General features: G+C 43.6%; 1 protein-coding gene across 3 annotated transcripts; it reads left to right on the top strand.

Moving 5' to 3' along the window:
• Positions 1-48,218: 48,218 nt before the first annotated feature.
• Positions 48,219-122,358, top strand: MAPK11 (mitogen-activated protein kinase 11). 3 transcript variants are annotated; one of them, XM_053256451.1, is made up of 12 exons: positions 48,238-48,662; positions 76,103-76,232; positions 77,757-77,815; positions 79,521-79,632; positions 87,997-88,026; positions 88,144-88,191; positions 90,977-91,091; positions 91,215-91,286; positions 94,022-94,101; positions 103,610-103,688; positions 106,340-106,513; positions 121,502-122,358. In XM_053256451.1, exons 1-12 carry the CDS (start codon positions 48,550-48,552, stop codon positions 121,573-121,575), a joined length of 1,086 nt encoding a protein of 361 aa, XP_053112426.1. In that variant the 5' UTR covers positions 48,238-48,549; the 3' UTR covers positions 121,576-122,358. The 3 variants fall into 3 exon arrangements, with proteins under 3 accessions (XP_053112429.1, XP_053112426.1, XP_053112427.1); XM_053256454.1 differs by lacking the exons at positions 103,610-103,688; positions 106,340-106,513 and having other exon boundaries at positions 48,219-48,662; XM_053256452.1 differs by lacking the exons at positions 48,238-48,662; positions 77,757-77,815 and having other exon boundaries at positions 76,102-76,232.
• Positions 122,359-144,179: the final 21,821 nt, after the last annotated feature.

Below are 144,179 nucleotides of genomic sequence, written 5' to 3'. Positions count from 1 at the left end.
TTGTTGTTAATTCAATTTCTATACCACCCTTCCAAAAATGGCTCAGGGTGATTTACACAGAGAAACAACAAACAAATAAGATGGAACCCTGTCCCCAAAGGGCTCACATTCTAAAAAGAAATATAAGATAAACACCAGGAAGAGTCACTGGAAGTACTGTGCTGGGGGTGGATAGGGCCAGTTACTCTCCCCCTGCTAAATAAAGAGAATCACCATGTTAAAAGGTCCTTCTTTCCCCAGTTAGCGGGGCAAGGGGAGCAGGGCAAGTTGCAGGGGAGTAACAGCAGGAGAGAGGGCATGCCTTCAACTCCTGCCTGTGGCTTCCAGCGGCATCTGGTGGGCCACTGTGCGAAACAGGATGCTGGACTAGATGGGCCTTGGGCCTGATCCAGCATTTTTTGCTTTGCTGTATCCCTTTCAAAACAATTCTCTCTCTCTCCCCCCCCCCCGCATGATGAACACCCAGGCAGGGCATAGTACTGGGGAGCCATACCCCTCCCCAAAGGAGCCTCCATATTGCACAGCAAACGACTTAAAATCTCCCATCATTATTCATCCCTCGTGTCACTCTGACCATGTGTTACCTTTTGTCATATCCATTCGCTGGCTCCCCATTCTCTTCTTTACCCAACACAAACTCCTTACACTTACATTTAAAGTTAGCTGAGACTTCAACCTATTCCTTCTTTTGTCCTTGTTTCCCGTTATATCCCCATCTAAGCAACTTTGCCAGCATCAGCAAGGGATGTGCACGAACCTGTTTGGAGGCCATTTTTACACTGTGGGGGTTCGAAGTTCGAAGGAGTCTCACTTTAGTGTGGGGGAGTCTCACTTTAAGGGTGGGGGAGGTGCACTTACCCCTCCCTAGCTCCCCCCCCCACCAGTGCTCGGTGTCGGTAAAAGGCTTTGGGGCGGCAGTGTACCTCCCTGCCACCCCTTCCCCCTCTTCGGCCGGAAGTGTTCGGAAGTACCGGGCATGCGTGATCACGTCACGTGTGTGCTCATGAACGTCAGACATGTGCTTGCCCAGTACTTCCAGCCACTTCTGGCCGAAGAGGGGGAAGGGAGGTACACTGCCACTCCGAAGGCTTTTACTGACACCGAGCATTGGTGTGTGTGTGTGGGGGGGGGAAACAACAACAACAACAACAAACATTTATATACCGCTTTTCAACAAACAATTTCCAAAGCAGTTTACATAGAGAACTAATAAATAAATAAGATAGATCCCTGTCCCCAGAGGGCTCACAATCTAAAAGAAATGCAAAATAGACACCAGCAACATTCACGGGAGCTACTATGCTGGGGGTGGACAGGGCCAGTTACTCTTCCCCTGCTAAATAAAGAGAATCACCACATTAAAAGTGCACCCTCCCCCGCCCTGAAAGTGAGACCCCACCCACTTCGAGCCACCCCCACCTGGTTCTGTGCACATCCCTAGCATCAGCTAACCAAAGGCCTCCTGTTCTCTTTGGTTAGCTGATGCTTGAACAGTTGGCTCGGATTCTGCCTACTCTTCCTATTCCCCATGCATGCAACTTCATCCCCTAATATATATGAAGTGCTACTTCTTGGCCTTCCTCTAATCCCCTCCTCAAAACCCACCTTTTCTAGATAGCCTTTGGCTTATTCTGTTAATCCCCTTTCCCAGCTGTAACAACATCTTAGATTTAATTGTGTTTGTTTACATTCTTCCCTCCTTACCCATCTTGCTCTGTTTGTGTGTGTGTGCTAAAATTAAGTATTTTGGTTTGTAAACTCCTTGGGGACAGTGAGGGCGTATGAATAACAGCAGCAACATATTCCAGTACTCAAAGAAATGCTGAGAGCAGCTATAGTTTGAGGAGGAGTTATAGCAACATTTTACTGAGAGTTTTTCATATTAATAATTAAACCACTTTAACCATCATATGCAATGTCATGAGGCCTTTACATATTTATGAATGATATCATTCAAATAATAAGGCTGAAACTGCCATTAATGGCACCTTGAATACCCCCATAATCTACAATGCCATTGTTCCTTGTAAAGTACCATTTGTAGAACTGGACATATTTATAGGAACAAATACATGATCTAGATGAATGTACTTTTGAATTATATATTAATACATGAGGAGCTCCATCTATTTAAAAAAAGTATAATAGTTAGAACAAAGCAGTGCATCTCTCTCTCTCTCTCTCTCTCTCTCTCTCTCATTGTTACTTTTGTGCATGCAAGGGTCAAACTAAATGTGGCAACAGAAATAGCCCGAGTCAGACAGATGTGGTTCAGTGTTGGCAAGTGCAAAGTGATGCACATTGGGAAGAAAAACCCCAACTTCAAGTATACGTTGATGGGATCTGAGATGTCGGTGATTGGCCATGAGAAGGATCTTGGGATTGTGGTAGACAGCTCGAAAGTGTCGACTCAATGTGTGGCAGCTGTGAAAAAGGCCTATTCCATGCTAGGGAACATTAGGACGGGGATTGAAAATAAAACGGCTAATATTATAATGCCCTTATACAAAATGATGGTGCAGCCACACCTGAAGTACTGCATACAATTCTGGTCACCACATCTAAAAAAGGAGATTGTAGAACTGGAAACGGTGCAGAAGAGGGCAACCAAGATGATCAGGGGCCTAGAGCACCTTTCTTATGAGGCAAGGCTACAACACCTGGGGCTATTAAGTTTTGAAAAAAGATGACTGTGGGGAGACATGATAGAGGTCTATAAAATCATGTATGGTGTGGAGAAAGTGGATAGAGAGAAATTCTTCTCCCTCTCACATAACACTAGAACCAAGGGTCATCCCATGAAATTGATGGCCAGGAAATCTAGGACCAACAAACGGAAGTACTCTTTCACCCAACACATAATCAACTTGTGGAATTCTCTGCCACAAGATGTGGTGACATCCTCCATGAAGTTATCCAAACCCCTCTTAAAGCCATCCAGGTTGTTGGCTAACTTCTATCATCAGCTACTAGTCAGAGGGCTATAGGCCACCTCAGCCTCAAAGGCAAGATACCTCTGAGTATCAGTTGCTGGGGAGTAACAGCAGGAGAGAAGGCATATCCACAGCTCCTGCCTGTGGCTTCCAGCAGCATCTGGTGGGCCACTGTGTGAAACAGGATGCTGGACTAGATGGGCCTTGGGCCTGATCCAGCAGGGCTGTTCTTATGTTCTTATGAGGAAGCTCTCTGCTCCAGTTACGAAGTAGTGCAGGGCCTTATTGTTGCAGTTAGTCAACAACAAGCATGGAGATTGTAGTATAGTATAAAGTAAATAGGATTTATTAGGTTAAGAACATTTGAGATTAGAAAGGCCTATCCTAACTATGAGCTACATAGTGAATTGGAGGGGAGACAGAGAGAGATGCTCCCATCTGCTCTCCAAGGAGAAAGGTGGGACTGACTCGCTACAGGAACTACCTGAGGACTCAAGGCAGAGGTCATAGAGTAGAGGCAAAGCAGGTACAGGTAAGGGGACCCTCACTAACTACCTCTATTCCCAGTGCCCCTAGTGGTCATTAGGATAGTTGGTGCAAAAGGTTGTTGCAGTGGAACTCCATCTCCAACAGGGGGCCTGTTGGGGAGTGAGGGAATTAACCCTTTCCCTCTGCTGTTTTCCCACTGAAAATTATTCATCACCAGTCCCCCAAAACTGCTCCCCCCACTGGAAATACATATATGTATGTTTTTATATTCAGGGGAAATAGTTGGGGGGGGGGCGGTCAGTGGGGAAGGAAGGAAGGAAGTGTGAATCATTTCCCTATTTTTCTTTCTTACATAATACTTTCGGTTGAACTCAGAGATCATACTGAGATCATTTTGGTGTTCCACATCCTGTATTAAAATGTTGGGCTTTGCACTACATGTTTTAAATGGTAAAAATCAGTGTTCTTTAACCAGCTGTAGTATTGGCATTATGGACATGTTTGGACAAGGACTTCAAGGGTGGAGCTGGATATAGTGTGGAAAAATGTGTACATGAGAAGAGAGTAGATCAAAAGCTGGCAGCCCTGACAAAAGGCAGATGGTGCAATAAGACACAAGCAGATAAAGAGGGAGGGACAGTTTTTAGAAGGGTGCTTCTGATTAAGGCAAACTAGCAAAGAGAGATCAACTTTGGAACATGAAATTAGTCTTTTAAAAATGTTGACAACTATTTTACACTGTGCCCTAAATCATGGCTCATTTTAACCAGTGTCAAAAGAAGCTGATAGAAACATATTAATATTTTTAGTATTCATAATCAAATTTTAAAAAAATACACACACTGTCTGTGTTTAATTGCAATGGATCTATTCACAGATCGTTTGTTTTGTTTGCTATTATATTCATAGTCCCATTTCTCCCATCCCTTCTCTCTCTCTCTCTCTCTCTCTCTCTCTCTCTGGTTGAATTCATTTTGTCTATTATTGAGATACTGCACACAGTAATGTGCTCACAAATCCCACAGAAATCAATAGGACTTCTGAGTCCATAAACTGCAGACTGTTATTTTTCCAGCCATAGAATTGTCTGGTAATCCTGAGGCCTGGTGATCTGTAAAAACATCCTATGGGCACAGGGGCGTAGCTAGGGGAGAGAGGGCCCGTGTTCATTCTTCTCTCTGGCAGCCCCCCAGAGTGAGGGAGATAATGAAGAAAATAGGGAGGGCTGGAACTGGAGGGCCCTCAAGAGCTGGGGGCCCGTGTTCTTTGAACCCTTTTGCTCAATTATAGCTACGCCCCTGTATGGGCATGCATATTCTAAAACAGGATGTTTGCCCCTAGTCTTAAGAACATAAGAACAGCCCTGCTGGATAAAGCCCAAGGCCCATCTAGTCCAGCATCCTGTTTCACACAGTGGCCCACCAGATGCTGCTGGAAACCTACAGGCAGGAGTTGAGGGCATGCCCTCTTTCCTGCTGTTACTCCCCTGCAACTGGTCCTATGTCAATTAGATCACCTTTAGCCACACACTTACTGACACTCTCAGAACTCGAAAAGGTTCGTTATGCAAGATTTGTTGGAAGTGAAGGACTCTGCGCTGTCTCATGACAGACTAGTGACAGACTACCCCTGCTAACTTGGCAAAGAGGCACCTTTTAACGTGGTGATTCTCTTTATTTAGCAGGGGGGCAGTAAATGGCTCTATCCACCCCAAGCACAGTACCTCCAGTGACTGTTGCTGGTGTCTATCTTATGTTTCTTTTAGATTGTGAGCCCTTTGGGGACAGGGATCCATCTTCTTATTTATTTATTATTTCTCTGTGTAAACTGCCCTGAGCCATTTCTGGAAGGGCGGTATAGAAATCAAATCAAATCAAATCAATCAATAAATAAAATAGTGAGCTAGAGTCGTCAAGACATTGGTCATTCCTCCTCTGTACCACTCTGACACTATCCCTTTGATATGTAGATTGCTACTCTCAGGGACTTTATTCCTTCCTGCATCTCTTCCTCTCTTCCTTCCTTCCCTATCACACACACTTGCCTCTCTCTCTGCACCATGTTTGCACAGAGATGCAATCAGCATCTGTCTGCATCCAGGTAGATAGATGGATTAGAGATACTATCTCTCCACTTTCCTATCTAGAATGGAGTTCTCCAGTAAAGACTCCTTAAATTGATTTGAAACTATGAACTGGCTCCAAGTTTCTTTTAGCTCTTAGCATACATGTGTGCCTGGGCAGACTCCGCTGTGTTTTGCCTTTGTGCACTCTGCTGTAATAGAAGGGTATCTCTTACCAGAAAGAATCCCGAACCTTTGCAGAAGCCATGCTGGTTCTCTCCAAGCAGGGCCTGTTCTTCCATATGCTTTACAATTTTATCCTTGAGAATGCTTTCCATCAATTTGCCTGGAATAGACATTAAGCTAATCGACCTGTAATTTCCTGGATTGCCCCTGGATCCCTTTTTGAAAATCGATGTTACATTTGCTACTTTCCAGTCCTCCGGTACAGAACCTGATTGTAGGGATAAGTTATATATTTTTGCAAGGAGGTTGGCAATTTCATGGATGGATACTGTCTGGCCCTGGTGAATTGCTAGTTTTTGATTTTTCCAGACAGTTTAGAACATCATCTCTTGCCACTTCTAGCTGACTCAGTTCTTTAGCCTCCATCCCCAAAAATCCTGGTTCAGGAACAGGTATATGCTCAGTATCCTCTGCTGTGAAGACAGATGAAAAGAACTCATTTAGCTTCTCTGCAACCTCTATATCCTCCTTAATAATCCCTTTCACTCCCTCATTGTCTAACAGTTCAACCACCTCCCTGGCAGGTTTCCTGCTTCTGATGCATTTAAAGAAGTTTTTGTTATTCCCCTTGATTAAAGGAAGGGGATTTTGACCTTGTTGTTAGGTACTCTCACTTCCTTGAATGGTGAGAAGTTTTAATGGCAGCACTGGCTGGGTTTAGGTTTCCTTTGAATGAGAGAGACTTACAGTGTCTTTGTAATATTTGCTTTATTTACAAAGCATATAGGTAAAACATAAATGGAGGCAAGCACCATGTAGTGGAGCAGATCTGCTTCCTCACATCAGATCCCTGAAAGAGAGAGACCCCTGCATCCCCTGATCAGGCCTGTAGCTGGTTGTGTGTGTGTTTCCAGATGCCTTCAGCCCTTTCTCTCTCTTTCCCCCCTTCTTCTCCAAGCTTCCCAAATGCATTTCTTCTTTTTCTCACATATCTGTCCTCTTCTAACTGGAGGGGGTGGGATGTGTTATCTCTGATGTGTTTCATGTTCCAAATATTCCAGAGATCTCTTATCCATAAACCATTCCTATAAAGAAATGTGAACTGAACATAGTTTTGTCCAATTCTGAGCTCTGATCAGGCATTGCTTTAAAGCAACCATTAAACCATTTAAAACCATTGGGATAGGCTTGTTTACAATAATCAAACCACAAATCCACAGAATGTACTGAGAAGTGCAATGCTGAAAAATTGCACCTCAGGTTTCCCTGAGGTTTTAAAACAGCCATTCCAATAGGTCTCCCATCGGGATGTTTGAAGAGAGGTCATTGGATAAGTTGAGGCTGGTTCTACAGCCTTAGGCTACCTGCCTCAGCTCTGTCTTTTGCTTCTAATGGACTTCTTCTAGTGGAACACTTTGAGGATCAGCTTGAGAACAACAGCAGAACAAGCTAAGTATATTCCTTCAGAACACTGTGGATATGACAGGTTTGGAAGAAGCACTGCCATTAAAACAACAACAACAACACACACACACACACACAATGCTATTCCTCCCTAGTGGGACAAGGTATGGAATCTCATAATAGGATAATAACTCCTATGATTTATTTGTGCCAAAGACCAGTTGCCATACAGTATGATCATTCACATGATTATTATTCTGACTGGCTAAAAATACACACTGAGCAACTTAGGACATAGGGTTTTTCCAAGCAACATCTGGTTAATTTAGGGTATGATAGTGCTAAATCCTCACTAAGACAGTGTTTCTATGGTGAGAGCTGGTCTTGTGGCAGCAAGCATGAATTGTCCCCTTTGCTAAGCAGGGTCATCCTTGGTTGCACTTTAATGGGAGACTACATGTGTGAGCCCCCCACCCAAGTCCTGCTATGCTGCCTCATTGTGGCAGGCGGGGGGTGTTCCTGGGAGGTATGAGAGAAGTACGCCAGGAGGCATAGTCCCAGTAGGGTCACCAAAAGTGAGAAGGTCATCCTAGCAGCCCAGCTAAAGCAAGCAGGCACCTATATTGGGCAGCAGCAATACAGGAAAGTGCTGGAGGCAGATGATCACTTCAGTGATAATGACAAAGGCATCAATGCAGTCAGTGACTGACTAATATTAATTAGATTTCGTGGACAACCCTTTGACAGTTCTTTAAGTCTATGCCCCAACAACCAATGCAGAAGAAGAGGAAGTTGATGAGTTTTATGCTCAAATTCAGTCTGAAATTGACAGAACATGCAAGCAAGATGTGATGCTGGTGGTTGGAGACTAGAATGTCCAAACTGGAGAAGGTAAGGAGGAAAATACTAGGACACAGGAACGAAGCAGGAGAATGACATTAGTTTCTGCCAAGCCATGATCTCTTTATTGCTAACACATTCTTCAAACAACCAAAGCAGTGCCTATACACATGGACATCACCAGATGGAGTACACAGAAATCAAATTGATTACATTATTGGTGCAAGGAGGTGGAAGAGCTCAGTTATAATAGCAAAGACATTGCCAGGGGCAGACTGTGGAAAAGATCATGAATTGCTCGTGTGCAAGTTCCAAGTCAAGCTAAAGCAGAAAGAAAAAAAAACTATCCAGCTTCCACGATATGATCTTGAGAATGTACCCACCATTTTCAAGGAGAACATCAGGAACCACTTTGAAGTTCTGAACCTCACTTATAGGGAACCAGAGGAACTGTGAAATGAAATCAAAGAAGTTGTTAAGGACAAATGTGAAAAGAGACTGCCAAAGACCAAGAAACAGAAGAAAGCAAAATGGATGTCAGAACAGATGGTGGAAATTGTCAAGAAGAGGAGAGAAGCCAAAGTCAAGAAAGATAAAGACCTCAGGAAGGAACTTAATGGGGAATTTCAGAAAGCTGTTAGAAGAGACAAGGAGCAGTACTACAATGACAACTGTAAAGACCCTGAGGAAGGAAATAGACATGGAAAAACAAGGAAAGCTTTCCAAAAGATCTCTGAACTCAGAGGGAGATTCCACCCTCAAATTGGTATGTTAAGGGGTGCCAAAGGACAGAGAGAAGAAGAATCAAACAGAGATGTTCTTCTTCTTCAGAGAAGATCAAACAGAGAGGGAAGGAGTATACTGAAAATTTGTACAGCAGGGACGTCAGCATCCAAGATACTCTAGAAGATATTCCCTACTTGCAAGAACCTCTAGTATGGGAAGATGAAGTTAGATCAGCACTCCAATCATTACCAAGTTGGAAGGCTACAGGAATTGATGGACTAGCTACAGAAACATGGCAGGCAACAAAAGAAGAATAAGGCTCTAACCAAACTATGCCAGAACATTTGGGGAATGACACAGTGGCCAACAAATTGGAAAAGGTCAGTCTACATACCCACACCAAAGAAAGCAGACCTAACAGATTGGGCAAATCACCGCACAATATCCTTAATTTCACATGCTAGCAAAATAATACTCAAGATCATCCAATGCAGATTAGAGACCTATGTGGAAAGGAAAATTCTGGATGTTCAAGCTGGTTTCAAAAAAGGCTGAGAAAGAAGAGACATCATTACTGATGCATGCTGGATAATTGAGAAAGCCAAAGAATACCAAAAAGAAGTCAATATGTGCTTTATTGACTACAGAAAAGCCTTTGATTGCTTCAACCATGTCAAGTTGTGGAATATCCTTAGGAAAATGGGTGTCCCAGAACATCTCATTGTCCTCATACAACCTATACACACGACAGGAAGCCACAGTCCAGACGGAATATGGTGAAACAGATTGGTTCCAGATCGGCAAAGGAGTAAGACAAGGCTGTATATTTTCTCCTTATTTATTCAACTTATATGCTGAATATATATTGAGAGAAGCTGGATTGGAAGAAGATGAGCATGGTTTTAAAGTTGGAGGAAGAAATATCAATAATCTGTGCTACGCTGATGACACCACTCTGATAGTTGAGAATGCGAATGATCTGCAAGGGGCTATGACTAAATGTCAAGAAGACTAAACTAATGACAACGGGTACAACAACCAGCCTCAGAACTGATAATGAACACATTGAAGTGGTGGATAGCTTGTGCCTTTTAGGATTGACCATCAGCAGTAAAGGATCCAGCAGTCAAGAAATACACCAAAGACTAGCACTTGGTAGGGTAGCAATGAAGGCCTTGGAAAGGATATTTAGATTCCATGTCTATACCTACAAAGTTTAGAATTGTTCGGACAATGGTTTTTCCTGTGACACTCTATGGATGCGAAAGCTGGACTTTGAAGAAGCAAGATAGAAAAAGCATTGGCACTTTTGAACTTTGGTGCTGGAGAAGACTTTTGAGGATACCATGGACAGCCAGGAAAACAAACAAATAGATCATGGAACAAATCAATCCAGAATTTTCACTGGAGGCATAAATGACCAGGCTCAAACTATCATACTTTGGACACGTTATGTGAAAACCCAGCTTCCTCAATAAATCCATAATGCTGGTAAAAGTTGAAGGAAAGAGAAGAAGAGGACGACCAGCAGCAAGGTGGATGGACTCAATTACAACAGCAATGAATGCACCACTGAGAGAGCTTAAAGGCCAGGTTGAAGACAGATCATCCTGGAGAGAATCTATCTGTGTGGTTGCTAAGACTCAACACTGACTTGACGGCACTTAATCAATCAATCCATCCATCAACATGTTTGAACATTGTGAGATATGCCCCTTAGGGGATGGGGCCACTCTGGGAAGAACATCTGAATGCTTGTGTGCATATGTTACTTCCCTGGCATCTTCAAGATAGGGCTGCCTTCAACTTGGAGAAGCCGCTGCCAGTCTGTGAATGCAATACTGAGCTAGATGGACCAATGGTCTGACTTGGAATAAGGCAGCTTCCTATGTTCCTCTAATGTAGAGCATCAAAAAGATCTAAGCTTGATCTCTTGTTTTGTAAGAGTAGAACGCACTAGGATAGCTCTTAAACTAGCTATCACTATAATACTAAAATTGATGAGAGCCTTATAACAACACAATTTGATGTGCTTCCCTCTGCTATCCTGGATGGTAAGTATCAGATCATCCCATATGTGAATCAAACATGCCCATGCAGAAGTTCAGGTGTTATTATTCCCTGTGGGTAGCACCCAGTGGCACCAAAATGGGTTGGGTGGTAGGGTGCCATGGGTGCCAACTACCACCCAACCCACAAGGCAGTGGGGCACTCAGGTAATTTTAAAGGCATTTTTAAAGTTTTGAATAGTTTTGTTTTTTCTGTCATAGAGAATAATGGGGATTTGAAGAAGACCTATTATTCCCTGTGGGTAGTGCCTGGGTACTACAAAGGAGGTGTGGGGGCAGGGGAGGATGCCATGGATTCCAACTACCACCTAACCCACAAGGTAGAACTTGAGTACTTTTAAAAGAATTTTTATGTATTTTAGAGTCTCTGATGTTAACTAACATTTTCTCATAGGGAATCCCTATGAAGAAGTTATATAGCAACTGAGAATCGACACTGTGTTTAGATGAGGGCCCCACAGGGAGGGGGAGAGAGTAGTGTAGGGAGAGCCCCCCTCCCCATGGCCACCACAGTAAGTATTTCCACTTGTATTTTTACGGAAGCCCCCTGGCCCCTGAATCCAGGCCCAAACTGGCCCAGGTGGTTTTACTCAACCTCAGACTGAACCCAGTTTAGTCTGAGGTCGAGCCTTCAAACTGAACTGGCTCAAGTGTGAGCTGGCTCGCACACCCCTACACACTGACTCAACCAGCAACAGCAGCTCTCTCCAATCTAAGCAGCTTGAGAGAAAGATTTTGCAAGGCCAGAGGATGTCCTCAAATACATTTTGAATCCCCCTCCTTTGCTGCACCCCCCCATCGTTCCTTCCCCCAGCTAATGGGGTCACAGTTGTCACTGAGTGGCACAATTTCCAAGCCAACCACAGGAGCAGACACAGCTGGCCAATCAGGGCAGTGGCAGCTCAGCCAATCTGTGAAAGTGACTCATAGTTTCACAAAATGGCCGCCACCACTTCACAAAATGGTGGCTTGAGCCTTTGAGCCACCTTTGAGCTGGCTTGGTTCAAACCAGGCTTGGCTTGAACTCAGGCCGGCCCTGTTCTTTAAGGGGCCAGTTAAGTTCAAGCTCAAGCCTTCGAGCCAAGCCAGCTCGACCTCGATCCAGCTCAATTCCGAGGCGGCTCATATACCCCTACCTTCTATCCAGATTTATGATACAAACGGATATTAATTTCTTTAAATTCAGAAAAAACTAATGATTTTTATTCCTCCTTTCTGACTCCTCCTTTCTGATCAGCATTCTAATATTTCAAGTAATATGCATTGTGAAGAAGATGCCCGGAGAGAGTGAGTACCTTAAAAAAAACAACCAGACCTAATGACCATGAAACACAACACCCCCTGAACCGAACCAAACCAGGGGTGGGTGGGTTTTGAGGGGGTGCAGAACCAAACTAGCCTGGTCCAGTTTGGGTCCAGTTCAGACTCGAACTGAACTGGGCCAGCTGGTTTTGTGCACACAAAACCTGTTAAGTCAACTATGCTCTGGCTAACTTGATTGCTAGTATATAAATTAGAGTTTTGTTATATTGCATGCACAATTTGTTGCCTTGCTATTATTGTTGTTGTTGTTATGGCTGCTGTTATTATATAGTGATTATTAACTATATGAAGCTGGTCATTAACTGTAATAAAGATTGTGTTTAATCCAATCATTCACAGATGTATTCCAACTATGTTTATATGAGCTCCTCCTTAGATTGTGTTTACAGGATCTGCCCTGGATGTGATTATTTGAACACCAGCAGCTGAATATCGAGGTGACTGGAATTTTTCAGGAGAAATGAGTAATCTGAGATACTCAGATGTGACCAAGAGGCATTGTTGGAGGTAGAAAGGATCCAGCTCACTTCACCAGGACTGGTGTTAGAATATGCATACCTTGTGAGAAATGGTGATGTCATCCTTTATTTACACGCGACCACTTTTTCCATTTATGATACAGCAAAATATAACAAAGTGACTCTGAAATTGCTTTTGCAGGCTTTGCTGACAAGATCCTGAATTTCAAATAATGCTTCAATGTCTCAAATATAAGAGAAGTTGAAGATGATGATGCTACTCCAAAGCAATGCTCCCTCTGAGCTCCTGGCAACCACCAGTTTCCTTGTTGTTTGTTGCTGTTGATCTGCAATCCACCTTGCCAAATGGCTGAAGAATCCTTCATTACCTATAGGCAGTGGGTTTCTGTGTATAAGCCAATGCCGGATGAGGTGGAAACTTATATGGGATTGAGCTTGCAGAATTCATATCCAGCACGCTCAGTGTCCTTACAGTGCATTGAGATATAGGTGGACATGCAACATATGCATGTATGCAGAACGGCAGGCTCTGGATAAGGCTGACAGCCAAGGATTGTATAAAAGTGAGACAAAATTCTATTTCTATAACAGAACCCATTGAAATGCATCCAGAAGATCAAATCCAAAACTCCCAAGATTTGAGTCCACCTTTGGGAGTTTGCATCCACCTTTGGGGGCAGATATCACGTAAAGGTAAAGTTTGCCATCAAGTCGATTTCGATTCCTGGTGCCCACAGAGCCCTGTGGTTTTCTTTGGTAGAATACAGGGGGTGGGGTGTTACCATTGCCTCCTCCTGTGCAGTATGAGCTGATGCCCTTCAGCATCTTCCTATATTGCTGCTGCCCGATATAGTACCAGCAGCGATTCAAACTGGCAATCTTCTGCTTGTTATTGAAGCACTTCCCCACTGCGCCACTCCCTTTCCCTGATCTGGCAAAAGCACTGCAATTTCTAACAATAAAGAATGTACACATATTTTGTTTTTCCAAAGCAAGACTAACAAAAAGCACACTAAAGCTTGCAGATATTATTTGCATGGTGATCACTATCAGGACCAGCTTGCCCATAAGAGGGCAGCCTGCAGGGATATTGAAAAAGCCTAGAAATGTTGCTTTTGTCAAGAGGTCGAGGGGGTGGAAGGGAGGGGCTATTCACATGTGTTACATGCACAGAAAAATAACTTCACATTTTTAATCTGATCAAGAGCATTTGAAATAAATTAGTCCCAAAATATTCAAGAAATGATTTCCTCCTCCATCCTTTTTCCATCCATGTGTGTTCAAACTTCCTTTTATGCATGCCATATTTTAAACAAATGTCTGCAAAGCAGCCATGGGTACACTTTTATCCAGACACAATACTGATAGACATTAGGGTGGGCCAACTACATGTGATAGTCAATGAGGTTGTTCTGACGAGCAGCCCTCGCTCAGTCTTGGCTGCCTGTGAGAACTGCCAGTAGCTGTGAGCCTCCTGGTGGTGCCTTGGTGGTAAACCCACCTAGGGAGCCTGCAAGTTAGCCAAGGCTATTTGTTTGTTTGTTTGTTTATATCGATTTCTATACCGCCCTTCCAAAAATGGCTCAGAGCAGTTTTCACAGAGAAATAATAAATAAATAAGATAAGATGGATCCCTGTCTCCAAAAGGCTCACAATCTAAAAAGAAACACAAGATAGACAGCAGCAATGGTCACTGGAGGTCCTGTGCTGGGGGTGAATAGGGCCATTTACTCTCCCCTGCTAAATAAAGAGAATCACCATGGTAAAAGGTGCCTCTTTGCCAAGTTAGCAGGGGTTAAGGGTGTAAGTGCGCCTTTACCCAGGGCTAACTGCTCTTGTGTCAGAACTGACAGCTCCACCATCACCGAAGGGATCCCTGCAATGCACTGCACACTTGCGTGTTGCATTGTGGGATTTCTGGGGGCCAGGATGACGTGTTCAGACCCCCATACCTTCATGCTGCCTGGGGCAGCCACTGACAATATGGGCATGCAATCCATGCACCCAGCAACACCTGGAGGTTTGTCTGCAAGGAAGGTGAGTTTCTGCTGACTTCCCCGCCCCCAATCTGTCTCACTGGATTGTAAGAAAGGGCTTGTTGTGTTGTTAGCTCTGGTGGACTGTTTTTCTTTTGTTAATAGTACCTGGATGAGTTCCCCCCTCATGCATTTGAGTTTCCCCTGACACAGTCCCAATCTGTGCCCCCACCCAGTTGTTATTTACCCCCAAACTCTCCCATTGGTGTAAATGGAAGCTTTTTTCCCAGTGTAAACAGCAGCCAGATTAATCCCATTGAGAGTAGGGTTCCAGCCCCCAACCTCCCTCAACATGTTCTCAATCCAATTGCTGTTGACTGAATGAAAAGCCTGTCAGGACCAATAACGCTTTAAATACTGTATTGTTTATCTCTTAGAGTGAACCCCAGCATGTGTGTATGTGTGCGCATACACACACTCACACACTCTGGCTATCCACATGCTTCCTGGTGGTGGGGAGAGGTAGTGTTTCCTACCTTCCCCCCAGACCATCTCCTGCTGAATCTTCGGCGCGCCACCATGCGCCCAGACAATCTGCATTGTTCCATGCAGCATGGAACAATGGAGGCCAGGACCCATGCGAGGAGTGCAGGGCACTGGGGGATTCCCCCGAGAGTTGGACACACATGACCCCAGTGACAGAGTTAAGGATGTGCACTGGTCCTTAACCTTGGCTAAAGGCCGGGTTTAAAAGCAGGCCATTAGTATTGTGCCTGTACCTGGATAAAAGTGTACCCATAGCTGCTTTGCAAACACTTGTTTAGATTATAAAAGGTGAAGTTTTTGTGTGGGCATGTTACACAGTTTCATGTACTGCATGTATCTTACTGTGGGCTCTTTGGGACTGGCTGTCCCCCCCCCTCCTGCCCCACTCTCCCTCCTCCTCCCTCCGTCCTGCCCCACTCTCCCTCCTCCTCCCTCCGTCCTGCCCCACTCTTTCTTGCCCCCCTCTTGTCCCCCTCCCCTCCCTCCTGCCCCAATCTCTCTTGCCCTCCGTCCCTGTTCCACCCCACTCTCTCTCTCTCACCCTTCCTCTCTCTCTGACCCCTCTCTCTCACCCTTCTTCCCCACTCCTGCCCCACTCTCTCTGTCGCCCTCCCTCCCCCTCCCCCTCTCTCCCCCTTCTTCCTCCCTCCTGCCCCACTCTCTTTTGCCCTCCCCCCTCCTGCCCGACTCTCTCTTGGCCTCCCTCCCTCTCCTCCCTCCTCTTCCACCTGCACTGAGCATTTTACAGTGGTGGGTGGCAGGTGGCCATTTTCGGCCGGACCTCACCTTCTTACCGGACGGTGGGCAGCCTCCTGGGTGCACGGCTGGGCCCGCCGGCGACCGATCATCCTGGGTGCGCCTCAGCCAATCAGGCGCCTCCGCTGCCCAGCCAATCAGCTGGACACCGGGACACACATTCCAAGGCACACCTAGGAGAATTATATAGATAGATTAAGTCAAGTTTAAAACACACAAGATGTTGGGTTCAAACCACGTACTGTCCTTTATATCCTGTCTTGACTGCGCACATTTCCTAGAAGATTATACTGTCATTAATCATCTGTCATGCACTGTTTAGACATTCTGAATTTGTAGCTTGTAACTTATCTTGTTCTTGCTATCCTAGGAATGTTCTTGGTTTGATGATTTAGTCGTTGAAAGGACACTTCAAGACTGAAATGGAGATGATTTTTTTTAAAATGTGGCATTTATGTGTTTGAAAGTTCATTGCCTGTTGTAACTCAAAATAAAAAACAGATTTTAGACTGTTGAGTAGATTAAGAAGTGGAATGCATGAGAGACCTAGAAAGGTGTTTTCATTTTGCAGTCACAATTCCATGCTGTAGTGTACTGCAGTGTTATGAACAGTAACACTGCCATAACGAGAGCAGGAGAACTGACTGTTAATTAACCAAGTAATAAATTGTTACGAAATGCTGCATTAGACTAATGAAATATCTCTAAACCAGCATTCTGTCTTGTGACATGAAAGAGCTGCGATTAGGATCGCTCAAGTCTTTTTTTAAAAAAAATGATAGCAGCAGTAGAACTGCCCAAATCGGACTAAGATTATGGCACGAGGGGATATTTTTGATGCAAAGCACCATAAAGGTTTTAACCTTTCCCCCTGCACCATATTCCCAGTTAAACAAACAAGTACCCACTTGATAGCCACCTAATGGTTCAGTGGGGAAATGCTTGACTAACAAGCAGAAGGTTGCCCATTCGAATCCCCGCTGGTACTATATCGGGTAGCAGCGACATAGGAAGATGCGGAAAGGCATCATCTCATACTGTACGGGAGGAGGCAATGGTAAACCCCTCCTGTATTCTACCAAAGAAAACCACAGGGCTCTGTGGGCACCAGGAGTCACAGTTTACTTTGGTTTTGGATCACAAACTAATAGCTAGCTGTTATGACTCTATTTCTTAACTTGTATTTTACAATCAAATACAGAAAACACATCAACTGTTTTAGGTCCTCATGCATCCATTCTGAGCTGTCATGTGGTTTCACCAGGACTTTTTAGGATGCTTCTGCTCAGGGGTATAGCTATAATTGAGTGGATGGGTTCAAAGAACCCGGGCCCCCCAACTCCTGTGGACCCCCCAACTCCACTCCTCCCTATTTTCTTCATTATATCCCTCACTCTAAGGGGCTGCTGGTGAGAGTGGCGAACACAGCCCCCTCTCCCCTAGCAGTAGGAGAGCTGGTCTTGTGGTAGCAAGCATGACTTGTCCCCTTAGCTAAGCAGGGTCTGCCCTGGTTGCATCTGAATGGGAGACTTGAAGTGTGAGCACTGCAAGATATTCCCCTCAGGGGATGAAGCCGCTCTGGGAAGAGCAGAAGTTTCCAATTTCCCTCCCTGGCTTCTCCAAGATAGGGCTGAGAGAGATTCCTGCCTGCAACCTTGGAGAAGCTGCTGCCGGTCTGTGAAGACAATACTGAGCTAGATAGACCAAAGGTCTGACTCAGTATATGACAGCTTCCTATGTTCCTAGCTACGCCCCTGCTTTTGCTTTTCTTAGCACTGAAATGTTTATCTTAATTCAAGGATGTGTTGTGGGAGGTGATGTTGTTGGGGTGGGGAATACAATGCTTATATCTGCAAATGGAGTTTGGTATGAAAAGTCCACTCTGGTTCAGTGTCTGTGTGTGTGACATAGCTTGTTAACTCTCATTTTCTTCCAGTTTTTAATGCTATCCATTGTTTAACTGACTTTATTTTAACTGTTTACATGGCTAGCTGTTCCTTTTCTGAAATATAGGCACCACAGTCAACAAAGGCTTGTTCTTTTCATGTGATCTTTGTGCATTTCTTCCAGTTTCTTATAATCAGTTATTTTTTCTAATAAGTTTATTATATTTTTAAATTGCTACCCCCACTTATCTGGCATATAACACTGATATCAATAGGGTCTCTCTCCCCACTGCCCCTAGAGTTCAGTGTTTGCATTTGAATCCGAATATTTAACTTGTCCTTATTTAGTTTACTTTCCAGTTTTAAACAATTGCTCACCAAGACTCTTCAGCCACGGTTTCTAACTGCCAGTGCCTTACTAATTTTTTTTCTTGGATGTGTAATGTGTTCATTTTTTAAAAATAAATAAATGATGGTATCTTTTATTGTTATTTGTCTTCCCTTTGGTCTATAGACAGGTCTATTACCTGTCTTACAGTCTATTACCTCTCCATGAATTTTATTTTATCCTCAGTCTCAGAAATTTGTCTCTGGTCAGTCTATGATCATCTTTCTCTCAGCTTTTGTGAATATTTGGCTGCAATTTTTCAAATGTATATGCCTGTCAACCAGTTGTCACTTTCCTAATGTTCTGATCTTTCCTAAGTTTCTCTGCTATCATTTTTCTTTCTTTCTGAGCATGTCTTCATATTTCTTCTCTGTTCCCAACAGTCAATCCATCTATCTTTTTGTACATGTTAAGAAATGTGAATCATGATCGACATACCAAGCTACCCAGACTCCAAACTCCAAATGACAATCTGACCAACTTGCTCTAGAGTTAGAGCTGGCAAAGTGAAATGTGAGCTTTGCTCCAGCATTCAGGATCCTCCTCACCACTCCCATCAGCAGAGCCTGTTCTTGTGTTAGTGCTCACTGCCTCCACTCATGAACACCCACTAATGCAAAGGTGATTCTCTTTCAGTGTACTAGCATTTAACCTTTGATAAAGAGCAGGTTATTTGTAAACCACCATGTTACATTTGTATGAAGTGGTATATATGTGTAATAAATAAGTAATATGAATACTTTATACATAAAATTCATAACTATTTTATTTTTAAAAGTTTTTATGTGACTTTATTGTATATCAGTGTAGTTAGTGGTCCACATTTCCCTCTTTGTATTTTCAAATATCACCTCAGCCATTAACTCACTCATTGCTTGAGTAAGACATCATCATCATCATCACCACCACAACCCCCAGTGAGGCACTACCTTGGCATGGTTGTGGGGCTTGCGTGCTCTGAGGAAGGTGAGAGCTATGCCAGAGGTCCAACCATACTGGACAGGTCTCACCAGAGGAGCCAGATGAAGAGTGCCTCTCCCATCAACAATATGGTGAGACGTAACTTTAATAAATCTATACCGGATCGGTCGTCGCCCGGGTCAACAAGGACCGCGCCAGGTGCTGGAGTCTCCGGACATCTGGTGGCAAGTGGGCAACAGGATTCAGGATCTTCAGTTGAGCAACCAGGGCTGGAGACTGCAAGATTACTGGAAGAAACGTCGCTTAACCGAAAAAAATATACGAAAAACGCCAACAAGGAAATGATGATCTGCTATTACAAGTCTAGTCCAACTAGAAGAGGTTATTGAAAAAGAATGTACCAAATTTGGAAAGAGAAGCATCCAGAGACAGAAATCACAGAACAAAGGCTAGCAGACCAGAGAAGATTCATAATAAGAAATAAAGTATTCACAGGAGTTGAGCTGGAAGAAGACAAGGATTGAAGAAAAGAACAATATCAGACCTCTGAAAAGTATACAGTGTACTGTGCTTGACTGGCCAGCAAACTCGCCTGACCTGACCCCATAGAGAATCTATGGGGCATTGCCAAGAGAAGGATGAGAGACATGAGACCAAACAATGCAGAATTGCTGAAGGCCGCTAATGAAGCATCCTGGTCTTCCATAATACCTCATCAGTGCCACGGCTGATAGCACCCATGCCACACCGCATTGAGGCAATAATTGCTGCAAAAGGGGCCCAAACCAAGTACTGAATACATATGCATGCTTATACTTTTCAGAGGTCCGATATTGTTCTATACTACAATCCTTGTCTTCTTGGTTCCATGTAATATTCTAATTTTCTGGGATTGTTGATTTGGGGTTTTCATGAGGTGTACGCCATGATCACAATTATAACAAATTAAGGCTTGACTTATCTCGCTTTGCATGTAATGCGTCTGTCTCATATATCAGTTTCACCTTTTAATTTGCATTACTGAAATTAATAGACTTTTGCACGATATTCTAATTTTCCGAGTTTCACCTGTAGTGAGCCATTGTGTGAAACAGGATACTAGACTAGGTAGACCTTTGGCCTGCTCCAGCAGGGCTGTTCTTATATTGTTATGCTGGTGCCCCATGACACAGTCCGAATGAAAAGCACCCCTCCCCACAGCTGCTACTCGCCTCAACCAGGAAGCTTCCATTGGTGCGACAAATAGCCAAGGTCGGCTCCAATCTAAATGGGTCCTCAGCAAAGTGCCCTTGGTGTCCCCACTCTGTTTAACTGACTGTGTGAGCGCCAGCTGCTTTCAGCCAGCACTGAAACAGTGAGGGCTTACCTCCTGTCACCGGGGGAATACCCACAATTCACTGTGCACTCACATGGTACATTGTGGGATTTCCGGGGACTGGGATAATATGTCCTGGACCCTGCAACTCCGCACTGCCTGGGTCAGCAGTAGATTATTTGGGCACGCAGTCCATGTGCCCAACAAATGGGACCTGGTTGTTTGAGGGGAAGGTAGTCTTCTGTACCCTTCCTCCCCACATGCCCTCCTGCCCAGGTGACTGGGTCCCTGACTATGAGAACGGGCTCACAATGGTTAAGTTCTCTGCCATCACCAATGGTTAGTATAATAAAGTTATATACAATCTGAATTCTTAAGTAACATGTCATCAACTGCTTTCTTAATGCCGACATAAAGATCACATGGCACATAAACCTCCCTGGCAGGCGGGAGGTTTACATATTTTCATGACAGCCTAGCCCTGTTCACAGGACAAGTGTGTGTAATATGCAGATGTGGAAAAGAGAGCATGGTTGTTCCAACTTGCCCCACTCATGATCCCATGCATTCACATTTGGCCAGTGAGGCTTCCTTGTCCTGCTGCTGTTACTGGGAAAGAAATTTCTTGCAGCCACAAGCTCCTCCTGTCTCAGCTCAGGCAAACAGCTGCAGGGAGACAGGGATAAAGGCATTGGACTAGCTAGCCAAGTGGTTGCAACCGAGCAGTTTTTGACTCTCTGCTATGATATAGGCACATGTACATTAGAGCAGAAAGTAACCTCAAAGAACATTCACAGTGTTTTGAGCCTCTTCTTGGTGTACATCCATCCTGACCCAGAGAAAATTCTACAAGAGGCCCATTAACACAGTATCACACTGTGCAGACCCCAATACTCAGACAATTAAGGAGCAGAGGCAGAGAGGATTCCCATTGCTATTGTGCTTGGCAGGTTCAATGTGGATTGTAGTCCCTGCACTGACCTTCAGCACACACCACAATAGATTCAAGGCTTTTGATCAAATATAATCTCCTTGGGTCAACCTGAAATTGATCTGGTATTGTGTAGCTGAGCACAACCATTCCAGAATATTTTGTGACTGGCTACACAATATCAGATCACTGAAAACCCCTCACATTGATGATTCACTTAGAAAGCAGGCTTAAAGTTTGTTCCAGCTGATTTGAGTGAATCTGCACTGCTTTAGTCTGCCTGTTCCAAGTCTTTTTGGCATGTAGCATATTGTTTTGTTCAACATATCCACATCATTTTGCTTTAGGGTAGCCAACTATTTTTTTCTGCGAAGGCTTCTGTACCATTAACATTGTCCTAACCAGCAGAGATTTAGCAGGTGCAGCTTTTCCATCCATGCTATCATGCTGAGTTTAGCAACATCCCCAAGGAGGATGCTTCTCATGTTTCTGTGCTGCTCAACTGTTAAAATTTTGTATTTAAATAGGTACACTCAGATCTTGCATTGATTCATCTATAACTAAGATTATGCTCCACTTTAAGGATGAACTTCAAGCAAACAGAAAGCTTGCCACTGTATCCTCTGAGAACATGGCTTTGTGAGAACTAGCTAATAGATTTGTTTCCAAGTTGGAACAGAAGCAACAACTAAATCCTAAAAGAGATTGCTTGCTTTATTTATTTATTTATTTATTTATTTATTTATTTATTTATTTAATGGACATGCTCTCTTATTTATAGCACGTAGCTGGAGAATGTATGATAGAACCATCATAAAGACTTTCAAGAAAAATGTGGGAGTTTACTCATTGCTGGGAACATATAATGATTGGCCAACCACTAAAGCCAATGTGTGTAAAAGTGTTGGACATGGACTGGGGAGATCTGGATTCAAATTCCCACTCAGTCATTAGCACACGGGGTGGAGGGAGCAGAACCACGGGTCCATTCGACCCTCGGTTCCATGTTATGTGCAAATGAGGCCCCGGTCTCTCAGCCAAACTTACTTCACAGGGTTGTTGTGAGGATTACGTGGGGAGCATGGACACTGTCTCAAGATCTTGGAATGGAGGATAAACATGTCATGAATAATAATAAAAACCCAATCCAACAGGACTTTTGTTTGCAAAGAGGACTGTATGGAGTTTTGAAACCTATTTTATTTATTTATTTCGCACATTTTTATACCGCCCTAACCCAAGGTCCTAGGGATACACACAGCGAAACCCCTGCCTGATTATGACATGGAGGCTACAGTTCTTATCACAGTCTGCATAAATCCCACTGACTCAAATTTAAATGCTAAACTGTGCACAACTCAGTTGATTACAGTTTAAAACACTGAAGAATGTATGAGACTTAACCATCTGATTAAAATCATATTTGCTCAGAAGTACCATTCCTTTTCAGAATGGGAAAATCCAAGCCTACCACTGCTAACATCTAATCGGGGCTAGGGCAGTCACTCCATGCTGCAGCAAAGTGCAGAGACTCTTCTAGTTCTGGCAGGTCTGAAACAATATTGATTCATTATGGGGGATTTCTCAAATCAATCAGTAGGCAGTATAAGTGAAGCTCAACTGACACTGAAAGCTAATTATTATTACACACATGTGCAGAGAAAACCCTCAGTAGATTCTTAACATGATAGGTACACATGACAGGAAATGGGGGGATTAATTTTTATTCAACCCATTTTTGTTGATGCAAGTAGTCGTTCAAGTTACATGAACTCTAAATCAGGCAGTTTCGAAACTAAATCTATGAGCACAAGATGTTCTCCAAATGCAGAAGTTTGAGTCATTTCACATAGAGTCCCATCCTCATTTTTTGCATCTTCCCATCCAGTTGCTGAAACAGGAAGCAAGTTAGAAAAGAATGGGAGGAGAGGGTCCAGAATTTTTTTTAAATTTCTTTTTATTTACTATAGGACTTAAAAAAAGAAAGCACTGACTGCACCAAGTGGAGAGGTACTCTATCCTTAAACCAGTTGTATTTACAAATTGATTACCATCATAGTGGAAAGCCATTCTGCGCATCTGCAATTTCCACACCAAAAACAATTTGAAATAGTGCCTTTAACAGCTGGGGAGAAGAATTCATATAATGGATGATCCAACTAATATCCACTGTGTTGTTAAACATCAGTCACTTTTATTTAGGGATGTGCAGAACATTTCAACTCAAAATGGGCTGTTTCGAGTGTTTCGAACTTGAAACAGCCTTCTAAATAAAGGGCCTGTTTCAAGTTCAGGACAGAACCACCCAATTTTGATTGAAATGTTTTGAGCGCCATTTTGGAGGCCTATTTTTCCCTTGCTGATTGGTTCGCTGGCACTGCCTTCCAGGGCTTGCGATCTCCTTGCTTCTTGGTTGACTTATCATACAAATGAAGTGTTGTCATGGGCAACTGTGCTCCATATTGGTGCGGGGGGGCACAAAAGGAGGGAATTTCAAAATATATTCAAAGGGACTACGAGGCAGAGAGAGCCCTTATCCTGTGCCCAAAGAGGATACATCAGGAGAGGAGGAAGGAAGGTTTGATTTTTTAGACTGTGAACTCTATGGGCCAGGGAACCTTATTTATTTATTATTCATTTTATTTATTTTCTATGTAAACCACTTTGATAACTTTTTTCTTGAAAAGTGGTATGTAAGTACTACTACTACTACTCCTCATCATCTTGTGGTTTTCTTTTCTCAGCACTCTGCATAATATGCTGTGTTCTTGCTGTTCTAACTATCTGGTTTTGCCAAATCTCAAATCCTATGGAGGTCTTGCAGAAAGGATAAAAATCTGTTTACAATCACCTGCTTGCGCATTCCTTTTGTGGGACGGATGGTAGGTAGCATCCATCATGCCCTAATACACAACCCACTTTGGTGTTCCTAGGAGCTACCCATGGGCCATAATGGGGTGTTTTGAATTTCCCCACTGTTCCCTATGACCGAAATACTCAAAACATTTCGAGTTGTTGCACCGAAGAGGCCAGCTTGGTCGCTATTTTCAATGAAACGTTTCGAGCATTTGCATTTTGTTTCAAGCTCGAAACAAGATGTTAATGGCTCAGAGATGAAAGTTTGGGCGGTATAAAAACGTGATAGATAAATAAACAAACAAATAAATAAATAGCACTTACATTTATATACCGCTTTATAGCTGGAGCTCTCTAAGCAGTTTACAATGATTTAGCATATTGCCCCCAACATTCCGGGTACTCATTTTACCGACCTTGGAAGGATGGAAGGCTGAGTCAACCTTGAGCCCCTGGTCAGGATCGAACTTGTAACCTTCTGGTTACAGGACGGCAGTTTTACCACTGCGCCACCAGGGGCTCATCCTCTAAATAAGATGCAGAATCCGTTTCTTAAGGCAGGATTGAACATTTGTCTCTGTGTCTTCCACCATGTTGGTTGGTTCATACACTGGAGAGACAGAAAAGCATAGTGAGTTGAGATTTGGATTCTACTAGAGAGGCATGGATTACATATCCAGTCAGACATGGTTACGTTGTGTACTGTACCTTTATGAGCCAACCCAGAAGACCTCAGGATGAGGGAGTATGAGGCTGTTTTCATGCATAGCCAAGACTGAACTAAGCCCAATCCAGGTGGTGCTTTGGTGACAAACCCACCTGCTGAGCCAGCCTCTTAAATGGGTTAAGGAAGTGAGCATTTGCTTAACACCTTTTTAAAATCATGTGCAGCACTGGCTGATTTTAGCTGGCACTGCAGCAGTGATGGGTGCCCGCCCTGTCGCTGCGGGGATCTCCACGATGCACCACACACTTGCATGGTGCATTATGGGATTTCTGGGGGCCAGAATGGTGCCTGGCCCCCAAGCCTCCACACTGCCAGGGGCAGCACACGTCTATCTGGGTGGGCAATCTGCGTGCCCAGCACAGACCCAACAATCATCTGCTGGGCAGGTAAGCTTCAGCAGCCTTCCTCCCTGCATGCCCTCCAGCCCACTAATCATGAGAAAGGGCTCTCCATGCGAGAAACACATGGGAAACAGTCTACTTTTACAGCAGAAGCCAGTGTGACTGGTTGGGTCTCAGGACACGGAACAGTCCTAAGCCCAGCGGGACTAGAAAATACATACAGCCCATATATAGGATGTATGAAGGCTCTACACATGATCAGTGTTCTGCGGGAAGAGCAGGCTTGGCCTGTTCTCCCCTCAGACGACCACCCCTCCCCGGGCAGGTAGATCACCTGCCCAGATGAGCAGCGGCTTTGCTCTGGCACTCCTGCAGCCGCTGCACTTTATTCAGGCACTCCAGGGGTCGGGAGAAGGGAGTGCTGCCATGCACCCAGTAATGCACCGTGCAAGTGTGCAGTGCAGTTCTGGGAGCCCCGACCCTGAGTGTGTCCACCACAGCTGTACAATCTGCAGGAGGAGAGCTGGTCTTGTGGTAGCAAACATGACTTGTCCCCATAGCTAAGCAGGGTCTGCCCTGGTTGCATCTGAATGGGAGACTTGATGTGTGAGCACTGCAAGATATTCCCCTCAGGGAATGGAGCCGCTCTGTGAAGGTTCCAAGTTCCCTCCCTGGCATCACCAAGATAAGCCTGAGAGAGATTCCTGCCTGCAACCCTGGAGAAGCCGCTGCCAGTCTGTGAAGACAATACTGAGCTAGATAGACCAATGGTCTGACTCAGTATATGGCAGCTTCCTATCTTCCTATGATCCATTAACCCATTTTTAGGGTGCGCTTGCAACCCAAACCTAGGTAAAGCGGCGGGCCCTGTAAGAGGGCTTGCTGCCAAGCCACTGCCAGGAGCCGTGTGGCAGCAGAAAATGAGCAGCAGAAAATGGGCTGGGCTCCCTTAGTCTGGTTTCTGCTGCTTGTGAGAATCACCTCATGCCTTACAGGGTGGTTGGAAGCATTAAATGGGATGATTCTCATGTATTCCACTTCAAGCACTTTGAAGGAAGGATGGGTTTTAAATGTGATTAATAATACAAATACACAGCTCCTTGGCTCAGTCACAGAAACTTTATTATGTAGTTTGGCTCCTGACATGGGATGACAGGATAAGGTTTTCCCAGAAGTTTCTCTGCTAAAATCTGCTTTTTCTGTGTGTATGATATGTGTGACCCCAAGAGAAATGGGAGCCCTCTGAAGTTACATCTTCAGTAGAAAGGGAATTGACAGCCTTGTCTTGCTCAGGCATTCCTTTCCCTCCTCCAGCCTACAAACAGTTTATCTGAAAAACTGTTTTCCCTGCAGTGATGTCTGCATGGTGAAAGTGTTTCCTCTGGGATTAGAGCATAGATCCAAAATGGCCATGGGACTTGGGGGGTTCAGGGAAAGTGACTGGGGAAACCTTTGCCTAATCTCAACGGAGATTTGCGGATGTGCTTTCTCATGTGGGGGTGCCTGATTTAAGGCAAGGGAGGGCAAGCCAAAAGGGAAGGGCATTTGCTGATTTCTGCAGGATGTCGGGAAGTCTGCTGTGGCAAGCTTCCATCAAGTCCTGTGACTATCATCGCCAATAATTCCCAGAAAAGTGGGTGGATGTTGCTGCTGTTTTGGCCCCAGACCAGAGCTGGCTTTAGAAGCTACAAAGTATTTCTATGTTGTGTGCTTTTTTAGAACAAAGAGGAAATGAAAACAGGAAAACACTTTTTGAACCCTGAATTTCAGAGCAGCATTTGATGCAGCAAAGAAAAAGAGGCACCTTGACAAATACAAAATACAAACAAAGTGTGAGAGCTCATTTAAAACACACACCAAGTTGTCTTTTATAAAATGAAGCATTAGTCAGATTACACCAGGACTCAGCACACCCGCAATGCCTGAATATGATGAATATGTTTCTTCCTGTCAGTGCCTGGGTTATCCTTGCTATTTGATTTGTAAACACAACTGTCTGAAGCCATACCCTCAGCTGTTCTGCCTTTCAGATCCAGGCATGTGGGAACTGACAGCCAGACCTTATCTTGAAGCAAAAAAAGCAGTGGTTTTAGAAGCAAACTTCAGAGAGGCAGCCCACCTCCAATTTCTATGTTTGTTTTTTAAGGGCTCCAATTTAGATGTTGACACTTTGCTCCAGGTGTGAGGGAAAACGTTTGGCATTGCTATCATATCAGTAGTAAGCAATAAGCACTTTGTTTGTGCTCAGAAACACTCTGCTCCAGTCAGCTTGCAAGCACAGAGAAAAATAGGCCCAGCAAAAATATATGATATGGTAAATTCAATCTGTCCCTGACTCTAAACAGTTTTGTTGAAATGGTTCATATTATCAGGCTGTAGGATTGGAAAATATAGGCTATAATCCAGGTTAACCATAGAGTAGCCAGTTTTCAGAGATTAATTTCCTTTACCTGTATATGCCAATGCAAATACATGGAAATCCTATTCAAGGCATGGAAGGCATATTCTGGAGTGGAGCCTTGAAAAACACTGGCATTAATTGGGTCCTGGTAAGGACAGATATTTAGGAAAAACAAATATTTGGCAGCTTTTGACAAACAAAATCTACTGGAGGACAGGATTTTGTATTTAAGAAGTCCCTATGCATGCTGCCTGTCAAACTGTGAAAACAGCACATGTTTTCTGTTTTTGGACAACATTATTGCAAATTATTTGCTTTATGTCTTCTTAACATTGCAAATTCTGTAAAGTAGGCAAACAGAGCTGAAAGGTTATCAGTTGGTTATTGTCACCATTTGTCAAGTATGTCATTATATTAGACAAACTGTCCTGTTGTCTGGCTTGCATAATTAAACTATCCAAATACCATTTGTTGGAATGGCTCAAATATTTCTCCATTTATTCCAAAGCATTCACAAACATGCCAATTCAATTTGCTTACAAAATCTGCTGATGGTATTTTCAGCTGAATGTGCTCGCAAACATCCTAGGCAGCCCATGTTGGCCACTGCTGAATAATTTAGCAAGGAGGTGGCCAACTCTAGATTTCTGAATACACCTGTTAACAATGGGGGCAGGGACAATTTACATTTTTATTCATGACATGATGAACTCATTACCAGTGGTTTGTTTTCATCTGCAATGTCTGTAGGCTTTGAGTGAGCCTTCTGAAAGCTCTGGAACACTACTAGCTATATATATATTCTGCTATTATGTTGCACAGGCACAGAATTAGAGTTGGGCACATCATTATGATTTTAAGGCACAAGTGGAGTCGGTCAGACTGTGAATATAAGCTTGAAAATGTCTCAGAAGGCAGATGGGAAGCTGAACAGGAATTCCTGTAAGGTGAGGGCATCAGGGCTTTGAGCCTGTGCAGAACTAGCAAAAGGAGCCAATGGTGCAAAATGGATGCAAAATGGATGCAACTCTGCTTATTTTATACTTTCTGTATTGGCAGCATCTCAGGAGCAAGGGGGCACTGTGGAGCCATGAGCTGGATCTCACCATGTAGACCACAAGTTTACCATGCCCAATTAGTAGGAAATTGCAAACAATCAAGAGTCTTCCACTTCAAAATGGTTGTGTGTATCTGTTAGCCCTGAGAATAACCCGGATTTGCGTGTGAAAAAACCTTTAGGTCGGACAGGGCATCTTTATCATGTTGAAAAGAGTATTTTAAAATGTATCTAAAGGGCTTCTCCCTTTCAACGATACAGCTCATTTTCAGAAGGGAATGTACAAGTGGACCTTGGGGGAGTGCAGAATAAGCTTTTGTCAGGAATGGCGAGGTCTGCATGTTACTCCTAGAATCAAAATACTGGCTGATTATAGGAACAAATCTGAAGGCACACACAAGACATCTTTGGTAATTTAATAACAAAACAACACCGTATATTGCAAAGCAGAGAGACTTCCAATAGTAAAAGGAATGGAATAGCAATAATAAGAAGCACCACACTGTTATGCCATAATATTCACATCAGATTTCATGCTTATTCTGCTTCAACAGAATGATGACTTCAGGTCACAATCTATGAGGCAATAGTAGGTCATTGTGTATGAAAGCAAATGCCATAATATACCAGCACTCTGAAGCCCAAATCCAAAGAACTCTACCACCACCAATGGCTGTTATCAATGTATACGTGACTTACATCCAGCACTTTGGGTGCATGAGTAGTGCTGCTTCTGCGTCTCTCTCTCTCTCTCTCTCTCTCTCTCTCTCTCTCTCTCTCTCTCGCACTCCACATAATGGGTGATGAGCACTGACAGGGTTAATCACCAATTTGGGTGGTAGGAATGTGCACAAACTTCTTTGGAGACCCTTTTACCGGCCTCTGAATAGGTTCAAGCAGCTGGCAGTTTGGCCACTTCAAAGGTGGGAAAGGGTGCACTTAAACCCCACCTCACCTCATCTCCCCCGCTGCAGCTGTCTTAAAAACCAATCTAGTGGGGCAGCAGCATACCTCCCTGCCACCCCGTTCCCTCCTTGGTTCAGAAGTGACCATATGTACCCTCTTGCACTCACTCACACAATGTATGCACACACACAAGTGGGGTACTTCCAGTCACTTCCAGACCCAAGAGGGAACAGCGCAGCAGGGAGGTACGCTGCTGCTTCTCTGAACTGGTTTTTAAGAAAGCACCAGTGGGGGAAACCCAGTGGGAGGGAGGTAAGTGCATCCTCCCCTGCCCTTAAAGGTGTCCCTCCCTCCTTCGAACCGACCCCCGCTGGTTCCATGCACATCCCTATTGGGTGGTAGAAGAGGAGGTGGAAGTGGCTGCCACTCTTATCTTGGAAACAGATGTCCCACAGGCACCTGCAGGGGGCAGATGTTCCACAGTGGAGGTTCCCTGGATGGGCCTTTGCTGTTATAAACGAGCAACAGCTCCATCCAGTTATTCTTTTCTACCCATAATGGCAAAAATATTAGGAACCAAAATGAATTTTTGACCAAGTATGATCCAGTAGAGAGGCACTAAAATTCCAATATCAATTTAGCAGCAAATAATAATGGACTATCGAAGGGAAATTGTCTTGGACTTATATTGCTTTCCTCATGGTTGAGTGTAGATTGAAAGTTCCTTGGAAGTAGAGACCTCCCTACTTAAGACACACTGTCAAGTGAAATGTACACTGATGGCATTGCATCAGGAATGGGTTTCATCCAAACTTATGTGAATGCAATTAAGCTTGCACAAGGCCAGTTCCCTGCCTCTGCTCACAGAGAGTGCCCCCACCCAGTTTCCATAGATTTGCCTTTTCCACTGTAGCCCCCTGCAGCACATTCTAAACCCAAGAGTCTTCTGATCCACAGGAAACCTATGGGGGGGCGGGCTATGGATTTGCAGTGTGGTGTAGAGACAGGGGAGGTGCTTATGCAAGCTGAATTGTACTTACACAAGTTCGGATGGAATACTCTTCCAACCCTGCAGCCCCAAGGAGCTCTGGGAACATTCCCTCTAGGATTAGGGTGCTGCTATTGAATGCCAGGTCAGTAAATGCTAAAACATCTCTCATCCACGATATGGTTGTGGATGAGCATTCTGACCTGGTATGTCTGACAGAGACCTGGTTGGATGAGCTGGTTGGAGTTTGTTTATTCTTCTATTTATATACTACTTTTCATTAAAATTATCTCAGTATATACTATACAAAACTGTATAGTTAAAATACACACTTAAAATACAAAAGTAGAGCTATGAATATAAATATAAAAATAATATCTATTTTAAAACCTCTGTTAAACAATACATAAATCAGAGCAGCAGCAGTTAAAAAGTTGGGGGGGGAGACCTAATCTCATTGAAAAGCCTGTGTGAAAAGTCACTGGGTTGGTCTCTCTCAGCTTTGTCCTCCAGGTTTCCTGATACTGCAGCAGCCCCAACTTGAGGGTTGGGGAGGGGGTGTTGCTGTCATCTGTCGGTGAGACCTTTCCCCTTTCCAGGTGTCCAGTAGGGCAATCTCAGAATTTCGAGTATTTCTCCTTGAAGGTGGGCCTTCGAGAAAGGCTGGGAATTCTGTTGGTGTACCAACCACCCCACTGCACTTCAGTCTCCCTACCTGAGCTGGCAGGGTTGGTCTTTGAAGTGGCTTTGGGTTTCCCTAAGCTTATTGTCCTGGTGGACTTCAGTGCCCATGTGGCTCAGGATTTCATGGGCTCCATGGCAACCATGGGCCTATCCCAGTTGGTATTGGTCCCTTCCCATATGGCAGGACATATTCCAGATCTGGTTTTTGCTGACCAGGGAATAAATGACCTTGAGGTGCCGGAGTTTGAGGTAACTCCCTTGTCATGCACAGATCATCATCTGGTAAGGTTAAGTTTGACTGTTCTGTCTACCTTCTGCGGGGATGGGGGTGGACCAATAAGAATGGGCCACTCCTGGAGGCTTATGGATCTGCTCAGTTTCCAAACAGCCCTCATGTAGTTTCTAGTATCCAGAGTTGGCAACTCTGTCTAGGCCCTGTGAATCTATGGAACATGTAGACATTCTGGGCTAATGACATGGTTACTCCTAAATATCCTTTCCAGCTTGGTGGAGCCCATTCTGCTTAGGGCAATGAAACAACATGGGCAGTGGCTGGAATGATGCTGGAGGAAGAGTCATGATGGAGTCCGACCAAACATGAGCTAGAGCCCATTTTAGGGACTTTTCCATGGCAGTGGAGGCAGCAAAGAAATGCTCAGTTCAGTTTATTTACAGTCGCTGACCAGAGAAATATATACATACAGCTCAATCAGTAACAATAGCTAATCCAGCTATACAGATACACTCTTACTTTGAATTCTAATGGCAAGGAGACGAACTTAGCAACTGCATAAGTAATTTTGTCATCACTATCAGATAAAAGATAGCTAACATGGTCAGTCAGGGTAATTTGCTAGGAGGGGCACTATTAATTCAAAGCACGTGTCCCTGCATAAACGACAGTATAGTAGCACATGCGATAGCGTCTCAATAGCACCTGACTTGCAAGGACAAAGCCGCTCTGCGTAAGGGACTTTTTTGATCTTGTCTTCAAACAGAAGGTAAAATGTCAAAGCGTGCTAGCATGAAGGCTCTGCAGTGTTTTGCTACCATAGGTTTATCTAAGTAATTAGCAGGTTTCATATTCAATAGTTGGTTACCCCTCATTAATCTCCTTGATATAAAACTTCTATCAGATTGCCACGCTATGTCACAGATTCTTTGGGAGATTGTCAGGCTAGCTTGATCAAGATTCACAGCCAACAATGACTGTGGAGCAAACTCATAGGAAAACAATTTCCTATTAAGTTCTGTTTCCCAGTTGGAAGTGTACTTATCCGCTAACACGAGCTTGACGGGGGAGTGTATCCCTGTTGGTTCTGCTGGCATTCAATACTGTTGACCATGGTATCCTTCTGGACCGCCTCTTGAGTATAGGGGTTGGATGGAAGTACTGCTTTGGAGTGGTGTTGGTCCTTTCTTGGGGGGAAGGTCCAGAAGGTGGTGCTGGGGGACTACTGTTTGTCTCCTTGGCCATTGGCCTCTGGGATCCCACAGGGTTTGGTTATGTCCCTCATGCTGTTCATCTACATGAAACTGCTGGGAGAAGTCATCCAGGGACTTGGACTGAGAAATCAGCAATATGCAGATGACACTCAGCTCTATCTCTCCTTGTCACCTGATCCTAGGAAGGCAATGGATGTCCTGAATCAGGGGCTGAAGGCAGTAATGGGTTGGGTGTGGGCTAATAAACTGAGATTGAATCTGTGCAAGACAGAAGTGCTGTTGGTCAGTAGGAGAGTCAGTTGAGATAAGCAGATTCAACCAATTCTGGATGGGGTTGCACTCCCCTTGAAAGAGCAGGTACACAGCTTGGGGGTATTGCTGGACCCTGGTCTGCTTTTGGAAGGTAGAGGTGGTGGCCAGGGGTGCCTTTGCACAGCTTCGGCTAGTGCACCAGCTGTGTCCCTTTCTCGAGAAGGCAGATCTGGCTGCTTTGACCCACACTTTAGTCACGTCATAGCTGGATTACTGTAACTCGCTCTACGTGGAGCTGCCCTTGAAGAATATTCAGAAACTGCAGCTAGTGCAAAATGGGGCAGCTAGGATTTTACCCTCTGGGATCATATTAAACCCATTTTGAAAATTGCTATATTGGCTGCCAATTTCTTTCCAGCTCCAATTCAAGGTGCTGGCTTTGACCTTTAAAGCACTTAGCGATTTGGGCCCTGGATACCTGAAGGACCACTTGCTCCCAAGGGTTTCTGCCCGCTTGACGAGGTCATCAGAAGGGGCTCTGCTCCATGTGCCGACAATGAAGGAGGCTCGGCTGTTGTGCAAGCGGGACAGGGCCTTCTCAGTTATGGACCCCAGACTTTAGAATGCTCTTCCAGAGAACATCTGCTCCTCTGTCTCCATCACAGTTTTTAGAAAGCAAATGAAATCTTGGCTTTTTACCCAGGCTTTTATATGAGTGTTGTTTTGTTGCTGCTGCTCTGTATTTTATGGTCATATTGAGTGTGCTTTTTAAATTTTTAATTATATTCCATTTTAATTATTTTATTGTGTAACTTTTATAGTCTTATATTGTTTTAAATGTTTTGTAAACCACCTTGAGATTGATTTAATGAAAGGCAGTATAAAAATTTAAGGACAAATAAACAATATTTATTAGTTTAAAAGATGTGTATCCTGCCTTTACTTTCAAAAGCTACTTTGGCAAAAAGGCACCTTTTAATGTGGTGATTCTCTTTACTTAGCAGGGAGATAATAACTGGCCCTATCCACCCCCAGCACAGTACGTCCAGTGACTGTTGCTGGTGTCTATCTTATGTTTCTTTTAGATTGTAAGCCCTTTGGGGACAGGGATCCATCTTATTTATTTATTATCTCTCTGTGTAAACCACCCTGAGCCGTTTTTAGAAGGGTGGTATAGAAATAGAAATAATAATAATAATATAATAAAGTTTACAACTACCAATTAAAACAAAAGCCATAAAAATGCCACAAAAGCAACAGCAAAAGGTGGAGCAGTAAAATAATTACTAAATAATCAAAGCACAAATCTCATACAAACATCTTAATTAAAAAATAGCAGCAATAACACAGATATTATAACCAGGCAACAAAGGAGCAATTGAGAGCTTGAGAGAACAGTCATTTCTAAAATGTGGAGCTAACATTTGGAAGAATAGACAATAGTCAACTATCCCCGAGTAGGATGCCCCCAACTGGAGTGTCATTACCAAGGAGGCACTGTGTTTGGTTATCCTGAAAAGTGGGAGCACCTGGAGAAGAGCCTATAATGGAACTCATAATGAGTGAGCAGATTCATACTGGAGAAGACCTTCTTTTATACATCTTGCTTCCAAACCATTGGTTTTGTAGGTCAAAATCATCAGCTTGAATTGTGCCTAGAAACACACTGGAAGTCAGTTTCCCCCTTTCTCAGTTCACATCATTACATGCTAATTTATCTGGGAACTAGGAGGGACAGCCTGCTTGCCATAAAGAGAAGTCTGTTTACATTACTTGGTCATTAAAAGAAAATAAGATGTTAAACAGTTACAGTAACTTAAAAAATGAAAGTCAGTGAAGGTTGTTTTTTTTAAAAAAATGGCAATATATGTCATCATTAGCCCATTTCAGCAACAACTTGGCTGCTGCATTCTGAACCAACTGCAGCTCTGAATAACCTTGAACAGCCACATGTATAACACCATGTTGGATGAATAACTGATGGATACCAGGGATGGATAACTGTCACAAGGTTGTATCTCTGTCTGAGCATGGACACAGCTAGTATACCACTCTTAGCTGAAGTATAGCACTTCAAAATGTGGAAACCAGAGTTCTGGCCCTTATTTTGGAACTTAACAGCACCTCCAAGCTACAAACTTGACTCTTCATGGAATGTAACTCCATCCAGGACCGGTTGAACACTACCTCCAAGGTCCATAAAACCATCCACCAACAGTACTGCCATGTTGTCTGGGCTGATCTTTAGTTTACTGGCCAATTAATCCAGTAAATCCATTAGGCACCATTCATTCAGCATTTCCATCACTTCACATAAAAAGGAGTGATCAAGAGATTAGTTTACTGGCCCTCATGTAATCCATTAGGCACCATTCATTCAGCATTTCCATCACTTCAGATAAAAAGGAGAGATCAAGCTGGCCAACATCAGCATACTATTACTAATACTTTCAGCATCTGTTAAATAGGAACCATAGGGACATAGGACAGCTTTACAGGAATAATTCATCCAAGAACACTTGGCATACTACCTCATTTCCCAACATGTGAACTATATTGAAATCAGATAGTGCTGCAAGATGACTAGCTGTTATGTTTGGGCATGATTTGGCCAAAGTTAAGCATATGTCTCACATTTACAGTATACCAACTCACGGCACTTCACCTCAAAAATCTCCATTTAGAAGTATCTCTAGATGTGTACTGGAAGGCTGAGAAAATCTGTAACTGGAATAAATACAAGCCAATGAAATGATTGGCCGCCTTGTTGTTTTTCAGTGGTGGTGGTGAATGCTGTACATAGAAATCTACAACTTTGTTTATAAAAGTAAAATGGATTGCTTCCCTGAGAAAGGAAATCCACCAACTGCTTCTTACAACACACATGCTTGTAAACAAATATGAAAAAAACCACATACTGTACACAGACAAAAATAGTGATAATATTCATCTGCTTCATTTAATTCTAAAAGCATTTGGCTCCATCTGGCACCAAGAGACATTAAATTGCTACAAAGAAGGATTGAGGGAAGAACATATTATCTCATCAGATTTATATTCATTGCTCTGTGTAGGATACAAATTAGAAGCAACTAACCTTTGACTGTTAAACAAGAGAGTAGCTTGAACCATGATCCTCATCATCTCAGCTGTTTCCCCCTATTCATAAATTACCTGCCAATTTTTTAAAGTCATTAAGTCCAGAACTGTTGATTTAAAATGCAGTCATTCTATGTCTACTGTACACTGATGGCCAGGCCAGGCCAGGTCTTAAAAATGTTTACGTAAAATATTGAAATGAAGGTGCATACCAGCCATCTAGTTTTACATGGCTATGTAGGGCCTTTTTGTAGACTCTCTTCTCCCCATGTCACAGCCATATTAATCTGGTCTTGTGGTAGCAAGCATGACTTGTCCCCTTAGCTAAGCAGGGTCCACCCTGGTTGCATATGAATGGGAGACTTGAGCACTGTAAGATATTCCCTTTAAGGGATGGAACCACTTGGAGAAGAGCAGAAGGTTCCAAGTTTCCACTCTGGCATTAGAGAGGAGAGCTGGTCTTGTGGTAGCAAGCATGACGTGTCCCCTTAGCTAAGCAGAGTCCACCCTGGTTGAATATGAATGGGAGACTAGATGTGTGAGCACTGTAAGATATTCCCCTTAGTGGGTGGGACCACTCTGGGAAGAGCAGAAGGTTCCAAGTTCCCTCCCTGGCATATCCAAGATAGGGCTGAGAGAGACTCCTGTCTGCAACTTTGGAGAAGCCGCTGCCAGTTTGGGTAGACAGTATTGAGCTAGATGGACCTATGGTCTGACTCAGTATATGGCAGCTTCCTATGTGCTCCTCTTTTCTTTGTACCAGGCTCCCAAAATCCCCAAGGGCTTCTGCTAACCCATATCTATTCCCTATAGACAGTAGGACATTTTGTCATCCCTTACAACATCAGGACTTCCATAATTTCTTCATCAGACCTTGAGTAGCATGGTCATGTACACAAGTCCTTTGCTGGGAAGCACTTTTAAATAAAACAAAACCATATAGCTACTGCAGAAAAGCTGCCTTAAGTGACCCTCTAAGGTTACTTAGTGAAAAAGCAAACTCAAAATCATAGCTTTTGACTTATATTATCATTCATGTAACAATTCAGTTCAACTGAAATAATGGAAATTTAATATATTTTAAATTCTACATGCCTGGCTCTTGAAACCAGGAGGTCTAAAAACGGCTGCTGGAAGTGGTGGCCATAGAGTGCTGGGCAAAGTGAGGCCAGGAAGAGGGCATTGCTGCAGGCTGCCTCTCCGCTGCTCACATGGTGCATTGAGGAATACAGCAGGACTTCCTCCTCCCAATCCCACTTCAGGAGTCTGCTGCCATACCAGTTGTGCATGAACGGCAGAGCCTAGAGAAGGCTCCAATTGTCTGGGAGAAGGCGGGTAGGATCCTGCCATTTCCCCAGCCCATCCCACTTTGATTGTATGAACAGCTTTAATATTTCCTATCCCAGTGATTTCCACACTCTCTGCTTTCAGGGAACTCATTCCACATTGACCTGTCTGCCACAGAACCCCAGTACTGCTAATAATTCTGCGGCAGGTTCTATAGTGCACATTGAATTCATATGGCAAATCAGTCAGGCCTGCTGTGCTTCTCTGTTGCCCTGTTTGAACCAAGAGTGCAACCTAGAACACACCTAAGACTCTCCTGCAGAAGACAGGTAGTGGTGCACAAGCTTGGTTTTCAAGGAAGTTTGTCTGCTCATTAAGGGACCTCCCATAAGCTGTTTTAAAAACCACTATCCTGTCTAGAGCTTTGTTAACATAGGCACTGTCAGAAGGAAACCATTTGGTTATTTAATGAATTAATATCCTATCCAGCTGACAACAAAGTGCAACTTGGTCATCTACTCCCAAACATTTAGATTGTCAAGAGAGATAGTGTTAGGGAGAGGTCATAGCACATGTACCCGCCTCCACCCAATCACGGCCATGCAATGAATGCCAACAACCTTTGCTCTAATTCATTCATATCCCCAGTGTCCCATTTGACAACTAGATAAAGTTTGCTCAATCAAGCTTTGTTCCTATTTTTTGTAAGGCTGTTTTAAGTGAAACAACTTTATCTGAAGAACTGCTGAAAAATGTATGGATAGCACCATTTTCCCAATCCAAAGTATTGGTGAAACAAGACAATGAAAAATGGTGATATAATGAAGTTAGAAATGTTCTCTGGGGTACTTTATTCGTTAGTATTACAAGCTGCTTTAACCCCCTCTAGAGGAAAATTATGTAAACAAATACAATAACCACTGCAGAAAGAAAGGGTGTCTGCTATTTATATTTCTAAAAGGAACTCTGGACAGTCAATAGACCATGACTAGATGGGCTTCAACTCTGTTTGTTGTTAGCTTTCTTGGATCTGGCACATTCTTTCATACAGTGATAACAGTTGGTTTGGATATTATGTCATCTTGATTGAAGTAAGTGGGAACACTTACTCTGGGGGTTGGTGGTAAATATGTATTTTCCAACTTTCCTTACTAAAATAAGACTTTTCACATCCCCCCTGAATGATTTGTACACCACAGCTGTCAGCTGGCTAAATAGGAAACAAATATACATTTGAAAGGCTAGGTACATGATCCAGCAATAGGCCAAGATTACACAGCACAGCAAATCACATTCTAAAAACTATTTCTAAAAATCCTAACCATTCCAGAATGCTCTTCCATAGAAGAAACATAAAACCATATTTTATTGACCTAAGTTCAGAAGGCTGATGTTCAAGTGAGCAATTACTTTTGTGTTACAAAGAACATTCCTACAGGAAAGAATGGAAAGATTACAATTTCTCATATAAGTAACAAATTTGGAAGTGTTAATCTTAATTTATCAGGGCTTTTCTTTAGATTACAAAATTCAGAAGCATGTAACTTGTGAAGCATTACTAGTATCACATTGCTTATGCTAGTTCCCCCACTGAAAATACACACACACTGGGAAACCATGGTGAATTGCAGTTTCCAATGTTTATATATGAAAATGGCGATAACAGCATATCAGCCTTCATCTGGGACTACATGCGTGTTGTGTGTTCTTCAGCTTTGTAACACATGAAGTTACCCTCAGAGCAATAATAAATGGCAACATCACTGTTCAAGTATCACTGTTCTCCTAATGCTTCCTATATAGCATAACACAGGAAATTATTCTTTATTTATAGTATTTCTAGCCCACTTTACTACAAAGTTAATAAAATCAACAGTAACAATAAACAAAATAAACAATACATGAAATAGCAGGAATGTATGTCTCTACTTCATAATGGGGCTTGTGATTTCCCCACATTCATTCATTCATTCATTACATGTATAAACCGCCCCATCCAAAGGCTCTGGCCAGTGTACAACAAATTTAAAAATACATAAAAACACACCCCATTTAAAACACAGTGCTAAAAAAAAACCATTAAAACAATTCAAAAACAATTAAAAGCCATTCAAAACTAATTAAAATATTTCAAAAACAATTTACAAACCTTGGAAAGCCAAGCCAAACAAATGTTTTTAGGGCTCTCTTAAAGGCTGGCAGTGAGCCTAAACTGCAGATATCTGCCACAAGTACATTCCATAGACCAGGAGAAGCTACAGAAAGGGCCTGGTTCTGAGTGGCCACTAGATGTACCAGTGGTAACTGGAGACGGACCTCTCCAGATGACCTAGACGAGCAATGGGGATCATACCGAAGAAGGAGCTCTTTAAGGTAGCCCAGACCCGAGCCATTCAGAACTTTAAAGGTAATAACTAGCACTTTGTATTTCACCTGGAAACATATCGGCAGCCAGTGCCACTGTTTTGAGACAGGCATAATATGGTTATGCCAGAGACAATCTGACTGCCACATTTTGAACTAATGGAAGTTTCCGAACTATGTACAATGGCAGTCCCAAGTAGAGCGCATTGCAATAGTCGAGCCTGGAGGTTACCAGTTGATGCACCACTGTTTTGAGATTGTTCTCTTCAAGGAATGGATGCAGCTGTCAAATGAGCCGAAGTTGATAGAAAGCACTCCTGGCCATAGCCTCCACCTGAGATACCAGGGTGAGGCCTGGATCCAAAAGCACTCCCAAGCTGAGTACTTCTTCCTTCCCTGTAACCCCATCCAGCACAGGAAGATCTAACTCATCCCTTAAATTCTGATCCTCACAATGAGCACCTCCATCTTGCTTGGATTCAGCTTCAATTTGCTATCCCTCATCCAGCCCATTACTGCCTATAGGCAGGCATTTAGGGAGTGAATGCCATTTCCAGATGATGATGATGATGATGATGATGATGATGATGATGATGATGATAAATAGATTTGGGTGTCATCAGCATACTGATAACACCCTGCACCAAATCTCCTGATGACCTCACCCAGCTGTTTCATATAAATGTTAAAAAGCATTGGTGACAGAATGGAGCCCTTAGGAACTCCATATAATAGCTCCCGTTTTAAAGAGTAACTGTCACCAAGCTCCACCATCTGTAATCTGCCTGAGAGATAGGAGCGGAACCACTGCAAAGCAGTGCCTCCTATCCCCAATTCCCCCAGTAGGTCCAGATGGTCAATACCATGGTCGATGTCATCAAACGCTGCCGGGAGATCCAAAAGAACCAGCAGAGTCACACTCCCTCTGTAGATTCCCTGGTAAAGGTCATCCATCAGGCAGACCAAGGCAGACTCAACCCAGTAGCCCGCTCTTAAACCAGTTTGAAATGGGTCTAGATAATCGGTTTCCTCCAAAACTGCCTGGAGCTGGTTAGCCACCGCTCTCCCAATCACCTTGCCCAACCATGGGAGATTGGAGACTGGACTATAATTATCCATTACTGAGGGATCTAGGGATGTTAAGAAGTGGTATAATCATTGCCTGCTTCAAACAAGGAGGCATCCTACCCTCCCTCAGCGATGAGTTAATGAAATTAACTAGGCCATCTCCAACAATCTCCCTGCTAGATAGAAGCAGCCAAGTTGGGCAAGGATCCAGATAACAAGTGGTAGGCCGTACCACCCCAAGCAGCTTGTCCACATCATCAGGCATCACAGATTGAAATTGATCCACTCTAATACCACAAGAAGGATTGCCAAACACCACCTTAACAGACTCTGCAGAAACAGTAGAGTCCAAGTTGGCCCAAATACAAGAGATTTTGTCTGCAAAGAACCCATTAAAAGCATCGCAGAAGAACAAAGTCCCTGGGGATTGGTTCAAATTGGAAGGAGCCTGAATCAGACGCCTCACAACCTGGGACAGCTCTGCTGGATGCGAACCTGCAGAAGCAATGTGGACAGACCAGAATCGGGTTTTTTCCACACACACCGCCTCCGCATAAACCTTCAAATTGGCTCTATGCTGTGTCCCATCACATTCAAGCCGAGTTCTCCACTTGCGCTCCAGTTGCCTACCTTGCTGCTTCAGACCCCACAACTCCTCTGTATACCATGGGGCCACTTTTAAAGCAGGTTGGAAGGGACACTTAGGAGCGATCATGTCTGCTGCCCTGGTGAGTTCCCTATTCCAGGTTCCCACCAGGGCATCGACAGAATCACAGGCAGGACCAACATTAAAACCCTCCAAGCCTTTTTGGAATCCTACTGGGTCCAGCAGCCATCTTGGGCAGACCATCTTAATAGGTCTTCTACCCCTGCAGGACTGGGTTGTGAGGGAATATTTTGCATCCATCACTTTACAAGGGAGATGTACTTCTTTTCACTTTGGCTATTATATTGGAACAGTGAAAAAAGTAAGAACAAATCTTCTGCTTGCAATGTCTAATCTCCCTTCAGTCTCTGATCTATCTGAGACAAATGGATTGGTCTTATAACTAATAGGTTAGCCCTCTATATAAAAATATCATTGGTATTTAAACACTAATTGTGTTTTGTCATGTATACTCTTTGCACATACATAATTATGTACAATTATGTATATAGTTTTGCCTATCCATAGTTATGTATATTTTATGGACCACTTCACACATCCTAGAAAGTTATTCCACATAGGAATTAACATGAATGTGTGGGTTGTTATATGTATATCATACATACATTCGTTTTCCCATGGGGGCATACATGGCCACCAAGATGGCAACTGCTTCTTATCAACATGGATCTCTTACCTTGGAAGACAGAAACCTCCCATCCTTGTTTGTTTGTTTAATCAGCGTAGGCATGAAATAGGCCCCCTATCATCTCTCAGTCTTCCCTATTTCACCCATTTCCAATGTAAGGTAAAATTAGGGAGAGATGGATTTATGAAATAAAACACAGAGCTACTTCCTTTATCATGCATTTCCATCCCTTCTAAATATTTAAACATACATATGAAGCTGTCTTATACCAAGTCATACCATTGGTTCATGTAGCTCAGTATTCCTTGCACTGTTTGGCAGTGGCTTTCTAGACAGGTTGTTTTATAGCTGCTTCCCTCGCAAACACAAAACAATCTTATGTTTGTTTAACTACATTATATTCAGAAGCAACTCCATTTTTCTCCTCCTTTCGCTCTCTTTCCTTTCTGATGCCCCCCCCCCATGCACACATGTACACACTCTCTCTCTCTCTCTCTCTCTCTCTGCAAGATCTCCACACGGACAAACTTCTAATTAACAAAACAGAAAAATTACTAAATAGAACACAACACATCCCTCCCCTTTTGTACACAATGAATTAAATGAATTTAATTCATTTAAAATTTGGTGACAAAGTCTTGAAGTCTTCTGCCACACACATTTCTCTCATCACTTTCATCAGTCTCATCTGTGAGGTCAAACTGGAGGCAAGATCAAATTCCTCCACTTCCTCTCTCCTCTTTTCTCATAGTATGCATGCTTGAAAGTATTGAACTGTTTCTTTCCATCAACCAATGTGACAGAATTTCCTTGGATTTTGATTATTTGTTTTGGTCCAGAATGTTGGGAACATCCCTTTATCCACTTTATAAAGGAAGCTGTATTTGAACAAAGTTCCATATGAGAAATGTTCACTGTTTCGCACCCTGTTTCTGACCCACATGCAATTTATATTTTTGTTGCTTCTCCCATACCCGATTACCTATCTCTGCATCCTTAGGGTGAGATGGCACAGAAAGCCTTATCAGTTGTTGCAAATGGGCAAATTTGGTGGTAGCTTTGTGTCCTCTTAGTAATTCAAAAGGTGGCTTTCCTGTAGTAGAATAAGGAGTGGTCTGATAAGCAAATAGAAATGCATGGATTGCCTCCTTCCATGGTTGTTGCGTAGCAGCCAGTTGTAAACTTACTTTCATAATCTGTTCATTCTTTATAACAAATCTTTGTTTTGTGGGCTGGTTATCAAAAAGCCCCATTTTATACAGAGCAAGTTTTTGCCAGGGACCATTGGGATACTCTACCAGAGTCAAGGGGGCAAGAAATGTCTTATGCGATTTGTCACACAACAAAAACCATACAGTGCCTGATAGCATTTTCAATGCTTTTCTCCATACCTGGCCTCCCTTCACCCTTCCTTTCCTTTCTGATTTCACTCCCCACACTCTCTACAGGATCAACTCAGGGACAACTTTCTAATTAACAAAACAGAAAAGATTGCTAAATAGCATACAACACAGAAGTCTTTGCCAGTCCTACACAGAGATGCCAGGGATTCAACCCAGGATGTACTACTGTGCTGCAGTTCATTTCCAAGTTTTAGATTAGAGCATAGTTTCTCAATGTGTGGTACATTTACCTGTGGATGGTGTGAGACACAGGCAGAGGGTACGTACTAAAGAAGAGGGAGAGGGGAAAGAAGACCAGTGAGGAGGATAGAGTACCTGCTTGCCTTTGCTGCTCGGTCTTTGGTCCAGTTAGAATCTCTATCTCTCCCCGCCCCCCGGTCTCCTCCAAAATGATGGGAAAATTTGGTTAACAATGAAGTACCTTATATTTCCCAACAGTAATTTGGCATGTTGTACTTCTCTCAGCATCCCTCATAGCTTTGGCCAATATGACCTCTTGACCAGGTACAACATACTCAAGTTGTGCACTCCTGGATGTTCTTCACACAGCAGGCTTTACTGCGAGGCCTTACAGCAAGTCTGATGTTGCACAAAAAATGATGCAAAAAATTGATTTTTTTTTACCCTGCATATAAATTAGTCTACATTCTAACATGCAATGAAAAACCTGAATCGTCAAGTCAAGTCAAGTCACCTTTATTATGGTCAGAGACCAGCATAAAATTACACATTAAATGAAGGTAATACAAGAAAAAAGTTACATGTTGTTAGAGGTGATTGCAAATACGATGATAGCTATTGTGAAAAGGCTAGAATTAAGAATAATTACAATTTTAAAAGAAACAAGCTACAATACCAAGAAACTAAAACTGCCAAGAATACTATTTCCATAATAAAATGCACAGAAAAGATAAAAAGGGGGAATTTCAAACAGTAATACAGCTGAAAATGATTACATATGTGGTAGAAAGCTAGAATTAAAATTAAGAATAGTTAAAACTAAAGTGGTTACCATAAATTGGAGTATTACTAAAGATGGTAAAGTTACGCTACATTAATCTAATAAAATATTATGCACTGCCATAGTGCAATTAGTATAATACACAGAGTATGGAGGCGAGTGTTATCGAGAATCAGATTAGGGGAGCCCATCAGCTATCATCCTTCGCTGGATGCCAATCGCAGCCGCACACAACTGAGCAACGATCTTTGTGGTGGTGGGGTTAGAGTCAGGAAATAAGGGTGGCACGAATGTCTCTGTAGAACAGGCAGTATAGGAGGACATGCTTAGAGGTTTCAATTTGTTCTGAGCCACAGGGGCATAATCGCTCTGCGTACAGAATCTTTCTGTACAACTCTCTTATTACTGCTGAGGGGAGACCATGGCAGAGGGCCAGAGTGAACGCCCTTCTATGGTTTGGGATCTCCAGTTAGGAGAGGTATGTTGCAGGAGAGGCCATATATCTAAGCTCCTCACTTATACAGAATTTTGAGACACTGTTGAGATCCGCTTGGTGCTCAGTGTCTGTGATGTGCTGTTTGATAATAGCTTTTGCCTGACCGTAGCCCATGTTGATCAGGGACAGAGGGGCGAGACCCAGGGTAGCTAATTTCATCTCAATTGCCTGAGGCCATATAGAATGGTAATCATCATGAAGGGTTAGAGGCGCAAGACCAATTGGACTGAGGGACAGTTTAAGCCAATAGGAGAGAGTGGCCACCCACACCCTAGCCTCAATCTTGATCAGGCCTGTCTCCAGGCATAATGTAGCATTGGAGACACATCTTGGTACACACAGTGCTGCCCTGAGGAACTTGGATTGTACCTATTCCAAAGTCACACTATTGGGGGAAGGGCCCAATTGAGCGCCATAGAGTAGTTGAGCTAATGACTTGGCTTGGAACAGCTCAAGAGCTGCAGGGACATAGTGGCTTCCTCTTGCGTGCATAAACTGAAGAATAGTGGAGGAGCTTCTCTGAGCATTTAAGACCACATGATCTCCGTAGGCTTTTCTGGAGCCACCTGAATGAAAGACTACACCCAGGTATTTAAAATGAGTCACTTGTTCAATTTTACGTCCCTCAATCCTCCCGGAATGGATCTTGGGCCTGCTAGCAAAGGCCATTATTTTAGTTTTCTTATAGTTGATTTCCAGACCGTCTTCCTTGCAGTGCAGTGTCAGAGCCCTCAACACGCTTCTAAGGCCAATGGGAGTTCTTGAGAGGATGACCTCGTCAGCTGTGTATAGGAGGGTGGCCAGGTGTCTCCTGGTGAGCATAGGAGGATGGAAGTCAACGTTGCTGAGCTGGTCCACCATTGAGTTGATGTAAAAATTAAATAAGAGTGGGGCCAGAATGCAACCTTGTTTGACACCCTTCTGAGAAACCTGAATTGTGTGTGAAATGCTCCCTGATAACTCACAGGGACTTCAGAGTAAATCTGGCCGATATGTGAACACAAACCCTCCATTCGGGAAGAGATGTGAGCTACAAGCCCTGTGTGAAAAACAGCCAGGTAAAAGGTGACAACCTACTCACACTTGATCAAACAGTGATGGCCTCTTGCCTCTCTACCTCCTCCACGTGGAGGAAGGCCGGAAATGGCCTGCTCAGAAGACTGACGAGAGGCCATCACTTGGGAGAAGGGAGCGGAGCTGGATGGAGCTTGGGCCTCCTCCCATCCCGGAGGGTAACAGGGGGAACACCCCCCTCCTCACCCCCCAACCTCCCTGCAATCCCAACTGCCTCCACCCCTACCCCCACCCTCCAAAACATCTCCTTAAAGTGAAACTCTTCCTTCCTCACCCCTCCTCCCCAGAGCTAGTGCCACCGCCACACAGTGGCTGTATTTTTAGTAAAGGCACGTTGGAGCCACCTGGCAGGGTGGGCACAGGGGCGGCTGCGTAGCAGATGGAGAAGAGGGTGGTCATGCGATGGAGACCACCTGCCTGCTGGGGAACACCTATCTGGGCATATTAGCCTTTTAGCTGCCCATAGGCAAAAAAGTTTTTTTCCAAAAAATGTGGCTGTGTGGCGACAGCAGGCAGAAGGGAGGGGAAACTTTCCCTCTTTGCCTTAGGCACAGCTGCTGTAGTGAGGGTGGGGGGCGAGGGGCGGGTCTCCTCATTGCATTAAAAAAAAAACATGCCAATGCACAGCAGCTGTGAGCTCCCTCCAGCTGCCCTCCCTTCTCCCAACTGACTGCACGGACCCTTGTGAGGGCACCTAGAGGGAGCTTGCAGCCAGCCTCCCATGAGGGAGAACTCTCCGCTCCGCATCCCCCTCCCTGCAGCCTCCGCCAACAGCACCATACCCCATCCCACTCTCCCTCCCTATGTAAAAGTTCGGTGGTCAGTTAATGGGGGCTCTCCCCTCCTTGCCTCCCCTCCCTGCAGCTACTGCCGCCTGCTGTTCAGCACCATCTATCTATCTATATACTTATTTATCTAAGATTGGGGCACGTGTGGGGACGTGGCAGAAAGGAGCATTGTTGGGGATGTGGCAGAAAGGAGGTGATTGGCTAAGAGTGGGGGGAGGAAAGGAGGAGGGGGGAGATGACTGGCTGTCAGCATGCAAGAATTCAGAAAGCGAGAAGGCAGCAGCCGGAGAGGAATGCAGGCGGCTGCTTCAGAAAGCCAGTTGGCTGGGGTCATGAAGCAGGGGGTCTGGGGTGAGGGAGCTGTGGGAGGGAGAGAGTGAGTGAGGGAGTTGTGGGGGGGAGAGAGTGAGTGAGGGAGTTGTGGGGGGGAGAGAGAGAGCGAGTTGTGGGGGGGAGAGTGAGCGAGTTGTGTGTGTGGGAAAGAGCGAGTGAGTTGTGGGGGGGATGCCATAGGCTCAGTGCATGACCGCATCGCTGTGCTGGGTCAGTTATTTCCTTTTAAAAATGTCATTGGGGGGCTTTCTCCTTGCCCCCACCCCCTCCCTCACTGCAGCAGCCACTAACCCCTGGGGGCAGAATTTACAGTGTTAGGCAGATGTCTCCTCTGCCTCTCCACCATTGTACCTGGGCACCCCTGCATTCCCCAGTCACCTGCCCAGGCACCTCTCACCTGGGCACCCCACACTGTCCCCATTAGGGTTGCCAACTCTCCCTCATGACTCAGGATGTCCCTCATTTCAGGGATAAAATGTTGGTCCCTATAGGGATAGCTTTTGTCCCCCATTTATTCAATAGCATATAATTCAATTACATATACGTCAATGATAAGCTGTTGATTACCACTACATACACCTCTCAGCCACCACCCCCAGCCACCCCCTCAAACATGTGTCCCTCATCCTGGAACTTGTCTCTCTCATTCTGGCAATGAAATGTTGGCAACACTAGTCCCCATTCCCCACCTGGGCACTCTTCTGGCCACAGTAGACACTGGGTAGGAAGCGGAGAATGCACACCTGCCATCTTTGCCACCAGCCCTACTCGCCTCTAACCAGCAGCAAGGAGGGTAGGCGGGTAATGGGGAAACACTTGCCAACCTTCCTTACTGCCGTTGCCTCTACTCACCGTGGAAGAGGTGGGTGGAGTTGGAGCCAGCGGCAAGGAGGGCAGCAGGTGGGCAAGCAGGAAGGTCTTCCCCATCACCTGCGCGCCTGCCTCCTCACCACCACCGCAAAGCGGTAGGTGGCGTCGGTGGCGAGGAGGGCAGACACGTGCTCCCTGGCGCCACCCTCCTGTCCGCTGTGGCGGGGGGGGGGGGGGGAGAGCAGGAACCCTGGGGAGGAGGCGGAGGACAGCAACCCTGGGTCCCATGTGACCCAGGCTGTCACACACCCTGCCCTGTGCGCCCTGAGCGGGTGATTAGCTCACTTTTCAGGGCCAGCCCACTACTAAGCGGGTGAGCCGGCCCTGAAAAAACTGGACATTTCTTCAGTGTACCGAGCTGGATGCCATGCGGTTCCTTTGAGGGGAGACCCTCGGCTTCCACCAGTCCCAAGCTCTGCTTTGCTTTATTCGCTCTAGTTCTTCTCAGCCTCTTCATTCATCCTCCGCTGCTCCCTCCCCTTTCTAGCTTCCCGTCGCCTCTTCTCCTCCCTTTCCCCCTCCCCTGGTCCCTCCCTCCCTCCTCCCTGCCGCGGCGGCTCCTCCACTTCCCTCTGTAACTCCCCGGCTCAGCTGCTGCTCGCTGGTGGTGCCGGCTCCGGAAAATGTCTGAGCGAGGCGGCTTCTATAAGCAGGAATTGAATAAGACCGTGTGGGAGGTCCCCCAGCGCTACCAGCACCTGACCCCGGTGGGCTCGGGAGCTTACGGCTCTGTGTGGTAGGTGGCGGCTGCTCCAGGTGGGGAAGGGAGAAGGCAGGTGCTGCTCTCTGCACCTCTGGCCGAGGAGGGGGGGAGGAGGAAGGAAAAGAGGGGGAGCCCCCGGCAAAGGCTCAGCTCCAGCTTAGCGAGAGACGTTTCCTTGCCAGAGCCGAGAGCAAACAATGCAAAGCAGCAGTTTGGCACGGGAGCCACTAGGCCTGCCTCTTGGTTTATCGAAACTGGCGGGGCTGGGGCATGTATGGAAATAGAGCTCACAATGGATCCACCCATAGCAAAACACGCCGGCTTCTCTTGCATACAGTGGAAATGTAACGGAGGACCCTGTTCACACTGGCATTTGACCGCTTGCATATATGTAATCGTGCCGCACATAGGGAACCCCCTTGTTTGTGTGTGCCTGCGACCAGTGCAGATACACAGGATGTTTGGGTTTGGAGAAATGCACATCTGGGATGCTGCTTTTATGTACGATGCATGTGTTAATGTGTGTATGCATTGCACACCTCTAGAGCTGTATTTCTGCCTGCAGCAGGAGGCAGGTGTATGGTCTTGATGTATGATCTAGAAGTATCATCTATATGCATGCATTGTATGCCAAGAAGAAGGGAGGACAGGATGCATACAGAAAGTGTGCATGTATGTATGTATGTAAAACTGATAGTACATTGGCATAGGTGGCATCTTGTGCCCAGACAAAAAGAGATTCAAGGTGGGCAAGGTGATCAAAACAGAAGTTGGTCCACTAAAAAAAGGTATCACTTTAGAGTGAGTGTGTGTGTGTTTCTTCCTTAGGGCCTTTGTGTTTTGTATGTTCATGAAGAATCTAAGTATATATTTGTGGATATGTAGTACCTACACTACTTGGATAACTGTGTTACATGTACACAATAGAGTGGGCACATCCCCCCTGCCCACCTCTGCCCATGGAAAACACATGTGCATTTTGACCTATTGCCTTGTGTTCTGGGTCACAGGGTTTTGTGTCCGTATTCCTGTCTCTTCCCTGCCCCCACTGGGGTTAGGAGCAGAGAGGCTGAGCTGCTTTCACAATGCCATTCAGCACTGGAATTCCTCATGGGTTGCTAAGGGTAACCCTGGGCCATGCCAGCTACTGAAAGAGACTTCCCTCAGAATAGTTTGAAGATCTCCTCTCTCACCACTGAACTGCACTCATGAATGGCGGTTTGGCAGGGTGATGCTTTTATTCACACCGCTATTGTCATCAAGTCTGAAGTATTGTTTGGAGGACCAAGGTTTGAACTAGGAGCAGTGTAAGTGGGGGGAATGCATTGTACCTCTAGAAGCACAGTCTGACTTCAAATATGCAACAACAAAAAAGTATTGTGTTCCCCCACCTTTGAGTAGCTTCAGAAGGGCTGAATGGTAGCATGAGGAATCTTCATTTGACATCAGTGTGTTCCCCCTGCCCGATTCACACATCACATCACATGTCATGTGGTGAGGTGTTGTGTGAGCTCTGTGAGCCTTCTGACTGTGAGTACTAGTGCAAGTGTGAATATTAATGTTGTTAGTTCACCTGTGTTTGGGTCCAGGACATTGTCTAAAGGCACATGATGCAGCAATGCAAATTAATAAAGCTAAGCCAGTCTGGTTCTGGTCAGTGTTTGGGTGAATGACCACGTGGATACCTTATACAAGATGCCCTGAGCTACATGGAGAAAAGGTGGGATATAAATGTAATTAAAAATACATGTATGTGTCACGTATAACACATCATCTCGTTTGGGGTGGTCAAAAAGAAGCAGGTGGTAGGAGTAAATGCATCCTTTTCAGAGCACTGAGTTTCCCCAAAGTTTTGAGTTTGGAACTGGTGGTTTTTAATTTGTTCATAAATGATAAGGGGTGTACAATGAGGTCACCAAGTGTTAAAGTTGATACCAAATTATTCATGCTGATAGAAACCAAAGTAGATTGTGAAAATTGTAGAAGGATTTATCTCAACTATATTTATCTCAACTGTATTTGGACAGCCAAATATGATATTCAGTGTGAGCAAGTTCAAAGTGATAATAGACTGGGGCAAAATCAATCAATAAATCCTAACATCATATATTCACTGGATTGGCTGTGTGTATCCAGGGAAAAGATCTTGAGGTTGTGGTGGGTTGTTCACTGATATCAGTGCAGTGTACAGTGCCACTGAAACAGGCAAACCAGATGTTTGAAAAGGGGTTGAAAATAACATTGATAGTATCATAATGCCTCTATATACATATATGTTACAACTGCTTGTGGAATGCTGTGTACAGTTGTGGTTGCCATATCTCCAAAAAGTATTTCATAGCATTTGAAAATGGCACCAAAAAGAGCAAATGAGATGATCATAAGTTTGGAGCCCCTACAAAGAAAGGCTAAACTAAAGTATTGGAGGGGATTTAGTTTAGAAACTAAAACAGTTAAAAGGCCAGTTATAAAATGATATAGAGACAACTGAGAGATCTCCATTTGGATGGAGCAATAGTAGGTTCAGTACAGACAAAAGGAAGTACTGTTTAACACAACACATTCTTATCTTATGGAATTCATTGCCACACATGTGCTAATAGCTTATAGCTATTAAAAATGGCACAGGCAAACTTACAGATGATAGTAGGGATGTGCACAGAACCGGTTTTGCTGGTTTGACTTGAATCCGGACTGGATTTGAGCCAACCCGGCCTGGGCTTGGCAGAACTGGGTCTGGTCCAGCCATTGAGCCGGTAGAACTAGGTTGTGGGCCAGCTGTGGGGTATACTTGTAAAGGGGAATCCAGCTAGGAATCCAGCCTAAGGCGAGGGCGGCGAAAGGGTCAAAGTTTCTTTACCTTTAGTTTCCAGGCAGTGCTGGTGGAAACCAGTGTTCCCTCTAAGAGGGATTCCCAGATGTTGTTGACTACAACTCCAATAATCTCCAAGCAAAAGCCATTGCAGCTGGGGATTCTGGGAGTTGTAGTCAACAACATCTGGGAATCCCCCTTAGAGGGAACACTTGCAGCAACATTGGAGATGGTGGCTCCTCCAGTCCCACTCCCCTCTGGCCTCCCAAATGACAGTCCTGGCTGGCTGCCGTTTTGGGCCTCTGTGCATGTGCAGAGGCCACTCTAAGGACCTCCATGCATGCTTAGAGCCCTGAATGGGGCCACAGGCAGCTGGCCTGTCATTTGGGAGGCCAGAGGCGGGAGGAGCCAGCAATGGTGGTAGTAAACTAAAGGTAAAGAATTCCCTTTCACTGCCCCCCCACCCTCAGGCTAGGGATTCCCCTTTCCTTGTATACGCCTATGAGCTGCCTCACGAGCAGTTTCTTAGAACCTGGGGTGATTCTTTGTTCTGCTGTGATACTTTTAATGCCTTTGTCGGCCTGTTAGATGACCTTTACCAGGGAATCTACAGAGGGAGTGTGACTTTGCTGGTTCTTTTGGATCTCTCGGTGGTGTTTCATACCATCAACCATGGTATCCTTCTGGACCTACTGGGGGAGTTGGAGATAGGAGGTACTGCTTTGCAGTGGTTCCGCTTCTATTTCTCAGGCAGATTCCAGATGGTGGAGCTTGGTGACAGTTGCTCTTCAAAATGGGAGCTATTATATGGAGTCTCCCAAGGCTCCATTCTGTCACCGGTGCTTTTAACATCTACATGAAACTGCTGGGTGACATCATCAGGAGATTTGGCGCAGGGTGTTATCAGTATGCTGATGACACCCAAATCTATTTTTCCTTATCATCATCATCATCATCAAATGACATTCACTCTCTAAATGCCTGCCTATGGGCAATAATGGGCTGGATGAGGGATAACAAATTGAAGCTGAAACCAAGCAGGATGGAGGTGCTCATTGTGGGGGATCGGAATCTGAGGAATGAGTTAGATCTTCCTGTGCTGGATGAGGTTATACTCCCCCAGAAGGAAGAGGTATGCAGCTTTGGAGTGCTCTTGTATTGAGGCCTCACCCTGGTATCTTGGATGGAGGCTATGACCAGGACCTCTATCCATCAACTTCAGCTGATTTGACAGCTGCGCCCATTCCTTGAAGGGAACAATCTCAAAACAGTGGTGCATCAGCTGTTAACCTCCAGGCTTGACTATTGCATTGTGCTCTATGTGGGGCTGCCTTTGTACATAGTTTGGGAACTTTAGTTAGTTAAAAATGTGGCAGATAGATTGGTCTCAGGGGCAACCTGGAGATACCATATTATGCCTGTTTTAAAACAGTTGCACTGGCTGCCGGTATATTTCTGGGTATAATACAAAGTGCTGGTTATTACCTTTAAAGCCCTGAACAGCTTGGGTCCAGGCTACCTTACAGAGTGTCTTCTTCTGTATGATCTCCATCTCACATTGAGGTCATCTGGAGAGGTCCATCTCCAGTTACCACCAGTATGTCTGGTGGCAAATTGGAGCGAGGCCTTCTCTGTTGCTGCTCCTGGCCTATGGAATGCACTCCCGGCAGATATCCACAGTTTAGGCTCACTGTTGGCCTTTAAGAGAGCCCTAAAGACTTACTTGTTTGGCCTGGCCTTCCATGGTTTTTATATTGTTTTAAAATTGTGTTAAAATTGTTTTTATATTGTTTTAAGTAGTGTGTTTTAAATGATGTTTGTTTTTATGTTTTTAAACAAGTTGTGGACTGCCCAGAGCCTCTGGATGTGTCGGTTTATAAATGTAATAAGTAAATAAATAATTGGAGTTTTCTCAATCAGCTTCTTAGGCAAACTATTCTGATGCCATCCTGCTTTCAAGGAGCATTCTGTTTAAACAATGTTGGCTTCAACGTCCGTCACATATTCGATACTCATTAGCAGTGTTCCCTGTAAAGAGATTCCTAGATGGTGTTGACTACAACTGCCCTAATTCCCAACCAAAGGCCATTGCAGTTGAGGATAGTGGGAGTTACAGAAAACACTGTATGCAATTATCACTCTGCAATGAGTAAAAGCATGATTGTCTGAATCCATGTCGTGTGCTTCAAGTGAATGCATCATGTTGTCAGTGGGTTGGAAGGTATGTGAAGGTGGCAATGGTGTGATGGAGAACCCTGGAATTCATTATGCTGACATGATTCCATTCTTTCCCTCTCTGTATTTCAGGAAAAAGCAGTCTTCTGTCATAAGTGAGGGCACCACACAAGGGTGTGGTGCTTTGCAGGCTGGGTGTGTTAGTGCTGTAGCTGATTAAACAATGGCTGCTGACAAGATACCAGATATGTTTTGTTAAGAAGAGACAACCATGAATGATCATGGCTTATGAACATCATTAGAGAATCAGAGCAGGCTAACAATGCTCCTTCTCTAGGAACATCTAGGTTAGAAAAACTGAGTTCCTTTTTGGAGTATAGATTACCTGAAGTGGATCTAGTGTTCAGTGGCAGAGCACATGCTTGGCACTAGAAGAATGCAGTTCAGTCCATAACATCCTCAGGTAACAAAAGGCCCTCTAGCATTAGTCCTGCCCATCTGTCAGTCAGAGTAGGCAAGTACTGAACTAGATGGTCTGACTCCATATCACAGCATGATATGTTTGAAGAGTTGGCCATAAGTTGCTTGCATGATGAAACTCATTGTTTACATGATGGTCATTTGAAAGATAAAATTATCTCATGGTGACCACTACACTACTTAATCAAATAGACTTATCCTCTTTTATTGTGGCAGCAAAAGCTTCATGATTTGCAAGATCTGGGCATCTGGCTTTTGATAAATCATGCAGATATATCACTAGTGTGATATCCTGAGAGAAATGGTCTATAATCTTAGTAATAGGAAAGAATGAGTGTGTGTTTACAGTCTGTCCATCTGTCAAAACATTGATTTTTCTGCCCACTTTGTGCTCTGAAAGTTTGCAGCAATACCAGTGATTTTGCAGAGTCATTGTGTGAATCAGAAATAAAATTTAACTTCTTAGAAACAAATGTAGCAATATGTCAGTACTGAGAAATATGTGCAACACTGGCTTAGATCTCATTTGATAGCATTCTGAGAAAAGCTACTACTTTCTGTTGTGCCATCTCTGCTTTAAGGGGTATTTTGTTCCCTGGTTTGTTTTGTTCTCACTTACTCCCACAGTTGCCTCCTTAATAAAGCAATATGTCTTTGTATAAGTTGTGTGAATCTAGTCTTGGAAAACACATTAATGAGAGTGTTGACTTAAGGAAGAACAAAAACCTCCATTGAAATGCTACTGGCTTGGACATAGGAAGCTGCCATATGATGAGTCAGACCATTGGTTCATCTAGCTCAGTGTTGTCTACACTGACTGGCAGCAGCTTCTCCAGGGTTGCAGGCAGGAGTCTCTCTCAGCCCCATCTTTGGGATGCAAGGAAGGAAACTTGGAACCAAGCATGCAGGTGCACTTCCCAGAGCAGTCCCATCCATCTTACATTGCTCACACATGTGGTCCCCCATTCAAATGCAAACCTGAGCAGTTCCTGCTTAGCAAATGGGGCAATTCATACTTGCTACCACAAGACCAGATCTCCAGGAGCTTTTTCAGACAGCAGGTTTTACCACAGCATTACCGTGAGGCTATTTATTTATTTATCATTTTTTTATACTGCCTGATATGTGCATCTGTAGGTGGTGTACAAAATTTAAAATAATATTTAAAAATCAGCACAGATTAAAATACAAAACAATTAAAACAGTAGCATAAAAACAGTAACATAAAACAATTATTAAAACAAATTATTAAAATTGGTCCTAATTAAAAGCCTGTAAGAACAGGTGATTCTTGAGGGTCTTCCTGAAAACAAACAGAGAAGGAGATGCTCTTATTTCAGCAGGGAGCATATTTCAAAGCCCCGGGGCAGCCATAGAGAAAGCCTGGTCCCCCAAACCCTTTTCTGTGGGTTTGGGGCATAACAGATACTCTGCTGCAAAAAGAGGGGTTTTTTTAAACCCCCGACATAGATCCAGCTAGGTACCAATATGGAGGGGAAACCCCGAATTGTGTGTGAAGTGCTCTCTGAAATAGTGCATGAACTTGGAGGTAAATCTGGCTGATACATGAATGCACACCCACCCTCCCAAAGTAATGGCACACCCACCCTCCCAAAGTCGCCATCTGAAAAAGTGGCTGATCTTGTGAGAAGGAAGCTATAAATGAAGGCATATGGGGTCACAGTCCCTTTTCACAGCCATGCAAATCCAACTCTGAGTAATAGGCTGTAGTGCAAAATTATCCAGAAACTAAGGATAAATGCTGGCTCCATTGAAATCAATTATTTTATCCTTGTGTCAGTTGAATTGTCTGGAATTATTGCTGAGTGATTCTGAAATCTTTGACTTCTAAGAATTTTGATAATATAAATATTGGTACAGAGTACCTAATGGCGCAGTGGGGAAGTAAGCGATATAGGAAGATGCTGAAGGGCATCATCTCATCCTGCGTGGGAAATGGCAATGGTAAACCTCTCCTGTTTTTGGCCAAAGAAAACCACAGGGCTCTGGGGTCGCCAGGAGTCAACACTGACTCGACGGCACAACTTTTACTTTACAGAGTAAACAAGCTTTAACGTTTCACAGAACTCTTCATCAGAGAAGACAGGAAAGTAGCTTATTCTCAGTTATATACAGAACAGAATTACTTCCTTGTAGGGATGTGCACGGAACCGCAGATGGCTGGTTCAATGAGGGGGGGGTTACCTTTAAGGAGCAGGGATGGTGTTCTTACCTACTCATCCCACCGCGTTTCCCCCGCTGTGCTTCCCCCACCGGCACTGTCTGCAAAATCGCTGGCATGGGGCAGCAGGGTACCCTCTTGCTGCCCTGGTCAGTGGCAGGCCGGAAGTGGCCCGTGTGTGTGCACGTGCTGCTCTTTCAGATGCTTTACAAGAGTACAGCTTTCCCTTTTTATATAATGCCTGTATGGATACTGATGCAAATACACCTAATCACAACAAATTATAAAAAACAAATAGCAATAGCACTTACATTTATATACCGCTCTATAGCCGGAGCTCTCTAAGCGGTTTACAATGATTTAGCATATTGCCCCCAACATTCTGGGTACTCATTTTACCGACCTCGGAAGGATGGAAGGCTGAGTCAACCTTGAGCCCCTGGTCAGGATCGAACTTGTAACCTTCTGGTTACAGGGCGGCAGTTTTACCACTGCACCACCAGGGGCTCATATAATTATAAATATTATTATTTAGAAGTTCAGCTTTACAGGTTTTTGTTCCCTGGGTTTTTGACAGTCACTGTTTTATGTTATTTATTTTGAATTGATGTTTACCATTCTGTAGTTTTATGCACATTGTACATTTCTTTGAGTGGAAGCGTAACTCCTCAGCTGTAACCCAGACCTGTGGTGTAGAATGTTGGACTAGGGAAAACCAGATTAAGATGTCCACTCTTTTGTGAAGGTCACTTTGAACCAGGTGTGTTCTCTCAGTAAACCTACCTTGCAGGATTGTGTGCAAGGTCAAAATGGAGGAAGAGACCTGGTTTGTCATATTGAGCTGCTTTGGGGATAGGCAGGCTAACAACAAACAAACAAACTTCTCATTTTGGTGAGTTTTATAATTTAGGGAGGCACTAGGAATTTCTCAAGAACTGTACAAGCTTAATTTTAGGTTAAAGGGCCTGACAAGTCAGACAGGGAGTGGTTCTTTGAATAGAAATTCTCATTTAAACTTAACAAGTTGTTCTTGGCCTTATTTTTTCAATGTGAGTTTGTGCAACTTCTAAAAGACCAGTTTCACCCACAGCGTCTCCATCAGATGACAGAAGCACTGAATTAAATATACCACATTCGATGAATGGAGGTTATGTTAGGACACAGAGTGACCCTAAGAAAAGTGGCTGACATTATGAAGCAAATTACTTAAAGGAAAGGGTCTGTTTACTTTCAATGGGAGTACTTTGAGTAATGTTTGTCATGTCAGCCTCTATAATAGACACAAATAATTTACTCGATGTGTACTGTTCAACTTCTGCTTTCATCTTACATTTTTGTTGGAGTGTTTTGAATAATTACGTGAAATAATGAATGAGTTTCTACACGGGTGGCAATTCTATTTTTGTGTAGGATTATCACAAATGGCAGTTGCACATTTGACCAGTTTACTGCATGTACAATTATTGGGAAAACAACATTGTATCTTTCCGGCAAGTATGCACTGTGTCTGTGTACAGTCAGACAGGTATTTACAGTACCATGCATGATAATCTGCTTGTGGTTTTCACACTTTACCTTGTGGAAAGCTGGCATGTTTGAAGTAGCCCTAAGTGGAATGTTTAGAATGGAGGCACTGAATACAGTTACACAACAGAAATTACATATTTCCACTATGTAAATCAGGGAAAGTTCATGAACCAAAGCTTGTCCTATGGTCCACTGTTCTCCACAGCCCCTTATTTGTTGTGGTCAGCTATTCTGACAGAAATGGTAAGGAAATTCTAAGTAAATTCTTTGGTCAGCAAAGAATTATAGCCCATGGGCCTTACGCTGGCTGCATGGACATGTAACGATAAATACTGGCACTGTTGAAGAGAGCTGAGCCTCGGGCTAATCCACTCCTTCCTTCCCTCTCTTCCGTGCAAGGAAACTTCAGTGAAAGCTTTTGCTTTCACTTGCATCAGAACTTGGTAAATTGTGGTTTGCTGTAAATATGGTTAGTTAATAAATCATCAGAAGCCATGATTTTAGATGCTAGTTTAACTAACCATAGTTAGAACATCCACAGCTCCCCAAGCTATAGTTCTTTCAAAAGCAAAAGTGGAAACTTTATATTGTGTGTACACTTATCCTTGTGTGTGCATGAGGGAGGGGGTGTGCACAAGCCCAAGGCTCACTCTCTCTGGTTCTGCTCCTCCCCATAACAACTATGGTTCTTTGGTATTAATACAGTGAGGGAAATAAGTATTTGATCCCCTGCTGATTTTGTCCGTTTGCCCTCTGACACAGAAATAACCAGGCTATAATTGGAATGGTAGGTTTATTGTAGCTGTGAGAGACAGAATAACAACAAACAAACCCTCAAAAGCCCAGTGCCCAAAAGTCAGCGATGGATTTGCATTGTAGTGAGGGAAATAAGTATTCGATCCCTTCACAAAAGATGTCTTAGTACTTGGTGGCAAAACCCTTGTTGGCAATCACAGAGGTCAGACGTTTCTTGTAGTTGGCCACCAGGTTTGCACACAACCCAGGAGGGATGTTGTCCCACTCCTCTTTGCAGATCCTCTTCAAGTCAGAAAGGTTTCGAGGCTGATGTTTGGCAACCCGAACCTTCAGCTCCCTCCACAGATTTTCTATGGGATTAAGGTCTGGAGACTGGCTGGGCCACTCCAGGACCTTCATGTGCTTCTTCTTGAGCCACTCCTTTGTTGCCTTGGCTGTGTGTTTTGGGTCATTGTCATGCTGGAATACCCATCCACGACCCATTCTCAATGCCCTGGCTGAGGGAAGGAGGTGCTCACCCAAGATCTGACGGTACATGGTCCCGTCCATCGTCCCTTCGATGCGGTGAAGGTGTCCTGTCCCCTTAGCAGAAAAACACCCCCAAAGCATAATGTGTCCACCTCCATGTTTGATGGTGGAGATGGTGTTCTTGGGCTCATAGGCAGCATTCCTCCTCCTCCACACACGGCGAGTTGAGCTGATGCCAAAGAGCTCGATTTTGGTCTCATCTGACCACAACACTTTCGCCCAGTTCTCCTCTGGATCATTCAGATGTGCATTGGCAAACTGCAGACAGGCCTGTACATGTGCTGCCTTGAGCAGGGGGACCTTTCGGGCACTGCAAGATTTCAGTCCTTCACGGCGTAGTGTGTTACCAATTGTTTTCTTGGTGACTATGGTTCCAGCTGCCCTGAGATCATTGACAAGTTCCCCCCGTGTAGTTCTGGGCTGCTTTGTCACCGTTCTCATGGTCATTGCAACTCCACGAGGTGAGATCTTGCATGGAGCCCCAGACCGAGGGAGATTGACAGTTGTTTTGTGTTTCTTCCATTTGCGAGTTATCGTGCCAACTGTAGTCACCTTCTCACCAAGCTGCTTGGCGATAGTCTTGTAGCCCAGTCCAGCCTTGTGCAGGTCTACAACCTTGTCCCTGACATCCTTCGACAGCTCTTTGGTCTTGGGCATGGTGGTGAGTTTGGAAGCTGAGTGATTGCTTGCTTCTATGGACAGGTGTCTTTTATACAGGTACTGTAACAAGCTGGGATTAGGAGCACTCCCTTACAGAGGGTGTTCCTCATCTCAGCTCGTTACCTGCATATAGTGAAAAGACACCTGGGAGCCTGAAATCTTGCTGATTGATAGGGGATCGAATACTCATTTCCCTCACTACAATGCAAATCCATCGCTGACTTTTGTGCACTGGGCTTTTGAGGGTTTGTTTGTTGTTATTCTGTCTCTCACAGCTACAATAAACCTACCATTCCAATTATAGCCTGGTCATTTCTGTGTCAGAGGGCAAACGGACAAAATCAGCAGGGGATCAAATACTTATTTCCCTCAGTGTACATGCAGGCACTCTGTGCCCCAACATAAATTAATTTTTCTTTCATCTGATTCGTTACATGTCTATTGCTATGTTTTCACTTTGATATTTTCTTGTCTCTGTAGGGGCTAGATTTTCTCTTTCCTGCAGCTGGGATTTAAAAAAAAAAGTTCTAGCTCAAGTAATTCAATTAAGAAAGAAAAGGATCACAAAATTATAAGATGTGCCATCTGCCTATCTAAATCTCAGTTTTGGTGAACTTCTCAATTTACCAGTAAAGCTCAGTTTCCCACTATGTTAATGAATCTGGCAAAGCCACAGGAACAGACCCCAACACTCCCCACTCCCCTCTTCATTTGTCTTGTGCATGAGAGTGAAAATGTTTTCTTTCACTTCAGAATAAACCACAATTCCATGTTATGTATGAACTTAGGGAACTGCAATTTGTTCTAATTCTGCTTTGTTAGAACAATCACAAATGACCCATGGTTTGATTTACTGTTCTGCTAACTAACTAGAGTTAGAACAAGCCACGGTCCCCCAAGTGCATGCATACAATGGAGCCAGCTTATTCATAAGCTTTGTATGCCGAGTCTCTCTTATGCGAGGCTGCATAACTTTGGCTCTGCTGCATTTGTTAGCTACAACTTCTCATTGGTCCTGAGTATTGGCCACTGGCTGTGAATGCCGCCCAACAACAACTGGAGTGCCAAAATTGTGCAGTCCTGCTCTTACGCATCCACTCTTCTAAAGGCAGGGGAAAGGAAAGATTGTGCCATTGAATCGATGACGATCACAGAGCCATGTTGTTTTCTTGGTAGAATACAGGAGTGGTTTACCATTGCCTTCTTCCCGTACAGTATGAGATGATGCCTTTGATGTTGTCACTGAAGTGAGCATCCACCTCCAGCACCTTCCTATATCGCTGCTTCCCGATATAGGTGATTGCAAATATATATTTACTAGGCACAGTTTAGGAAGCACACCGGCGGGGATTTGAACAAACAGCCTCTTGCTCCCTAGGCAAGCTGCTTCCCCACTGCGCCACCGCAACTGATTCTAAAGGCAGAGACTGGTTTAATTTTCAATAGTTTGCAATTCAAGTTCATGCAAGATCAAGTTTGTTTCTCAAGATTCTGATGTTATTTCTTAATTGTAGCTACTGAAAAGAAACAACTTTGACAGTGAAACACATTCTTAAGTTGTTGAATGTAATACAATCATTTTCAAACCAATTTATATACCTGGAACACACACTTTTAGCCCATATATCAAAGTTTGTTGTGAGCTTTCTTCTTTGAATCCTTCACTAAATATAGCAGATCCTAGTTGAGAGAAACCAGGGGCTAAATGGTCACTGTTTCTTCCAAATTCTAATAATTGATTCTCTAATGTTCTTAGTTCCCCCCGCCCCAACCTTGCCTTATGTAGTTATGGCCAAATTGTCAATAGACTCCATCCTGCTCCACTTCCCATTATGAATTGGATCCTAGATAGTCAAACAATTAACACATTGCTGATCATATGGCTGCATAATAATATTTTACAATATTGGGGACAAATAATCCTCCTGACAAAACTTCTTGCTATATGTGAGAGAGAGAGAGAGAGAGAGAGAGAGAGTGTGTCTTTTGGGACATAGCAATTCATTCAACACTGTATATTATTCAGGGTTTTTTTAATGAACCATAAGTGGCAAAACTAGTATGTATGTAAAAACAAACAGCAGAATATTTTCATTTTAGTGGCAGAAATTCTACCTATCAAAATAATTTTCCTTAAACTCATATCTTTACATTCCTCTTGAGGTCATTCATACAATCAAAAACCGAGTTCTACCTGGGTTTGGGAGCTGTATGTGCTCCATATTTCTGGTTGTGTAGAAGCAAGGAAGGAGGAAAACCTGGGAAGAAGTGATTGTGTGGAAGCTGATAACCTTCTGTCTCTCAGCCTCAGTGCATCTAGGCCTGGCCATCGTTTTGATGGGAAGCAGCCTAGGGACCCTGTATGTTTGTCTCTTTCAGTTATCGTCACTGTTTTTCAAGTGGGGGCCAATTTGGCAAAAAAAAAGTCACATAAAGAGATTGTAATGCAAAATGCCCAAAGAAGTATTTCAGCAATCTTGGCTCTCCCTCCCCGTGCCGAACTAGAAGTGGACAGTTTATCTCAGCTGCTATCAAACTCTACAAAGCTAAAGCTTTAGTTCTACATAGTGCCCAGATCACTTTATATTCCAATTTTGCGGCCTTAGAAAGAACCCAAATAGAGTTGCCAAAATGTTTCATGCATATCTCTAGCTGTCATCCAACCTGTAGATGTAACAAGAAGTATTAATGGAACCATGAACATACTTTGTGGTCATTTGGGGCAGTTAAGCTGCAACTACATACTTTTGAGTGGCATTAAAAAATGTAACAGTTGCTTTGTAAGCAACTTTAGAATTACAGCTAAACGGTCAAGAAGTATATTCAGTGTGGTTCCTGAATTACAGTAATTATGAATATTTATTGCCTTTTAACAAAAAAGCTCACAAAGTGTTTTACATATATGCAAGGTATCCTGTCGGTGCTGAGCAATGCTAGTCTCACAGCAAGGATTCAGCAGGAGAGTAAGGCATAAGTCAAGGACACCAAGCCAAGGTTACAAGCTGGGAAGTCAGGTCTACATGATGGGAGTGGGGTAAAGCAGGTCAGATCACAAGCCAAGTTCAGGTCTACACAGGAGCGAGACTAAAACCTTGTCAACAGTATTGCTTCACCAGGGTCCTGCAGCAGGCTGAGCACTTTTGAAGGGGAGGTGGAGCCTGGCCACACCCCCTGGTCTCGAGTGCTGGAAGACTTAAAGTGCCTGCCCTTGTTGCTGACTTGTGATGAAGCCACCGCTTCTGAGCTCGAGGAGAAAGAGGGTAAGGGGGCATCCTCACGTCAAAGGGGAGGTTCAGGAGATACAGGGCCCCCTGAGTTCTGGAGTGAGGGAGAACTCACATACTGCTTCTCCCTCTGCATCATTGAGGTCTGTCTCAGAAAAGCAGGGGGGTGCGGCTCAGGTTCAGAAATCATAGAAATATAGGAAGCTGCCAAATACTGAGTCAGACTATTGGCCCATCTAGCTCAGTAATGTCTATACAAACAAGTAGTAGCTTCTCTAGGGTTACAGGCAGTCTCTCAGCCCTATCTTGGAACCTTCTGCAGGCAAGCATGCAGATGCTCTTCCCAGAGCAGCCCCATCCCTTAAGGGGAATATCTTACAGTGTTCACATGTAGTCTTCCATTTAAATGAAAACCAGGGTGGACCCTGCTTAGCAAAGGAGACAGTTCATAATTGCTACCACATGCATACAAATATATGTAAACAGACTTGTTCTCTGTTATTCCTGATGGCATGAATAGAACCAACGGGTTGAAATTATAAGGATTTGCTCTAGAAATGAGGAATTTCCTAGCAATAAGAACTCTTTGACTCTTGCTCCTCTCCAGTGAATTCTGCCTCGTGCAGGGGAGGGTGGGGCCTCTATTTAGAGGTTTTCAAGCAGAGGCTGGATGTATATCCTGTCTGTGGTACTATAGCAGATTCCTGAACTAAACAGGGAGTTGAAGAGTTAGACTGTCAACCCAAAATCCTATGCTTCTGTAAGGTTCCTGACTTTGCTGGGCTAGGTTAAGATCTAATCCATACCACACAGACTGTAGACATTGTGGGCTGATTAGGTTAAGAATCTCTCCTAAGCTCATAGGGTTGTAGTAGAGCACATGCTTTGCATGCAGAACATCCCACTGGTATCCCCAGTTCAAAAAGGATCTTTTCTAACAGGGCTGAGAGAGACCTCTGCTTGAGATTCTGGAGAGTTGCTACAAGTCATAATAGAAGTACTCTGCTAAATGTGCCAGTGGTCTAAGATTGAGACTCTTGGCTAGTTCAGACACAGTGTTGAAGCTCGATTGAATTTCACCCTCCTCAGTTTGTTTTTAGATCTGAACTTGCCGCTCAGATTCATCCAAGGTTCAATTTGGCCCAACAAACTGAGCTTCATAACCAAAGTTTGTAGTTGGCTTGTTTGTTTTAATTGCACTTCAATTCATTGTTGTGTTGTGCCTGAATCAACCCTGGTGGTTTATTCTCGGCTTGTTACAAGAGCTACACCTCTGCCCACAGATGCAGGCACAGAATGGCCAAGAAGCAGTTTAGTACTGTGGCCAATGCTGCTCATTGGTTTCTTCTCAAGATGCACTCGGGCATAGACACTGACCAGGAGTTTAATGGGGGGAAATAGTCATTGCCCTCAACCATGTAAAACACTTTTAGGCTGGAACATTGTTCATTGTTCCTGCCATAAATAACAAATTCCTGTGCCCTCCCTGAAGCTGATTGGCTAGTCCTGCAGTCACTTTTCCCCAATGCAATGCAAATCCCCACACACACTCTGGGTAGGGCCCTCATTTTGGATAGGGCCCTCACTGGAGCCCTCTCCAGCCCCAGCACCATCTTGGAAGGCCATGCATGCAGCACTGGGAATACAGGACTCCCTGATGCTTTCCCCTATACTTCTTGGTGCTTCGTGCACACTTTCCAAGATGGCACTATTATCTGAGAGGTCCCAATTACTCTTGAAGGGTCCCACCAGCCTGGGCAAAGTGCCGTACTGTGCAAAGGTCTCACACTATGGCGTTCAAGGTTTTTTGTCAAAAACAGTGAAGCTCACTGGCATAATGGCTTCCAGTGGGCGGAGGGGGCAGGGTACTTTTTCCTGTGAGAACTTCCCCAAGTTTTACTCCTCCTTTGCTGTTGAGCAGCAACTACCTTACTGATACAAAGCATTAATTGGATTAGTGTCTTAAGGATCACTGTGCAAAATAACAATCAGTTTATTATTTTTGCATTCACAGCTAAATTCTTTTAAGAGTTAGTGTATGACAGTGTAGTACCTGTTGCCTGTTTTTAAAACTCGAAATTTTTAAACCATCGTAAATGCCCAGTGTCTCTTTCACATTTTTCTCTGAAAATATCCGGAATGTAGTGACAGTGTAGCAAGAACTACTTCCTCTCAATGTCACATCAGATTAATGTGGTTTATCTGTGAATACATGTTTGAAATTGTGAAAATGAAAGTTTATGCTAAAATGCCAATTTTTAACCCTTGAGCCTACTCTTAGTTCTGGAAATAGGCCTTTGTGAATGCCAGTGGGATGAAACTTGACTTGCGTATTTAGAGCAGGTTTGGGGTTGTGTGTTGGCACTTATTTGCAGATGTCCACTTGACAGCATTTCACTGAATGCCTTGTTGTCAAACGTGAAAAGTGGAATTCTTGTTCCTTTTGGAAAGACAGAGAAAATGTACCGGCTAGGAATCATATGGATTGACCTGTCTATAGGTATATTAATCATGTTTATGTACTGTCATTAAAATTAAATAAAAATGTCTATAGGTATATTAAAAGTCTGAGAATCTGCACAAACAGTTGACTTTATACTAGGATTGCCACTGAAGGATTTTTTAAAAATCTAGTTGTTGTTTTTTAAACTGATGAACTAGCAATAGCAATTGCAATAGCACTTACATTTATATACCACTCTATAGCTGGAAGCTCTCTAAGCGGTTTACAATGATTTAGCATATTGCCCCCCAACATTCTGGGTACTCATTTTACCGACCTCGGAAGGATGGAAGGCTGAGTCAACCTTGAGCCCCTGGTCACGATCGAACTTTTAACCTTCTGTTTACAGAGCGGCAGTTTTACCACTGCACCAACTAGTAAATGAACAGTTACATTTTACGTACTCCCAGAGAAGTATCAACATTTAAAATCTGCTATTCAGTGTTAACTCGTTTGGGGAGTTAAATCAGATACTACAATAGATTTTCTTTCATATTACCTAGATCTAAAATGTGCATTACAATGGCTATTTGCTGATATATAGCATTAGGATCTGTAGTCAGCACAGGAAGATTTAAGGCTATAATTCTATATACATTTGCCTGGGAATAAGATGAACAGGTACATTTACCTATTGAACACAGTGGGATTTTTCTCCAAGAAAACATGCATAGGTTTGGACTTCCCAAGAAAATTCCCACTTGCTTCTTGTAAGAGAAAGAAAATATATATACAGCCATTGCTAGGAGCTCCAACTTTTGTAACAATTATTACATCATAAGGCCTTATGGGCAGTAAACTACCCAGCCTACTCTAGGGGTGTGCATGAACCGTCCAATGCCAAACCAGTTCACTTTGAATTGGGCCAGTATGGTGGCTTGATCATTCATTCATTTATTTATCTATCATATTTTTATACTGCCTGATATGTACATCATGAACCAAACTGGGGGTGCTTTGGTTTGCAATCGAACCAAACCAATCCTGGTTTGGGCAGACAATTCGGCGGCCAGGGGAGAAGTGGTGAGAGAGGCAGTGAAGGATCTTACCCACCTGGCACGGCTACTGGTGCCGCCACTCCCCCCTCCCAGTGCAGCCCACAGCCCAATCATGTGCCGCACATCCTCTTTTAGTAAGTTGCCTGCATGGTGGTACAGTTCCAGTCTCTGCAGATGCACCATGGGTAAGACCCTTTAACTGCCTCTCTCGCCATCCCACTCCCCTGGCTGCCTCTTAGAGCTTCTCTCAGGACCCCACCCCTTTCACTTACTTACAAATAAAGAGGGCTTCCAGGATCCCCACCCCTATTCTTACTATAGCTGCTCAAACAGTTAAAGGGTCTTACCTGCCTGACGTGGCTGCAGCACCAAACACCCCCCCCCAGCACATCCAGTAGTCCAATCATATGGTTGGCTTGCAGATCCTATGTGGTTGGCTTGCTAGAAGAAGATTCACAGCACACGATTGGACTATGGGCTGTGCTGGGTGGGGTAAGTGGTAGTGGTGGCAGCCGCACCAGGCAGGTAAGAACCTTTAACTGCCTCTATTGCTGCTGCCCCCTTGCCACTCATTAGAGCTTTGCCCAGGACCCCCACGCCTTTACTTGCTTATCCTTACAAGTAAAGGACCTCCACCCCTATACTTACAAGTATAGCCGCTTGAACTTCCAAACCAGTTCAGTCAAACAGATCAGACCAGTCAGTCGGTTTGACCAAACCAGTTTGGCAACACTCAGTTTGGTTCAAATTTGATCCAATTCCTAACTTAACTGCAATTTTTGGTTTGTGCACACCCCAAGCCTACTCCCTACCTCTCTAGCTCTTGGAAAACAACAAGGATTGTTTGTGAGTTGTTGTTTGTTTTTTGTTGCTTTTCTGGTATTAGGCATAAGCTGCAATGCTGTGAATATATATCAGGGAGTAATTTCCCTGGACTCCGTGGGACTTTAGAACAGGCCTGCACAACACAAGGCCAGGGGGCCAGATTTAGCCCGCAGGGATATTTTACTGGCCTCCAGGTCTCCTGCAGCAACACAGGAGCTAGAAACTGTTGTATAGCACCATCCCTATGCATGTTTGCATAATGCATAATATATTTCATGATGTTCCCAGCGATGATATATTCCATGGTGTTCCTGTGCATAAATATATTCCATGGTGTTCCCAGCGAGTCTTACTCCCATGTATGCATGCCTAGGATTGCACCCTGAAAGCAAGGACAGTTTAGGGAGAGGAGAGGACTTGGCATTTGTTTGGGGCTGGCATGCACTCCAGTGGCATGCACTCCAAGCTATCCATCTGGCATGCACTCCAGTGGCATGCACTCCAATGCCCTATCAGGGACAGGACCTATTTTCTGGCCACTATCCTTGGTTAAAACTATGGGTCCATTGACAGCGGAATAGATCCACAAGTAACTAATAATATTTTTAATTTTTAATTTTAATGTAATGTGCTAAAAATTCCCCTGCACTCCAAGTTGTGGATGGTTCCAGCCCACTAGGGTATTTGAGTTGTGCAGCTCTGCTTTAGAGCTTCATAAGAAAACAGATTCTGACATGTTAGGCTATCTAAATTGCTAGATGGTACTATAAGGGTATTCACACATGCAGCCTAACCCAGGCTAGGGCAGCCTGAGTTAGGCTGTGTGTGTTAAACGCTGGGAGCGAGGTTGCTTCACTGCTCCCATACCAAACCTCACTTACAAACCTGACATTTTGCCAAGGTTAAGTGAATCTGTCATTCGCTTAACTTCGGCCCGTGATCATCTGGGTAATTGCTGCTGGGTTAAACAACTTCTGCTTGGCCCACCACCGTTTCCGGCAGCGAGCGGGTGGTGGGGGGAGTGGCAGTACAAAGTGCAATGGCTGCTCTAACAAGAGCAGCCGCCATGCTCGTGACCTGGAGTACCGTGGGATGTGGAAGGGGGAGGAAGTTGTCCTGCTCCCAGCATCTCCCTTCGCAACACCGCCACTTGTGTCGGGGAAGGCAGGAAAGCTCTAGCCTTCCCTGAAGCCTACTCACCAAACCATCTCATCCTCAGCGAGGTCATGTGCACAACTTCTATGTATGGTGTAGTGGCTAGAGTGCTGGACTAGGACCAGGGAGACCTGAGTTCAAATCCCCATTCAGCCATGATACTTGCTGGGTGACTCTGGGCCGGTCACTTCTCTCTCAGCCTAACCTACTTCACAGGGTTGTTGTTAGGAGAAACCTAAGTATGTAGTACACCGCTCTGGGCTCCTTGGAGGAAGAGCGGGGTATAAAATGTTAAAAAGTTAAAATAAAATAAATAAAAATGTATCAATGTCTTAACTATGATTGCTGCCTGTGTGCTTCCTCTCCCTCCCTCTCTCCATGCTGCAGTGCAAATTGTCTTCTTGTCTTCCCTTGTTTGTATTCTTGGGTTGGTACTCTCTGGTACTTCAGATTGAGGCAAGGGCTAGGACTGCTTTTTATTATCTTTTGCTGATATGCTTGCTGCATTTGTTTCTGGAAGAAAGTGGCCTTAAATCAGTGGTGCACAGTCTAGTAACATCTAGGCTCAACTACTATAATGTGCTGTAGTATGTATTCCAGAAATTACAGTTAGTTCAAAATTCAGCAGCCAGGTTAGTTCCCTAGATAGCTCAGAGAGACCACATTGCTCCTGTATTAGAAGCATTGCACTGGTTGCCACTATGTTTCCAGGTGTAATACAAAGTGCTAGTAATTCTCTATATAGCCCTAAATAGCTTAGGCCTGTAGAGCAGAGGCGTAACTATAGGGGGGCAGGGGGGGCACGTGCCCCGGGCACCATCTTTTCTGGTCACGTGGGGGGGCGCCGCCATGACAAAAAAAAAGTTATTTTTTTTTTAATTTTTTGTTAATACAAATGTTTCCTGCTCAGTGCAGCAGCGCTGCAGCAGTCAAGGGAGCACGTCGGCACCCCCTCCCCCACAAGCGGTCCCTTCCGCGCCGCCCGCACACACACCCATTGCTTTGCTGGCACCTGGCGGCCAGTCAGTGGCCTGGCTTGGCGGCGGCGGCGGGCGCTTGTGAGGAAAAACCTAAGTATAATGTAGTATGGGGGGGGGGGCGGGGGGGGCGCCATTTCAGTGCTTGCCGTTTTCCATAGTTACGCCTCTGCTGTAGAGAACACCTTCTTCAACATATCAATAGAACACCTTCTTCAACATATCCCTCTGCTTAGTAAGGTCATCTGGGGAAGCTTGCCTGCAGTTGCTTCTGGCTTGTCTGGTGGCTATTTGAGGTCTGGCCTAGTCCAGCCTTCTCAGTAATAGCCCCTGAGCTTGGACTGCATTCCCTTCGGAATAAGAGATTTAACATCTCTGGCGACTTTTAGGAAGGCCTTAAACACATACCTGCTTAACCAAGCTTTTGTTTAAGGTTTTATTTGTTATTTCTTTTAATTATCTGTTTATTTGTGAATTTGTCTTCTTGTAAACTGCCATGAGATTTTTATGACTTGGCAGTATAGAAATGCAATCAATCAATGTCTGAACCACTGCAAATTATGGCTAACAAAGTAAATTCCTTCTTAAACATGCTTTAAAATCTACTTCAAATCCTAATTACAAACACTGAGGTTCTACACACGATCGTGGAGTAGAGTATTTTAATGAGTGGAGCCTAATTATTAGAGCCTAATAATTGGAGCCTCCACTTTAATGAGTGGAGCCTAACCGGGCTCAGTGGGGAGAGCGGGCTTAGCCTGCTTCCCTGCACACGAGCAGAGAACCATCCCTGGGTGGCTGGATTGGCCGCCCACATGACTACCGGCTCTATCACGGAGCCGGGAGGGGCGGTGGGGGATCAGGGGTCACCTGGAATCCGAAAGTCCAAAGGATGCCCTGCATGAGTGCATGGGGCATTCTGGGAAGACCCCCAAGGCCGGGAGGCTTGTTGTAGCCTCCCAGTTGGGGGGGTCTACACGTGTGTTGCTGCAGTGCAGAGCTACACCACAGCGGCACACGATCAATAAAATGGGGTTTTGAATTGTGCAGCCCTGCTTTAGCGAGTGCTCCGCTAACCTCATTTTAGGGGAGGGGTTCTTAGGCGGGCAGGCCAGCATTGAACCACCAGGCTCTCCCATGGGCCTGGCGGTTCTCACAATGGAGGGAAACTGGGATGGGCTCCCTTAGTCCAGTTTCCCTCCATTGTGAGAATAGCCTCACTGCCTAAGATGGGAACCCTAGTTAGCATTTAACATAATTAGTGATAAATTTAGGCAAACAAAGGAAGAGAGATGAAATACACAAGAGAGAAGGTTTAATTGTTGTTAGGAGGCAGCCATATGTCTACATCAGGTCTCTCTGTTTTTAATTATGTTTCCTACCCAGACAGGGGCAGATCTTATCTATGGGCAAAGTGGGTGGTGCTCACCTTAAATTCCTCAGCCAACCTTGTTGTCACTGCCTTCATTTTGTGTGCCTACTTCCTCCCTCTGTTGTTTCCTGCTGCTCTTGCCTGCAGCCTGTGCTGCTTTAAGAGTTGTGAAGTGGGCAACTGTAGCAAAGAACAAATGAAAATCCCCAAATCTTTTAAAATATTAATATTAATAAGGCAGGAGATAATAAGCTTTGTTTTTGCAAAGTGGGCAGTTCTAGGACTGCCCTATAAACCAATCAGAGATGGACTAGGCTAATTGACTCCTTAGGCAGCGAATCAGAGTGCCCAGAAGGTGGGGATGTTGTTGTGTTTGTTTGGAGGGGAGAAATGCAACTTCTGCTTTCTCTCCCATGATCTCTGATCTGTATGCAAAGCATTATGGCTCATTCCCAAAATGACATGTCATACAACACTGGAATGAACAGCAAACTGTAAGACTGGACTAATGAGATTAGAAACTGCCATAAGAAGCCAGAAAGTCCTTTTAGGGCATATGCATGAATTTCTAGGTCTAAACTGCTTTTCAAATAATTACAGACGTGGCTTTGCATGTGGGTGTGCATTCTGGGAAATAATTTTAAAAATCCATTTGCTAAGCACAGAGCTAACCAGGTTTATCTCTGGATTGTGGCCAGTATGTTTAACATTAATATGTCCACTGGGGGTTATGGTTCATTGGGCAAGGATTAAGGAAGTGATTTTATTTTAAAAAAAAAATTGTTGCTTGCTAGGATGGATACCCAGGCTAAGCAGTGAGTACCCAAGATGCGCAGAGAGTGACATCCAGCTGTTCATCAGGCATGGGGTAGAGAGAGGGTGTCCCTATGAATCTTGGCTTCCTATGGTGTCTTCTAAGTTACAGCAGATGGTTCATAGTTGCAGCAAGCATCACTGAAAAAATCTGTGATTTTTCTATTATTTATGTATGCATGTTTGAAATAGGCAGCCAGAGCTGCTCTTGTAACTTCAGAATGTGTTTGTTCTCCACTTTTTTAGCTAGTCTCTACTTTACCTTTGGCTTATATAGCTTTATTTAATTGCCTATGCTTCCTCCAATAAGCCCAGAGTGGTGCACATGGCTACATTTATCCTCCCAACAGCCCTGTGAGGAAGCTTATGCTGAGAGATAAGTGACTGCCCCAGAGTGAGTCATCCAGTGAGTTTCCTAGCTGAATGGGGATTTGAACTTGGATTTCCACAGTCTAGTCCAGCATACTAACCACTGTACCACTCTGGCTCAGAGTTTGTTCTTCTTGTTGTTCTTTATTAGTAGTAATATTCATTTTTATTTATTTTATTTATTTAAAATATTTCTATACTACCCAAAACTTGCTTCTCAAATATTTTTGAAATAATCAGGCAGACAGAGCTGCCCTGGTGACTTCAAAATGCATTTACGCCCCACATACGGTGAGTCTACCAGAGCTTAGGAATAAATGGACAGTTTTCACAATGGACGGGAGCAGCATTCCCTCTAAGACATGCGCACATGTGCATGCTCACTAGTTTTTGATATCTACTCTGTTAATTTTAGTTCCCACTCAAGTTGAATCAGGAAGGTCCCATTTTGAATGCACATGCACACATAATGCCTTGATACTTCTGCCCAGAAAAAAAACCTCATTCTGCACCCTTCAACAACCTTGCTGGTTGGACAGAAGCATTTGGGAGCAGGCAGTCATTTAGATATACAAAACTCAAACCATTAAGGATTTAAAGGTTATAACCAGCAGCTTGAATTGGAGCCAGAAACAAATCAGCAGCCAGTGCAGTTCTTTTAAAATGGACACAAAATGATCCCATTGGGTTGCTCTGGACAAAACTCTAGCTGCTACATTTTGTATCAGCTGCAGTTTCTGAATAATCTTCATGGCCCATGTAGACTATATTGAAATAATCCAACTGTGATGGAACTCAGGTGTGGGTAACCATGGCCAAATCTGCCTTCTTGAGAAAAGGACACTGCTGGTGCACAACCAAAAGCTGTGCAAACTAGTTTATGCACTAGTTATTCACTAGCGTCCTATTTATTTCAGTAGGACTTAAGTATACCTAACTTTTCTGGGTGACTCTCCTCAGTCTCATACCCATAACTTATTTTTAGGCCTGCACAAAGTCTCTTGGTATATTGCTTCCTGAGAGTCTGTGGTTTCAGCAGATAAAGCTTTCAGGAAGCATTCAAGAGAGAGACTGGCCCATTCCACTTTTCAGTCCTCTTTAAACTCATCCAACCTTTCTGGTCAGTTCATGTAAGCTGACTTATTTGCTAGGCATTTCTAAGATAAAGTTCTTCACATCCTTTCTGATTTGATGTTCTCATTGTCTGCAGTACAAATACAGATGTTCCCAGAGCCCAATCAAATTGCTTGTGGTTGGATGAATTTCCGTTTTTGCAGCTTCATAATGTGGACAAAGTGCTTGGAAGATCATGGCCTATTCCCTGCTCATTTGGCCATTGTTGATCATTACGATTACCAGCGGGAACAAAATGACTGACTTGGTAGGAGAGACAATTCTTCCTTTGCTGAAGGACAGAATAGTGCTGTCTGCTTGAAGAGTTATGCAAGCCTCCAGAAAGTCATCTCTGGACCCAGAAGATCTTGACAATTATCAGCCAGTGGTCAACTTTCCATTTCAGGTCAGGGTACTTGGCTGCTATCCAACCCCAGGCATAACTGACTCCGCTAGACCCATTTTGATGTCTTTTGTTCTAGCCCAGTTTTAGAAATGAAACTGTCTTGGTCATCCTGATCTATATTAAGAGATCAACTTGCTGTTAATTCTCCTGGCTCTCTCAGCAACAATGATGTCCTTCTGAACCAAATGTTGTGTGTGGTAATTGGGCACTTTGTTATGGTTATTCTGCTCTTAGCTGACTGACTGGCAATACTGGAGGGCACTGGCTTTGTCTAATGGAAGTTATGGTGTTCAAGATTTCATCTTATATCCTGATTTTGGAAGATGTTGTCTTGGGACTGGAGTGAAGCATTATCAGTATGCTGATGACACTCAGCCACTTCTTTTCATCAAATTCACATGAAACAATGGGTCTCTTGAACAGGTGCCTAAAGTTGGTAATGGGCTGGATGAGGGCCAGTTTACTGACGCTTAATCCAAATAAGATCATGGTATTGTTGGTTACCATGTTATTGAATGGAGGTTCAGCCTACTGAAGGAGTAGTCCTCCTAAGGGATGAGATCTGCAGTTTGGAGAGTGCTATTACATCTGTTTGACCTTGCAGATGTACACATGCAACTTTTCATGTTTAAGAGCTTCCTGTTCTCTTCAGGAAATTGTTTGTTTTGTGCATTCACTGGGTTTCTTCATTGTCCTTGGCTCATGAGCAATAACAGGGCAACACTTAAGGATGAATTTCATGTTGCCATTATGAACACAACACAACAGATCAGTTATATATGTGAATATACATGAGACCAGAATACTTTGTCTTATTGGCTTGTGAGCATGGTCAAGTGACGGCACTTATGCCGAGGAAGCAGCTTCTAGGTCATGATAAAGGCCTAAATTGAATGATCAAGTCTTAAAGCATATATTGGAAGCTTGTTCATTGTCAGTGGCATCCAAGGCAACCTTTTATAGCATTGTAACTTGCTAGATTTTAATGATGCACATGTAAAGCTTATGTACCAAACCAACATTTGGCAGACATAATTAACACTTGATACTTCAGACAGGGTGGCAGACTCAGTAATTAAGAGAGGCTCCTGCCTAGTTACAAGGGGCCCCAAAAGCAGATCTAGTGTTCCCCAAGGAGCCCTGAGTTAGAGTCATGGGAGATAAAAGGAAAATTAATGAAACTAATTCTCTGGCTATTTGTCAAGGCAGATGGAAGAAGGCTATTACCTGGGGACAATCCTTGTGGTGTTATCACAACAACTGCTAATTTGCCGAGACTGTGGTTTTTTGTAGAGATTTGTCATTAGAGAGTACAAGATATAAAATAAGTAGCAAAATGATTCCCCCACCCCAACCCCAATTTTTTGATTATATATGTTGGAAATGTGTAGCCTTTAACCACTGTACTTAGATTAACTGATGGAAAAATATGCAAGCTGATCAACAGAAGTTGATTACATACAAGGTATTGCTTTATCTGTTTTGTCTCTAGCAGGCCTATCCTGTCTGTGGCTATAAAGACCCACTGTTGAACCAGTGCCAGCTAATGATATCTTGAGTTTTCTGGAATGCATCTTGTGATTTGTTGGGGTGGTTCACTTTAACTTCTATAATTCATGTTGTTAAGCTGATATTTCTGTTCCATGTTCCATGTAGAATTGCACACGTTCAAGAAGAGTCCTTGGTCCTCTTGATATGGATGGTTTATATAGCACCTGGCTGATTGTTGTCAAGCAAATCATTGGTTAGTCCATACTGGTCAGCTGCTAGGAGCCAATGGTTAGGAGATGGTGTCCTGAAGATTTTTCATAAGTGTTTTGAAGAAGATAGCTATTATACGGAGAAGATGATTCCCCACCTAAGGGAAGGAGGTAGTGTAGGTGGCCTGTGTGTGTCTGTGAATGTAATTTGGAAAAGGCAAAAAAAGAGATGGCTGAGGTTACTTGGAGTGTTCTCTGGGGATCTAGTGTGGTATAGTGGATCTCCTGCTGTGTAGAAATTGCAACTGTTTGCCTCCATTTTGGCTTTGCTTGCATGTTTGTAAGTAAAGCAACTATTACCAAGAAGAACCATGAGTGTCCTGTACACTCTCATTAAAAGGAAGTAAACACTGCCTGGTAGCACTAGCTCAGAAATTTCTTACTGTCCAAGGAAGTGGGAAGTGCAAACCATAGGATAGGGTATATTTTATGTTGCTGTACCCATGTCCTTTCCCACTATTCTCTTTTTGGTTGAAATCTGAACCATCCAAGGATTTGGTGCAGTTGAGCTGTCTTGGGGTTGATACACCAGACTAATATCTTGGTATTAACACCACAGTTCACAACACTGGATTAAATGTCCTTGTGCCTGGATCTGTCTAGTTTTTGGGGGGATGGAGCTGGTGCAGCAGATCATAAGATCATCCTATTGGAAAGAATTCAAGGTATTTCATTGTTTTGAATGTTTGAGATCAGATGGCTTTCCTCTTAGCTTTTCTATGGATGGATTTTTAATGATAAATGTTTTTACTCAGCTAGTTATTTTTTCAACTGTAGCATTCAGACTGGAAAATTCTCCTTTGAATAAATTCTTTCTTAACAATTTATTTTCTTTCAGTTCAGCGTATGATACCAAAACAAGACAGAAGGTGGCAGTCAAAAAGCTGTCGAGACCATTCCAATCCCTTATTCATGCCAGAAGGACTTATCGGGAGCTTAGATTACTCAAGCATATGAAACATGAAAATGTGAGTGTTCGAATGTGCATCTTTAAGGCTTGTCATTCATATTTTATTTGGTTTTATTAAACTATTTATCAGAAAAATCGCATGTATTAAGCAATGCATTTCAAAAATTGAAGATTACTTGTGCCCTTTGTTATAATATTTTGTCTTCTACATCCATTTTTCTTAATTTAGCCTTATTATTAGGCAGACCAGACATACTTTTTTTTTCTGAGCTAGGAAATTGTTTGGAGGGCCCAGGCTATGTCCGCAAGTAGGGGCATGGAGGTCTGGAAGAAATTAGAGGCTGTGCTACAGAGAGGCATTTTATGTACCCTAACAATCCAGTGACACACCTGTCTCAGACCACAGTATTGTTGACACAACATTATATATTAAAATGTTTAAGACAAAATGAAGATTTTCACAAAGTGGAAATACAATCTATTCAAATGTGTTGGTAGAGGTTGAAGTAGAGTGTAATAGTACATTTGATTTTAACAGTGTGAACTACTAACCATTATTTATTTATTTAAGACATGTATCTGCTACCTGTAACCAGGTCTATTATGTTCTAGAACAGGAAATCAGGTGGTCTTTTATTTTACATCAAAAGGTTCACCTTGCAGGGGCGGGGGGAAAGGAACATTTATTTTTACTGTAGGTGGGGTTATTTTAGCAAAAGGTGATTATATTTGATATCTACTCACAGTGAAGTCTCACATGTATTATGCTGCAGACAGAAATACATTTTTCAAGCAGTGAGCCTTCTGTGAAAGCACATTCACCACATTTGGTTAGAGGTACAGTCTTATTTTCTGGATCAGGCTCAGGGAAATCTAATCCTGTATATTTACAACAAAAGCCAGCAAGCCAGCTGCGCACAGTATTGATTAGTAGAAAATGGTGCATTGCTAATCCATCTCCCCCCTCAAAGCAATTATTCAATATTTTAAAAAGCAGAGGAAATATTTAATTGGCATTTTTTTTTAAAAAGCTGACAACCTGTCTGAGGCATGATGGTGGCGCAGTGGTAAAACTGCCGCCCTGTAACCAGAAGGTTACAAGTTTGATCCTGACCAGGGGCTCGAGGTTGACTCAGCCTTCCATCCTTCCGAGGTCGGTAAAATGAGTACCCAGAATGTTGGGGGCAATATGCTAAATCATTGTAAACCGCTTAGAGAGCTCTGGCTATAGAGCAGTATATAAATGTAAGTGCTATTGCTATTGCTATTGCTATGATGAGGGGGTGTCAAGACTACTGACTCAGTTCTCAATTTGTTGGCAAGTATGCCTATCAAATGCATTATGAAGGTGGGGCAAAGGGAAGGCGGGTCAATTGAGATTTCCCCTCCCCATTGTGCATGCAAAACATTCTTCTGTGCATGCGACATTAGTCAGTATGTTGCACATTTGATTTCAATAGACTTAATCATGCCTAGCCATGTGTTGGACTAAGCTAGTGTCCTAGTTTTAGAAATTTGTAGATGCAGAAATTGCCTCATGAATTTCTCTAGATAAAATGGAAACTCCTCTTTTCTGTTTCAGGTAATAGGATTACTAGATGTTTTTACACCTGCAACATCAATAGAAAATTTTAATGAAGTGTAAGTAAAGTTGGACATCAAAGTGAACAGTTGGTAAATCAATAAGAGAAACACTGTGGGCATGATCCATCCAGAGCAACACACTTTTGAGCCACACTGATTTGAATTGAACAGTTAAGCCTGTGCTTAATTTTTTCTTTTGAAATCACTGAGACTTCAAAGTATTTAATTTTGGCTAGACCATACCTTTAAAAAAAAAATAACTGGAACAGGTAATATGGTTTTCTAGTTTCAAGGCAGATAAAATAGGTTTTGGGTGGGCATCTTAGTTATAATTTTCCATCTACTTCATGTCATTAATACAAGCAAAGTAAATGACCTTCTTTTGTCGCACTGAATATTGTGATTGCTTTTTAAATTGCCTTTTTGTCAAGAAGTTTGCCTTTATAAAGAAATAGATTTAAATGTTTTCTGAGTGGTCAGGGATGTAAACATAATGAGAAGTATTGGGAATTGAAGGGGGATAGGGTTTTTTGTATGTATACACATACATTATATTTGTGTATACGAATATGCTGCTTTTCTAAATAAACTACTTTTCAACAAAAGTTCTCCAAGTGGTCTACATAGCAAATAAAAAGAAAATATGCCCCTTTCCTGTTCCTGTTTCAAATGGACTTGCAGACCAAAAGGAAATATATGGGAGGTATCTGCAGACAGCCACTGGAGAAATGCTGCACTGGGTCAAGTGGGGACACTTGCTCTCCCTCCACCCAGTACTTTGTTTTTGAGTAACGCATGCATAAGTTGCAGCAGTCTAATAAAAACTTGCCTCTGGTGCTTTCACTGTGTGTGCTTTTGTGTGGTGTGTGTCTGTGTGTCTATCTAAAATTTTGAACATTTGACTAGATGCCTTTTGCCTATGCAAGAGAATGGTACCTTAAATTGTTCGTTCTTTGGAAATCATTCCTTTTTTGGCTCTGTATTTCCTTGTGTTTTTGCTGTAGTATCTTTTTTCCTGCCCCTTTCCCACCCCACCCTCAGTGTACTATAGTTTAGGTCAAACCTATTTGAATCGAACTCTGTATAGGGATGTGCATGGAACTAGGTGGGGGAAGTTCATTGGTGGGGGGTTGACTTTAAGGGGAGGGGAGGGTGCACTTACCCCTCCCCCCGCTTTTCCCCTGCCGGCGCTCTTTTAGCAAAGGGTTCGTCAGGGCAGCAACGTACCTCCCTGTTGCCTTGCCGGACCCTACATCACCGGAAATACCTAATGTGCCTGCATGCATCTGCGTGCACATCATGCTCATGAGAGGTGTGTGAGCATGACGTGTGCCCACATGTGCTGACGCATGCTGGCGCATCGGGTACTTAGGTGACGTAGGGTCCGATGAGGCAACGGGGCAGCAGGGAGGTATGCTGCCGGTTACATCCCTAAGTCTGTATACAGCAACATAATGCTGAATTCTTTCATCTATAGACACTGTTTGTGTGTCAACTGAAACTTCAGATATTACTTTTCCTCAAACCTTTGGCCATAAAGAACCAAATAGAACCCCTGAGAGCCCCAATGCTGCCTGAATTATGCCAGTGCCCACTAATTCCACTCTCATCAGAACATCTCATGTACCAGCTATTGCCAAAGAAAAGTACCTAAATGATATGAGGGAAAGTAAATATATACATGAGTTTGTAAATGTAAAAAAAACCCAAGGTAGTTATGACTTAAAGAAAAGTAATAAATAACCTTGTTTTATATTTATAGGTATCTTGTCACAAATTTAATGGGTGCGGACCTGAATAATATTGTGAAGTGCCAGAAACTGACAGATGACCATATACAATTTCTTATATATCAGTTACTTCGTGGACTTAAGGTAAAAGCTGTGCAGGATGTGGGGTGAACTAAAATGTGCTTTTAACAGATGGTGTCAGCAAAGTTGGAATCTCTCTCTCTCTGTCTCTTTCTCCTAGAGATGCCACGCAGTTAAAGAAGCTTCCTTTTTGCATTGATTATTGCATGAGTTTTAACTGATTTAATAAATCGATTACATCCCCCTAAATTTGCATATAAGAAAAAAAATACTGGCCCACATGTCATAAGCAAAATGCAGATGGTGCCAGTCTTCCCATGATGCTGCAGGCCCCTACCGAAACAATGGCAATCTTGCACTTTAGTGCAAGAGCAAAAATACTTCATGTGCCTACACTCTAGTATACTAATTAAATTAGAAACATGCCACTGATAGTTAAGTGGCAGGTTTCCAATCTAAGTAGCGCTTGGGCAGTGCATGAGCTACTTGAAATACTTGTCCTCTTGCACAAAAGCACAAGACTTCTGGCACTTCACTGGGAGTCTGCAACATCATGGGCAGATGAGCACCGTCCATGATTTGCTGCATAACATGTTGCCCACTATTTATTTATTTTTTAAGGCATATTTTCAATGGTGTGGCTATAAAAGTGGTGTTCTGCTTTTGGAAGAGCATTGCATGAGAAAAATTAATATTGATGCCATAGCAATCTCAGATCATGCCTATTAAGTTGGTTGTTGGTCTGTAAGGTTGTTCCAGTACCTCATTTAGGTGGCATATGAATACATCCTTGCTGAATGATCTCTAGTTTACTAGACAAATTGAACAAGAAATGGAGGGATTTTTTTTTCATTTTTACAGGGGCTCTATTACAACATTATCCCTGGTTTGGGATACTTCTAAAGCCTTTATGTGGGGCCGGATCATTGCTGATTCTTCATATTTAAAAAGGCAACAAATGGCTCAGATATCTGTTGAGAAGCAAGTTATGGATGTATTCACCGTATGTGCATTACACCCTTTCCCTGAGTCATAAAGAACCTTACTTACTAAATATGAACTTGGAAACTGAATTTTTTTTGTTGTTGAATTGCACTAGGCAAAGATAGTGGGAGAGTGGAGGAGATGGGTGATATCTAGTAAACGTTTGGCTTCCAGATTGAAGCAGATGAAACAGCATAACTTTATAACTTCTATCTGTGATACTCAAGGCAATGTCTGCACATATCCCAAATTTATTAATCAGTAGTTTTTTGAGTTTTATTCTAAGCTGTATAGTAGTAGAACATCTGATATTGATGCAGACATAGAGTGTTTCCTGCAAAAGGTGCATCTTCCACATTTAACACAAGATCAGATCAATGTTTTAGCTACACTTTTCTCTACAGGAAATAATGACTACAATTAAATCTATAAAATCTAGAAGGGCTCTGGGACCTGATGATTTTTTGTTTTTGTGTTTTTAGTTTTATAAGAAATACATTAGTTTCCCTCCAATTTTATTAGAGCTCTATAATGATGGGTTTTCCCCCGAAAGTACTTTCCTCCTTGTTTCAATGAAGCTTATGCAACGATCTTCTGTGTATTTATTTCTCCTAGGTGTACCCGTCACTAATACCATGTGTGGCAGCTCTCACGAGAGCAGTTGCCTAGGGGATAGAGACAGGGACGGGGAGACAATGGCGGCAGGCCAAGCCGGGAAAGGAGATGGTGGTGGGCCGGACCCCACCGGGAGCAGGAGGCGGGCTGGCCCAGCTGCCAGGAATTGGTGGGTGGGTGGGAAGAGGTGGCCGGCTGGCCGGCCTGCTAGCCAGCCAGAAAGTGCTGGGGGGCGGGGGGAGAAGCAGGCCGTGTATGTGTGTGGAGGGGAGAAACGGCCGGTGGAGGCACAGATGCTCTGCGCCCGGCCCAGCTAGTTATCCTTAAACCTGGTAAAGATCTTGGTTTATGCACTAGTTATAGACCTATCTCTTTGTTAAATATTGATGTTAAGATATTGATAGCCATGCTGGCATATAGGGTACAGACTACCATTAATCATTCAGTTCAAACCAGGTTTATATCTGACCACCAAGGATCAGATATTATTAGATTGTTGATTGATGATGTATTAGCCTTTTTCTCAGAGTAGCAAGACCCGGCTGCTATAATTTCTTTAGACTCAGAGAAGGCATTTGACATGAGGTTCTTGAAACATATTTTATTTAAATTTGGATTTCCACCATGTTTTTTAACTTGGATTACTATGCTATACATGGCTCCTTAATCACACACATTATCACCAGTGGGCTGTTGTCCCTTTCTATTAGGCTGGAACAGGACACATGTTAGAGATGTCCTTTATCTTCTCTTTTTTTCAATATGGTGTTAGAACCTGTGGCTTGTTCTCTTAGATACTCTGATAATATAAAGGGTATTACACTAGGTGGGTTTGAACACAAGTTGATTTTATATTCAGATGACATTTTATGTTTTATTGATAAACATTAAGGTCATCTGAGGAGGTCCGTCTCCAGTTGCCACCAGTTCGTCTGGTGGCGATGCAGAGGCGGGCCTTCTCTGTAGCTGCTCTTGGGCTATGGAATGCACTCCCAGCAGAAATTCGTAATTTGAGATCATTGCTGTCCTTCAAGAGAGCCCTTAAAACATACTTATTTGGCCTGAAAACCTTCCAGAGTTTTAAATGATTAATTGTTTTAAACTGTTGCCCTGATTTTCAGGGCTTTTAGCTGTTTTATTGGTTTTATTGTGTTTTAATAGTTTGATTTTAATTGTTAATTTGTTTTAATTGTTTTTATCATGTTGTGAACTGCCCTGAGCCATTTTCGAAGGGTGGTATATAAATCTAATAAATAAATAAATAAATAAATAAATCAACCAACCAACCAACCAACCAGAGGTCTCAATTCCTAATCTTATTTCTTTGGTGCAAAAGTTTGGTAATTTATCTAGTTACTCCATAAGTTGGGGTATATCGGATTTGATGCCTTTAGATTCTACAGAGTTCCCTGGTGAGTGTCGAGTTTGGGTTTTTAGATTATGTCCAGAGGCTAAAGTCTATTTAGGGATAGTAATTTCTAGGAAGCACTCTCAATTAGTAAATTCAATTTTTTTCATGTTTTTGGTTCAAATGTAAAACTACTTAGATTGGTAGGCTACAATTCCATTGAGGATCTGGGGCAAAATAATTGTGGTTAAGAAGAATCTAACACCGAGGCTCATATATATTTTAAGAGGTCTTCGATTTTTGTACCTTCATCATATTTTAAGCAATTCTATAGATTAGTCAATGACTTCTTATGGCAAGGACGTCCACCCAGATTTTCACTTTGTAAACTTAAACTACCTATTGAAGGAGGAGGATTTAATTTTCCACATTCTCAGGCTTATCATTGGGCATTTATTCTAGCTTCAGACTTAGGGTGGAACAATGAGTCCCAGGTTTCAGTCACACCTTGGGCACATTTTGAAAATTGTTATTTGACCCCACTGAAATCTTGGCAGGTGCTTGATTCTTCATTTGTTCACGGATCCGGGTCATTATCAGTGTTTAAAGCCACAAGGCATATATGGAGATCCTTGGGTTCTAGATATGGTTTTGATCCTTTCCAGCATGAAAAACTTACATTATGGGTGAATCCCTGTTTTGAACATTGCTTGTAAATCTTTTTATTGGGCTAAATGGGCCTCCCACAATGTTATTACACTAGGTCAATTGATCCCTTAAACTTTTAAAAAATGTTTTGATATTTTGAGAGCTGAGTTTGATTAAATGCTAGCTGGCAGTTTATTCAGCTAAAGCATTTACTTTCTGAAACTCAGTTTCTATTATTAGACCTGGAACATCTATTAGATGCACCTAGACCTGTAATCTTGCACTATCTGAAGCTTAAAGATATTGATATTTCTATTTATTATATCTGAGCTCTTTGGAACAATGATCTTGAATACCCTATCATTAAATCTATTGTGGGTTGTTTTGAAGGCAGGGTTTTGAAGTTTTGAAGGTGGTTTTATTCCGTGTTTATTGGGCACCTCAGAGAATATTTAACACCACAGACTTCTAGATGGAGGTATAATTTATATGAGGGCACACTTACGCATATGGTTTGGTCCTGCCTGTTATTGTGCTATTTTGATTTGAAATTGATAAGGTTGTTAACATGACATTGCAGCAATCATTGGTTGTCAAGGGTGTTCATGTTTTGTTGGGATACTTCCCAAGCATATGGAATCTAGTATTACATCAAGAATTGTGGATTCTTTATACTTGGGCAGGGGAGTCACCAAAAGGATTATAATACAACACTGAAGGACAGATTTGCTCCTGAACTGCAACTTTGGATAACTGCCATGTGTTCCTTGTGAGCATTACAACTGTTTTTTTTCCTGACAGACAGATAAAGAAGAGAGATTTCCAGCTATTTGGTTGAATTTTAATGAATTGTTTATGCTTTGAAACATAAGCTATATATCCTTAGAAGAAGGTGCCCCCCACCTCTTCTTATTTTTTCTGGGCTGGTTGTATCTCATTATGTTGAAGTTCTGTTTAAGGGGTCCTTCTTTTTTCCTTTTCCTTTTCCACTTCTACTCACATATATTATTACTATTCTCAGTCATGTTGTAATCTTACTGCAAAAAAACAAACAAACCCCAAAACCAAGACTTTCCACAAACTATTTTTTGACAGGCCATTAGAGTTTCTCTTCTACAGCCTCCAATTTCCTTTCCCACCATGTTTCTTGTACTATAATGCAACCTGTGATACACTAGGAGTGCAGACTGTGAGCAATAATCTGTTAGTGCATGTACATAAACACATTTTATCCTCCTGCTGGTGGAACTTTGGGTTTAGATGAGGCATGTTTAGATTTGGGTTTAGATGAGGCACATAAGTTGTACCAGGCAGGCATCTTAGAAGAAGCATCCCGCCTTCTCTTACAAGCAGGATGGAATGCATTTTTAAAGATGGTGTATGCTCTCTGAAATAAATAAATACTAGCTGACCCCACACGGAGCATCTGTGCGGTAGTGCACTGAGCATGTGGCATTCACCCCTGCAACTCTCTGGCTCGCTCCCCCCCGTGCGCCACTCTCTGGCTCACTCCCCCCCGCGCGCCACTCTCCGGCTCGCCCTCCCCCCCCCGCGCGCCACTCTCCGGCTCGCCCTCCCCCCCCCACGCGCCACTCTCCGGCTCGCCCTCCCCCCCGCGCGCCACTCTCCGGCTCGCCCTCCCCCCCCGCGCGCCACTCTCCGGCTCGCCCTCCCCCCCCCGCGCGCCACTCTCCGGCTCGCCCTCCCCCCCTGCGCGCCACTCTCCGGCTCGCCCTCCCCCCCCGCGCGCCACTCTCCGGCTCGCCCTCCCCCCCCCCGCGCGCCACTCTCCGGCTCGCCCCCCCCCCGCGCGCCACGCTTTCAAGCTCCCTAGCATGTTTTGAGGTGGCGAACCGCCACCTGCCCTTTTCTGCCGAATTCCCTGTTAGGTAAATATATTGCAGCCCTGATTTCAAATAAACCAATGGTTTTGTAATCAAGATTAACAGCACTCACATATGTACCTATAAGTGACTTTTGGCTGCTGTGATATAGCTGTGATGTTGGATGGGATGATGTCAGAGAAGCTGTGAGAGAAAATATACAGAGGCACAAAACTTAGTACTGCTTGCTTTGCTTTTATGGTTCCGGATCCATAAAGAGGGAAGTCAACAGTACAGAGTTCTGGCAGTGAAAATGAATCAGAATTTCCCCTGTGAGATTTCCAAATGTGTAGAAAGCTTTAAGTTCTGGCTATGGAGTGAGTTGTGTTTCCTGCCACCCGCTGACATGCTATCCAAGGACATGGGAGTTTGGTAATACAGTTCTCACCATGTGGTCAGATGACTAATTTCCTGGGAGTTAGAGGTCCTATCCTGGATATTTTAAAGTGAAGGCCATGTGAAAGGGGCCTGATGTTTCAGCCATGATTGCTGGAGGATCGTATGTTACTCTCTCAATGTGGGAAGATGTAGTCATGATTGCCTATGCCTGTAATGGGCTCAAGAAGAAGGGAGCAGGCTCCATTTATCATCAACTAGTACCAGGGAAGGCATGCCTTTAGAATTCACAGATCTCCTTAACAAACCCCACGATCCAGGACCAGAGAAACCTAGCACCCAGCCATCTTCTGTAGGAACACTGCTGCTTCAATGAAGTGAATACTGTAACTTCCAGTGGGGTACTGTTGACCTAAATACAGATCGAAAGCTTAGTAGCTAAAAATGGAATACAATACTGTTCAAGGTGTTCAAGGCATGGGTCAGTAATCTGGAAAGGAATTGAAAATACTACCTTGTGTTTCTGGGTGTGTCTTTTGCGTAAAAGTGTGAACTGGTATTTCCATCAAGCAGTTCAGTCATTTTGTCGAGATTCTTCTTGTAGCAGCAATTGTAGGATAACATTTCTAATGGCTTTTGTTTACGTTTCTCTGTCTGTAAAATGAAGACAATAATGCTTCGCCCTCTAGACCAGGGATTCTCAATGTTGGGTCCCCAGATGTTATTGGACTTCAACTCCCATAATCCCCAGCCACAGTGGCCTTTGGTTGGGGATCGTGGGAGTTGAAGTACAATAACATCTGGGGACCCAACGTTGAGAATCCCTGCTCTAGACGGTCTGTCAGGTTTAATGATACAGTCTGTGAAGATGCTGCTCTTACAGCATTAACACTGTATAATTGTTAAGTATTTGTAGAAGTTAAAGGACATAATTTGGATTGGGAGGCCTTCTTTTGAATCCCAGTTGGGTGGGATTTGGTTGTGCCTTTTCACTGGTGATAGAAAAACACTCTGCACATGTTCACAGGTATTCTGTTATTTATTATTACTTCATATGTCCTAGTGGTGTATCCTGACATTACAAATTAGGGATATGCATGGAACTAGAGAATGCCAGTTTGAAGGTGGGGGGAGGATAGCTTTAAGGACCAAGGAGTGTGATCTTATACCTCCCTGCCACGTTTTCCCCATTGGCGCTGTGTTAAAAAATAATGATCCCATGGGCGGCAGAGTATGCACATCAGACCAGAAGTACCCCTGGAAGTACTGGTGCATGTGCGCATGACGTGTGCATGTGCACCAGGTACTTCCAGGGGTACTTTCAGTACAACATGCTGAAAGTTGTACTTTCAAGCTTAAAAGTTGTACTTCCAAGGAAGTACAACTGAAAGCTGTACTTTCAAGGAAGGGTGGCAAGAAGGTACATTGCTGCCCCACTGGACCATTTTTTAACACAGAGCCAGCAGGGGGAGGGGTAAGAACACCCCAGTCCGTAAAGCTACCCCCCCCCCCGAACAGACCAAACCGCTGGACTTTTGAACCGGTTCGGAAGCCCATAAAAGGGCCTCCAAACTAGTTTGTGGTTGTGCACATCCCTATTACAAACCAGTCATCATAGGCAGATTACCGCAGAGGCAATAGAGGCAATGCCTAGAGCAGCAGATCTGAAGCTGAAGCCAAGCAGATGTAGACCTGATCTCTGTCTGAATTAGAGATCTCTCTTAGTCCCCCTGTAAGTTTAATAACACACAGAGTTTAAAAACAAAAAGTAAAAAACATTTTGTCCTGTTGATGTGTGGCCCTTACTTGCCAGGGAGGTAGAAGAGGTTTCCTCTTCAGGAGGAGTCTTTTCTACCAGGAGATGGATTATGCAGAATGAGAATGCATCATACAGTTCTTGCTGCTCTTAGATTCTATGCATCTTGATTAAGGAAAGAGGAACATTATCTCCTACCCAGAATGTAGGATTTTCTGTGCACCAAGGATGGAGGCAAGAATGGGTATTGGAACCTGTTAATGACTATGAAGGCCTGGCTTATCTTTTCCTTGTATTTTATTTTACATTTGTATCCTACTCTTCCTCCAAGGAGCTCAGAGCAGTGTACATGGTTGTGTTTATCCTTACAAGAACCTTGTGGGGTAGATTAGGCTGAGAAATAAGTGACTAGCCCAGAGTCACCCAGCGAGTTTCATGGCTGAATGGGTATTTGAACTCGGATCTCCCCAGTCCTAGTCCAACATTCTAACTCTAACCACTGCACTGTGCTGACTAAATCTCCCCACTTTACTTGCATCAAAGCTATGGCTTTCTAGTTGAGATCTTAAGTTGCATTCCCAAGGACTACAGACTGAATTGCAAAAGACCTATATACATGAAAGTGTAAGTGCTTACATTAACTTTTTTTTTTAAGAACAAACTTCAGCTTTGGTTGATCAGTGGCATTTTTTCTTTTTACCTATAATGCTGTGTCTTACAATTGAAAATGTAGCCTAACCTAAATTTTTGTTCTGTAGAAAAACATCAGTCAGAGTGGATGATGCCTAATAGCTATCTTTAACCACTTGTATTTGACTCCAATTTGTGACCTTACCTATTTTCTTTTCATTTCACAGTATATTCATTCGGCTGGAATCATTCACCGGGTAAGATATGGATGATGGCAATATAATGCAGTGTTGTGTCATCTGTAAGACTTATTGTAATGACATTGTTAAGATACTGTTTTAACCCTATTTAACACATTTTTTTTTCTGATGCAGGACTTGAAACCCAGTAACCTAGCTGTAAATGAAGACTGTGAATTAAGGGTAGGATTCATGCTATTTTGATTATTTCAGGGAAAATCTGGAGTAAAGCATATTTCAAAGCAAATGTGAAACAGCAGTGCCCAATTTTGTTAAAGTAGCACTAATTTTTAATTATCCTTGTGATACTAGGCAAAAAAAAGTAAATTAATTTCTGAATCTTCACAAACATAATTCATTAGTTTTTCAGATTGGTCACACTTGCAAAATATTTGCTCTATGTAAATCTGATTAATTTAAGAATGAATAGAAAGTTCTTTGGTTTTTAAATCAGCTGCTGTGGAGGTTCTGGTTTTATCTTTTGGTTTCTATAGTGTTGCTCACATAAACAGTTGTCTATTTTCAGGCCCTGGACATCTAGATGAAACAAAAAATATGGCAGCTAACATAGAACTGTAATTACAGTACATGACTAGCATTTGGGAGGAAAAGATACATAGAAACTAATCTGTTATATTAATGATACACCAACAGTGTAATAGACATTGGAACTCACTTGACAGATGATAAGACCCTCTTGGTCATAGTGAATTTATTAAGATCCTCATATTTCTGTTCCAAAAAGTTTCATGCTACCATACCAAGATCTACTTTGGGAAGTCTTGATCAGTAATGTTTGTGTCACACTCTGTCCTTCAAGGCAAGAGAAGATACCTTCTATAAGTTGAATTATTATTCATTTATATTTTTATCCCACACTATTTGAATGGTCAGTTGTAAGAATATATGCAAATATAATCAATTTATAGGTCCCAACCCAGAAATCATCACATGAAGCAGCAGTGCCAACCACATGTTCATCATTATGAGTGAAGTTCCAATCCAGTAAGGGATATGGTGTCCACACCCTCAGTACTGGATGTGGGGATTCAGCAAAAGGTGGGGGCGGGTATCACCTGTCTGGCACTCTGCTGTTTGTCAGAGATATGATCTGAAAGGAAATTGATGTGTGGAAACTAGGATTCCCAGTTTTTGTTGACTACAACTCCCAGAACCCCCAGCTGCAGTGGCTTTTGCTTGGGGATTATGGGAGTTGTAGTCAACAAAATCTGGGAATCCCTGTTAGAGGGAACACTGATGGAAACAAACTGCAGATCACGGCTGTTAAATAATAATGAAGAAACAGTAAATAATGCCGGTTCTACTTAACTGCAATCACCAAATAACTAAAAGCAAGCAAAACTCTCTTATACTGCTTTCCAAAGGCATTCTGGATTTAGTGAACCCTACAGAGAAAAGGAGTTTTGTAACTAGGAGTCAACAATTCCTAGGAAAATTTTTTTTAAAACTTTGAAAAATAGTGAATTGTTCTGTTATTCCTAAGAAATTAACATAATTATGTTAATCATTATAAATTAACAATCAATATAAGACCAGTTCAAATGATGCCAGAAGCAGCACACATGAAGAGGAAGGGGTATGCCAAGAGCATGCCTATTGTGATGTCCTCTACAAAAGTCAACACCCTCTAGCTGTCCTTTGATCACCTGTAGGGGCTCTTCATCCAAATGCCTCTAAACCAGGCCTGCTCAACTTACGCCCCCCAGCTGTTTTTGAACTACAACTCCCATAATCAAGAGCCACAGTGGCACATAGCCAGGGATTATGGGAATTGTAGGCCAACATCTGCAGGAGGGCCAAAGTTGTGCAGCCCTGCCTAAACACATACGCCAAACACTTGTTTAAACAAGTATTTTTTGTGTGTCATGAGGGGCCTTTCAGATGAACAGACCTCACACATTATTAAGGAGCACACGTGCTGGGAGGACATCAGAATGTCCATGGAGGATGTTCTGATGGACACACTGAGAGTACACCCTCTCCTTCATGTGTGCTGCTGCTGTTATTGGTTGAACCAGCCCATAATGTGTAGAGAGCATATTTTATTTAATGTATTAGATGTATATTCTACCTTCATTCTATTATGATGCTCAAGGTGGTTTCCTTGGAATTCTCAGGCAGTCACCAGGCATAGATCAGACTTAGAATTGCTTAGCTTCAACAAGGTAGCTGTATCATGTACCCTCCGACCAATGTAATCTTCTGTTTTCCTCAGATTGTGTGCATGTTTTGTCACTGTCTCTCGGCTTGGGCAGACACAAGGTTAAGCACACTTTCCTTATACTTTTCAAGAATCTTTGGCTGTAGTCAGTGCTTTGCAACTTGATTGGTGGCCCAATCCTGAACCAACAACTGAGGTGGGGGACTATCTATAGGGTAACTTTTTCCGAAGCATTTTTTAAAAACACACGCATCCTGTCACCATACATACCTCTCCACCACTACCACTGATCTTTTGCTTCAGATTCATCTGCAACCATCAAACCCTCCTTTCCTCACACAGATATTCAGTTTTCTAGTCAGGCCTATGTTGTAGCCTCATAATTGGCTCTGTGCTGATTTGAGGCCTCTTCCAAGAAGTAATTAGGGGAGTCATATTAGAATCTGCAATAACCCAGGTGTTCCATAACGCTTCTGGTCTTCAGTAATAAGTGGCATAATCATGGGCATAATTGTCTAGCAACAGAAAAAATAAATTTTTCCCAGTCACCCTGCTGCTTTCTGTATGTGCCTTAAGCCACTGAAGTGACATGAAGATTGTAGCAGAGTCTTCTTGTGGGGGAAAGCAGAAGACAAAAATTATTTTGTGTTCTACCTTTGGCTAAATTTGGACCAAAGGTTCCTGTTGCCAAACCCTGGCTTAGATTAATCATTACAGCCAGAATGAAGAATGATATGGATGTTTATAATAAAAATAATGGGAAACTTTTTATTAATTATTCTGTAGATTTTAGACTTTGGGTTAGCCCGGCAAACTGATGATGAAATGACAGGTTATGTAGCAACACGATGGTACAGAGCACCAGAAATCATGTTAAATTGGATGCATTATAATCAAACAGGTACGTTTGAAAAATATTTTCTTCTATATGTGTTGTAAAATGAAAAATGTACCTTGAAGTCTTAGATTGGAAGGCATTGGTCCTCAGAGCCCCTTATCTCCTGGCTTGTTTGTGTTTTGGCAGTTGACATTTGGTCAGTTGGATGCATCATGGCAGAACTGCTGAAAGGCAAGGCCCTTTTTCCTGGAAACGACTGTATCCTTAACGTACAATGAAATCACACAAGTGCAAATACACTCCGGTCTTGCTCTGCTCTCATAACTGAAAAGCTTTTAAGACAGTGTTAGTAATTTAAGAAAAATTGGTACAGCAAACAACATGTTGCTAATCATTAAAGCAACCGTTTTTCACAGCTGGCCATGATAGCAGTCATAAAGAGTAACAACATTGTGTCCTTAAGCCACAGTTGGCTGCCTAAAATCTTTGGTTTTTTGTGCGTCATTTAAATAATGACTCAGATACAAAAACTGCTTGAAATAGATAGTTGTTGCTGGATTTGAGTTGGAGAATAACGCTGCTTAGACTAGAGGATTCATAAAGTCCTCAACAAACATAAGATGCCTCTCCCTGAGTTGAGAACACTCAGTACTATGTGAAAATATTAAGGTATGTTCCTATTTGGAGCTTATTGAAATGTCTGTGCTGGTCAACGACCGTAATAAAGATTATATATATATTGAAAAGTCATGATTAGGGCCTCTTTTGGGACTGCATCACAAGTATCAATAAACATATTAGAGTGGTGCATCCCATTCCCAGCACCAACATTACTGTGGATACACCTTCCACTCTAGAAGCCATGGGCTTACATTCTGTGGTCTGGCATTCCTTGACACTATTCTCATGATGGGGGAGAATCTGGTTAAGTGGGCCTAGCCTGGTTCTCCCTCATCGTGAGAACCACCGGGCTCACAGGCAAGCCCGATGGTTCCCCGGTGGCTAGCCTACCTACCAACCCCTCCTCTTAAATGAAGTTAAAGGAGCGAGTGCTCTGTTAACCTTGTTTTGTTGATTGTGTGCTGCCAAAGCGCACCTCTGCACCATGATGATGTGTGAGTCAACCCCTGACCAGGAGGCTCCAACTAGCTTCCCCGCCTCGGGGGTCTCCCCAGGATGCCCCATGTTCCAGGGCCCCTGTTCCCTGCCGGCCCTACCGGCTCCGTGATGGAGCCGGTAGTCATGTGGGTGGCCGGAGTGCTTGTTGTTTGATCGTCTGTCGTTTGATTCTCAAGCCCACTCTCCCCACCAAACCCATCCCGGCTCTACACGCGGATTGTGTGTAGAGCCTCCTTGTGTTTGCTCACGTTAGAGGCAACACCCCCTGCAAAGTAAACATGAGGGTCATGCAGGCAGCTTCCTTGGTGAGGATATGGATTTGTAATGCCAAGATCTAGTAAAATTTCCCCCTTTGTCATTCCTCAACAAGACTGCTGAAGAATAAGAGATAAAGATGATGATGAATATGATCCAGAAGACCCAAGAGGAAAAGATTTCCCTTATTCAGCTATACAGAGGAAAATATCTTTGAGTACCCCTGAAAACACAGCTCTTTGATTTTCAATAGCCAATACAAGGAAATAGGAATTCTTTGCATTCACTGGTTGATGTCCTGACTAGCGTTCTGTGTGTGTGTGTGTGCGCGCATCAGTTTATACTCGGTGTTTGTCCCCCTGTTTCAGAAGCATGGGCTCTTGCGCAAGAGTACAAATAACTCTGGAGCTTTCCAGATGCTCTGGGGGCACTCTGTTGGACCATAAACGCATCTCTGACCCTTGGTTTCAGGTTTGACAGAACAGAAAGCTTAATAATATGTTTGCCAGGAGTGTGGGCCCGCTTAATAATTATAATGGTGCAAAAAAACCTGGTTAGACTTGTAAATGGGTTTGGGAAGGAAACTATTTTCCTTAGAGCTTTGTTTTAAACTCAAATATGAGCTGAGATTAAACTTGTGGAGAAGACTGGCAAGGAGGAAGAACTTGACTTTTTCTTTATCTCAGATTAAAACCTGAACCAGAGAAAAAATTTCAGGGCCATAATCTCAGCTCATACTTAAGGCAGGTATAACAATTCTCTAATTAGTATTTTTGCATTAGAATTATTAAACTTGGCAGCATCACTATTAGTAATGTGTTTTAGCTGTTTCAATTAAATATGGCTGCTGTGGCACCCATAAAGAGACCCAGGATCATGTCCTCTTCTCATGTAATTCTCCCACATGTTTACTGAACATGGGGAGGGGGAGTGGAACTGTACCCTCTGGCTCTACTCACCAACATTGATGTGCCTACAGGCCGGACACACACACACACACACACACACACACACACACACACACAAAATAGCCATGTGTTCAGTTTTCATGAGAAAAGGGCTATCTGTGTTCTGTATGCAAGTGGAACCCTAATGATCAAGGTTCTCATTCATGGGTAGTTTATGATTAGAGCCTATGAAATTCAGTGACATGGTTAGTGGCTAGGGCCAGCAAGCAGAGTTCTGCTCCACTCTGCTTTAGTGAAGATATGGGGCAGTGATGCAAGAAGAGGGCTTCTGAGATCTCTTTTTAATCTGTCATTTTCCAAAAAGACTGTTCAGTTATTATGTTAATACAGGCAAGGTTCTAAAGGCCCTTTGGATTCACCAATGTAGTCATCCCCAAGTATCAGTTTGCCCAGGTTTTGTCATACAAAGAGGCTGCATTATGCCTGCAAAGAATCTTCACAGCTCAGGCAAACATTTCCAATGTCTCACCAAAAAATCTGGCCTCTTTTTGAGGTTTCCGGCCACATGTGCGGCACATTTTTTCTTTTCTTGGTTTGTTTTGCACCAAAGATCCCAAAAGAGATGAAGCAATGGTTATACATGTTCATAGCAGTTTATGTAAGCAAGGGACATATCAGTTTTTTTCTTGTAGTTTTCTTAAATCTTTGCAGATATTGACCAGCTAAAACGAATAATGGAAGTGGTTGGTACACCCAGTTCTGAGCTTCTCAAGAAAATCTCATCAGAGCATGTAAGTGTGACATTTTTTAAGTGTAGCAATTAGTTCTCCATTAAAAGAGAACTCTCTGTTAACTGGCTTATATTTATTAGCTGGGTTCTTGAGTTGTAGAGGAACAGAATGTTTTCTTTTCTGAACACTTTGTTAAGCTGCCAGTGGTACTCACAGGTGAGTGATCATTTTTTGAATGTTAAAGCTGCTGGGTGTTTTTAAATCCCATTGTGGGTTTAAACCCACAGCCCAGATGAAGTCTTGAATTCAGTAAAACCGAGTTAAATTATTAATAAATTCTAGTTTAGCAATTTCATGTTGGAGCCCCCTTTGGAGTCTTTTTCTTGAAGTTAAGTATGGTGACTGTGCTCAGTTGTAGAATGTTCTAGGAGACTGAAATGTTGTCCCATCAGTTTCTGAAGTGAGCAATTTTAATGTCAGATTTGTGTTGATTAATTTTCTTAGGAACATAGGAAGCTGCCTTCTACTGAGTCAGACCGTTGGTTCATCTAGCTCAGTATTGTCTACACAGACTGGCAGTGGCTTCTCCAAGGTTGCAGGCTGGAGTCTCTCTTAGCTCTATCTTGGAGATGCCAGGGAGGGAACATGGAGTCTTTTGCATGCAAGCATGCAGATGCTCTTCCCAGAGCAGCCCCATCCTCTAAGGGGAATATCTAGAGTACTCACACATGCAGTTTCCCATTCGAATGCAAACCAGAGTGGGCCCTGCTTAGCAAAGGGGACCATTCATACTAGGGGTATTCACGGACCGTTTTTTGTGGTTCGGTCAAAATTCAGACCGAATTTTGACCAAACTTCATGTCCGCATACTGGTTTGGTCGAACTCACTGGCTGACCTGGTCTGTTCAACCTAACCAGTTTGCGGACTTGCAGTTTGGTCCAAATTCTGCCTGAATTCGGTCTTAAAGGTGAGAGGGCACCTTTAAGATACAAGGGACTTACTAGTCCGTCGGTGGCTGCAGTAGTGGTACCGCTGCTCCTTGAAGGAGCAGACCCAGACCCAGTGCGTCTGCAGTGTTCCCTTTAGCAGCCTGCCCACACGGTAGCAGCGTGGGGCTGGAACTGGCCCCTACTCATCCAGAGAAGGGATTATCAAACCATAGCAAACCGATCCGCCAGAGATTGGGCTGGGTTCAGCTCGATCGCAGACTGGCCAGCCTTCCTGAAGGCTGGACTGGTTCGCGATTGAGCCATTTGAACCACCATGGTTTATGGTGGACTGGTTTGCTGCGAACTGTTCGTGCACACCCCTAAATCATGCTTGCTACCCATAATACCAGCATATGTCCTGTGTAAGCAACAGAAGAGCATCGGTGGCAGGTGATAGTATCTGTGTCATGCTGCTGTAATAAAATACAACCTTGCTGATGTGGCCAATGTTGCTATGTCCTGTAAAGTAGACCTGAGACAGATATGTCATCTGAGTTTGCTGCAGAGCCTAGTTCTTGGTGTGTCACTGTTAGATGTTACATTGTTGACGGTGCATAGCCATTTTAGCTTACTGAGCTGTCTATAAATAAGAACAGACCTATCCACAAAGACTTCTAAGAGATAAGTATGTCTACCCTGAATGTTTTGTAGATAATCAACAATGCATTCTTAGTTACAGCAGTTTAGGTAGGAACTGCAGATTTAAGAAGTACTGTTCCATCACTTCCTCTGATTTAAAATGGTAGCAGTGAATTGATAACAACAGTGTACCCACTGCTAATGTATCCGCAGCTTGATACCTAAGTTTCATGCTTAGACACCTAAAGTGCCTTGCATATGAAAGTTGAGTGACTCAATAATTGGTACCTTTGTCTCACACAGTTAGGCATATACCTTATGAATTGCTTTCAAGGCCATTGAGTTTCATGAATTGATAAGACAAAATAGTGGCTACTGTATGTATTGTTATATGTTGGAAATGTGGGCCCATTCTCAGACTCGTTCTGAGCAGTGCTGCCCCACTTGTGGAATGTTCTCCGTGCAGAAGCTTGCCTGCTCTAATGTCCTTTCATTGACTTTGTAATTCTCCTTTTATATTAAAGGTCAAAATTGAAATTGGTTGAATGAATGGTTTTTGAACATAATAATAATGAAATATCAGAAATATGCTTATTTCCAGACTGATGACTTTTAAAGCATACTACCCTCCCCTTCAATGAATAAATTGTGAATATGTTGTTTACCTGAGCTTCCATAACACTCTGGATGTTTAGGAGTTAACTGTTAGCTGTTTTAATGAAAAGCTGGTTCAGGAGAAAGGGATAGAGAATGGGAAACTGGCAAGGGAGGAAGGTGTGCTTAGCCCTTCCCCACCCACTATTTCTCTGCTTTAAATGTTCCTCCCCAGTAGCTTTTCACCAGTGAAGAACCCTGTGGTGAGGGGTGGGTGACACCTAGAGTCAGTTTGAAGCAGAATAATGGCAAGTGGGGATAAGTTATGTTTAGAACAGTGTTCCTCTGTTCTATATTCCCTCTCTTAGCATGTTCTTCCATTTTTTAAAAAAATGGTGTCAGGCTCATTTACATGAATTTGCTTGTAATGTTTAATTAGCCCCTAAGGCACTATTCACATAAAAGTATGAGGGTCATTCTATATGCCTCTTGATCAGAAGAAGATAAATCCTTTGAGAACTATAGCACTTGTATTGGATATAGGTAAGCATATGGAACCTGGCTTACACACAGCTGTGATGCCCAATATCTTAGAGACTGTTGATTCTCTTTCTTTCTTTTTAGCCTACTTTCCTTAAGGAAGGTAATCGTATGAGATCACCCGGCATTCTATGTGTGTCTGTCACCCCACCCTATCAACTTCGCAATGCCTGGATCAATATGAACCAAATTTGGCACAGTTGTAAGGACACATAGGGACACCCCAAGGGCATAGTTTCTGATAGTGTAATCCACCCCAATTCAAGATGGCAAACATTTAAATGTTTGAGGTGAAAGTGGGCTAACTTGTGAACCACCTAACCAATCTGAACCAAATTTGCTACAGCTATAGAGACACATAGAGATGCCTCAATGGTGTAGTTTGTAATGATGTCATCCAAGATGGCAGATGCATGAATGTTTGAGGTACAAGTGGGCTAACTTGTGGACCTTCTATCTGATTTGAACCAAATTTCACACATAAGGACACCTCAACACCATAGTTTGTGACGATGTCATCCATCATCTTGAACATTTGAGGCACAAATGGGCTAACTGCCTAATCGATTTGAACCAAATTTGCTACAGGTGTAGGGACACATAGGAATGGCTCAACGATGTAGTTTGTAATGATGTCATCCATTCTGATTTAAGATGGCAGACACGTGAATGTTTAGGGCTGTACTTGGCCAACTTGTGAGGATAGTAATTATCAATTAAGATTATAGTGAAAGGAAAGTAGGCAGATTAGTTCTTACCAAAACAACTTGTTTTGTTTTTGTCAAGGACAATATGTCATTATACTTAGTGTCTATGATATGATGGTTTGTTCTTTTGTAAACAACGCTTCATGGATCTCACTTTTATGTTTTGTTACATACTTGGGTCTATTCAAGTACATAAAAAATGGAAATGTGTTTCTGCAAAATGCTCACTAAAATAACAAGCGAGAGCATGCAAATAGGTTCAGTCAAATTTCTCTTTGTATTTGGTAAAATACTTGCCAGTAGGATTTCTGTAATAAAAGTCTGTTTTGCAAATTATGTGCTTAGTGCCATTAAGTATATTTTAGCAATGAGATTAAAGGGGGTAATTGAGGGATTAATTAGCTTTCCATTTTGTGAACAAATAATGAATGCATGCAATAAAAAAATTTGACAGTTACAATAATAGTACTTTTGTTACAAAAATATAAAAAGAGACTATGAAGAGATACTTAGAAAAATATCTGATACGAGGTAGATGAATTACTGTTGAGAGAATTTACATACATGTTGTAACTCAAATGTTTGACACCTTCTGTATGGTGATGCAATTGTAAAATGATACTCCTAAAAGAAACTATTGTTTTGTGGTGAGGAAAAACTATCCATATGGACATCTTCCTGCAATGATATTTTGCTGCACAGGACCACAAAGCGTCTGAATATTGCATTCTACACTTCTGGTAGAGCATCTTTCAATTTGGTCCACATACTTGGGGAGCAGGAAGTGCATCTTTGGTTGGATACAACCATTTTTACAACATATTCAGGTATAGATCTTATCTATGGGCAAAGGGAGCAGTGCTCATTTAGTCAGCCATGTTGTCACTGCCTTCATTGTGTGTGCCTACTGCCTCCTTCTGTTGTTTCCTGCTGCTGTTTTAAGAGATGAGAGGTGGGTGACGGTAGCAAAAAACAAATGAAAAGCCCCAGCTCTTTTAAAAATATTGATATTAATAAGGCAGGAGATAATAAGCATGCTCAATTTTGTTTTTGCAAAGTGGGCGGTCCTAGGACTTCCCTATAAACCTATCAGAGAGGGGCTAGGCTAACTTTTTAAAATTATTTTACATTTTTATCCTGCTCTTCCTCCAAGGAGCCGAGAGCAGTGTACATGATTATGTTTATCCTCACAACAACCTTGTAAGGTAGGTTAGGCTGAATGATAAGTGACTGGCCCAGAGTCACCCAGTGAGTTTCATGGCTGAATAGGGATTTTAACAGCAAATCAGAGTACCCAGAGGATGGGGAAGTATTTTTCTTTTATCTACAAAGAAGAATCCAGTCACCATTTTGGTTAGAGTGCAGGTAAGCTGGCTGGCTGGCTGTTGGTAAGTCTGATCTTTTTCTGGCTTCTTTGTCTGTGTTTGTCTGGAGGGGAAGAATGCAACTCTTGCTTTCTCTCCCTTACAAACTGATCTGTATGCAAAGCATTATGGCCCATTCCCAAAATGACATGTCATAAAACACTGGAAGGAACAGCAAACTGTAAGACTGGACTAATGAGATTAGAAACTGCCATAAGAAGCCAGAAAGTCAATTTTAGGGCATATGCATGGATTTCTGAGTACAAACTGCATTTCAAATAGTTGCAGAAGTGGCTTTGCATGTGGGTGTGGTGTAGAGAAGGAATGGATTCTTTTGGAAGGAAAATAATTTTTAAAATCCATGTGCTCTGCAGAGAGCTAACTAGGTTTTTTTTTCTGTAGTCAGTATCTATAGCATTAATATGTCCACTGAGGGTTATGGTTTATTGGGCAAAGATTAAGGAAGTGATTTCTATTGGGGGGGAGGATTCTTGCTTGCTAGTATGGACACCAAGGCTAAGCAGTGGGCACCCAAGGCAGGCAGAGAGTGGCACCCAGCTGTTCAGCAGGCATTGAATAGGGAGAAGGTGTCCCCATGCATATTCGTTCCCCATGTTGTGTAAGTTACAGAAGATGGTTCATAGCATAGCAGCAAGCACAACTGAAACATCTGTGATTTTCCTATTATTTGTATATGCATGTTTGAAATAGGCAGGCAGAGCTGCCCTTGTAACGTAAGAATGCATTTGTTCTCCACTTGAATGAATCAATTTATTACAGCCATAGGCCATACAGAGAACATACAAAGATTAAAACAAGATTAAAAGCAAAATATGCCAGCAGTAATATAATACATAATTATCAGGACAAAACAATAGCTCCTAAGAATTAGATCTTAAACAGGATCTTAGTCTAATAGCGACATAAAAGAATTTCACCAGTGAGAACTTTTCGGTTAGTATACCAACCCAAACAACTTATCTTGTTTCTCCACTTTTGTAGCTGGTCTCTGCTTTAGCTCTGGCTTATATAGATTTATTTACTTTTACGTGCATATGTGTTTACTTTTACATGTGCTTCGTCCAATAAGCCCAGAGTGATGGGTTATCCTCCCAACAGTGCTTTGAGGAAGGTTATGCTGAGAGATATGTGACTGTCCCAGAGTCACCCAGTGAGTTTCATGGTTGAATGGGAATTTGAACTTGAATTTCCACAGTCTAGTCAATCACACTAACCACTGTACCACTCTGGCTCAGAGTTCTTTCTTGTTGATATTATTTATTAGTAGCAATACTCATTTTTGAAATAATCAGGCAGACAGAGCTGCCCTGTTGACTTCAGAATGCATTTACTCTCCATGGGAACATCCTTTTGTAGCTGCTCTGTGCTTTACTTGTGGCTTGTACAGTTCTTTTCGTGCATTTCTGTGTGTGCTTGTTTTTTTGATCCTGTTGTGTTAGATACAAATCTACACACTACTGTAGTCCTGTTAAGCACTATAAAGCAACTGAGGTTTTCCATATTTCTCTATATCTCTGCTGATGAGCAATGGAGATTTGTGTGCTTGTGTGTATATGTATTGTGATCCCACTCATTAGCTACAAATCTACACTTTTCCAGTTCTTGCTAAGGCACCCACCTAAGCCTGGCTCCACCTCCGCAACTGCCCACAATTGGCTCTAGCTCTCACTACCTGTGACTCCACCCACCACCTACTCTGCCTAGTGCCCCCACCACAAGTCCCAGGTATCACCAGCCACCACTGAATATATTCTACAACAGATTTTACCATACCTCCAGCTGATGTGTGGCAAAATCCGCCTTACCACCTGGCAGGATGATGCAGACAAGCAAGATGGTTGTCTGTTCATCTTATATGGCCTCTTTCTCATCACAAATAGAGCTTCCCAGTCTTTCTCTGCCATTGGAATATAACCAAAATTCTCTGCTGGTTGAGATGGAAGAGTAGGAAGTACAGATTGCTTGTGCTTCTCTGACACATTTGAAGCTGCTCTGCACTGTTGGTCATATGCTTCCTTGACTACTGAGACTCAATGTGGTACAGTAGCCAAAGTGTTGAATGGATACCAGAAACTCAGGTTTAAACCTCTCCTCTTGGTTACATTCACAAAGTGGCTTTGAACAAGTCAGTTCTCTTGCCAGCATAACTTATCTCACAGGGTAGTTGGGACTTAAATGCCACTGGTCCAATGCATATGTTAGATTTGCAGCATCGGAGCAACAGGGACCTTTACATACAGCAGGCTTTACGGGGAGGCTTTACTGCGAACTCGACTGACACAAATAGCAGATTTTTAAATCGGGCTACACTCTAACGTGCAATGAAAACCCAAATTGTGTGTGAACTGCTTCCCGATAACTTGCAGGGACTTCAGGGGAAATCTGGCCAATATGTGAATGCACTCCCTCCATTCCAGAGCAGATGTGAGTTAAAGGGCTTTAAAAGCCCCATGTGAAAAACTTCGAGGTGGTGTTAGTGTGTAGTATTGCTTTGCCTATTTCACACGGTTCCCTTTTGTATTTATTACTGGCCCTATGGGCTAGACCAGGGATTCTCAATGTTGGGTCCTCAGATGTTATTGGACTTCAACACCCATAATCCCCCACCAAAGGCCACTGGGGCTGGGGATTATGGGAGTTGAAGTCCAATAACATCTGGGGACCCAACGTTGAGAATCCCTGGGCTAGACCATGCAGAAGTGGCTTCTTTGATGAAAAGGTAACAAATGAATTTAGCTGCAGCTCCTTAGCTCCTTCTTAGGGTAGAATAAAAATTTAATAAATACATTTGCTTTACTCAAAGGCTTACAAAACAATAGCAATTAGTGGAATAACTAACTGACAATAAGCTCTTGGTTCCATCTGTTACCACCCTCAATTATTTTACTTTTAGCCATTTAGATCTTCAAACTTTTCCTAAAAAGAGTTTCTTAAAATTATGCCAAGTGGTTCCTAGCTTCACAGAACTTAAAAGGTTCCATTGTTACAATGTGGTTCCTGCTGTATGATTACAGTCTGTTGGCTTCCATCCTTCTGTTCAATCATCAGTTTCCAGGCATGTAGTTCTCCCCTTCTGCACTGATACTGCCTCTCCTGGATAATAAAAATAGATTTATAGAGAGGCACAAAAGGAGTTTTTAGTAACTCTCATACAATCAGTAGTGAACATGAACTCACTTTCCCGCACCAACTGGATCCTGTCTGCAGGTATATATCCTCCTGTATTGGGGAGATGAACAGGTGGAAATGTAGGTTAGCCAGATTTGTTCTCACAAGGAAGAGGACTGATCATGACCTGAAGCACAAAACCACTATGGAATCTAAAGAAGCAGAAATGTAACACTTTGATGTCTCTGGTACATGGGAAAAGATGCTCTATGGGTAAAGTGAGCCCTCTCTCAAACACAGTTCTTTCCCCCCCTCCTAGACAATTACAGAGACTTGCCATTGTAGATATCAGCCATAATCTGCCTGGAGCATGAGCAAAGGGGAACATTGTCCCACATGGAGTATGAGACTTGGTTCACTTACATGGATTTATGCAGCAAATGGGTTCTCTGCCCTGCATGTTGTGTCAAATTGTGACACATGTCTGATAACTTAAATGGAGAACTATTATAAAACATGTTGGTGATGTTCCCAGATTTGAGATGATGTAAATGCTCTAGACTCTGAAGGGTAATTACTATGGAGCTTACTGGAACATGGAGGAAAAACTGGCAAGTAAACAGGATGTGGTCAAGCTCCGGTTGAATCTTACATCAAAAGCCCATTGGGAGGCAAACTGAAAATGCATATAACAAAGTCCTGACAGGTTTTTTTAGAATGAAAAACAGCATCAGGAGGCTGTAGTTTTGAGTGGAAATTATCTGGAGGAACGGGGTGTGCCATTCAAATGCTTAAAATTGCAGCCCCTGAAGCTGCTTTTTCTTAAAAATGAAATTGAGCTTTATTGCATGCATTCTGTATACACCATCTAGCTACCCCCTGAAATAAGGCATATATAAGCTGCTAACAAACATGATCTTTCATATGAAGAACAGGATAGGGAATTAATTTATTAATAATAAATAAATAAATAAATAAATAATTCGATTTCTATACCGCCTTTCCAAAAATGGCTCAGGGCGGTTTACACAGAAAAATAATAAATGAATAAGATAGATCCCTGTCCCTAAAGGGCTCACAATCGAAAAAGAAACATACGATAGACACCAGCAACAGTCACTGGAGGTACTGTGCTGGGGGTGGTTAGGGCCAGTTACGGGCTAGAAAATAATTGGTATGTCAAAAATATCTGGTTTTTGCGTATGAGAGAGAATGGCATATCTGTCTTTTTATTGCTTTGATGGGTAGACATGTAGAAAGTCGGATTACTCATATTGATGTCTCTGAGGACATAGCACCTCTTGGGAGATCACAGCCACTGCCATTCTAGTTCACCTTTGCAGCTCTGAATACTGGAAGCTGGGGACTCTGAGGTCATGTATTTAGTAAGTAGTATCTAATTTAAATCTGTATTTAGTGCAGGCGAATTGAATAAAGAGAGTTCAAAGAGTTTTTCCTAAGTGAACTGAAGAGTGACAAACTCCACTTTCTGGGATATATACGGTAGATATAGATACACACACACACACACACACAAAATATGGTTGGCTGATTAAGATTAAATGCAGTTATTTTCATGTTTGGGTAGCATAACACGTATGTATGATACTTTTCCAAGAGCGGTTTTTTAAAACCACAACTTGCCTATGTCATTCTTCACCCCAGGCCAGAAAGTACATAGAATCTCTACCGCATATGCCTCAACAGGATCTAAAAACAGTATTTCGTGGAGCTACCCCATTAGGTAAGAATTCTTGAGGTTTTAGTATCTCTCATGGTTGGTTTTCAAAGAGACATAACAAAATCACATGAAAAAGCACAGTAGTGTGAATTTCTAAATATCTTTAGCTCAATAGCAGAACTAATAAATCAGTATTTTATATATGCTTCCCTCATACATGCAAGGAAATCTTATGTGGATTTAAATAAAGGTTTATTGAGCAACAACTCCATTTTCTTGTTTTCCTTCTCCCTGACTTATCCCTCACACTCTCTACGGGATCTCCCTTAGGACAAATGTCTAAACAATCTGCAAAAGATAACTGGATAGGACACAACAAACATAAATACTGAATCAGGCACTAAAGAACTCAAGGAAGAGTCTCTCTTTTCAGCACCACCCTTTTGCAGTTGCTCAGAAATACTAAGGAGATGTGTTAACACTCGCTGACATCCTAACGAAGGATGCACATTCATAGGGACTGTGGGGATGGAGGGTGCACTCTCATGCAACTCCCAGTCCTCTTCTGCTTGCAGTGTTGTGCAAGAGCATTAATACTTGCGAAAGCGGCACACACTCCAAAAGAGCAAGGGCTCCCACTTCATCCCCACAGACCCTACTAACATGTGTTCTTTGTTACTCAGGATGTTAGCCACTGGATTTAATTGCATGGCAGGAGAATACAGGTAGCTACTTCTTGTGCTGTTCAGGCACTGCACAGTAGGCTTAGAAAAGGCTTCTGTGTGGCTTCTACTCATCTCAATCTACCTTCAGGTTGCCATCAGGCTGATGTCCATCATTTGCTGCCAATGTAGCCTGTAACCCTGCCTGGTAGAATAGGATGGGGAGTATTCTTTCTTCCTTAGCTTAGTAAATAGTAATACAAGAAACTTGTTAGGTAAATGGTGGTACTTGGTATAGTTCATTTCTATAAAATGTCCCATGGCCCAACCCTCCCCGAAGGTTTGCTGTTTGTCGGGATGGGTGGGCTTAGGGATCACCAACACATTATGCTACACCCTAGCTTGCCTCTATAGCGCTTATACAGATCTAAGCGTGTATGAGGGAGTGACTGTGCAGAACCCAGAGCCTTTTAAGAATCAGGTTGTGTAACGCATACATAAGCTGATTCCTTTTTGTTAATTTAAAAAGTAGGGTCCATAAAATGCTTATGGACCCTATAATTCAAATTGAGCAGTCTTCCCTTTTCCCTCTTAACATTCAGCTACCTTCTTTAAGACTGTCCCATGACAACACAGCCTTAAACAAAGTAGCTGAGCTCATAGCAACCAGTTAGGACCCATTATGACCTTGAAACAGATAAGTTGCTTGTTGGCAGGCAACATTCACAGCCTATTGACTGTGATTGTGATTGTTCTAGTAATGTATTAGTAATTAAGCCATTATCATGATGTAATTAAGAGCTATTCTATAGACAATATTTTGTATATAGGAACTGGTTTTCAAGGTGCAAAACACATGAATAAGCATCAGTTATATAGGATGCCTAAGTCCACAAATCCATTATTTGCTTTCTTCTAATGGACACATGTACACTGACCTGATCTTTTTCATTTATCATGGTTCGCATGTATTTTGAAGGGGATTATACAGGTGAAACTCGGAAAATTAGAATATCGTGCAAAAGTCAATTAATTTCAGTAATGCAAATTAAAAGGTGAAACTGATATATGAGACAGAAGCATTACATGCAAAGCGAGATAAGTCAAGCCTTAATTTGTTATAATTGTGATGATCATGGCGTACAGCTCATGAAAACCCCAAATCCACAATCTCAGAAAATTAGAATATTACATGGAACCAAGAAGACAAGGATTGAAGAATAGAACAATATCGGACCTCTGAAAAGTATAAGCATGCATATGTATTCAGTACTTGGTTTGGGCCCCTTTTGCAGCAATTACTGCCTCAATGCGGCGTGGCATGGATGCTATCAGCCTGTGGCACTGATGAGGTATTATGGAAGACCAGGATGCTTCATTAGCGGCCTTCAGCAATTCTGCATTGTTTGGTCTCATGTCTCTCATCCTTCTCTTGGCAATGCCCCATAGATTCTCTATGGGGTCAGGTCAGGCGAGTTTGCTGGCCAATCAAGCACAGTACACTGTATACTTTTCAGAGGTCCAATATTGTTCTATTCTTCAATCCTTGTCTTATTGGTTCCATGTAATATTCTAATTTTCTGAGATTGTGGATTTGGGGTTTTCATGAGCTGTACGCCATGATCATCACAATTATAACAAATTAAGGCTTGACTTATCTTGCTTTGCATGTAATGCGTCTGTCTCATATATCAGTTTCACCTTTTAATTTGCATTACTGAAATTAATGGACTTTTGCACGATATTCTAATTTTCCGAGTTTCACCTGTACAAGTCATTATTATACAGCTGGGTTACTTTTTGTAACTGTCTGCTTGTAATTAGGAACCAATTCCCATGTACAAAATGTATTGTGTGAATTAAACACCATGTCGATGATGCTATGTTTTTCTTCTTTAATTAAGATTGCTATAGATCTTGCACCTTGAACAGGAAAAGATATTCTATTTTAAGATTAAGTGAGGAACATATAGAATTTTGCTATTAAGTTCATATTGGTTAAAAGGAAATGGATTAGCAACTTTATTTTGAGTTTTGTCTCTAAAATCTTAGCTGTGGATCTTCTTGAGAAAATGCTTATCCTGGATAGTGATAAAAGAATAACTGCCTCAGAAGCACTTGCACATCCATACTTTGTACAATATCATGATCCTGATGATGAACCTGAGGCAGAGCTATATGATGAGTCAATAGAGAATAAAGAACGGATCATAGATGAATGGAAAGGTAAGAACACGCTTTGTGATAATTAAAATGTAAAATAAAAAAATGTTTAAAATATCACTTGTATTAAATAGCAGCATGATTTTAATTCCCACCCAACTTAAGCTGATCTTGCATGAGAGTAGACAAAGGATTGTGAGACTGTTCTCACATGCAGCCTAACCCACGGTTAGGCTGCGTGTGAGAACCACCGAGATGGGGCCCTAGCCCAGTGGTGCAGCACCGCCTAGCCCCACTTCTTAGCCTGGCTGTTAGCCAAGGTTAAGGGAGCAAGAGCTTCCTTAACCCTGGCTACAGGCTCGTGTGTGAACCGGGCTACTAGTAGCCAACCTCATACAGAGATGGTCACCTAGAGTGCCTGTCTCTTGGGGGAATCCCACAATGCATTGCATGTGTTGCATGGTGCATTGTGAGATTCACAGAGGCCAGGACAGTGAGTCCCAGCCTCTGTTTACCAGATTCATCCACACTGCTCTTGGCAGCACTGATCATGTGGGCGTGCGGCTTGTGTACTGCCCAGGCTGTGAGCAGTCATCTGGGGGAAGGTAGGTTGAACCCTGCCTCCTACACCTGACCGACCAAGTGCGGTCGTGTGAACAGCCCGTGTATCTGGAAATAAAGTGCTGTAGAAGATCTAATGCAGAGTTAATTTAGAGATATTTCTCAATTAGTAGCTTAGAGGCTGTATTTGCCGTTGATGATATATGAAGGCTTTTTAGGAAATGTGTTGAAATCTTGTGTTCCACCAGGCCTTTGAAGGTACATGGAACATCTTGACAGCTTTTCTCAAGTTCCTGAATTTGCTTTATGAATTTATCAAGTTCCTTTATGAACTTGAGTTTTAGAGTAGTTTTGTAAATTGGCTTTATGATGTGTTATGTTTATGTGACTTTTGTTTTTTTATTGTTAAGCCCACTTGGGAGCTAACAGGCCAAAAATAACTGACCAAATACAAGAAATAATCATCGCCATTCTTCTATTTACGTACACAAGTTTCATCCTTCTTTCCTGAACATATATCTGCTATAAAACAACTACATTTTCAGCTGTCTGTATGCATGCTGTTGGCTGTGCCTTTGAGTCAAGAAGACTCCACAATTTCTATCTAACACTGACAAGCTGCTTTCCACAATGCATGGCTTCCTTAGAACTGCTGTATAGATAACTTTAAGCTGAAAGTAGGACTGACATTAACTTTCTTTTGATATATTTCAAAGCAAATATAGTTTTACGCTCTGTGCTCAGCTTTTAAATTAGAGATAAAAAATTTCCACTGTGCAGAATGGCAAGTACAGTGTCCATGATCTACTTATATGCCCTTGAAATAGATTTTGAATGAAAATTTAATAGTGTCTCACTGTTAACCCAGTGTACAACAGCAGGGTCCACCCCAGCTTGATATTTAGATATCTGTGGTCTAGGCTTTGATGACTTCTAATATGATTTTATCTAGCATTAGGAAAATCTTTTCCAAAAACACTTTCCCATCTAAAAGTGGCAATAGGAATACTGGGTCGTTGGGTTTTTTTTTAATGATCTCTTGTTGTTTTGACATTTAATTTATGTGGGTACAAACAGAACATCTGGCTCTTCAAGCTGTTTCTCTAAGGAGAAGCAGAATTAATATTTCAGTTGCTGCATTCAAGCGACTATATGTACTTTCATTCCATACTGTGAATAATTGAGTGCCTAGGCAGTCTTACGTAAGACTTCTCTTTAAAGATTTGTTCAAGAGGCATTTCTCTATCAGCTTTATAGAATCTACTCAAAATTCTAGAAGGCAAAAAAAAAAAATCAAGGTTTTTGACTTTTTTAAAAAATGGAAATGGATCACTTTGCCTGGTTTAATTCAGTAGCTTTCTGTGCCTTAGGGAAAGATCTCTTGCTTAGCTTTATTTTGAAATATAAAGAAGAAAAGGCAATTTGTACATTATGTGCAAACTTATAATAGAAAGCAACTACTTATATACAAAATGAAATTGCCAGGGCCCATTTTGGACACTGAATTGTATTGGAGCACTGATGAAACTAAGTGGATTTGGACCTGGATGAGAGACTACTGAATGCTTCTATTTAAGTCACTATGAACTTTTTAAAAGAAAAGTGGAATATAAGAATTGTTTTAAAAGTTATTATTTTCCTACACAGAAAGCAGAATGTACAGATGGCTTTGGGGTATTTTTCTACAAAGATGTGCTTTCTGTGGAAGAGGGCCATATTTTAAGATGTTGCTACCTGCTTGTCCAATTCTAATTTTCCACTGAGAAACAAGAAAGCTCCTCTTTCCACAACTTACAAAAATTAAGATAAACTTCTGTATGATACAAAGGGGGGTTCTCTTTTCATCCTTATATTAAAAACCAAACACCCTTGCAGATTGATCTACTAAAAGTGGTGGTGAATAGGATTGAACTTCTAGGTTTCTAGTGGGTAAGATGGTTTCTTTATTGACCCAACTTATTTTTTTGGTCTAATAATAACATTTAGCATATTTAATTAATAAATTTATATCCAATATTTTTATTCCTTCAAATGTCTAAAGAATTGGGGATCCCCATGTAGAGCCTTTCCAAATACTTTCAGCTGCTGCATACTTTATAGCACATGAATAGGGCAGAGATTGAAAACCAAATGTATGGGTTAGAAGCATCTGAGATATACAGTATTTTTAATAGCCAAGTCTAATGGGAAAAGACTATTGTGTGTTGCCTATGTCAATTATAATTTACAACAGATTTTCTAGGGCAGTGGGTTTTATGAATATCTTAAAGTCTCATTTTGTATGCATGAGTCTGTTCTAGTCAATATTGTCTGTTTTAATAATACAGATCTCAACTGTTCCTGGAATTCAGATTTAAAAATTGAATGAAGACAGATACTTCCAAACCAGCAATCTCTATTGCACAGATGTTGTTGTTAAAAGTGTTTCTATAGCACTTTTGGACAAAAATCATTCTCAGAGCAGTTTATAACAAAATGAGTGAAAACATTCCCTGTCTACAAAGGACAGGGTTAGTGTCTACAAAGGAGACACTTGCAACAGACATTAAGAAGGATGCCATCCTGGGATGAATAGGGACAGTTGCTATCCTGCTGCCTAAATATAAGAGAGCCACCGCAGATAATCTCTCTAGCTGACATCCAAAATAATGTAGCACTGGTGCTACAGGACATGTTTCAGCTCATTGATGGTCTTCTCATGAGCTGAAAAAAAGAGCTCCCTGGTCTGGGCTTCTCTTTTCTTGCCTTCTTCTTAGCCCCTGGAAAGCTGAAGAACAGGCTGCCCCAGTAGTCCTTTTGGGTGAGTGCTGGTCTCTGTTGGAGCTGATAGTCTGAGCTCCCTGGCCTTGGGTGTCTTTCTGCCTCCCCTCAGAGCATCCAGAGCTTCAAGTAGCCCCTGGGAAGGTGGGAAAGGGGCTGCCTTTATTGTATCTTTTCTGCCACTTCTCTGCCACTTTTCTACATGAGACTCTAGTTAATACGGTTAGTTAAGATTTTTATTGCCTTCTCGTCTTGCCTAACCAATCTTTTTTCTTTTCCTGTATCCCATTATCCCAAAATAAATCTGTTTGTCTTATCCTCATTTTCCAAACCAAAACTTTGAAAAAATTTATTATGTAATGAACTTTACAGAAAGCCATGCCGATTCCCCACGTTAGTCCAAAAGTGTTTAGCTAGTATTCTGGAATAGTCAATAAGACTACTGCTGATCTTTGATCATAATAAATTGAATTGAATTATTAACACACTGTGCACAGAATGTGGTGCACTGGGGGATTTCCCTGGAGGATTTCCCCAGGGGAAGGGCACTTTAGGGTCCCATCTCTGTGTCAGCCCACACTGACACACAATCCTAGCAGCTGGAGCCAGGCTTTGGCGCTGGGTTTGGCGCCACAGCACCATCAGGATCTGTGCAGATCCCGGCAGTTCTCACAGGCAACCAGTCCAGGCTAGGCTGCTTGTGAGAATAGCCTCAACATGTTTTGTTTGCATTTCTCTAAGATTCTGTAGGGAAATGCCCCTCGCCCAGCTTTAAAGAATTTTGTGCTCTTCTTCCCACCACTCCCATAGCTTAAGATGCAGAGGCAATGCTTTGAAATTAAGGGAGAACTTCCATAGGTTCAGAAAATTTATTAGGTTCTAGCACCCAGGTCCTAAATTTTTACGATAGGAGTTGAAAAGTTTTATCATGCATCTCTATAGTAATATACAAAGACTGGTATTATACATGTTCAGAAAGAACATTTTTGTGCCCTTAATACTATCTTCTTTTCCACCCATCTGCAAAAGGTCTTAAGGGGGAGAGGCTGTTCTTGAAGCGTAGATGCTCCATTTTCAGCAGTGTGCCTGTTGTCTTGTGTACAAAGAACTATTCACATAACAGTAGGGTTGTGTATCCAACAGATCATTAAAATAAAATAGCCATGGTTGACAACTAGACTTGTGTTGCGATAGTCCTATGAGAAAGATTGTACATGCTTAAGAAGTTTGAGAAATTGCAGTGCTCTGCAATGTTGTGTAACTGCTAATGGAATATTAGCAGTTGTGTAAATGCTAATGGGCTGCATGAGGCATAACAGATTGAAGCTGAATCCAAGCAAGATGGAGGTGCTCATTGTGGGGAAGGGGAATCTGAGGGATGAGTTAGATCTTCTTGTGCTGGATGGGGTTACCCTCCCCTAGAAGGAACAGGTAAACAGCTTGGGAGTGTTCTTGCATCCAGGTTACACCCTGGTATCTCTGGTGGAGGCTATGACCAGGAGTGCTTTCCATCAACTTTGGCTAATTCAACAGCTGTGTCCATTCCTTGAAGAGAAAAATATCAAAACAGTGGTGCATCAGCTGGTAATCTCCAGGCTTGACTATTGCAATGCGCTCTGCGTTGGGTTGCCTTTGTACGTAGTTCAGAAGCTTCAGTTAGTTCAAAATGTGGCAGATAGATTGGTCTCTGGGGCAACCAGGGAAGACCATATTATGCCTGTTTTAAAAACAGTTGCACTGGCTGCTGATCAGCACAAAGTGCTGGTTATTACCTTTAAAGCCCTGAATGGTTTGGGTTCAGGCTACCTTAGAGATCCCTATCACACATTGCGGTCATCTGGAGAGGTCAGTCTCCAGTTACGACCAGTACGTCTGGTGGCGACTCGGAATTGGGCCTTCCCTATAACTGCTCCTGGTCTATGCAATGCACTCCTGGCAGATATCTGCAGTTGAGGCTCACTGTTGGATTTTAATCTTATCCAGAAAATACAACTTTGCCTGAGTTAGTCGATTAAAAGGGGTATCCATAAAAGAAATAGCTCTCGTAACTGGTTCGATCAAGACTGTATTACAGCAAAAAAAAAAAATAAAAAAATAAGGTCACTAAATTTAATTATTTTAGGCTCAATCCAAATGATGATCTAGCCCAAGAAATCTTGGAGATGAAGAAAAAATATAAATTGTTGATGACACAAAAAAAGAATGCAGAGATGAACGCAGCTTGGGAATGGCTTATTGCTGCAGCTAAACTGAAAGACTCCAGACGGTTTTGGGGAATTGTGTTGGCCAGTTTCAAGGGGGCTTTTTCTAGTCTGGGTGGTCATATTACCGCAGATATCTGGACCTTGCATTTCAGGACTTTATACGAAGACACGCTGTTTCAACCCTCTCCCTGTCCATATCATTTGGATAGTCTCCCTCCTTGGCCTCTGGTCTCGACACAGGCAATTACCAGTCTGATCTCACAGTTACAGTCAGGCAAGGCCCCCCGGTAAGGATTTGATCCCAGGGGAGCTTTTGAAAGTGGAAATCGACTGATGGGCCCCTGTTTTAGCCAAGCTTTTTACCTATATTCTTCGGGGAGCAATAAGGGCGAGGGCTACCCCTCCTGGTTCATCATTTTTAGGGTTGGGGGTGGCTGGGATAAGGCTTGGGTAAGATCTGTTTTGAATGTTTTGGAGTTTGTCCAGAGATTGGGAGATGGGAGGGCGTGTCCACTGGTCTCGGTGCAGCTATTCCAGTGGTGGTGGGGAATAGAAGAAGTTACGTTGACAGGTCAGCAGGCCATTGCAGGGGAAGGGTAGTCAGAAACTTAATAGCTGTTTCCCCTTCTGGCTGCCCTGCCAGCTCTTTGACCTTGGGGAGCAGTGCCAACAACCCACAGAACCTTGCCTTGCTCCTTTGTACTGCCAGGTCAGTCCAAAACAAATCTGAAATAATCTATGATTTGATCAGAGATGAAGGGGCTGACCTGGTGTGTATTACGGAGACTTGGTTGGGGGAGTCTAGTGGTCCAGTTTGGGCCCGGCTTCTCCCTCCAGGAGAAGGTAAGGTAAGGGAGTGTGGGCGTGGAGGTGGGGTAGCTGTGGTCTTTAAAGATAATATTTCCCTTACCAGGATCCCTATCAGAGTGTCTGATCATATTGAATGTTTGTATGTACGTTTTGGGACCAGGGATAGATTGGGACTTCTGTTGGTGTACCAATCATCCCACTGCCCAACAGAGTCCCTAACTGAGCTCGCAGACTTGGTCTTGGGTTTGGCGTTGGAGTCCCCCAGGCATATAGTGTTGGGGAACTTCAATATCCACTTCAAAACCAGGTTGTCTGGTGCAGTTCAGGAGTTCATAGCGGCCATGACAACTATGGGTCTATCCCAAGTGGCCTCTGGACCGACACATGTTGCTGGTCATACTCTTGATCTGATCTTTCATTCTGATCAGGGTGGTGTTCCGTGGTTGGGGACTCCTGTGATTTCCCCATTGTCATGGATGGACCACCATCTGGTTAAGGTCGGACTCACAGTTGCATCCCACCTCTGCAGGGGTGAGGGACCTATTAGAATGGTCCATCCAAAAAGGTTATTGGATCCAATAGGATTCCAAGAAGCCTTGGAAGGATTTAATGTTGGCCCTGCCGGCGATCTGGTTGATGCCCTGGTGGAGAATTGGAATAATCAGCTCACCAGGGCAATAGACGTGATTGCTCCTAAGCGTCCTTTCCAACCCGCTTCAAAAATGGCTCCTTGGTATATGGAAGATCTGCGGGAGCTGAAGCGGCAAGGTAGACGACTGGAGTGCAAGTGGAGGAAGACTCGCCTCGAATCCGACAGATTGCGACATAGAGTGCATTTAAAGATCTATGCTCTGGCTATACGTGCAGCAAAGAAGTGTTTCTTTTCTGCACTTATTGCTTCCGCAGGCTCTCGTCCAGTGGAGCTATTCAAGATTGTGAGGGGGCTAGTAGGGCCCCCTGCTCCCCTGAATTCAAATTTGGAACCATCAGCTGCCTGCTGCAACACTTTTAATGAGTTTTTTGTGGACAAAGTCTCTCGTATTCGGGTCGATCTAGATCTAGATTTAGACTCCACAGTTATCACAGTGTCAGATGCAGAGGTATCCATCAACTCCTCTTATGTGGTTAGACTGGATCAATTTCAGTTTGTGACTCCTGAGGATGTGGACAAGCTGCTCGGAATGGTGCGTCCTACCACCTGTCTGCTTGATCCTTGCCCAACATGGCTTATACTATCTGGCAAGGGGATTGTTGTGGAGAGCCTGGTGGCAATTATAAATACCTCTCTGAGAGAGGGCAGGATGCCTCCTTGTTTAAAGGAGGCAATTATTACACCTATTCTTAAGAAGCCTGCCTTGGACCCCTCGTTTAGTAGCTACAGGCCTGTCTTCAACCCCCCATGGTTGGGCAAGGTGATTGAGAGGGTGGTGGCCTCCCAGCTCCAGGCTTCCAGGCGGTCTTGAAGGAAACTGATTATCTAGACCCATTTCAAACTGGTTTTTCGGACAGTGGAGACTACCTCGGTCGGGCTGATGGATGATCTCCAATTGGGACTTGACAGAGGAAGTGTGACTCTGTTGGTCCTTTTGGATCTCTCGGTGGCTTTCGATACTATCAACCATAGTATCCTTCTGGAACGTCTGAGGGAGTTGGGGGTGGGAAGCACTGCTTGGCAGTGGTTCCACTCCCACCTTTTTGACAGATCCCAGATGGTGTCACTTGGAGACTGTTGCTTTTCAAAATCTGAGCTTTTATATGGGGTCCCTCAGGGCTCCATACTGTCTCCAATGCTTTTTAATATCTACATGCAACCGTTGGGAGAGATTTGGTGCTGGGTGTTATCAGTATGCTGATGACACCCAAATCTATTTCTCCATGTCAACATCATCAGGAGAAGGCATATCCTCCATGAATGCCTGCTTGGAAGCTGTAATGGGCTGGATGAGGGATAACAAACTGAGACTGAATCCAGACAAGACAGAGGTACTTATTGTGCGGGGTCGTCACTCAGGCAGCGATATTGATCTACCTGTTCTAGATGGGGTCACACTTCCTCAGAAGGAACAGGTACACAGTTTGGGAGTGCTTCTGGATTCACACCTTTCCCTGATTCCCCAGGTTGAGGCAGTGGCCTGTAGCGCTTTCTATCCGCTTCGGTTGATACACCAGCTGCGTCCGTTTCTTGAGGTTCATGATCTCAAAACAGTAGTACACTTGTTGGTAACCTCCAGACTTGATTACTGCAATGCGTTCTATGTGGGGCTGCCTTTGTATGTAACTGCAATTAGTACAAAATGCGGCAGCCAGGTTGGTCTCCGGGTCATCTCAAAGAGACCATATTACTCCTATATTACAGGAGTTGCACTGGCTGCCAATAAGTTTCTAGGCAAAATACAAAGTGCTGGTTATAACCTATAAAGCCCTAAACAGCTTAGGCTCACGGTACTTAATAGAGTGTCTTCTTCTGCATGATCCCCATCATCCACTGCGTACATCAGGGGAGGCTCGTCTGTGGCTACCTTCATGTCATCTGGTGGCCACCCAGGGACGGGCCTTCTCTGTTGTCGCCCTGAGACTTTGGAACATGCTTCCCATGGGAATAAGAGTCTCCCCCTCTCTAGCAGCTTTAAAAAAGTCTCTAAGGACTTATCTTTTTACCCAGGCCTTTTAGCTTTTTAACTTTGTAATTTTTTAACTTCTGGGTTATTTATTGATTTGTTTTAAGCTGTTTTTAATATTTAATTGATTTTAATGTTTTGTTTTTATTGTTTTTAAACTTGGGTTAGGGCAGTATAAAAATGCATTAAATAAATAAATAAATAAATTGATTGGGTGGGTTGTATCCCTGAGGACTGGAATACGGCCAATTTTTAAGAGCAGACAGCACTATAACCCCTCTAACTACTTCCCAATAAGTTTGTTGTGTATAATTAGTAAACTATACGCGAGGCATTTGTGCCTCAAACTTATTGATTGGGCAGAACAGAATTCCATTCTTAGAGAACAAGCCGGTTTTCTAACCAGCCGGTCTACAATGGACTAGGCCTTGGTTCTTTCCCATCTTGTAGAAAAGTTCTCTAACAAAAAAAATCCACTCTATATGTGGCTTTTATTGACCTTAAGGCCGCTTTTGATCAATTTCTAGGGCCCGCTGATGGAGCAAACTTGCAGTGACCTCCATAGAGCCACGACTACTACTTCTTATTCGTACATTGTATGAAAATATTCTACTAAGGGTCAAGCATGATAACAATAGGCACTTATCGGAGCCTGTCTCTTCACAGAAAGGGGTTAAATGGGATTGCATTTTGGCTCCCTTTTTATTTAACTTTTATATTATCTTTTTAATTCCTTACCTTTACGACCCTGCTTTCCACCAGCTTAAATTAGCAGGTAGACCTATCTCCATCTTATTGCGGCTTTGCGCTTGGAAGCAGGAATAATTACGATTGTGGCTCAGACATGGATGTGTACGGTTAATTATTGGCTTAAGCTCCATACTTCCGGTCTAGGCCTTGCTCCATTAGCTTTAGAGGATGAATTCCAGTCATCTTGGGAAAAGAAAGTCCAGGTTATTTTGGGTAATTGTGGCTTTTCAGACCAATTTTTACGATCTTTGGGTCCTGATGTAGCCAAAAAGATTCTCAAGCAGAGAGTCTTAGATATAGAGAAGCAAAGGGACCTAAGTTTGGTCTCTCCCAGGAATAGCTGTGGTAGCTTCTTAAATTACCCTTGCCCTGCAGCATATCTTACGCACTTGCCGAGCCAGCCCTAGGCCAGAGGAGAGCTTTTTCTCAAGCTCGGTTCAACGTTTTGCCCTCTGCAGTTTTAGAGGGAAGATACAAGAGGGTCCCTCTGAGGAATCGTTTATGCCCATGTGGCACAGGTGAGGTGGAGACAATTTCCCATGTTTTGCTTTCCTTTCTATAAAGCTATTCACTCCATCTGGATTGAGCCTTATCTAAAAAAAATGTCTGGGCCATTCATATGATTTTTACGTGGTTTATTTCTTAATGGATCATCATGTGGAGATTACCGGGAGAACAGCAAGATTTTGTGCAGTGGCTTGCAAAATAAGATGTGAACAAATTAGTTTTAATTTTCCTGTTTAATATGACACTGTATTGTTTAACAATTTTATTTGTATTTAACTGTTGTGTGCTGTGTTTTGGTCATGGACCATAAATAAAAATATTTATGTATATACTGTGTATGTAGGCTCACTGCTGGCCTTTAAGAGAGTCCTGAAAACCCATTTGTTTGGCCTGGGTTTCCAAGGTTTTAAAATTGTTTGGGGGTATTTTAATTGGTTTTAAATGGTTTTAAATTATGTTTATATTGTTTTAAGTAGTGTGTTTTAGATGGTGTTTGTTTTATGTCTTTTTAAATGCTGTGCACCACCCAGAGCCTTTGGATGGGACGGTCTGTAAATGTAATAAATAAATAAGTGACATACTCTGGGACACATTACATGGTTGCTCAATTTGCCATGCAATTTGTCAGCATCTTCCACTAGTGCAGGTGTGGGCAGTCTTGACCTCCAGCTGTTCTTGAACTAAAATTCCCAACATCCCCAGCCACAATTTATTGTGGGGGTTGTAGTTCAAAAGCAGCTGGAGGGCCAAGATTGCACACCCCTGTACTAGAGCAAGAACTAGTCTGGAACAGAAGGTCCTTTCTTTGTGCAACATTATTGTGCTAGATACTTGCACTAGCACAACTGCATTATGCTAGTGCAGTGATCTTCATTGTTTTTCAAGCTAGGGCCACTTTGGCAAAAAAACAAACCCTTCAACGTAGGAGCCATTTCTCACTGTATTGACCTTCACACAGTACAGCATTTTCCTCAGTGCTGGGAGGGCCCTTTTAAGAGAGACTCTGTCCACAGCTTTCAATATGGCACAGAGGCTCAAGAGGGCTCCATTTCCCTTAACTGAGTTTTCAGCACTGGACAAAGCCCAGCACTGCATAACGAGAATGTTCGTCTCCGCATAGTGGCAGGGGGACTGTGCAGAGTATTCTGCTTTGGCCAAAGCTGTTACTTCACACAAGCATAATTGTATTAGCCTGGGAGCCACACTTAGAGTTGAGGGGGGGCCCAGTGGCCCCCAGGCCTTACAATGGACACTGTGCTAGTTCAACACTAGTCTGGATGTAGGCCCATATAAGTAGGTATTTTCATTCATGTTTGTAAGAAGTTTATGTAGCCATAGGCTCACCCAACAGGCATGTTAGCAGGGGAAAATAGTATCTATATATATAATTCTCCTGGGTGTGCCCAGGAAAAATGCGTCCCGGCAGCCCAGCTGATTGGCTGGGCTGCAGGGGGAACCTGATTGGTCCTGGTGGCACACCCAGGAGAATTATGCGAGGCAGTGGCGGCCATGGCCGGGGAGCCAGGCAGTCCTAGCCGCAGAGGCGGGGTGGGTTGGGCCCGGCCATGGAGGCGAGGTGGCGGGCCTGGCGGCGGGACTCTGGGGCTGGCTGCCGGAGGAAAGAGCGTGCAACAGGAGCAGGTTGGGCCGGCGGGCGGAGCGCCGCCGCCGCCAGGAGGAAAAGGGGTGTGTGGAGGGAGGAGGAGGCCATGGCCGGGGAGACATGCAGCAGGTGGGCCCGGACACGGGGGCAAGCGGCGGCGGAGGGTTCAGCGGCTGCACAGGCAAGCGGCGGCAGCAGCAGCGGGCCTGGCTGGTGGCCCCACAGGCATGGCCGAGGATGCCAGAGGTGGCAGGCGGGCCCGGCAGCCGTGGAGCCAAGTGGCGGCGGCAGGCCTGGCCGGCAGCAAACAAGAGGCAGCATTGGGGGGCATGGCCAAAGATTGCAAGAGGCGCAGCCTGAGGGCAAGTGGCGGCGGAGGACCTGGCGGCCGTGGAGGCAGCATCCGCGGGCATGTCTGGGAGGCCAAAGATTGCAGGGGGCCCGGCTGTAGGGGCAAGCGGGGACAGAGGAGACGGTTGACAGGCGAGACTCAGCTTAGTCTCCCACACTGTATCAGCGGGGGAGAAAACTGAAGGGCTGGTGGGGAGGGGGAAGCCACGGAGAGCCAGACTGTGAGGAGAAACAAACACCAGCTCTCTCCCCCCACCCCGCCCAAGTACTACCTTGAAAAACATCGGTCCAACAGTAGCCACACTCAACACTAAAAACAAAAACAAAACCCCCAAGGACTTCTAGGGCAAACACAGGGGTAAGAGCTAGGGAGGAGAAAGATGTTCTGTGTGATTCCATAAAAACATTCAAAGAAACAAACACAAAAACCTGGGGGCTTTTAGAGACAACACTGGGGAAAGAGGTGAGGGAGATGGCAGGCGAGACAGTGGGGCAGAAGGCGGGGAGATGGCAGGCGAGACAGTGGGGCAGAAGGCGGGGAGATGGCAGGCAAGACAGTGGGGCAGAAGGCGGGGAGATGGCAGGCGAGACAGTGGGGCAGAAGGCGGGGAGATGGCAGGCGGGACAGTGGGGCAGAAGGCGGGGAGATGGCAGGCGAGACAGTGGGGCAGAAGGCGGGGAGATGGCAGGCGGGACAGTGGGGCAGAAGGCGGGGAGATGGCAGGCGGGACAGTGGGGCAGAAGGCGGGGAGATGGCAGGCGGGACAGTGGGGCAGAAGGCGGGGAGATGGCAGGCGGGACAGAGGGGCAGAAGGCGGGGAGATGGCAGGCGGGACAGAGGGGCAGAAGGCGGGGAGATGGCAGGCGGGACAGTGGGGCAGAAGGCGGGGAGATGGCAGGCGGGACAGTGGGGCAGAAGGCGGGGAGATGGCAGGCGGGACAGAGGGGCAGAAGGCGGGGAGATGGCAGGCGGGACAGAGGGGCAGAAGGCGGGGAGATGGCAGGCGGGACAGAGGGGCAGAAGGCGGGGAGATGGCAGGCGGGACAGTGGGTCAGAAGGCGGGGAGATGGCAGGCGGGACAGTGGGTCAGAAGGCGGGGAGATGGCAGGCGGGACAGAGGGGCAGAAGGCGGGGAGATGGCAGGCGGGACAGAGGGGCAGAAGGCGGGGAGATGGCAGGCGGGACAGAGGGGCAGAAGGCGGGGAGATGGCAGGCGGGACAGTGGGTCAGAAGGCGGGGAGATGGCAGGCGGGACAGAGGGGCAGAAGGCGGGGAGATGGCAGGCGGGACAGAGGGGCAGAAGGCGGGGAGATGGCAGGCGGGACAGTGGGGCAGAAGGCGGGGAGATGGCAGGCCGGACAGAGGGGCAGAAGGCGGGGAGATGGCAGGCGAGACAGTGGGGCAGAAGGCGGGGAGATGGCAGGCGGGACAGTGGGGCAGAAGGCGGGGAGATGGCAGGCGGGACAGTGGGGCAGAAGGCGGGGAGATGGCAGGCGGGACAGTGGGGCAGAAGGCGGGGAGATGGCAGGCGGGACAGAGGGGCAGAAGGCGGGGAGATGGCAGGCGGGACAGAGGGGCAGAAGGCGGGGAGATGGCAGGCGGGACAGTGGGGCAGAAGGCGGGGAGATGGCAGGCGGGACAGAGGGGCAGAAGGCGGGGAGATGGCAGGCGGGACAGAGGGGCAGAAGGCGGGGAGATGGCAGGCGGGACAGAGGGGCAGAAGGCGGGGAGATGGCAGGCGGGACAGTGGGTCAGAAGGCGGGGAGATGGCAGGCGGGACAGTGGGTCAGAAGGCGGGGAGATGGCAGGCGGGACAGAGGGGCAGAAGGCGGGGAGATGGCAGGCGGGACAGAGGGGCAGAAGGCGGGGAGATGGCAGGCGGGACAGAGGGGCAGAAGGCGGGGAGATGGCAGGCGGGACAGTGGGTCAGAAGGCGGGGAGATGGCAGGCGGGACAGAGGGGCAGAAGGCGGGGAGATGGCAGGCGGGACAGAGGGGCAGAAGGCGGGGAGATGGCAGGCGGGACAGAGGGGCAGAAGGCGGGGAGATGGCAGGCGGGACAGTGGGTCAGAAGGCGGGGAGATGGCAGGCGGGACAGAGGGGCAGAAGGCGGGGAGATGGCAGGCGGGACAGAGGGGCAGAAGGCGGGGAGATGGCAGGCGGGACAGTGGGGCAGAAGGTGGGGAGATGGCAGGCCGGACAGAGGGGCAGAAGGTGGGGAGATGGCAGGCGAGACACTGGGGCAGAAGGCGAAATTCTCACAACCAGCCAAATTCTCACAACACAACTCCAAAAAGTAAGTAAACTACCGCACAGAAGCTCTGTGCGGGTTCAGCTAGTTTTCTATATTTGGTGTGAAAGCACTCTGACCTTGATCCAACCGTCACATGCTACAACTGGTATGTAACAACTGGTGCTTCCTGATCTGACTGTACGACCCTATTCTCATTAAAAGATGCATCTAGCCAGTTAGTTGTAGATGTATCCAGCCTTGCTGTATAGAATGTAACATATATTGATGCCCATCAGCAAGACTATGACTTGAAGGCTGCTTGAGCACACAGGTTTATTTTACTGAATTTGTTCAGTGCTAATGAAATATGTTTATAGTGTTGGTATAGTCATAATTTGTGATGGTCAATACACCAACTCTTAGGTACAGTTACTAGCACAGCAATTCTGATTATCAGGTTCTTAGTAAAATGGAAAAAATATTCAAACTGTATAAAATATTACACTCTGTGTGTGTTTTATGTTTTATATATATTTCTTGAATTGTTTGTTTTGAATTCTTGAAGTTTGTGGCTTCAGAGTTTGTCATCTTAATTAGCAATATTTTGTAGCAAAATACTTTATACTCATTGTGCTTTCTCTTTCTCTTTTAAAGAGCTTACATATGAAGAAGTAATAAGCTTCAAACCACCTGATTTAAAGATGGATAGCCTTGAAATTGAACAATAAATCCAAAGAGCATATGTTTTTGCCTTGCTGTACCATGAAGACTATTAAGCACATAGCATTGTAATTTAATGTCATATGCCACAAACATAGATTTTACTATCCAAAGATCTTGGAAAAGCAAACAATGCTGAAGAAAAATGTTGCCTGTGGGCCTGTTTTGCCTTCTACTACGAATGTAATAATTACAGAACATTAAGAACTGCTTCATTCTGACAAATGATGCACTGAGCTTTTTTAACTGTGTCTTCTCTGCATGTCCCATTTTATTGCTCGTGATGCCAAAAATGAAGGCGATTTTTTTGTATTATTTTAGAGTTGTACAATTAAAGCATGAATGTGTGAAACAATAGTCCATACAGGCAACTTGTTTTTAAGACTTACCTTAATTCTGTATTATTTTGCTTTTTAAAAAAATTATAGTTTGTGCCTTTAAGAAAAAGGGCCGCTGTAGCAAGTTAGGCATAATAAGTAGTCATATCTGTAATTGTTTCATGAACATGATAGGAGTTTGAGTGATTTAAGCATCAGTCCATAAATGTTGTTTTCTGATGTCATTAAAGTCTGTCATCACTTTTTATGTAGCCGTAGAACAGTGCAGAGCAGTTTTATTCGTGACCCACCAAAGTGGTCCACTGTTGTGCCAAGCGTAAATGTGGAATTTAGTTCAGGTTTGAGTACTTTTTGAAGATCTAGCTCTTCACAAGAGCACTTTCTCTGTATGTTGGAGTGCCTGTCTTCCTTATCCTTTCTCTCCTCCTCCTCAATAAAATGTTTTGAAAACAATGTATATTCTCTTGTGAGTTTGACCACCACAATCAGTTTAAACTAAGCAAACAACATATGAATGCTACAAATAGCTGTACATGAGTTGAAACAGGAAATTCTTGGGAGAAATCTTCTAACCTGAAATACATTAAACATATGGCAAATCTATTACCTTATGTTGGGAATGAGTATATACATAGTCTTTGTTCTTGCCACTGATTAATTATATGTATATCTGGGTATGGCTTGGGATAAAATTTAGAATGTTCGTGTCAATCATCAGTTCTGTAGACTGGTCAGTTTATATTTCTTACTGGACGCTTGAGAATGTTAGTTTTTCTGTTAGGATGATCTTTCATTCTGAGCAGGACTGTTATTTATTATTAGGTAATCGTTAAGTAATAAACCTTAGTAACTTTGTTCAATAAACTTAACAAGCTGTAGTTTCTGCTCTTTTGTACTCTGCTTACACAGGGTTACAGGCCCAGAGTGCTGGAAATAATAAAATAGGCAATAAGAAGTTTATGAACAAGAAATGGCTACTTACGAGTCTACAAAGACGCATCCGGTTGTAGAGATGCTGAGTGATACAAACTATAGAAGTTGATCATTTAAGTAAATATGTGCCTAAATACTCTTGGGCTGTCTTTTGTACTGGAAGAACAGAGACCATTATAGAGTGGAAGAGGGTAGCAGGCATGGGATGCTGCAAACATGCAGGCCATGGGGCATATCTCCTTAACTGTAAGTGATAAATTGATATATCCTATAGAAAATAAGAAAACCACTAGAGAAATGTGGGAGAGATTGATGGAGGGTTTTCAACAGAAAATAATAATAATCTTGTTAGCTGCCCCATAATAAATTGTTCTCTAGGTGGCTCACAACAGAGGATTAATACATAAATGAAAACACACAACACATTAAATCATAACAGACAAAAAAGTAAAAATAAAATACAAAATACAATACAATTTAAAAGGCCTGGGTGAACAAAAAGGTCTTTACCTAGCTTCTAAAAGAACAAAATGATGAAGCCAGGCAAACCTCACTGGAGAGGCTCTTCCATAAATGGGGTGCAACCTCCGAAAAGGCCCTCTCCCTGGTAGCCACCTGCCTCACCTCATTTGGCAGGGGCAGAGGAGGGCCTCTGAAGAAGATCTTAAGGTATGCGTAGGGAGATATGGGGCACGGAGCTCTCTCAAGTAGCCCGATCCCAAGCCATTTAGGGCTTTAAAGGTTAAAAACAGCACTTTGAATTGGGCTCAGAAACGGATTGGGAGGAGAGCTGGTCTTGTGGTAGCAAGCATAGCTAAGCAGGGTCCACCCTGGTTGCATATGAATGGGAGACTAGATGTGTGAGTACTGTAAGATGTTCCCCTTAGGGGATGGAGCCACTCTGGGAAGCGCATCTAGGTTCCAGGTTCCCTCCTTGGCATTTCCAAAATAGAATAGAAGCTGCTGCCAGTCTGTGTAGACAATATTGAGCTAGATGGACCTATGGTCTGACTCAGTATGTGGCAGCTTCCTATGTTCCAGTGCAGAAAACTATGACCAGTCAAGACTCTCATGCTAAAGTTGTGCAACAAAGGTTCAGAGGAAGAGAAAAATTACAGGAGCACATAGGCTCTTGGGAGTGTTGAAAGAATTAGAAGAGCAAGAGATCAGATTACCCGAATCAGCCGAAACTGGGCTCTTGCTAAATACTTTGCCTAAGCATTATGAAAGTAGTATTAACTTTCTGCAAATAAAGGAGAACGTGACTTTAAGTTTTGTAAAAGAACGTTTGTTGGAGTTTGATCTGAGAAAACAAAAAGGGAAGAAAAAGTCCAAAATTAGGCTCATAAACTTAATAATAGCAGGCAATGTTTTGTGTGCAGAAGTACTTCACATTTAAATGTGAAGTCCTAACAGAGGACAGAAAAACAACTTCCAAGAGAGGAAGAAAAATAAGGATAAATCTCTGAAAGGTGGATTTTTTTTAATAAACAGACGTCGGCATGTGAAAATGAAAGTAAAGGGGGGAAAGATGCGAGATGTGTACTGTAAGATAAATTATTTGCAGAATTAATACAAACCAGATTAAAAAGATATCTGTAGATAGTGGAGCAACTTCACATTTCTTTAACATTCTACCAGATTTCTCAAACATTAAACATTCTCAAACTATAAAGTTGAAATATTATTGGCAAATGGTCAGTCAATTTCTGCACAAGGAAAATGCACAGTTCTTCTAAAATGTAATGTTGGAGCAGGTGAAATAAATGAAATAAGTATTCCAGAAGCCTGTTATGTGCCATGGTTGCAAAATAATTTGAGTGTGAAAACAGTTAAAAAGGAGACCAGGAGGAGGAGGGAAGAGCTGGTCTTGTGGTAGCAATTATGACTTGTCTCCTTAGCTAAGCAGGGTCTGCCCTGGTTGCATATGAATGGGAGACTAGAAGTGTGAGCACTGTAAGATATTCCCTTCAGGGAATGGAGCCACTTGGGGAACAGCAGAAGGTTTCAAGTTCCCTCCCTGGCTTCTCCAAGAAAGGGCTGAGAGATATTCCTGCCTGCAACCTTGGAGGAGTTGCTGCCAGTCTGTGAAGACAATACTGAGCTAGATAGACCAATGGTCTGACTCAGTATATTGCAGCTGCCTAAGTTCTTAAGGAGCTGTAGAATAGCTTTTCAAAGAAATTGCTGTTTTGTGTTTTAAGAAGGAGAATTATTACTTAGACTATGTTAAAATATGAGTAGCTTTGAGGTTAATTTTAGAAGAGAGTTGGGAAATGTAGCAAGCGACTGTGTACCACAAGGACTGCATAACCTTATGGCATCATAGGGTGCGTCATCGAAGTGAAGATAGCATCTTCAAGCTTCATTTTACACAGTCATATTAAACATATTTGCATTGAGATGTCACTAAACCCCAATCCTGGGCATGTTTTCTTAGAATTAAACATCACTATATTCAATGGGGTTTACTTCCAAGTATGTGTACTTAGAACTGCAGTCTTTCTCAATTGAATATATTATGTTCTCTTCCATGTAAGTGCCCCCTCCTGCATGCACCAAAAGGAGAGTGTGAAGGAATGATAGTGTCCCTACATATTGTGTTGTCTTACCTTTTTATTATTATTTACTACCTTGACTGACGCAGAACACCTGTGCACTAGTAGATTGCTCTTCTGGCCCCAACCCTCACCTGAGCTCTGCTCATCCTCGCTTTTTTCTCTTTCCTCCCCATCCCCTCTTTTTTCTTTCTTTCTTTCTTCCTCCCCCTTCCCCTCCAGCCCCTCATCCCTTCCTTCTGGCAGCCCCGTCCCCATCCTCTCATTGTGTGAAAACTTTTCCTCGGGGCACACGGTTCTTTTCCGGTCCTTGTTGCCCATGCCAGCTCTCAGCAATGCTAAGATGCTCTCGCAGAGGCTGGCTGTGCTGTAGGTGCTGGCGCTGGGCTGACCGGGCGCTGCTGCTGCCTCCTCCTCTTCCACTATCGGCCCCTTAGAGCATCACTGCCACTACTGCCTCGGCTCCAACATGGCAGCTGCTGAGAGTGAATTTTCCTGAGAGTGTGTGTGTGTGTGAGCAAGAGAGAGCGTGCGCACTCCCGTAGTGCCCTAATTGGTTTAGCACTCTGAGGGCAGAGCTTGCCACATACCACCTAAGGCTTTTATATGTATAGAATTTTCAATTTGTTATATTTTGCTGTAGAACAAAAATAGGTGAACCAAATCCCTACATATAACAAATTTCATTGCAAATAATCTGAATTGTTACATTATAGATATAAAGGAGATTAGTAATACATCACTTCCCATTTTCCCAAACTTATAACAGGAAATACTTAAACAGTATCAAAGCAATAATGATGAACTTATAGTCACACCTACTAAGTTTATCATTAGGCAACAATAACTAAAACAATGTTATGTATAGAATTTGTATAGTTATTTTTAGTGTGTTAGCTTGCGTTGACTAGTTAAGCATGCATATCTGTGTGTATTTCTGAGGCTCCACTCTCTTGTAGGGGTGTGCACAAAACTGGTTTGGGTGGTTCGGTTTGAATTCGAACCCAACTCAAACCGGTTGAAAAAGGGTTTTAAAAGGGTTTATATATAGGGTATGATTTTCTAAAGATGTTTCCATTACAATGGAATTTTTCTCAACTGAGAAGAGAAGAACTGTTAAAAAAAATACACAAATGTTCCTAAAAAACAAACAAACCCATGAACACCACCATCTTGGGGCTTCTGGGGGGGACTTCTGGCCCAACGTGGCTTGCCCCAAACCCACTTTGGGCTGCCCAGGCCTCCCCACCTCCCATACCAGTAAAAATGGAACCCTCCACTCCTAGCCCCCCTTCCTGCAGCCTCTGCCACCAGCACTGTGCCCCACCCCACCCTCCCTCCCTGGGTAAAGGATTTGTTAAAGAGAACTCTCCTCTTCTCCCCCCCCCCCCCCGCAGCTACTGCTGCCAACATGCAACAGCAGTTCTTAAAAAAAACACAATAGGGGGGCTTTCTCCTCACCCCCACCCCCACTCTTGCTGCAGCTGCCACTGCTGCACCCTGGGCAAAAGGGGAAAGTTTTCCCTCAATCCCCCTTTCTGCAGCCTACAGCTGCCAATGCATAGCAGCATTTTTTGCAAAAATCCTTTTTGCCTATGGGCAGCAAAAAGGCTAATCCACTCTGGTTCCCTGGACGCCTTAGCCTCCTTGAGGCCAAGGGCATCACTTGCAGCGGATGTTCACACACCAACACTGACTCTATCACTGCAGTAACATTGGAGCCATTGTCTGTCACAATGCAGCCCCATCTGAGATGTGGCAACCCACCTATCCACTCCTCAGTTTAGTGGCTGAGTACGGCTGCCACTTGGTGTGCTTGACATCCAAGATCTCCATGTGCAAGACGGCCACCTGAGCCAAAATTTGGTGTGGGACAGGCTGGAGCCAGAGGCAGCACCGGAGGTCCCCTCTCTCTCCGGGCCCCACCAGTGAGCAGTTAGGGCCAGGAAAGCAGCGTGGATTCCACTCAAATTGTTCCAGATCAGTGGTGAAATGCATGCTGGTGCAAGGCAATGCTGCATGCAGCGCCACGGACATGAGCTCCCTGCATCTCGCATACAGGGAGGTAACCACAGTCTGGCTGAACATGATTCTTGAGAGGATTGTGTATTCGGGCACAAGCATCTGGATAATCCTGCAGAAGCCGGGGTTCTCAACCATCTGAAAAGGTTGATTGTCAGTGGCCATGATCTCCCCTATGAGGCGGGTGAGGAGATGTGGATCCACATGTCCAGGACGCTTCTTCCCTGACTCCTGTGTCTACTGCTTGATGGGCAACATGCCCTGCTTCAAGGAAGCCTTCACCCAGTCCTTGTCAGCACTAGTCACAGGCACACTAGCATTACCAGTGGAGACAAGGGGATCTAGGTGATGACGACACATGTGTAACGACATGAAGGTTGTCCCCAGATGCCTGGCATCCTCCCCCGACTGACCTGTGCTCTGCAGTGAACACAGCAAGCAGTGGTTGCGATTTCAAAATGCTGCCAAACATCATTGCTCTGGGTGGTCACTGACATCCATTGGTGACAGTGGACCTATTGGGCCCGTTGGTTGCCCACCACCATCACCAACCCCCCCCTTACACCCTGTGTGTCAGAAAACATGCCTGGCTTTGGTTGAGGGGGCACCTCCATCTCAGCAGCAGACCCTTCCTCCTCAGACTGGGCCACGGAGGACCCAGAACTAGACTCCACCACAACCTGGGCATCATGGGGGGGGGGGGACTGAGTGGTGAGAGGAGCATGGGGGTGCAGAAGAGAGGGACAGTCTAGCTGCACTCTCAGTCATCGAGCCCCACCTCTGCCACGGAAGCAGTTTCCCTGGCAGGAGAGCCCCCGCACTGCCAGGCTCCGCACGGGGCAGTAGCATTGGTGGTGTACCTGGACCGGGCTCAGCAGCAGCAGGCTCCTCTGCATAGGATAGCCTTTGCACCACCACCTCGCTGGGTGCAAAGAATTCACCAATGGGGACCTGTAGGATCTTGTGTCATCTTCTCTGCCCCCCTCCGGCCTCCCACACCAGCTGGGACACCCCTCCCTCCTCTGCCTGACACCCTGCTACAAGCCTTGCTCATAACATGGTGCTCAGACATCTTCCCAATTCCTGGGGGCTTTTAGAAGAAAAATAGAAAAACTTTGTGGGGGAGTCTTAAAAACCCTAACCCAAAACACCTGAACCAAAACACCTACCCACCCACTCCACTCCACAAGTTCAACAAGTTCAATATTGTTTTAAAATTTAAAATTTTAATGTTTTAACATTTTGCGGTCATTTATTTTAACCCATGTTTTAATTTTGTTGTTTTTGTTTTAACAAATGTTTTAACTTTTCTGTTATTTTTTGTTGTAAACCGCCCAGAGATGTAAGTTTTGGGTGGCATACAAATATGTTAAATATAAATAAATAAATAAATAAATAAACACACACCACAATAAAATTGTGGGGGGATGGGTGGGATTAGGGGAACTGGGGAACCTGCAAAAATAAGAAACAACCTGTAAAAAACAGCACAGAAAAAATACCTCCCCCAAACCCAACCAAGCAGGCCCTATTTAATAAACACTAAGGACAAAGGGGACACCAAAGGGGACACCGTCTTATTCATTTATTATTTCTCTGTGTAAACCGCCCTGAGCCATTTTTGGAAGGGTGGTATAGAAATCGAACAAATAATATATCCCGCTCTTCCTCCAAGGAGCCCAGAGCAGTGTACTACATACTTAAGTTTCTCCTCACAACAACCCTGTGAAGTAGGTTAGGCTGAGAGAGAAGTGACTGGCCCAGAGTCACCCAGCTAGTATCATGGCTGAATGGGGATTTGAACTCGGGTCTCCCTGGTCCTAGTCCAGCACTCTAGCCACTACACCACGCTGGCTACTTCCAGCAATCCCTTACCCCCTCGTTGTCCTGAAATCTTCTTCCCCAGATGCGGCACACACACACACACACAGGCCGGGGGTGGGGGAACCGCAACCAGTGGCAGCAGCACAATCACCTGGGGCGGGGTGGGGGGACAGCTGTGAGCTACCCACCCAAAGTAACAAATAAGTAAACACTGAGTGAAATAAAATAAAACGCTGAGGGAAAAGTTTGGGAAACTTCTGGGGGAAAGGTGAGGGGGAAAGGCGGCAGAGCCCAGGCCTGTGGGACAGGAAGAGGCAGCTGCTGGCTGCTGCTGGAGCAAGCAATAGGGTTAGTGGGGGTGGGGGGAAGTGCCTGCTCCAGAGAGAAACAGCAAAAATAAAAAATAAAAATAAAAATCCACCCATCCAAAATAGAATGAAAGGAAGGGAGTGGGGCTGAGGCTGGGGACAGACTCAACCCAGCCCAGAAAAACAAAAGTGGCCAGTCAGTCAGCAAAAAGGAGGGGTGGGGGTGATTTTTTAAAATGGGTCAAAGGCCTGTGGCTGCCCTTGCAGTGGCTAGCTGGGCAGAGCAGGAGGAGACACACACTTAAAAATCGAAAAGGGAAAGCACAGCAGCCACACACACACACAGCCAGGAAAAATTACTTTTAAAAAGAAGTGGAGTTGGGGGAGGGAAGCCAGAAAAACAAGCAGGTCAGGCAGGAAAGACCTCACCAACATAGCAGCAGCAGCAGCAAGACCAGACCAGAGAGACACCTCCACAGCCAAAAAAGCAGTAGCTGCCAGGCATCTCTCTTTCTCACCTCAGCAAAGAGTGCTTTTCTAAGCCCAGGGCTTGCCTTTAAATAGAAGCTGAATTTTCCTCCTGGAGACCGCCCGCCACCTTGACCTCCCCCAGCGCCAATAGGGTGCCAGTTCTCTGTTTGGAACCAGGCTCTGTTGGGTTCAAACTTGGACTGGCATTGCCAATTCAATGCCCTGTTTGATCTGAGTTTGAACCTTTGAACTGAACCAGTTTGCATTCGAACCTGTTTGCATATCCCTACTCTCTTGGATTCAGACAGAGTTCTGGTAATGGTCTTAAATTTATTTCTACATACTTGCCAGATCCTTAAAGGGAGCTACTACTTTGAGTTGATCATCTTTCCTAACAGAATTTACTACAGTTGCTACTGGTGAGCCACAAAAGGAGAAAACACTACACACAAAAACACATTCAAATACTGACTCTGCATTTGTGAGGAGATGTGGTGAGTGTACTGCTAGAATAATTGCTAGAAAATGACTGTTAATTTTAAACTATCATATTTTTTAGCATGAGGGGAATGATTGATGAGAATAATCTTATTTTCCGTTGCCTATAATGTTTGCTCCAAAGGACATATAGTGATGAAAAATACCATGTTAAAAGAAAATATCAAAAGGTTAATTGGGATTCAGAGGAGAAAAAGGGAAGTTAGAGGAATAGTCTGGGGGGGGGCAGGGGCGGAGCCACCATTGGGCCAACGGGTTCAAAGAACCCGGGCCAGTGACCAATCAGGGGCCGCAAGAGCGGCCCCGACATGCCCCCCTGCATCTGATGTCAGACGCAGGGGCGGTAGTTTAGCTCCCGAGTGGGGGCCACACGGCCCCTTTGGGAACTAAACTAAGGCTGGTGCTGCGTTTGCAGCGCCAGCCAGGAGTGGCTCTTCCCTGCAAAGGCAGGGAAAAGTTGCTCCTGGCTGCATGCTGCGAACGCAGCGCCAGCCTAACTAACTCCTGAAGGGGTCGCGCAGCCCCTTCAGAAGCTAAGACTGGTGCTGCGTTCGCAACGCAGCCCAGAAGCGGCTCTTCGAGCTGCTTCCTGGGCTGCGCTGCGAAGGCAGCGCCAGCCTTAGTTTAACTGCTGAAGGGGCCGCATCAACTCCCGAACGGAGCCTCAAGGCTCTGTTTGGGAGCCAGACCACGCCCCCTGCGTCATGTTGGAAGTTAAAGGACTTTGCGCTATCTCTTTGCCTCAGACAGTGGAGGACAGACTAGTAAGTCAGAGGGCTAGAGGGTCAAGACATTGGTCATCACTTCTCCACTGCTCTGATGCTATCCCTTTGAAATGTAGATTGCTACTCTTAGGGATCAACTTCCTTTCTCTCTCGCTCTTCCCTTCCTGCCCTTCTACCTTGCAACATGGCAAGCCTCTCTCCCTGCACCATATGTGTAGAGAAGATGCAGAATCCATCTGCATCCAGCTAGATAGATAGATTAGAGATCCTAACTCCTCACTTTCCTATCTAGAATGGAGTTCCTTAATAAATGCCTTTTATATTGATTTGAAACTATGAATTGGCTCCAAGTTACTTTACTCTCAGGATACACGCATGCCTAACAAAATCCGCTGTGTTGTGCTTCTGTGCACTCTGCTATAATGAGAAAGGGATTCTCTCACCACAGAGAATTTCCAACATGTCTGACGTCAGATGCAGGGGCGTGGCTATCGCCTGCATCTGACATCAGACGTGGGGGGGCGAGGCTATTGGGGCACCCACCATGGCCACACATGGGCTGCCGGCGGGCTGGCTACGCCTGGGGTGGTGGCTTTTATTGGGGACTTTACCCTAAATATATTATTCCTGATCCAAATAAAGTCACACTCATTAAAATTAATGGCTTTCAGATAGTCATAACTAAGTCTCACTGGGTTGGAGCCAACAATCTGAACAGAATTTATTCAAAATTAGCTTGTTTGGCTTGTGGCGCCAATTTTCAACATGTTTCCATTGAAGTACTGTGAGCAATGGGGCCATTTCCTACTAAAGCTCCAATCCGATGCATACTTGCTTGGGAATTAATCTACTGAAACCAGTGGGAGTTATTTCTGTGCAAATATTAGGAGTGGGCTGCCTGTGCATTTGAGATAGGGATTCCAGTTTGGGATCGTATCCTTTGGTGGGGGAGGGGAAGATACACTTTGGCATGCTTACATAGGAAGCTGCCATATACTGAGTCAGACCATTAGTCGATCTACTGTAGCTCAGTATTGTCTTCACAGACTGGCAGCAGCTTCTCCAAGGTTGCAGGCAGGAATCTCTCTCAGGCTTATCTTGGAGATGCCAAGGAGGGAACTTGGAACCTTCACAGAGCAGCTCCATCCCCTGAGGGGAATATCTTCCAGTGCTCACACTTCTAGTCTCCCATTCATATGCAACCAGGGCAGACCCTGCTTAGCTAAGGGGACAAGTCATGCTTGCTACCACAAGACCAGCTCTCCTCTCATGTCAGCTGTGTTGCCAAATTCTAGTATTAGGTAATTATTATCCCTAAGCAATTCAAATTAACTATCCCTATCACTTTAAACATCAGCTGTCTCTTTGGTTTTGTTATATTCAGTTTGTTCTTTTGATTTTAATTTATTTACAAATAAGAGCATCCAGAAGAGGGGGGAAAGACAACCCACACTCACAGACGCATTAACTCGTTCTGTTAAATCCACTGCATGCTGCTAAAGACGTTAGCATGCTGCTAAGGACCTAAGGACTGTTGTCATACAAACATGCTGTAATCTGTAAATTTTCCAGTGGACTCCTGGCTTTAAAGGAAGAAATCATTCCCTGCTCTTCAAATAAAAAAGCCATAAACTGAATGTTAGAGTTTGTGCAAGGTCAGAAGTTCCTCCATTTGTTATCAGAGTGAACCAATTGGCACAGCTAGCAGTGCAAAAGGGAAAAACAGCTGAATTGTGAAGAATGTTGAAGTGTTTGTAATGTAACAACTGGGGAAGCTTTCGTTTTGCCTGACATCTAAATCGGCAGATGAAAGGAATAGAGGGCTGCCTTTCCATATGTGTCATTTATACAGAGGACAAGTCCACAATAACCACTAAAAAGCCAACGGGAACAATGCAATTTGTCACTGGCCTGCATTGATTGCCTTTAGCGAAACTGTCTCAAAAGTGAACTCAAGCGACAGCAAGCCTGAATTAGCTAGTCTCAGCAACATTGTGAGGTTAGGGGAGGTTGTCAGGCAACAACCAAAAAAAAGCATGTCCAAATGGGAAGAAAGCATTAGTAACACAGGAAAATGTAGAACTTCCCCTCCCGCCCCCTTTTTTAAAAAAGTAGTTGCTATGACTATATATACTAGAATGACCATAAAAATATCCACACAGAAATTGTTTTGCTAGAGCAGTTTGTACCTCAACTTAAAAAACAACACCCTGAATATTGTTTTAATATACTAAAGTGGAAATAGTTTGTAGAGAGCACAAAAAGCACTATAAAAGTAAAAATTGAGCATGAAATCTTAACATATTGAGATAGACATTTGGTTAGCCTAAGAATACTTACAGTGGCTGATATCATGCACAACCTACTGGCGCCATAATGCTCTGCCCTGGGAATGCTTGTGAAGGTCACCCTTTCTTCAGGTAACTCTGCTGCCACCACCTGAGATCAGTATCACAGTCTTAAGAGCCCCTGGTGGCGCAGTGGTAAAACTGCTGCCCTGTAACCAGAAGGTTACAAGTTTGATCCTGACCAGGGGCTCAAGGTTGACTCAGCCTTCCATCCTTCCAAGGTCGGTAAAATGAGTACCCAGAATGTTGGGGGCAATATGCTAAATCACTGTAAACTGCTTAGAGAGCTCCGGCTATAAAGCAGTATATAAATGTAAGTGCTATTGCTATTGTTAAGGACTTGTGACAGTGCTTGTTCTTTATTATACTTCTGCCTCTGATATGTTGCTCAGTAGTATATTGTAACACTTCTGGTGAATGTGGGAGAGGAAAGAAAACATTCTTGCACCTTGATAAAGTTAAAATAACTTATTTTATTATACTGAAGCTTGATGTTCCACAAATTCTTAAAGTGTAATGGTTTCAGGTATTAAATGTAAACATAAGCGTAATGGTTTCAGATTTCAAGATAAGTTTAACTTACAACAGTTCTTTGAGATGTTCTAAAGTTAAGATTCCTCCTTTATTACTTTTATCTTTTTATGGTTAGGATGCCTTGCTTGATTAGTTTGTTTCAGACCTGCCTCCCAGCTGAAGAGGTCTTTCCCTGAACAGAAATTGGGCTTTCCTTTAGAGTGCAGAGCTTCCTCTACTTATCCCTAAAACCCACACTTCTCCCTTCCGAGGAGGCTCGGTTATGTTTTGGGGCTGCTTTGCTGCGTCTGGCACGGGGTGCCTTGAGTCTGTGCAGGGAACAATGAAATCTCAAGACTATCAAGACATTCTGGAGCAAAACGCACTGCCCAGTGTCAGAAAGCTCTGTCTCAGTCGCAGGTCATGGATCCTCCAACAGGATAATGACTCGAAACACACAGCTAAAAGCACCCAAGAATGACTAAGAACAAAACATTGGACTATTCTGAAGTGGCCTTCTATGAGCCCTGATTTGAATCCTATCGAACATCTATGGAAAGAACTGAAGCATGCAGTCTGGAGAAGGCACCCTTCGAACCTGATACAGCTGGAGCAGTTTGCTCAGCAAGAGTGGGCCAGACTACCTGTTGACCGGTGCAGAAGTCTCATTGAGAGCTACAGGAATTGCTTGTTTGCAGTAGTTGCCTCTAAAGGTTGTGCAATAAAATATTAGGTTAAGGGTCCCATCATTTTTGTCCATGCCATTTTCATTTGTGTTATTATTTGTAATATTCTATTGCATCAAAACTCTAAAGCAAAGTATGATTTTTGTTAAATGCGGAATAAACAATGATGGGTGCCAATTACTTTTGTCAGTTTCAAGTTATTTCAGAGACAATTGTGGGTTCTTCTTTTTTTGTGGAGGGGTACCAACACATTTGTCCACGTGCGTATACCCCAAAACATGTCCTAGGGGAACATTCCAATTGACCTTTTTTGTTGAATAGGTGTGTTGGGTGGGACCAGCAAGGATTCCATTGCTGCTGATCGCTCATCTTGGGTTTAACAATGGGGGAATTGCTGAAGCAAGCCAAGGCTGATTGCCATGAAAATGAGTGCATAGATGTGAGAAGAGGAAATCTGCATGGATGGAGAGTTCAATAATCCAGTCAGTACTTTTAATGTGTGCATCTTGAGGTCCTTATTGCTGACTCACCCTCTTTTGTGAGGGAGGAGAATTACCTCCGGGATCCTTATCTGCGTTCTTCCCACTAAGTTAATTGGCGTAATAGCTGGCTGCAATTAGCTAGTGCATTAGCTGGCTTTGCAAAAAGGAGGGGAGGATGAGGCAGTTCACTCTAAATGCAGAGTGGCCTTGGCCAGAACTTAACCTGCTTTAGTTAACTTCTGCGGTCTACTTAGGATGTCCCAACATAGGGAGGACATGCATCTGCTCCCCTTTCCAATTTGTTTGTTAGGAGTCAAATCTGGGGGCAACTGGCCCACTAAGTGACCTGTCCCCATGTGCCATAAACAGAGAGCTAACGATGCTGTGAGGCTCCTGAGCATGTCAAGAGTGGGATCTCCAAGCCTGGAGACTCAAACAAAAGGGGGGGGGCTCCTGGGAGCCAGCAGAAAAGCATTGGTAGTAACATTCCCTCTGCCCTGCTCTGCTGTGCTTCATGGAGCGGGGCTGCCAGTATGGGAGTGCAGAGCGTTCTCCACAACCTGCACCTTGCTTGTCTGTGGGGAAAGTAAGGTTTACCCTGCCTTCCCCACTCCTGCCTGCTGGTGCACCCTGGTTCTCGTGATAATAACTTCAGACTTTCTCAGCTTGCCTACAAGGGTCCCACTGCTGCAGCTTCTTTCTTTCAACCAAACTCCTTCCCTCTTTACCCCTTGAACATATTTAAACTACATTGCTGTACAACAGCTTAAACATTTCTATAACTATAACTTTTGAAACACATATTTGCAACTGTATACACACACTGGAAAATGCTGGAAGCATGAAAATCATGTCAGCCAATATTCCTAACTTCAGACTTATCCCAAAATGTTATGTTATATTTTCAGAAATTAGCACACAAACCCTACTAAAATTTAAGGCAACCCCCCCCCCCCCCCCAAGAGCCCTGTTGGATCAGAACAGTAGTCCATCTAGTCCAGCACTTTATTCCTTGTACGGCTAACCAGACTTGCCGTTTCTAGGAATCCAGCAGCAAGGGCATGCAGGCAATGGCCTTCCTCTAAGGCAGGGTTTCTCAATGTGTGGGTCCCCAGATGTAATTGGACTTCAGTTCCCATAATTCCCAACCAAAGGCCGCTGGGGCTGGGGATTATGGGAGTTGAAGTCCAATAACATCTGGGGACCCACACATTGAGAAACCCTGCTCTAAGGCCTGAATTACATGCTGAAATTCAAGAATCAAGATACTAAAGTTGGGGAGCTGCTCTCTGAAGGTTTCTTGTGATAAACTATAATTACGACTTATATATTATACTAACTTTGCAGTAGCTACTTGAACAGGGAACTACATGTACATTGTTCAAAGTGGGAGACTGCCAATTATCCCCCCCAAGTCAGAGCTCTCACTCCAAAGCACTCAGAATTGGCCCCCATTATCTACTGCAGAAGTCAAACAACGTATAGATCAACTTAAGAGTGACAAAGCACCTGGAAATTATTTTATCCCAGTTGAGATGATCAAAGCTAATCCTGAGTGATGGGCATAAGTGTTGGCAGCCTTATTTACCTATATAAACAACTCTGCCCGTATTCCAGAAGACTGGGGTCTGGCAATTGTGGTACCTATCTTTAAAAAGGGTAACAGAAATGTCCCATATAATTACAGACTCATAAGCCTACTTAATATTATTAGCAAAATGTATGATAGGCTATTAAATCAGAAACCTATGGACTGGTTGGAGCAGGAGCAATTCTTGGAAGATGAGCAGGCAGGTTTTAGATCAGGGCATTCTACGACTGACCACTGTCTGGTTGTACAACACCTAGTTGAGAAATATACAAGATTCCCCAAATCTACCTTATTTGCCACATTTGTAGACTTTAAGGCAGTGTTCGATTCAATTTCTAGAGTACGCCCAAGGTCCAGGCTGAGTAGCACCTCGATAGATAAGAGGCTCTTGCTGCTGCTGATCAAATTGTATGACAATACAAGCCTTAGAGTGAGATACAATGGACAGGGCCAGTTAGCTAGGCCTATTAGGACATCTTGGGGGTGTGTGTCAAGCAACAGTGCATTTTGGCCCCTTCATTATTCAACATCTATGTAAAATCTTTTAAGTGACTTCAGGGCTTAGATATACATGCCCCAAAGTTGGCAGATCGATGGCTTCCTGTACTTTTATATGCAGATGACATGGTCTTTTTATCCCAGTCACAAGTGGGGATGAGAAGAGCTCTTAAGTCCTTAGCACCATGGGCATAACGATAGGGGGGGCAGGGGGGCACGTGCCCCAGGCGCCACCCTGGCTGGTCACGTGGGGGGCGCCAAAAGTGCCCCCGCGCCGATCCCCTGGCTTTCCCGGGTTGGTTTGTTTTTTAAGTGCAGGCAGCAGTCAAGTCAAAAGTGAGCAGTCTGACCGGGCGTGGCGCCCCCCCCCATTGCTTGGTTGGCTGGCTCTGGCACCACGCGCAGGCGCCTAAAATTTGTCGTCATCATCACAACAGCTGAGCATGTGCAGGAGGAACAACAAGCAAGTACTCTCCGCGGCACTCCCCAGTCCCCGCCCCGCCACCAGTCGGGCATGCGTGGTCCTGGTGGTGTGGTGTCTGACTCCTCCTCCCAGCTCGCCGTGCAGCACGTGAGTGACTCGGCGACGAGGCAGAGAGTTGGAGGAGCGACGGGACACGGAGCGTTTTTCTGCTGCTGCACACTGAGCCCGCACACAAGCCAAGCAAGCAGCACCAGCCAGGAGTGGACAAGGTGTGTGTGAGATCATCATCAATGATAGATCAATCATGAAATCAGTGTGTGAACTTGGTCGGGGGGCGGGCGGGCGCGGCTGGGCGGGGCGGGGCGGGCTAACAACACAAGCCAAGCAAGCAGCACCAGCCAGGAGTGGACAAGGTGTGTGTTTCAGAGGGTTGCGATCCTCGGCGTCTTCTTTACTCGCAGGGAGGGCTGCTCCTCGTAAGCACGCCTCAGGAGGCGGACGCACCTAAGTTCTCCTGGGGAAAATGTGTGTGTGTGTGTGGGGTTAGTTTTTGGTTTTTGGTTTTGTTTTTTGAATGCAATGTATGAATCTGGTCCCGCCCCCTCTGCAGCCCCGTGTCTGCTCCAAGGGATTGCAATTTGCATTGCAAGCAGAGTTCCCAGCTTGACCCAGAAAACAATCCCCGCCTTGCTCGGCTGCGTGACCGGTGCTTTCTTGCAAAAGTTGCGGCTTGGATGGAAGAGAGCGGGGAGCCTCGAGGCGGTTGCTAAAGCCGAGCGGCAGGGGCCGGTTTAGAAGCTGGCAACCTGTTTGCAGCCCAGACTGATCTCCCCACCCCTTGGTTTTTATTTTGTTGTTTTGCCAAGCATCTTCTAATTGCAAGGGGAAAACTTATCCACACCCAAGACTTAATTTCTAGGAAAGTGATGACTTGGGCTTTAAGTTGTCTCTGAAAAGTCATGCTCTGATCTTGAACCATTCCTCTCCTCCCCACCCCCAACTCGCATGCATGTAGATTTTCTGTAGACCAGAGGTGAAACAAATGGACCTTGCATCTGTTGAGGAGTACTTCTATTAAGTTTATTTTAACGTATAATGTTTTGCCTTTCCCACCACCTTGGGCTTTTGCAACAACAAACCATTTATGCTGTAGCGAAGGAGGAGCGTGCATTGCATTGCCTTTAAGAGCTGAAAGGAGGTAGGGTTCCCCCCCCATCCAGGATTGGTGCCTGGCATGGAATCAGGATCCATCTCCGCGTTGCTCTTGGAAGCAAGACATTGAGGGCTTGGTATTTTAAACATGCTTGGCACGACGAATATTGGAGGGGGGAAGAAAAATTTCTGGCCGTGGCAACAGCTGCAGTCATTGTTGGCAGCAGCCCTAACAGCAGGCAGCCCCCCCTGCCTTCTGCCCACCCAGAGGGAGTCCCTGCCTGGTCTAGGGAGGGGTTTTGCAGGCACACAGAGCGAGATCATCGATGATATATAGCAGGGGCGTAACTACCATTAGGCAAGGGGAGGCGGCTGCCTGGGGGCCCCCACACCTCGAGGGGGCCCCCAAAGGCAAGTCAAATGTGAAGTGAGTGTGTGTGTATCAGCGAGGGGCCCATTTTAAAATTTTGTCTCTGGGCCCACTCCAGCCTCGTTACGCCCCTGATATATAGATCAATGAAATCTGTGTGTGTGAACTTGATCGGGGGGGGGGGGCGGGCAGGCGTGGCGTGGCGTGGCGGGCTAACAACACAAGCCAAGCAAGCAGCACCAGCCAGGAGTGTGTGTGAGATCGATGATAGAAGATCAATGAAATTTGTGTATGAACTTGGTCGGGTGGGCGCGGCGGGCGGGCTTGGCATTATTGCATTTTGCTCCGCTTCACTGGTTTCTTCCTTGGTCAGGATCGGGCTGAAACGGCTCGAAATTGCTATTGGTGTGGAATGTTGCAGCCAGGTTGCTATAGGTGACTAACCTTCACCAGTTTGGCTTTCTGAAATGGCTCAATTGAGCTTCCTCCTTCTCTCTAACTCGCTCTCTCTTTCCCGTCTCCTCCACTTCCCTCCTTCTCGCTCTCTCTTTCCCGTCTCCTCCACTTCCCTCCTTCTCACTCTCTCGCTCTCTCTTTCCCAAGTCTCCTCCACTTCCCCCTCTAACTCTCTCACTCTCTCTTTCCCGTCTCCTCCATTTCCCTCCTTCTCTCTATCTTGCGCCCCGCGCGCTCACTCTCTTTCCCAAGCCTCCTCCTCCATCCCCTCTTTGAAATGTTAAGTCTTCAACTATAATTAAAGAGCACGAGCATAGATTTATTGTGGTACTGTGAATCTGAATGCACCATTTTCAGAATAAACTCATGATGAACTGTTGATCTAGCTTCCTATGAAAGAGACAGAGGTGCCATCATCATATAAGTCTGTTTTCCTACTGGAAAATGACCAAAATACAATTCTACATTGCTTAGAATTGAAATTCCATTTCTCCATGGAATTTCAACTGTGACCAGATAAAAACTGCCAACAAATGTGATAAGGAAAGTTTAATATGCTTATTAATCATGTTTATAGCTCCTCATTTTCTGATATATTAGTTCAAATTCCCTTTTGGGGGGAAAATCACTGGTAGGCTAGGTACATTTAATAGAGCTCCTATTGTTGTTCCCAGTTTGCATTAATTAAAAAATGACTGACTGTGATGAGTTTTCAATAAATCAAATAACAGATATTTAGGAAACTGTACAATGATGGCAAGTTTTGTAAAACAGAATGCTTGAAATAGCTCTTTACTTTCTACCCCATATAGAGATTTATTTGTCAAATTCTCAAAGGATGTATTTGCATTTGCTCACCCTATTGATACCCTTGTTCTTGTATGTGCTGGTCCTCCCATTCTGACTCAATCACTTTTTTTATTGGTACTAATTCCCACGTTTGCCATACTAGGAGAGCTTTGTAAAGGCCTGGAAAGGACTCCAAATCTTAATGAGATGCCTATTTATAGTTTGTGCTTGGCAGCCTACAGAAAGAGGGAGGCTTCCAAAGAATGGTTAGAAGTTTATTATTTATTTATTTATTTATTTTTACATTTATATCCCGCTCTTTCTCCAAGGAGCCCAGAGCGGTGTACTACATATTTGAGTTTCTTCTCACAACAACCCTGTGAAGTTGAAGTGATTGGAGTTGTAAAGAGACTTTGAAAAAAGCAGTTCACCTTGCAGAGGCTGATTGAATGTGTTGCTGAAATTTTCTTTCATTACAAGTCCAAGTTGGTGGATCCTCTAAAGAACAGCAGCTTCCTTGATTCTCTGTTGTGACTAGTGAATTCATTAGTTCTCCTTAGCCAAATAATCATCAGGTGAACTTCATCAGTGTGTATCATCATTGCATCATAATTCTGTTGTTTGAGATACAGGCCAACTCCACAGGGTTGTTGCTTGTGAGGAAAAACCTAAGTATAATGTAGTATGTTGGGGGCGCAGTGGGGGGGGAGCACCATTTCAGTGCTTGCCCCGGGCGCTGTTTTCCCTAGTTACGCCTCTGGGTTTGGACAGGGCCAAAGAACTTATTAAACGAAGGATCTGGGATATGGAGTTTCAGAAAGACCTGTCTAGGACATCTAGGTCATTTCTCCTGCTCAGTGGTGGGATGAGAACTCGCCCAGCAGATTATCTGTTTCTCCTCACTTTCCCGAAACATAGATGGGCCTTTTCAAGGGCCTGTATGATTGCCCTCCCTTCAGAATTATTGGTTGGTAGCAGATACAACAGAATCCCAATTGAACAGAGATATTGCCCCTGTAACTCTGAGATTGAATCAGTTGCACATGTGCTCCTGCAGTGTGTCTTTTATGTAGACCTTAGGTGAAAGTTAATCGACCCTCTTTTACATAATCTGCCAGGTCAATCGGATGAATTCTACACCAAATATCTGCTAGAATTCATCTATCACACACACAGTGGTAAAATTATGTTGTTCTGCAATACAAGTTCATAGCACTCTGCTCTCTAGTGCTTAGATCCAATGTACAGTTATGTTATTAATATGGCTATGTTTAAAATTTTATGTTGTTTTAGATGTTGTGTTATTGGTCAAAGACAGTAATAAAGACTGACTGACTGACAAAAGTGGGAGACTGTGCAAAGAACTTTCTATTACGTAGGTAAACTGCACCAATGCAGCTTGCACTGGGTTTGCACTGTGGCGGAAATTATATTAAAAACTTTCCATGGATAACGGCACTTTTGCAGTTTCCTTTTCTAAGCAGCTTTTTGCCTTTTAAAACAGGCCTAGATAAGGAAATGAAAACATTAGCTGACATCTAGACTAAGTTACTCAATAGCAGTACTCAGAAGTTACTCCAAAGGGCTACTTAACTTCCACGGTCACCATGTCAGCCACTAAAATTAAATATTAAAATAGAAACAAAGAAATATTCCACCCACAGGTTTCTTCATCTCTCTAGGAATTCCCCATTTGATAGTAGAGTTGTTATCTATCCTGCCACAATGAAATCTCTTCTTTCATCTTAAAAACAACTGGATTTATTGTAGCATAAGCTTATTGTATATCAGAACCCACTTTATTAGATTATGAAAAGAGTTATCCTTAACTGGGGGGAGAAAGAAAACACATTGTAAACAATATGTCAATAAGGCAGTTAGAGCAAGGGGCTCTAGAACTGGAATTCATTAGTAAATTTGCTCGTCTTTCTGGAGTGCAAACAAGGATTACTAGGTCTCTCGTTAGAAAAGTGTGTTTCCTATCTTGATTATGCATTATATTTGTGTTTTGTGTTCATATTTGTGCATAATGCTCCAGTATACAATATATGCCTATTCCAAAATATATACTAGTATCTATGTATTCCAAAATAAATATTATAGGCTACCAGATATAATGTATACTCCAACACATAAAGTTTACTATGTATTTGTTATCTTCAGTTTTCACCATGCTAAACTGATTTATTCGTTAGTGTAATTCAACCTTCTCTAATCAGTTTTTGTATGTGATAAAATAAACGACTAAGAAAACTAATACCAAATAAATCAGTTCTAAATGTGCTTTAGTAGATTTTTTATTATTGCTCCTAGAGGTGTTGTTAAAACTGTTTCCACTCCACGTGCTCCCCATCACACAGAGATAAAATTACTATACAAAATCTCCTTTTACAAGACTGTCGTGGCCTCTTGGGTAAAGGTGAAATGGAAAATAAGGCATGATGCCATTGTTTTTATTACTGCCTCTCTACTACAATGGAGTGAGAGGGTCACCTCTGAGAGTGCCTGCATCAGCCCTACAATAGGTACTCTTCTGTGAACATTTGGACCTGGGGTAAATTCACAAAAACACTTTCATGATAGCCACCCTTTGTTCTTCAACCTCTCTTGACTTGTTTACTATGAGCACAGGCTGTCAATTTTCACATCCCACTACAATGTCAATGTGGTTAACCATAACCTACAAAACAGACAGTTTTTGCTCAGGGTGAGTGAGTCACACATTTGCCACAGAGTGGAAAAAATCTGCCATACCTCCAGCAAATAAGTCAATGAACATGACTCCACCCTAGTCTGAGGGCTATAGACCACCTCCAGCCTCAGAGGCAAGATGCCTCTGAATATCAGTTGCAGGGAAGTCACAGTGGGAGAGAGGGCATGCCCTCAGCTCTTGCTTGTGGCCTTCCCAGAGGCATCTGGTGGGCCACTGTTTGAAGAAGGATGCTGGACTAGATGGGCCTGATCCAGCAAGGCTGTTATAAGCATATAAGCTTCTTATAAGCATACACTGAAAAGTGTAAATATTCACTTGTTACCACTGCTTAGCTACCCTGCTTATTATGAAAAGAGGTCAAACAGTGGTTAAAGGAATAACAAAGCCATACTAAGTGATCAGGACTAGAGGACACATATCGAAATGTAATATACTCCATAAGTACAGGCAGACATGTTCTGGTGGTTGCAGTGAAGAAGATGGGGCATTCTAAGTCAATGAGAAAAAGCCAGACCTTAAATGCAACTAGTCTACCAAGGGAGCCCAGCCCAGTTTTGCACCTGCATGTGAACTGCCAGGATCAGACCAATTCCAGCAGCACCACGGCGGCAAACCCATTTATTTAGCTTCCCTTGATAACAGGGTTAGGAGAGCGAACGCGACCTATTTTTAATTACATTTCTGCAGGCATGGACTTTCCTTAGACTTTGCCCTATTCTAAGGCAGCAATCCTATGTTCAATTGCTAGGAAGTAAACCCCTCTAATACCAGAGGTTTTACATCTGAGTAAACATGCACAGGATCAACTTGCAAGTCCTGAAAACCGTTAAAAATAATGTTTGCTTCTTAAAAAAAAAAAATCACACTCAACTAAAAAGTTGTTTTCAGTTGAAACTTTAAATCCAGGAGGTTT

This window comes from Hemicordylus capensis, chromosome 5, assembly GCF_027244095.1.
Source record: "Hemicordylus capensis ecotype Gifberg chromosome 5, rHemCap1.1.pri, whole genome shotgun sequence".
Lineage (NCBI taxonomy): Eukaryota > Metazoa > Chordata > Lepidosauria > Squamata > Cordylidae > Hemicordylus > Hemicordylus capensis.
This window is presented reverse-complemented; position numbering and strand designations above follow the sequence as displayed.

Bases quoted from the DNA above. Each gene is read 5' to 3' on its own strand.
- MAPK11 (XM_053256451.1), top strand. From the start codon at position 48,550: ATGTCTGAGCGAGGCGGCTTCTATAAGCAGGAATTGAATAAGACCGTG. The intron at 48,663-76,102 runs GTAGGTGGCGGC...ATTTTCTTTCAG, and splicing joins GGAGCTTACGGCTCTGTGTG to TTCAGCGTATGATACCAAAA. The intron at 103,689-106,339 runs GTAAGAATTCTT...CTAAAATCTTAG, and splicing joins TCGTGGAGCTACCCCATTAG to CTGTGGATCTTCTTGAGAAA.